Source organism: Oreochromis niloticus, linkage group LG8 (assembly GCF_001858045.2).
Source record: "Oreochromis niloticus isolate F11D_XX linkage group LG8, O_niloticus_UMD_NMBU, whole genome shotgun sequence".
Classification (NCBI taxonomy): Eukaryota; Metazoa; Chordata; class Actinopteri; order Cichliformes; family Cichlidae; genus Oreochromis; species Oreochromis niloticus.
This window is the reverse complement of record NC_031973.2, coordinates 9,660,425-9,803,838: the sequence shown is the minus strand read 5'-3', so window position 1 is coordinate 9,803,838 and position 143,414 is coordinate 9,660,425. Positions and strand designations below refer to the sequence as shown.

Sequence of the window (143,414 nt, the reverse complement as noted above, 5' to 3'; positions counted from 1 at the left end):
AACCTGGTTGAAAACATATGAAAATTTTCGTGATTTTCCTCTTGGACCGAGGCTCAGGGACCACAGCACCATTGTGCTGATGTGGAATATTTCTTGTTTCACACATATATATTTTCACACAGCTCATCTCTGCATTGTCAACAGTGAATCTTCCTCTTCTCCGTGCTGCACAATAAAACTTCTGCTATACTTATTTTCTACCGTATGAAATGCTCTAACCTAAGAAAACGTGGAAGAAAGGTCACAATTGACGTTGAATAACAAGCAGCCAGAGAGGACAAATCAAGCTGTGCTGCTGCTGTCTGTCGGCCTCATTAGAGGAGTCCTGCTGAGAGATTCAAGTCAACTGTTCACTTCACTTTGCCATTGTGACCAAGTTACTGAGTGTCAACCTCTGCAGAAACATTTATCGAATGTTTAACACATGAGGCACTCTAGGCTCGTGTTAGTATGTTTTACAATATAACTAAAATACATATTGTTAATCAGGGAGTTTTTACAACTTCTTGGAGTCTAAACGTTTTCACAGCCTTTTAGAGGCTTTTGGGATGCCCACCACTTTAAAGACTGGCACGTGAAGGTTAGCTTTGAAAACCAAACTTGCTTTTTCTTATTTTCTGATTGGTGGTAAGGTTGGCTTGAACAGAAAAGGAAGCTAGCTCCCCGCAAAGGTGCACAAGAAACTGATCAAAGGAAAAAAAAAAAGAAACCGACAGTGGCTGCACTTAACAGCTTCCCTTGTTTTTAATTGCCTGGGCTCCCTTAACTCTGAGAGCTTCTCTATTACAACTTCTGTCCTTTAAACGACAGGACCGAAACAGGCAACAAAAGCCAGAAGTAGCCCAGAGACTACTTGTTCCACATATTTTTCACACTGCCCCCTGGTGACAGCACACAGCTACAACATGTAGCTCTTTATATAGGCTGTGTGTGTATGACATAACATCAGACACACAGTTTTGACTCAAAGCATAGACACCCGACCCATCTGGTATTCAATCCCTCTATTTGTGAGGGGCAGCCAATCTGCAGAGAGATGGCTTAAAGAAGGGGGGGGGGCTAAAAAAGTTTGTTTCAGAGAAAGGATCTACACGAAAGCCTGGCATTAGTGGGCATGTCAAGCAAAAATATCACTTAATTTACGCTGGGAATTATTATTTGTAGATCGTCCCCAACCACAAACTGCTCTCAAATGACTGCAAATAGTTGTGACATACTCATGACACACGAGCTTTACGTGGCTTTGTGATGGCTGTACTGGAGCGGTTGATAAACAGCTTGTAGGTGCACTGCCTCTTTCAGGTGGTAGATGCACATTACTAACAGCCACTGGTAAATTAAGGGAAAATATTTTTTTCGCTTAATATCTTAATGAGTAAAGCTTAACAAGTTTATACAAGATGTAATCTAGCTGAGGACAAAGTGATGAACTGACTACTCACGCACACCCCTCACCCACAAAAGGAGGTTTAAGTAGGCTGCAGCAGCTCTTATTATAAACCTGAGGGCACAAACAACAAACTATTGAGAGTATCAAATCAGTGAAACTGGCATTCACACTGACTTCCCCTCTATGCTAAGAGAGGAAATAAAACAAACGATTTATGACAGCTTGTGAAAGAAATTATCGTCCTCCTTTTCTCAAACTGGCAGAAACACACACACACACACACACACACACACACACACACACACACACACACACACACACTCTGGCATAAATACCAAGACACCTCATCTCACTCTGCAAACCAGCTGCTCTGCATAGTCTCAAGGGCACTAAGTATGTATTAGTGTCTCTGCTAGGACCAGCTGCTTGGCACATCCAACCATCAAACCTAGGCCTAAAGTTTGCTCTATAACCTGCTTCCACTGTCTGCAACACATCACATCCTCCTGAAGCAGAGAGACAGAAAAACCGCATCAGTCAAGCTACAGTTAGCATCTGTTCTGGTTTCCGTTCTCAAGTTTCACAAAGGACATGCACTCATTCAGGATAACTGAACACCTACACATTTGCGTCATAATTTTAATACTCATACCAGAGAAAGCTTCTGTCTGCTGAGAGACGCCACCGGCAGCCTGAATGGTCCCAGTACAACCAGCTCAGCCCAGTTTATAGCTCTGAAGTCCACACAGCTTTAAGTTTATCATCACTTCCAGTAAAAGAAAAAGCGTGTTTCTTTCAAATAAACCAGCTTTGACCAAACTTTCAAATCCCTAACCCAAATCCTGTGGTCGTCCAGTCTAACCTCTAGTCCTTAGAACCTCATTCCAGCAAAGGAGGGAGGGCAGCAAATAAGGATAAGGACAAAAGTGTGTTTAAGAGGGGGGAAAACCCTTGAACTCTCATCTCTTTCCCCCTCCTCCTTCTGTCCATCTTGACTCCTCCCTTGCTCATTTACTCCATCAATGAACAGACTCCCCCACGTGGAGACTGGGGACCAGGAGGCAATTATTTTAAAAAAAGGACGGGGGGTACAGCTTCACATGAGCGAGGACATTTTTTGGCTTCCAGCCCAATGAAGCAGTTTTAGCCAGTTAAAAACAAACAAGCAAGCAATTCAAACTTTCTTTCAAAGACTGTATTAAGTTTATTTGCTGTTTATTTAATGTCTTTGACCTCCAGCAAGCAGTTTTCCTTTCATCCGCAGCCACTGAATTGGCTGACTGAGCTGCAACATTTTTGCTTTAACTTTATGCACAAAAGTGATGAATGAGTGATTGTCTAAAAAAAAGTGTGGGAGGCAAAGAGGATGACAGAATCTATAAATATACTGTGTTTTAATGGTTAACGCGGAAATGCATAGATCTTTGTTAAGTGATGCAACTCAGGCTCCACGCAGTTAATACCACGTGTAACCATGAACCGAAGGCCTGTTCAGAACTGGAAATAACCCTTGTGCGTCTCCAAAACAAAGCCATACCAAAATATATGGTAAAGCAATGAGAAGGCTGACTCACTTCTCCTGGGGATGAAAAATGCAGCCAATATCAAAAACAAGAGTTTATTCTTCTTTCTCTGCTCATCACATGTGTTTGTGACCAGAAAGTACCATGACCCAGGACCTAAGGCAAAGCAGTTTGGTTACGACAAGAAAAATATCTGTACTTTGAGCTCTCAGCGTCTTGTAATGCTCACAAGGCAGTAATTGTCTGTTTCAGTGTTCACAAGCCCATAATTGTCCATTTCAAGGATAACTGGCTCAACAGTAAGGATATAATCCTCCCTGGTTGCATTTGTACAGCCTTAAGGCTAAGTCCAATAAGCAATGAGGCTAAAACCAATAAAAAGAGAAAAGAACATGAGGGGGAACACGATGTGCCCCGGAGAAGAAATACTTAAATTACAGAGAAATAAAGTGCGGGCATTATAAAATGTCAGCTGCAGTGCACTGAAAGTGAATGGAAGAAAAACACAATTAAAATTATGCTCCAAAATAAGGTGAAATAAAGCTTTTAAAGCAGTTCATATTACAGGAAGTTCATTTTGATAGCTTTCCCTTGCTCTTATGAACATTAGGCCATCTATTTTTCAGAATAAGGTGGGGCACCATCCTGTATGAGCAGTGCATTTTCACAGGAAACAGCAGTGGTGCTGCGAAGACGCTGACTTATTATCCAAATTCATAACTATACGTGTGTGCGTCTTCACAGCCTCCTGTTGTTGTTGACAGTGGCCAACTCTTTGCCGTTTTGAGGACAGTTCATTCACTTCCGAACCAATAAATGGTTGCATTGATTGTATTTATAGACTCATCTGGTGCTGCACAATAAGTACAGCCCCCCCAGGAGGTCTGGCACCGACCCAGATTAATAATAATAGATCTCTTGTGCCAGTTAATAAAGACTGCCAAAGAGCATAAGTCAGACACATGAGGACTTGTTGCTTTCGCTCTGAGTACAGGATATTAAATGCCAAAACACATACTAAAAAAGTACCTGCTACTGGAGCGAGCTCGCCTCGCTTACCTATCCGTAACTATGCACAAAGTTATGCTAGTGCGCTAGCTATCCGTGTTAGCCTCTAGGTTAACGCTGTTTAACTAAACCGCGTCAGGTAACTTACCAACTTCGTCTTCCATTTCCAGAACCATGTTCCTACTGTTGGTCAGCGCTGTCCCCAGGAAACCACGCTAAATGTGACACTTTTTAAGTAACTTTAAAGCCGAAATGTGTGGCTATAGTTTCTCTAGTTTTTCAGTCAGTTACCGTTAGACTGGCAGTAGATGACAACTGACTGCGGAGAGACAGCCGGTGTCTGGCAGGATGATGGGGGCGTGGCTTAAGTGGCAACAGCCAATCAAAGACCTATCTATGTGTCGCTCTGTCTGTCTGTCTTCAAAAATTAAAAATAAAAATAGGTATAGGTTATGGTATTCATATCCTTTATCCTTCATATCCTTTACTTTCTGGTGCTCACTTACGCAGAAGGGGTCGCCACGGGAGTTTTTACACCGGATGTCTTTTCTTACGCAAACTCAAAGGATCTGTGTCTCCTCCCGGGATCACTTCGTGGAGCTGTTGGTGATTAGGTAAACGTACAAGCCACCACACTATACTAAACTGTGAAAATATAAATTCACAAGCAGACAATTTCTTTAGTTCATTTAGGTATACAACTATAGAGGCCTCAACTATACCTTTGTATACTATACAGTGTATAGAATAGGATATATGTTTGTGTTTGTACTGCATAGTATATATGCATATATACTATATACATAGTATATGCATATGCATATACTATGTGCATACTATATACACACTTGTGAACTTCATTAGGTACACCTTGCTAATACTGGGAACGTTGACCAGAGACTTTGGTCCATAGTGACATGATAGCATCACACAGTTGCTGCAGATTTGTTGGTTCTATGTCCATCATGTGACTCCAGTTCCATCACATCCTTAAGTTGCTCTATTGGATGAGATCTGGTGAATGTGGAGTTCATTTGAGTACAGTGAATGCATTGGCATGTTAAAAAAAAAACTGTCTTTTTTGATGAGTCACGTTATCCTGTTGGAAGCAGCCATCAGAAGATGGGTCAATGTGGTCATAAAGGTACTCAGGTAAATTGTGGTGTTTCATTGATGGTGAGTTGGTACTGAGGGGCCCAAAGTGTGCCAAGAAAATATCTCTCACATTATAACATTTTGCTTGCCCATCTGCTTCAAGGTTTCTGGTGCTGTGTGTTCAGAGATGGTCTTGTGTATACCTTGGTTGTAACAACTTGTTGAGTAAGTTATACCGCTGCCCTCCTATCAAGCTGATAGGAGGGCAACGGTTTGAGGTTTCCCTCAAACCTCAGACCTCAGGAAAATTTTTACCCATTTTTTCTCCAGAGAACTGCAGCTCACAGGATAATTTCTCTTTTTCTCTGCAAACCCTAGAGATTATTATGCTAGAAAATCCCAGCAGATGAGACATTTCTGAATTATGCAGACGAGCATATCTCACTCCAACTAAGTATAGAGAGATAGATAGATAATTTTGTGTAGTGAAAAACTGAAAAATTACAGCAACATTATATGTTTGCAACTTCAGGTTTGAATGTATTTATGTCTTTACTGATTAATGTGTGAGTTAAAATCACTTTAATGGCTTTTGGGCTGGGGATTTTGACAAAGTGACATAATTGTGTCTACATTCAACCAAGAACAGGATGCAGGACTCAACAAAACAAATAATTAATTTTATAATAATAGTACCCACCCGCTGGAAAAGAGAAACATATTTAACGACGAGGGTGTGAAGCCAGAGGAAGCTGGGTTTGATATCAGAGATAGCCTGCCTGTGTGAAAAAGGAAGGGAGAGGAGAGGGTGTAGTGAAGGACGGAGGAAAGGAGGGAAAAGGATTGCAGCTGTGCGCCTGAATCGGTGCTTTATTCGGAGTTCGGACACGTCAAAAACAGGATATGTCCGGGTGGGGTAAGGAAGAGCTGCTGCTGTTTAACAGTTTAAAGGGTCAGCTCGGAAAACATTAAAAACAGTTTGCTATAAGAGGGACTTTTTCTGGTTATGATACAAACAGCTCACAGTGAGGTCAGTCCATTATCAAGACTGAAAAATGACTTTTAGAGAAGCTGCTGCTGATTTTCACATTGATTAGAGGGGTAGCATATTTAAAAGCTTGGATGCACTGAACTAAACTGTCTGCACAAGTTGAAGTAACTGAACCAGTAACTCTTCAATCAGAGCTGACAAAGCAGGCCTTTAAAAAGTCCACCTTTCATTTGAACCTTCATAAATCATAAATATCAACAAGTTTGTGAAGTTTGGCAGCAAAATCACATCAGTTTCTGTTAATATTATAGTTTTTTGCTGTTACAATGTTTGTCTTTATCAGCCTCATTTCTCTTTTTTTTTCTGCACATCGAGTAATTTTAAACAAAGAACAGCTCTCTTATTTTAACAGCAAACTGGAAAACATGAAAACATTTCAAGAGGAGGGCGCTAAAATCGTAATGTCAAAGCAGGCTACAGTTTACCTGATCGACTAAAGGGTTTAGGAACAAAATAAAGAAAGAGAAGCTATAAGAAGCTGCTGGAAAGTCATAAAATCTCAAGGTAAATGGATGTAACCTGTGTGCTGCTTTCATTGCATTATAACTGCTTTTGAATGAGCACCCTGACACAACATGAAAGCACCTGCACAGAGGGAGAGCAGTGGGCAGCGATGGAGATTATGTCACTCTGTGCAGCACCCACTGGAGAGGAGGATCCTGGACCAGACCGTGATGGGTGTGCGTCATGTTCTCGAATCAAGCCCACCATCTCACACAAACACATACACACTGACTCATGTATGTACACAGAAATGTCACACACACACACACACACGCACACTACAGAGTGCTCTGTGTCTTGATAGCCTAACTGAAAATCACCAAGGCAACTGAACACTGATAGCACTTTGTGCCAGTCTTGCGCTCCACGTCGCTCTGAGCAACATAAAACCAACAAAAAGCTGCGATAACAACAATAATGTTTCATTTTTAAGCACTTTTTTTCAAACTCATGAACACCTTGTAATCCTTGAAATCTGCTCACAAATACCTGACAACACATTTTCTATCCTAACCAAGAAGACGGGGTTCCTTAAAAGTTCTCACCTGCAGCAGGTGGCTCCGGGCGGACTGTAGGGCAGAGAAATGCCTGGAAACTGGACGCACACAGCTCACTTACAGTCCCCATCACACCAGTCAGGAGTTTCAGTGTTTCAGTATCCTCTTTGGAGCATCTTCTTTTTACTCGTCCTTAAGCCTGCGTCATGTTTTACTAAAAGCAACTCTGGACTCCTTGGGAAAAAAAAAAGGTGGTTTTCGCTCCTGACGGCTACCAGACTCTGACGAACTCTCAGAAAAATACTCTCCACTCGCTCTCCCCCTCTCTCTCTCCCTCTCTCACGCTCTCTCCTCGCTTTTGATCACACACTTGACCTCACTCGTGTATCAAAACTCATCCACGTCCACCACTGCACACACACACACACACACACACACACACACACACACACACACACACACACACAAAGGAATCTCGCACTTTAGGGTTTTGAAGAAGTACAAAAGGATGCCTATACTGATTATGAAAACTGAAGCAGGCGGTGTCCCTATAAACAGTTGTTGAAGTATTCTTGGAGCTGATGACAAATGTAGACACACATGCAAACAGCCTCATATCATCCTGCGTTACTCCCCCACACACACATCAGAGCCCAGTTTAGTTTAGTCAGAGCTGAGTGAACGTACACATATAAAGATAGAGCTGGAAGAAAGATTGCACTAGTGTATAAAGTCCTATGTGTTAAGCAGTGGGGGGTGGGGGGTATGTGAGCATCCAAAAGGTATTTGAGTCTCATTTAGATAACCTTGACTAACCCATTTGGAGGTCTCGTGACATAGTTCTCATTGGGTTATGGTGGAAAAAATGATCACAAAGTCATTTATGCAGAATAATGCTTATTACTATGTACTAATCATTTTTGCCCTTGGGCCCCCTATCAGATTCATTCAGCCATAGCTTTAGTTTATGAGGGGTTTTTTTAGCAGCAAATTATTCAGCTCTAAGGGTGGTGTCTGAAGCTGGTAACTGTCAAATGAGTAAGCTTTTGATTATGGGATATTGTGGAGTGTTTATTACACCATTAATCCTCTGGATTGAGGGTCAGAGATGTTTTATTTGGTATCACATAATAGAGCCCTTTAGAAAAGAATGACTAATGAACAAAAAAAGAATGTTTTGTTTTTTTCAATGAAGGTCTGAAGGATAAGTTTTAATAAGTGTAGTATCAGTAGAAAGGTAGCGACACTGAAGTTCACAGCATTAATGTCAGCAGCGTTTGAATAGCAATGTCGGCAGTAATAGAAGCACCAGGCTGAATCAAAACCACTTCCTAGCAGAATGAAAAAGCCAGACGAAACAACATTGTGCAAAGACGTGTGAAAAATGTCAGCAGTTGTTGTAGCAGTCCTTGCATGAGGTTCCTGTACAGACCAAATACTTAAAGCTAAATATAAACTGCATCTGCCATAGAGGCCCAGTGCCACCACTTAGACAAACAATGGCTGAGCTGGCGAGTCTTTTAATTCACAGCATCTCTCCTCTTTCTTTGATTTTCTCTCACACCATTTCCTATACCTCTATTTCTCTCTTTCACCCCCCTCACTCATTAAATTTGTTTGATCCTGTTCTCTCCCGTTTGTCTCCCTGTAGAGCCGACCTCTTTGTGTTGCACTTGACCTCATCCACTCTTGAACTTTTTGTGCCACTTATCTCGCCACGATGTGTGCCTCTTTTTCTCTCCCAGAGCTTCTGTCCTCTCTCTCTCTGTGCAGATGAACAACCAGAATTAGTTTCTCTGTTCGACTTTGTTAACCATACTTATAAATGCATGTATATGCATATACATATATATATGCAACTAATACTAGAAACCAGGCACCAGAGGTGGCACTTAAAGCAGAAAAAGAGTGGGCGGTGTAATGTAAGCGGCTGCAGTGAACCTTTAGGTGATTTGCATATCAAATTAAAAAACACAACACAGCATCAGGCTTTGTTGGTCAGTGAACCACAGTCTGCATATTAATCAGCATTTCAGATGATAAATCCTATTCTTTTAAAACTTCTTCTGTTTATCATTCAAACTATTTCAAATATAAAAACAATGAACAGAGTCTGATAGGTGGGTGATGCATCGGGGCTCACTGCACGTCTTTCCCCCGTTTTTTTGATTTGCACACACGAGTTTATGCAAAAATATTAAAACAAAATTGTTCACATGACAGATGTGACATTAAAGTTCATTAAAGCAAAATGAAAAAAGTAGTGAGAAGTAAAGGTTGTATTTAAGTAGAAGTAACAATGGATTACTATGTGGAAATTATCCACCATACCCTTCAGGCCATTAGGTCAGACGCTTACTGGCTTCTTTTATGTCTCAAATGGAGACATGCAAAGTTCACATTGCATCTTTCTGATGTCTTTGTTACTGTGAAGGTATTTCTCATCTTCACCTTTTCAGGGCATCTCAAACATAACCACTTCATCAGTGAGCCGGGGGAGTCGTGCCCTTGATTGGGTGTCTGAGTCGAGTTTGGCCACAGCCTTCATCCTCAGCTCAGTAGATGCATCTATCACTGCAGGTGACTGGGCATCATCTAGTTGGCTTAAACTGCTCTTTCCTACAAGGGTCGGCTTAGTATGTCCGTACTGGTCTCTACTGCTCCCATGGCGCTGTAGCCTCTGGATCTCCAGCTTTGATAGAAGAATAGAATAGAATAGAATAATCCTTTAATTGTCCCACAAGGGGAAATTTGGGTGTAACAGCAGCAAGAAAGACACATATACAAACAAACAGTACACAAGACACAGAACAGAAACATACACAATTTTTACATATTTACATCAAGGATAGTAGCAGTAGTGATACAAGCACCATCCTTCTCACGCAAAGTAAGAAATACTGGACTCTTTATCGTGGATCTGTTTTTTGAGTTTTTGGTTCCTGTTGTATTTTTTTGCTTTCTAGTTTCCTTCTGCCTTGTTTATGTTGTAGTGCTTTCTATGTTCCCTCTATTTCAACTATTATTAAAGTCTGACTTCTGTTTTTTTTCCCCAACTTCTATCACTGTCATCATGTTGCTTCTGAATGGAGCAGGCAGTTGTATTCAGAAAGGTTAAAAAGGCTGTACGCCACCTCAGCACTAAGAAGGTGACACATCAGGCTAGCTTCTAGACCTTTTAAGACACTCTCGGGTTGATTGTTGTTCTAGTGCAAAGACAGAGATGAATTTAGTTCATTTGCGAGTTGTTATCATGGAAACGCTTGTTTGCTGTTGAAGCATAGACGATGCTCTGAGCAAAAGTGCACTGATGCAACACCCAATGACAGTTGCACAGAGACAAGTTTCAGTGAGCTCAACAGTTATCTGGAAATGATGAACTATGTGAAACCTTTTCCCCCTCCTTCTTTGTCAGCTGCTATCATCATTCACATTTGTAGTGCCAGACAGATCTGACTGCTCCTTATTAAAACCACGGAGGAAAAGAAACTGTGTGTACATATATGTAGTTCCTGTTTCAATTTTTGCCACGCCAGCTGCTAAAAGCTGCTAAATTAAAGTATGTCAACAGCTGTTAGACACTCACTGTGAAATTAGCACAGACAGTCATGGTCCTGATTACAGTTTATCCTGTAATGACTTTAGTCTGCCTCACTTTTCCCCAAGAGCCTCCAGAGATTTCTCAAATTTGTCAACACGTAGAGTAAAACTCACAGTTTTTGTTGCAACGAGAGAATTTCCTTTGGGATGAATAAAGCTTTCTCTTTCCTGCTCGGTGTAACACTTTGATAGTCTTCTCACTTTTTAATTTGTTTTGTTTTTCGTTTTTTTAAACTGGAATATCTCACTGAACTCTATACAGTACTGCGATATTTGGCTCGCTGTCTCCAGAGGATGACTTGTAAAAACTTTTTTTTCCAGACTTTCTCCAACACTTTTGTTCATGATGAAATCTCAAGAAAATGTATAGCGTAGCATTATTCACATAAGCCTCAGGGAAATGAAAATGAGAAATGCTGAAAGAAAATGCCGGACTGGACATTTTTAAAATGAACCTGATCAAATTGGGAACTTGTTACAACCTCAAAAGTGTGGTTACCTTCAGATTTAAAATAAGAACAGGAAACAGTTAAAGGCCTTAGATAACAGATAACTGCAGACAGTCTGATGTATGTATGCAGGGACCTGGTGCCAAAGAAGGGAGGTAAGAACTTGGGGGGAATTCATATTTTTGCTTTCCTCTTGCTCCATTTTCTGTTGTCTTCCTCTGAATGACCTACACTCTACTGTGTACATCTTAGTATAAAATCCTGTTATTAAATCTCAAAAATATTCTCAGTCCTGTGTGTTTTGAAGAGGCAGCTGTGCTTGAGCTGAAGGCACCTGGACTTATTTTTAAGGTTTGTTTCATCTTCTTGCCTTCAGCTCGAGCGCTTAAACACCATCATGACCTGGATGGACGAGAACCTACACAGATGCTATGTCTCCTCATGGCCACTGGGTGGCATTATAACCACACAATTACAGCAGCCTGTGTGGAAACACGAACGTGCAGTGCAGCTATATGATCAAAAATTTAATGATGATGGACCAAATTGATACGACTTTTATTTCACTTGGCAAAAAGACATCAGCTGTAAGAGTTTACTGTGAGAGTGTGACATCACGTGACTGCAGAGGTCGTGGCTCAGGAGGTAGAGCAGGTTGTCTACCTCCTAAGAGATGCATCTGGGCTACAACTCAGATCATCACTTACGCGATTAAAGGTGGGATCTTCTATCATCATCTTTATTGTCACTGAGTATATTAGCAAAATCACATAATAACACATCTCCATTTTTCATCAAACATGCTGCTTTCGCAACACTGATTTGAAATCACCACAAAGTTGCACGTATGAAACTTTACTTGTGAGCTGTTGTTGCTCTAAAAATGTTACACAGTCAAAATTCTTGTTGTTTTCCTGTAAGCTCTGGATTTGCTTCATGAAAAGATGTCAACACTCGGTGACGCAACTTCATTGTCACATTGTCTCCTCATTTGATCCATCAGGACAAAAAAGATTATAATATGTAAAATAATAATTTTATTTTGCATTTGAGGATGAAAATGTATTTTATCTCTGAAGACAGCAACATGTAACAGAAGGTTTAATCTTTGATTTGATATTTCATGTGTACACTTCTAATGGTTTAGTTCCTCCTTGTGTCTTCACCGAGTTGACCGACCAGGATTGCAAAGCAGAGGGTGCCGCAATAACACGCCAACTTCACAAACTCCAGACTTACCCAACAGGTTCCGACACAAAGAGGAACAGCAAATGTATTGAAGAGAAATGACATGAACGTTCATATACATAAACATTCCCTTAAATATGTACCAAGTTGACCTTAGAGAGAAAGCTCAGAGTAGGAAGAAGTGAAATCCTCCCTGGCATGGGATGATTTATACAATCCTGTTGAAATTACCAAGAAGAGAATGAACAGAGATGACAAAACCGCCCAATCTGGGCTCTGCCTGCACATTTCTCAAATAGTTTCCTAGCTGAGTCGACCACCGCATCTACTCGCCCTCCTCTGTCCAGCCTCGCTACTCACTCCACTCTCACATTTGGAGGACGTCCCTCACACACCGAGTACCTCGGTGGGAAATTAGCAGAAGCCAAATGAAGGCAGAGACTGACTACTTGACACCAGTTTTAAAAATCTTTGGATATCACCAGTACCAGCTGGGTCAAACTAGAGTTAAAATATAGATGAGTGCGGCAACAAAGCAACCATTTGAATTTATATCTGAAGGAATTTGTAAGAATGTGAGAAGTGCATTGTTTACCTTTGTTTTGACCCCCAAACGTCCCCAGGCATCCTGAGGACCTTCTGAAAGTTTCAGGTGGCACCAAATATGATTGAGAGGAGGCTGAAATATGTATATCAACCTTTATTTTAGATTATAGTTTGCATGTCAGGAGCTTAAATATTTTAAATAAAGTTATTTGTTTTTATAGTATTAATCTTATGTCAATAAAGTCTATTGTGTCTTTTAGCTTAAGTCCAAGTTTAGTTGACAAGGTTAGCCCATTCTGAGGTACAAGCTTGTACCTTCTAGTTAATTTCAGAGGCAGCTGCTGAAACCACGTGTCAGCTGTGGTCTTTTCTTTTCTTTTTTGGTTATGCTTTGTGTATCTTTAGATTTGGTGAAGAAACCTCTGGTTCATTGGTAACCCAGCCACTTTGGGGCATTCTAACACTGGCATTTACACTCACTGACCCTCTGTTAGCTACACCTGCTCATTCACACAAATATCATGTGGCAGCAACTTAATGCATTCAGGCATTTGGGCCTATCCAAGAAAGCCACCTGAAGCTCATCCGAGCATCAGAAATGAGAAAAAAGGTAATTTAAGTGACTTTAAACGTGGTGTGGTTGTTGTGCCAGACTCATTTGAGTATTTCAGAAACTGCTAATCTACTAGGTTTTTCGCACACAACCAGTTTCCCAAGCTGGGACAAGTTTGGAAGTTTACAGAGAATTTTCTGATAAAGAGAAAATATCCAGTAAGCAGCAGGTCAGTCCATTCATCCGTATTCAGTGTCTCTGGGGACAGAAGTCTGTTTCAGTTGAGGCAAATCCCAGACAGGATGTCCGTAGCAGGCCTTCAGTGAAAATCCCCATTTGATGCCAGCAGGCAGAGGGTAGAGGACAGACTGCTGTGAGCTGATAGGAAGGCAACAAAAAGGGTCAGAAACTGACTCCATCATAAAAGATGGAACTGCATCAGTGGTTCAAGCTTCTGCTGGTGGTGTAATGGTGTAGAGGTCATTTTCTTGACACACTTAGGACCCCTTAGTATCAACTGAGCATTATTTAAACACCAAAGCCTAGCTGAGTATGGTCACTGACCATGTCCATCCTCCTATGACCACAGCATACCTACCGTCCAATGGCTGCTTTCAGCAGGATAACACACCATGTCACAAAACTCAAATCATCTCAAACTGGCTTCTTGAACATAAGAATGAGTTAACTGTACTCAAACAGCCACCAGCTCCCCATCCAATAGAGCACCTTTGGGATGTACAAATCTGCAGCAGCTGTGCGAAATTCTGAGAAATGTTTCCAGCACCTTGTTGAATCTATGGCATGAAGAATTATAGCAATTCTGAAAGCAAAAGGGCCGACCCAGCACTAGCAAAGCGTAAATAGTAAAGTGGCCATGAGCGCTTGATTCTCTAAAGTTTATCGGCCTCACTTGCACGGCCATTTATAATCACCAGCTGAGTTAACATGTATGTCACTGGACTGAGGGAAGAAGTCGAAAGAAACCCACACAGACACAAGCAGGATGTGGTTAGTGTGACACTTACTTGATCTCCCACTTGAGGAGAAATGACAACACACAGGCAGCGTGTACTCTTTGAAACTTGTGGGTTTTTTTATTTGATAATACTGAATACTTTGTCCTTCGCCCGGACTTACACAAAGCATCAAACACATGCACAGTCCTCTATTCACACAAGGAACCCATTTCTCTATACCTTTCTCCAGTTAATCGCTCTCACTCTCACGTTACTCCAGCGCAAGAGGACCTTCAACACTACAGCTAAAGACATCGTAGACAAAGACAGCGAAAACACACACACACACACACACACACACACACACTCACAAAAAAAAACAACCCAAAAAAGACAGGTATAATAATAACACTGAAAAAAATACAAAGTAATGGAAACTGGAAAGAGTTTACTTTTAAATTATGCCTCTAATACTCCATCATATATATATTTTTTGTTAATGTAGCTTGAGGTTTATAAAACAGCACTGTAAACATTAAGTAACTGCTTTCTAGGACAGCGATAAAGCTTTCATTAATAACTGGAAGGAGCAAGAAAGTCAAAGCTAATATTAAGCGTATAAAGACCTTATTTTTTTATTACTCGTGAAATGAACCGTCTGCAAGAATATATCATGAAAACTGCTGTTTGCATTTACAATCAACAGATAATACAAAGACACTGAAATAACATCCCCGGAGCGCTTTTTTTGTTTCTCTTTCACACATAAAATCTGCAAAAAGATCCCTTTTATCCAAACCTTTCACACATCCACTTTTGTTCACTGCAAGTACTACTTTATATGTTATGACAGAGATAGCAAGGGATATGCTTGCGTTTTTTTCTGAATATGAATCACCAAAGCACTCAAAATGGGCGAAAAATTCTGCACCTGAGGTGGATCTGTCGGTCGGTCGGGGCGAACGATAATATCTGTCACATCAGAGTGTTCAGGCTCTTGTCTTTACTGGAACTCATCCTCAAAAAGTGCAAATCTAGTTCTAAAGCAGTAAATAATAATAATTATTATTATCAAGTAACAACAAAAGTATATGCATAGGTTCCCTACAGCTACATAACAAAGAAGAGGGGAGGGCGTGAAGATCTGAGGAAGAAAGGAGGAGGAAGTGTGAGAAATTTGAGATATTTCTGATTGGACTCTGGGGCAGTGGAGAGGTGGTGTTTAAATTTAGAGCGCTCATCTTCACGCAGCATAGACTGGTCCAGTGAGGCCGGTGGCGGTCGCAAAAGTCCCCACCCAAAGAAACCAGAGAAGATCATCAGCCGTGCGAGATGATTCACGATCTTTTTAAAGAAACCGTGTTGTCGTGTGGGCGTGAAAAAAAGTTCCCGGCGGAGACGATGAGAAAACTGTGAACTTCGAGTGCTCGGAGAGAGAGGGAGGGGGGGGGGAGACAATCATTCTAAACCAAATGAAATGAAAAAAAATAAAGGCAACTTGGAATTTGCTTTGGAATAAAGAAAACTGGAGGATGAGGTAATAAAAGCAGGAAGATGATGGATAACCAATGGCTGTCTGAATACTGGGAATTGACTGGTGGAGATCAGAGCTGTTAAAAAGAGCTTTGAAGGGGCAGGAAGTGCTCTGTCTCACTGAGAATTTTTATCCTCCTGACGCCAGCCTCAGGAGGAAGTTACATCACTTGACCAGTCTATGTCTCATGATGCTGTTTTGTTGTTTTTACAGAGCTGCTGTGTCTGAGAACAACCCCTGAGCCTCTCCAACATAAAGAGTGGCAAAGGGTTGTTTTCAGACCAGCAGGTCATTTCCGTCACATTAACTTTGCCTTTTTTTTTTAATTATAAAAAAAAAAATCACTTTAAATTTCATTGGAATTGTGTACATTTATCTCCGTCAGGCTCTGCGGCGTGCAGTCGCATGTGTTTAGGGGTCCTCAGCGTCCAGGAACTCCTTTTTGGGTGGTGCGACGCCGCGGTACCAGGAGCAGGAGCCGTCTGCCCTCTTGACGCAGGCGTAATGGTTGGCTTGGCGACCGTGCACCTGCTTCTCGATCATCAGGTCTGTCCACAGGCACTCCTCAGGAGCCGAGATCTCACAGGGCAGAGAGGGACAGCGCACAATCTGCAGAAACACAACACAATCCGCTCTCTATGAGATCAAACTATCAGAGATGGGTGTCACCTGAAATACCACTGCTGCTAGAAGACCATATCAAATATGCCTTAAGGTCTAATCCTCCAGATTTTCATTAAATCAAGCCTCAGTTTTGCTTCTGATGGATAACTTTCACTGGCACTGGCAGGGGCCAGCGTGCTCATATTACCCAACATCTACCAGGAATTTACTGGAAATGTTACAGCATGTAATCTGGAGTAATTTTATCAGCCTGAGTAGCTGCGGTTACACGCACACATTTTTTCCTCCTGACTGAACTCACGTAGATAAGTTTAGATTTAAGATCTCAGGTCAACTGTTTACATAAGATTCTCCCTGAAGATGGATAGCCCTCACCTGCTCGGTGTCCTCATTATGACGGTTTTAACTCTAGAGATTTATTACTAACAAACTCTCTGCCTAGGGGCAGCTGAGTTTGGAAGCTGCTATTTGTGGAAAAAGCAGAAGTGTATGTGTCCAAAGTTACTTCAACATGGTACAGCCACTCCTGGGAAGAATGTGGCATTGTGTTAAAACACACCTGAATGTTTCAGACCAACAAACTGCCAAAATTCCTATTTAGGAAGTAAGAATGTACTTAGATTGTACCTACATAGCTCTCCATTTAAAGAACTTACGCAAACAGAACAAGCCCCTATTTGTGCTTCAAATTCAAAGTGTTCAACTTGTGAAACACTGAAGAGCTTTTATTGTGAAACACCCAAAGGAAATGGAAAGCATTTGTCATCACAAAAGTCTCAAATTACTGCCATTTTTTTAACTTTTAATGAAATAGATCAAATAGATAATCGCCTAAATCATCAATACATGAATAATGAATCATTTGAGACCCTCAAAGTTTTCCATCAGCTGTTTCCTGTAACATCTTGTAGTTCGCAGAAAAAGTTTGCTGTCTTAAAGTAGAGCGCCCTCTGTAGGAATTTTGTAAAATGCAAATTTACACCTATAACAATCATTTGCTATGAGATTTGTTAACATAAAACTGCCTTCTGTTGGTTTTGAGGTACTGGTTAAGCTAGGTTTTGCCCATGTGCACCATAAAGACTGTAAATCTGCCCATCAGTTCCTTTGAGGGTCGTTAATCAATATATTACTTTGTTCGTATTAAACATCCAAAAAGAGATCTGAGTATGTACAAGCAATCCCTGTGAGGGGAAAGGTCAAGCTTCAGTTCTTTATACTCTTCCCGGTGTATGACTTCATAGAGAAGGGATAAACATAATATGGTCATCTCAGCGCAGAAGCACAGAAATCCTTCCCACCTGATGCTCAAACCTTATGTTTGCGAGGCAGCCAAAAGAAGGAAGAGGGCTTACAATGGCTTGTGGATGAGCTATAAGATCATAGATTATTTTGAAATAATACAATCAGTATAAAACAAAATATGGAGGTTGAAAACGTGTAAGACATTCCTTTTAATCTCTAGAACAATTAATAAAGAAAACAAGAGCAGTCAAGTAATATTTACTGCTCTTTTGTTTGTTCCTCTGACTCGTGTCTCGTCTTGTTTGCTTTGCTCTGTTATGTCTGGATGTGTAGTGCAGGAAGTGAATAACTGTCTTTTTTTTCTCCACGCCACGAGATAAACTGCACATGCGAAGGCGGCCCTCTGCTGCCTTACCTTGCAGTCACAGCCCATCTGGTAGCGCTGGCTGAGGCTCTTCTTCTGGGTGGTGCTCAAGGAGTCCCAGGGCATGATGTAATCACACAAAGTCACATGCATGCTGCCGCTGGCCTCGGCCTTGCCTGTATTAAAAAAAAGAAAAAGTACACGTGTGACAGACAAACTTCAGACATAACAATAGGCAGGTAAACACCACCACCAACAAGGCCAGGGTGCATCAGTATAAATGTTCTGGAAAAAAATCTGAACTTGTAAACATCAGATGACAGATTCGTGGAAAAGCACTGATGAAATCTGTTACTTTCCAGACTGGTGCCTGCAGGCGTCAACACGGGCCACCTGTCCTCGTCAAGAGCGTGTGTTTACATTTCGTGCATAAAGGGGCACCAGTCAAAACAAGCTGATATTTCGAGATGAGATTACAAATCTATGGAGGCTGCACCCTCTCCACTTTGCCACTATCTGTCTGCATAGCAGCTCTCAACATGCATGTCCTTGCAGACGGGACTGACTCACGTTTCACTGCAACTCCTCTACTCGTTAACCCTTCGCGCTAAAGAAACGATGAATCATTCTGAAAGATGCCCCGGTCAGCAGAAATCGAACTTACTTTCGACTGCACAAAGTCCCTACATCTTGAGAAAAGAGAGTCGGGGAGAAAATGCTGGCTTCAGCAGTTCCTCCTCTTACAACTCTCTGTAATTACGGGCCAGTGTTTGCGGGCGCATCTCTGTCTGTGATGGAGAAACCAGAGCACGAATGACATCACGATCCTCTGTGTCTCTGCTATTCTGCAAACTGAGTCTCATTCTGATGCTACAACTGCCTATCTTGCTTTAAAAATTGAAACAACCACCACTGAAAGGAAGCTGTGTCCAGGTAACATTATATTTGATGGGCGACACATTGGTGTGGCTCACAACAAGAAGGTCTTGGGTTCAAATCCAGCAGCTGGCTTGGCCTTTTCTGTTGAGGGTTGCATGTTCTCCTCATTTCCTTCCACAGTCCAGAGACATGCACATCAGGGTACTGGTGATATTAAAGCGGCTGTAGATGTGAATGATTGGCTGTCACTGCCTTATGACAGACTGGTGACCTGTCCAGAGTGTACCAAAGAGGTGGGGAGGTAAGGAAAGGCTGTCGGTGGAGCTGTGGGTGGCTGCATGGTATATAACCCATAGAGGGCACCAACCATAAAAACATAAAACCCAAACACGTCAAAAAGATGTTAAGTGCTGTATGAAAAACAGCAAATTATAAAGGATACTCTCATGTGTCATAAGAAATATACAAAGAAATGAAAAATTGGAAAAAAAATAAGATAATCGTCATGACTCATCTACTAAGATTTCTTTTGCTTCTGTGTTGTGAGTACTGCAATGGACTAAAGATCTACTAGTGACTAACAGACAACTTTGCAGATAACGCGGGTAGGGTAATAAGCTAATCTAATCAAAACTGGAAATCAGCAGCTCATATTCCCATATGTGTCTGCTCTGTTTAGCAATGACAGGAAACAGAATCGGAGCCATCCATGCTCTGTCTTTCATCTGCCTGCTTATTTAAAGAGCATTAAAAGTATAACACAGTATTTAACGGTAAAATATTGTTTCATTCAAACAAAACTTAAAATTATGTTCTGGACTCCTTTTTGTCCAGTATCATTAACTATTTAAATAGTTCCCATTTTATTCTGCTTATCCAGGGCTGGGGTCTAACCTGGGCTCTTCCTTGGGTGGGACGTCCCCTCTACACTTCACCCAGGAGGGATCCCTGTCATCCTGACCCACCTCAGCTGACTCCTTTCGATGTGGAGGAGTAGCGGTTCAACGCTGAGCCCCTCCCAAATGACTGAACTCCTCATTCTATATCTAAGCAAGGGATCGGCCAGTCCCAAAGTGAGAATCATACTAAGCTAAAATAGCCTCTGTCAGACAGTCCTAGAGACTGGTCATTGATCCACTAGGGAAAAGTATGTATTTCCCAACCAGTTTCTGAGTGGTTACAAACCAGAAACTGTGACTCTTTAAAGTAAAAGTTGCACCTTTTGAAATGTGCTGGGTAAAATATTTAGGCAAATTTTATTCCATGCAAACTGGGGACAACTGTATTAATCTCCCAGCGACAAAAGCAATCACAAGGGCCTTTGTGGTGGAGCACCCGCTTGCTGGAGGAGGAGGAGACTAGGTATGGAAACCAATTCTTATCTGGCACTGGGAGTACACTGGCTGTGGCCCCACTGTGGATAGGTTAACTCTAAATATTGTCAGCTTATTCCCAGCTGTGTTTTGGATCTCTACTAGCCTCTAACTTCTGACCCTTTAGCAGCAGAATAAGCAGTTTATCAACTTGTCACTAACACTGTTTGTCTGTTGTTTGGGCAGTGGGTTTCAGAGCTTTTCCTCTAAAGACAAGCAGCTGCCTGCTGTGGCTGACAACGGTGCTATTGAGACACTGACGCCAAAGCCAAACCGTAAAGCTGTGGTCAGAAAGGTAAACAATTGGCTGAAATTTGTTGCTCTGAGTTTAGAAGGTTTGTTCACCACTTCAAGATACTCTGTTGACTTTAAGGCAGTCACGTGATGTGCCGTTAGTGTTAAATAATGACTACAGCTGGTTTCAGTTTACAAATTTTGAAAAATGACGCAGATGTTATGCAGATGTAAGCAGTCACTAAGGCATAAAATACCTCAGGAGCTTAAGCTGTACCACAACAGACAAGGTTCCTCCCAGTCTCCACGGGATTTAGCCAGCAGAGTATCATTACCTATAATAACATAAACAGCTGCTCCATCAACATGCAAAATTGCCCACTACTCTTTATCCGATCTCAGGTTTGTCTGCCCGGCTTTTTGCACCTGCAGGACCATATCTGATTATCTGTTTGCATGTTCTGTGCTGTGCTTCTGTCTGTCCGTGTATTCTTTCACTTTTTGTTTTATATAATGACGTATAGTTGAATACATTGTTATACCTATCCCTCCGACAACAGCAGCTTCTTTTCCACAAACTGGTTGAGATTATCAAATTTCATTTGCAGTATTATTTCCGGGAGACGGGGGATAGTCACACAAACCTGAGATCAGATACTCCTTCTTGCCGGTGGCATCAAGGGTGACGCCACAAACGGCGGACACGGGAGCAGTGAAGACAGATTCGATGTCCTGGGTAGGTCCCTTGAACATCTAAAAATAAAACACAGTGCACGGGGTCATAATAGCGGACTCAATGTCAAACCTTTTTGGCTAAAACAGTGAGGATATTCTTACCTTGATCTGTTTGACCTCATACTGGATCCTCTTGATGGGGTTCCCATAGATGTCGTTCCCAGAATCCACTTCTCTCTCTCCCACCACCTTTGCTCGAATCACTGGTTGGGAAACACAGAAACACGGCGTCAGAGGCTGCAGGAATTCAGCGTATTTACTCACTGAAGCTTTCATTATTGTCTTTCATACTAATGAACAAAAAAGTAGAAACAAAAAAAGTCAAAATGATTCCCACTAAAAAGGATAAAAAGGGAAACCTGCTAATGTTTGTTGGGTAAAGGCTAAAACTTTGGATGCAGGGTAATATAAGCCCCATACTGTATATTGGTGTTGTCCACGAAATAGGGAAAAAAGTAAATGAATGAAACTAACTCCCCCCTAATTAAGTTAAAGTAACTCACAAATGAAGCAAAAGGTTAAACAAAAGGTTAACAACTATGTTACAAAATATCAGTTTCCTTTAATCAAAGCTGAAATTTACGAGTTTGTGTACAAACAAATGCATTTCGGCAGGGATCACCCCATCACTGACTTAGCAACTGTAAACCATCTGTAACTTAAAAGGGACCTACTATGCTTCTACTTATTTTCAGTTTAACATACACTGTTACAATGGCTTGTTAAACATGGCCAAAGTTTCAAATAACGAGATCAGTTCATGTACAAATAATGTCTGTGATCAATGTTCACATGTCAGCCTGCTCTAAACACACAGTTTAAGCATAGTTTTTTCTACTTGTAATTCTGTGTGATGTCACTGAGAGCAGACATCCCTAATATGCTGATGTGCTGAGGTGTGTTGATCAAATCGTCTACTTGTGAGGAGGACCCATCTGGAAAAAAAAAGAGGCTTAAAAGAAAGCATAAAGGGGCGTCCCTAAAGGACACGATTAAATTCAGTTGTAGTATATACAGCGTCAAATCACAACACCGGCTTCCTCAAGGTACTTTATGCTGTAAGGTAAAGACTCTACAATAATACAGAGAAAACCCCAAAAATTATAACACCTTATCAGCGAGCAGTTGGCGAGAGTGAGACAAAAAAAACTCCCTTTTAACAGGAAGAAACCTCCAGCAAAATGGAAGAGGACAATACTGTTAACGAGAGGGTGTCCAAAGTGACAGGTGACTCGTGATAATAGCGGCAGAAATTTTACCATGACATAAAAATGTCGCAGTGATACATCACTGCTAAAGCAACACCATGCCTTTACTTTTTTCAGCTCCACTTAACAACAAGACAAGCCCAGGCATGTCTGAGATCCAGAACCACATATCAGTCTCCAATGGCAATTTAGTACCTAAAAAGGGAGCTACTTCAACAACCTCCAACTATGCAAGATATACAAAAAAGTGTTTCCACTAAAGACAGAAAACAACAATGTGTTTCGCCACTTGAGGCAAAAATACACTTTTAAAAACCAAGCTACAAAAGAGGAGACGCTGGCAGCCTAAATGTAAACAAATGAGTTAAATTAGCATTGCTGGAACACTTGCTAGTTGCACTCTATATCAAAGGAAGCCCAAACAGTGGCAGAAAATTACTGTAGCTGTTACACAATGGCAAATGGGGAAACATTCTTCAGTCTTATTATATGACAATACTGTGCAGGTCCTGATGAGATACAATGTTCGGTTACTTTAGTTACTGTTAAACTAAAGTGTTGAGCAGTTATTTTATGCTTCTGCTTAGATTTTACAGTGAAAAAACGGCCAGGCTGCTTTTGTGCTGATCACGGACTCATGATGTGTCACACCTGTTGCAATATAATGCTGCTGCTGGTTGTTTCAATAGATTTACACTTGAAATTAAGAAGTTTGCCATCAATGACAGTAGGATCTTCGAAAAAGATGGTTGTAAAATACCCTTCATTTAGTTACACTTATAACGTCTGCTGCCTGCAAGCATCAAAGTTATCATACATTTTCTTGAAATATCATGATGTAATCTTGAGGTTACGTTGCCTACCCCTATGAGGGACAACAAATTGCTTTATTTGTGGATCATGAGTTAAGCAAAACTACTTTCGTAGAGTCCAAGAACAATGTTGAGCTGGAAATCATCTCACGTTTGAATCTGTCTACAAAGTCACATTTGACAGAATGAATACACACTAATTCCATGCCCAGTACACAGGAAATAATGACATAACCCTATAATAAATACATTTGTTTTAATATTCAGCCACTGACACTCTGTAACTAATGAAATGTACAATACTAACAGACTTTTTTAATCTTCTCCAAAACAATCATGTCGTCATTTCCATAGGAACTTATTTCTATGATTGTTCCATTGTGATTTAGCAGACTGTAGTTTTTTTTATGATCAGTTCACTGACTTCTGGCACCTTCCGCTCGCACAAGGCCTAACTGCACAAAACAAAAAAGAAAGATATATAAACATTACCTTCATGTCTTCGATGTCACGCCATCTAACAGGCAAACTGGTTTTAAACACTGATTATATAAAATGTAGTAACACTGATATTTTTTACTGCAGAGTTATAAAAGTGAGGCTTATGAATACTGATATCTCAACCTTAATAGTACAGCATACATTATAAATTGGCTAATCCATCATAAATTTATTGTGTTTTTTCCCCCAGCATTTTATCCAATTTTCTGCTTGTAATTACAACTGAGCAAAGTGAAACCCATGATTACGTTAACTCTCATACAATGTAACACTGCATAATGGCTATGTTCAAAATCTGGCCCTATTTATTATAAAATGCACAACATTTATAATAAATAGGGCGAGATATATGCCAGTCATTTTGCTTGAGTCATAAAAATTCATCACTGGTCTAAAAAAAAAAAAACCAAAGCAGCTGACAATGTTACGGCTTACAAAATTAGAGGCCAAAATCAGCATTGCACAGCTCTGATAATGATCAATGATGATGAGTGTTTAGTAATGGGTAGATAAAAAAAAAAAAAAAAGGAAGTTAAAAGCATTTCTGAACATACAGCAGTATGCACCAGTACTTTATCTGTATTTTTTACATTTATTTTATCCTTTTTTTTGCCCTTTACTTTCTGGATACTTTGTTTGTACCTGCAAAGGACTTGACTAATAAATAACTGAGCAACACAATCAGCTGCCTCTCCAGAGAGTGTCTCATCCCGTGGATGAACTCCACTGTTTTGCTCTGCAGCAGGGAATCTTAGTTTTCCACCTACTGCAGTGCCAAATGATGCAGTTGAAGAAAAAAGCATTCAGAATGATGACATCGATGACCTTGTCAGCTTGCCGGTGATAAAATACTGATTTAGCTGGTTAGGAGCAACTAGACTTTCAAAAAAAGAGCTGCAAGCAAATCATTTTTGGATGGTGTTCTTGCAGACAAACAGACAACAGACAGACAAAAAATAGAATTGAAATAACTCTGGTACATTGGTGGTCATTATTATACCTCTGTTACCCGCCTAAGTAGGGTCTATGTGTGGAAAACACTGCTTATGACTCTCATTCTCCACATCACAGACTAAAAAAAAAAAGCCCAAACCACCCATCAAGCTGCCTTAAAGTCTCATCCAAACACCACAACAAAATGAATTTCAGCATCTAAAGCAGTCCAGTCAATGAAAACCCAACCTGAGGTCTCCATCAGCCAACACTAGAGGAGGGCCAGACACATGACTTGGCGTGCAGCACAAACCTTCCTGCTTCAAAACATGACCAGGGAAACCATCACAGGACAAGAGCTGAGGATTAAGAATACAACTTGAAAGCTGATATACTGAGAAGGACTTGGCCAGAGGTTTGTTTCTCACCGTGCGTGTGTGTTTGTGCGCGCGTGTGTGTATTTTAACGGCCTGACTGACTTCAAGCTTCAACTATGCTAAGGGCATTTATTCAGAATGGAAAATATGAGCAATACAGGGGGAAAAAAAACATAAAGTAAGCAGGAACAGAGGACACGCACACATCTATAAACACACATACAGTCGACTGCTGCTGCTCTTACACCCTCGGGTTCAGTTTATGGCTTAGCGCAGATACAAATATGGAGGTTCACAGCTCCCAGAGTTAATAGCGTCTCTCTTTCTTTCTTCTTCTTCTTTTTTAGTCTTACTAATGACGCAAGATGAGTGTTTTCTACACATGCTACTAAACTCTGCACCGAACAATCATTTAGTCTAAAAAATGTCCAGGAAGTGAAAATGATACAATGATAACACATGACGTAAATAAGCAATTAAATTATTGTTAAATGCATCTTATTATTAATTAAGTTAGCAGCGACCAGCCAAAATAATACCCGATCTCTTTAAATAAACATGTAAACATGTCCAAAACAGCGCTTTCTGTTTCCTTTAAACACTTCTCCCCATAGCAACCAGTGGTTGTCGACCAATCTCTAGCCTTTTGTGACTGGTGTTGAAATAATTCATACTACAAAATACTACAAAAAAGTATTACATTGTTTTAAAATTGGATTGGGTTTAAATACACTTAGTCCTTACACCATGAGAACTGCCTGCATGTAATGCAGCTTTTTTCCCCACCTACTACACATCATTCAGATCATGCAGTGTGTCTGCATCGTTAAGGCTGCGCGTTACTGTTTGACTAACTATTTCAGGCTGTTTGTTAATGTGTAAATGTAACACTAGGCTGACGAAATACATCTGTCAACTTAACCATCATAGTTAAGATGTAGTTAAGATCTCAAATGTCCAACATTCATCCATATTTAGTTGTCAGAACTAGTCGATTTGTGCTCAGATGGCCTCTGGGCTTGCAGTACATTGTTAAAAATCCTGAAGAAGATGATGAAGAAATCGTTGCAGAAGAGCCTCCTCAGCTTACAGACGCACATTCGGACCATTCTCTTAATCTCAACAACACTTTCACTGGACCTGACTGCTAATTTTGAACTGACACCATGTTTACATGAAAGCAGTGTATTACTCTTCAATGTGAAGCTGTTCTTAAAGCACACTTACATTGATATGAAGATAATATGATCACTGTTCTTGGTATATAGCCTGAAAATGTAGGCTGTTATCTTCATATTACACCTCTTAATTAGGACCAGATTTGATCTGAATATTAGATTTAAAGGGTGATATAAACTAATTGCTGTTATTATTACGGCTATTGTTGTGTTTACATGTTTTTATATTGTCTCTAGGTGGCAATAAAGGTTTTTAGTAACAAAGTACTTGATTAAGAAGAAAAACCTAAAGGCTAAAGTACAGAACAGGTTTTAATTTACCAGGATTAACAGAGAAGAAGATGAAAGGTTTAAGAAGAAATCTCTTCTTCAGAAGAATGAATCTGGGTGTTTTTAATCAGCACCATGAGCACAAACATACTGCTTTTTAAGTTGTTTTTTTGTTTGTTTGTTTTAGAGAAACCAAGTTCCCCAGAATCAAACCCCTACATTTTAGTTGCACTTTGATGGTTATGCAAATGTTCAGCAGCAGCAGCCAGAGCACACATAAACACACACACACACAGCAGTATACCTGTTTGGCACTCGCTCCTGCATTCCTCCCAGTTTTTCCGCTCTCATTTCCTGACCTCATTCTGAGCCACAAACTAATGAGCAAAGAATCAGCAGCAGGACACAATACTGAGAGGAAATTACCCTGTTATTCACAACAGATTGCTGTTATGGGAGCTTATCTGTCTCCCTCAGTGTTGCAGACATGTTTACTTCTCAGTTAGTTTCTCCCCTTCAATAAAGCCAGAGCGGATCATCCTGTGCAGTCTAAACAGCGTGTTGCAGAGGCGGCAGACTACTCAGCACGATGCTAAAACAGCATGACTACCACGAGCCTACAGGCAGCAGTTTCACCGCAGGTTGATCCAAAAGTCATCCGATCAGCAGCACTCAATCAGCAGCCAGGAAGCCCCTCCATAAACCACCAACTGACCCACATTTCGAACGGTCCCCTACCGTTAGACCGGGACGATGCATAATGACTTCTACATACATATCAGTTGCACTACGCAATGTTTTCCATGCAAACCCCCATATGAACACACACACCACATCCTAAGTGCCCCCCCCGGTTCGTTCCACCGCATGACTATCCATTTCTTTTTTCATATGCCAGTGACCACCAAATCATCTCTGACTCTCTTGGTGTGGTTTGTTCAGCTCCAGGCGTATGTGAGCCTTCTGTTTAACCTGTCATTTGAACAGAGACGAACCGCCCTCAAACACAATTCAGCCGGCACCTCTGGTTACATCTGCGTGAAGACCTGAAGGCTCTGGTTTACCCTGACACAGTTACCAGAGCTGACATGACAGTGATCGAGTCAGCATGAAAGGGATGAGCTGGGGTGGAGGTGGGTTGCAAAGCAGCTTGCAGGGAAAGAAGTAACTGTTTGTCCGAACACCCCACCTTATATTGGATTTGCCAATACAATGCATAGAAGTGGATGAGCTGAAGATGAAATCAGAGAGCCAAGCTTGACTTGCCTGAAGTAACAATTTGCAAACACATTGAAACGTGGTGAACTCCTCAGCGCTTTTGCCATTAAACCCTAATTGTTTCAGCATGCACCATATGATGTATGTGCTGAACCAACACTGTACACCTCTCCAGGTGAGCCTGAAGCTATTTATTGGCGTTTCCTCCCCCACAGGCTGCAGAAGCCTTTGCAAAATCCTCCTCTTGATTTTCCTCTTAGCTCTATAGTTTTGTGATGATGAAACCTCTGGTTAACATCACAGACTGTTGAAACAGGGTTTTAAAGATAATCCAAACATGCCTTTAGAAGAAAAAGTAAATAACAGAAGTACCACTGTTGTCCCTCAGAACACTTTTTGTTCATGAAAGGGAAAAAGAAGAATGGAAAGCTTATGGGGAAAAACGGTATAAACCATCCAAATCCAGGTACTCAAGGTCGGTTTGGAAAACTCATAAAAGGCCTTTACTTTTCCGAGCTGATCTCCAGTACCTGGATTTGGATGTTTTATTCAATTTTTGGGTCATGAGCTTTGCATTTTTCTTTGGCAATTGATGTGTTTGGTAATAGCATCTTGCACAGCTCAGACAGCTCCGTTGCTATCATGAAAAATTAAGAAATACAGTTAGAACAATTACATCTGCCTTGTTAGCTGTTATCGGCTAATCAGTAAATAAGAAGATATTTACGGAAGGCTGTGGCTGGAGTTCATCTTTTGTGCACATCGATGTCACAATAGCTACATATTTAGAATAGGTGTGGTGAAGATAAACCAACTTAGTCACTTTAAACCAAATATTTCTTTGATTTCTGTCGCTACAGGCAAAAGACGTCAGGAAAAACAAACCATCTGTACCAGCTTTACGCATCACTGTTTTCCACAATCGGTGCACATTTTTACTTCATTTGAAATTTTTGACATTATTACATCTGTATTGATAGTTTAGCTGTAAAGTTTTTATGCTATACTTTATGCATTGTTTTTGTCTTTGAATCTTTTACATTTTTGGAGTGTTAATAATTCTTATCAAGGCTGTATAAACAACCATATTACAGGACTTTTGTCATTTGATTTTTTAGCCCAAGTTTCTTATTAACTATCCTCCAAAGCAGCGCCATTATATTTTTTAGTGACATGTATTAGGGACATTTCTGTATTTCCATGAAAGGACCTGTACACGTGCTGTCCTCCACGCCATGTCCACTGCTAAGATCGGTGACTCTGATCTCTCAGACCGCTGACCAGAGTGAGCTAAACTGGGAAAGGGTGAGGGGAAGTTCCCCTTTATGAGCAACGGATTTACATGAAAAGAGGATGTTTGTCTCCATACATGTGTATCACGTTTGTGTGTGTGTGATTGTACCGTGGGTGCATGACACTGCATGATTTTTATGGCTTGTGGTCTGACCTAGAGTATCACTTTGACTGGAAAATAGAAGATGACACACAAACACACAGCTGGTTCCCGCCTATGTGGTATGTGTATCAACAAGCAAGGAGTGGGATCCCATTCCACCAAAACAAATCCCAATTGTCAGACCGCGCAACTTTTGACAATATCACTTTGTTGCTGCCTACATGCACATTTCAGCCAACTCTCATCTGACACTCCCCGCCCTTCACAAGCCCTCAAAACCCTTTCTTCATCTCTTCCTCTGCAGTGTTTCATCTAGATGTTTCTGGGCTGGACAGTGACATCGGCCATTGTTGCCGTTTGCGTGCATCCTCCCCCAGCTGTGACAAAAGCTTTCCTGACTCACAGACGCTTTTAAAAAAGACAAACAATTGGAACACCTTGCCTCTGAGACATCCTGTCTGCAAGACCTGCCAACTCAGCGAGAGATTGAGTCACACCTCAAAATAGAGCTGTCATTTTGCAATAAGGAATTACAAGGATGCACATCTTACCAGCACAGACTCAAAAGTAAAATGCAGGATGAAAAAACCCCAAAACATCTTCAGCTTTCTCGTTCCCATTCATACCATGCATATTTTAACTTGCACTGTGACTTTTATTGTTTTTCCCCTCTAAACACACCCTGAACTGACAGCCAGATGTCATCCGAGCCAGTGTGTCTGTGTGAGTGCGTTAGAGTCTACCATGCATGGCAGCAGGCCTTTAGTTGTCTATCTGGGGTGTGAAAGAGTGTGTACAAGTGTGTGTCCGTACACTGCATCGGAGCAAAGTTGGGAAAACCCCAGAAACATTCCTGTAATTCCTGTCAGCACCACCCCGTGCAGGAAGAAACTGGACAGGAATGGAAATTTAAAAAGGAAAAAAAGAAGTGAGGGAGGAAAGCTCGTGGTGTGACATATTCTGCGGTTGAGATTCAATCCCCCCCCCCACACCCGTTAAATTTCTCCCTCACTTTCCCCATCCCTTGTCCTCTCTTCTGCTCGCTCCCTCCTTGTCTCTTTTCCCTCTCTGGTGCCACGTTGCCCTGCAAAATCCAGGCGACGCCGCTTCGTTCCGAGGCTGCTGAGGGTGAAGCTCGGTAAGCAAACACTCCGAGAGCCGAGGCTTTGGGTTCACACAGATGATCTCAAACTGCTTCCAGTCTCTTAGCTCTCACGCTAACAGAGTGGAGGTACACCCTTTGAGTTTGTGGATGTGGATTTTGGGGGAGATTTAAACCACAAAGTTTATTAAGGTCATCATTAACTTATCAATTAGTGTCACAAATGCAATCCTAACTCCTCACAGTGCTGTAGAAGAGAACATTATGGGGATCTGACCTGAGTGTGTGTCTATTTTTAAAAATAATAATTCTGACAGAAGACATTTTGGAGGTCTAACATTATCAACATGACACGGCAAAAAATATGACAATGTGATCTGCAAGTGTGGAGCCCGAATGCAGTGCAAACTGTCTGGGCCATGGCCTTGAGGAGCAACACCCCTACCACCACCACCACCAGCAGCACCTTCAGGCTTTCCAGCGGTTTCCAGCAGCTTAGTTGAGTCCATTCAACCGTGGCCAGAGGCGGGCTGAGGGGGCTGCAGCTCCCGTTAGCTGTGCAGGAGCCTGGCTCACTGCACGAGAGGCCGGGTAAACATAAACAACAACAACAACAACAGCAGCAGCAGCAGCAGCAGCAGACCCCGCGGCTGGACTTACCTACGTCGGCGTTGCAGAACGCCTGTTGCGGATGTACCGGAGCGCAGCTGCACGCTTCCGCGAGCTCCTCCGCCCGCCACAGGACCAGCAGCGCGAGCGTGCAAAGGATGCCGTTAACGGAAAACGGCATCGTGGTAAACACTGATGGCGATGTTTTTCAGCTCCTGCGTGGATGTTGTGCTCTGCGCAGATGCGTTGCAGTGTGGCTCCAGCGGCAGCGTCCCCTCTCCGTCGTTTTCCTAACGACACACACGTCAACGACAACGCACGGGCGCGCGCTCAGCTCCAGGTAAAAAGGTGAAGTTACACGGTGCGTTTGGTGCCCTCCGGATTTCCCCCGACTTTCCGTTTTCTGCAGCTGTCTGTCTGTCTGGACTGTTTTTGTTTCAAGGCGTTTTATAAAGCTGGCCGTGCGACTCCTCCCCCCCAGTGCAGGGTGGTCCTGCAGAGGGCGCTGAGTGCTCAGTCGGACCTTTGGATTTTTTCTTAAAGAGGGTCCCAAAGGAAATCTGAATAAAATTGGCCCTGGGCCCTCATAATACACGGCATTGGTTGAAAAGTGGCTGAAAAATTGTTGCAACAAGTATTTAGACAGAAAGAAAAATATATAAAATTATTAAACTTATATTACTGGATACAAGGTTGTGATAGTTCACAAAAACTAGAAAGTATAAAAATCTAAAAGTATGACGTGGAAAAAAAGGTTTTACTTAACTAGAGCTTTGGAAAAATTGAATCTGAGATATTATCATGTTCTTACAACCTCAATTCCAAAAAGATAAAATAAAAAAAAAGTTTGGGTGCTGTGGAAAATATGTATAATCTCACAAACTCATATTTTATCCGCATAGGATTTCAAAAAACATATGAAATGTCTCGTGGAAAATAGTAGCTCATTTTTATTCTGTTGGCAGTTGCCAATAAAAGGCTTAAAAACTAAATGGGATTAGCAGGAAACTGTTGGAGGAATGCTTTGCAACTAATTAGGGTTGTTGGCAACAGGTCTATAACGTGACTGGGTATTTTTTTTTTTTTTTTTTAAAGCTTTTCAGAGAGTTTCTCAGAATTAGAGATGGACAGACGTTCACTGTTCTTCAAAAAACAAATTGTGGAGCACGTTCAGAATAATGCTCCTCAATGCAAAATTGTGAAGACTTTAAATATCTCCTGATCTGCAGAGCAAAATATCATTCAGATTCAGAAAATCTGGAGAAATCTCTGTGCGCATCACACGAGGCTAAAAATCAGTATTGGATGCCTGTGATGTTCAAGTCTATATGCAACAACAAATTAAAAACAGGGATGATTCTGTCATGCAAATCACTGCATGGGCTCAGGAACAGATGCAGGTTGGAGGTTGGAGTCCTTACAAAGCTAATTTTAAATGGACTAAATGGACTACAGTGAAGTGGAAAACTGTTAACATTATTTCTGGCTTGTTAATAATGCTCAGTTCAAAAACCTGCATCTCTGATGGTATGGGGGTGCATCAGTGCCCATGGAACTGGCACCTTACACATCTGGAAATGCATCATCAGTGCTGAAAGGCATATGCAGATTTAAGAGTAACATATCCAGATGTCTGTTCCAGGGAAAGCTTTCCATCTTTCAGTACGACAACACTAAAATGCATACTGCGGCCATAACAACAGCACAACTTCATAGTAGAAGAGTCTGAGAGCTGAACTGGACTGTCTCATTTTAAACGTGTGATATGTTTTCTATGTTGCGTTGTGAATAAAATATGGGCTTATGAATTTTCCAAACGGTATTTTGTTTTATTTACGTTTTACTTAGCGTCCCAAATTTTAGTAATAATAATTTTTGTAATAATTTTAGTCTTTGTGATTTTCAAATACAAACTAAACTGAAACAAATACATACATACATTGATTCTGTAAACTAAGGCCTATGGAGGAGCCAGGCAGGAGAAAAGGGGAAAACCACAGAGAAGATTCATGGATGTAGTGAAGAAGGACGTGCACATTGTTACAGACGAGTGACAGATGGAGGCTTACGATCCACTGCAGTGACACCTAAAGGGAGCAGCCGCAAGAAGAAGAAGTCTGTTTGTGTATCTTTGCACTCCTTGATCCTCTCTTTGCTTTCCCACCAACTCAGTCGGCTCCCTTCCCTGAGCCTGGGGCCCAAATCTACACCCTCTTCCTCCCCACTTTCAATCTGCCTCCCACATTAAGTGCTTTAAACCAGATGTTTTAAACCAGCTAGTCTTAAGTGAAAGTGGATTATTAAGCCAAAAAGGTGCAGAATCTGTTTTTTGTCTGATTTGGAGGAAAAGCCACAGGCTCACAGAAAGAAGTCCCAAGTGATTATTTCAGGACTGTCACAACGGAGCTGTTAATGTTTGATTTTTAATGTTACAGAGCAAGACGGTCAAAAAACGATTTTGAGATGCAGAAGCATTTTGGAAGTTTTGTTATAAGTGCCTGAATGAAAATGAAGTGAAAAGGGTAGATTTTGAAAAAAGGGATGGGCATGGTCTTGGCTCTATGTGACAGCAGTATCAGTCACTGCAGATGCTGAAGGGTGAGGATTGGTGCTTTTCTATTCAGCCGCCTAACTCTTTATTTATCAGCACTCCATTGCCATTTGTGTTAGAGAGAAAATTCAAATGATTCCTGAAAGATGAGAATTATTTTGTAATTTTAGAGCCAAAATTACAAAAAAGGGGTCCTTTAGAGCTATAGAAACTTGGGTGATAAATGGTTAATTAAGAGAGCTTGTAGACTCCATCAGAGGGGGAATGTGTAAAGGCCTGACTGGGATTGGCTCTGTCAGAGGTCTCGCCGGTTTTCCATGTTAAATTCAGAATTACTTATATTACTCTCACATATAAAATCTTAAATTGGGGCCAGTCATATGTTAAAGACCCCTTAGTACTTTATTATCCTAACAAAGCACTTCACTCTCAGACTGCAGGCTTACTTGGGGTAAAAGCAGAATGGGAGGCAGAGCCTTCAGCTATCAGGCTTTTCTACTATGGCACAAACTCCCAGTTTGGATTTGGGAAACAGACCTTTAGTTCTGTGGGTTCAGCCCACTGCAGGACTTCTTTTCCTTCATGTAGCTGAAGAAGAACATTTTTTATTAAAGCAGCACTGATACTGCTGAGACATGCAGTGAGTTCTGGCATCCACATGACTCACATAAATGTGTCACAGAAGCCACTGAGTTTGCTGTTTTTCCTCACGTGCTCCGGGTGCAGCTGACGTCATGACTAACTTTCTCCATAAAGTTTGTTAAAGTTTGAGCATCTTCCACACGATGAACGATCACTGGATTAAATAAACACCACTGTGAAGAGATGTGCTTCAATTTTGTGTGGTTTTATTCCAGCTTACAGAGGTCAGAGTTTACACGGCGAAGGGATCCAGCTGGTAAACGTCTCAGATAAATCACAGAGACAGATCACACATTTACCTCTTTTCTGGCAGAAGAGGGCAGCAGCCTCCACTGAACAACCTCAATAAACTTGACTCATGCATAGAGTAACCTTTTCTCTTTTTTTAAGGTTTCACAGTAAAGCCATTAATGCCTTCAGTGTTGCTTCTCTCCTACCACTTTGTAAAAAGGCACAGACTGTAAGAAGGTTTGGGAGACCCCATTTTCCAACATTGAGACAGAAACAATGGAAGCAGCTACAGGAGAGCCACACTAGACAAAAAAGCAAACAGATTTATTCTGATGTGCTGTTCCTGAGAGTAGATCATTTGGTTTCTCAACAGGAATCCAGACTGTTGTGATTAGAGTAAGAATTAAGTGACAGCACTGATCAAAAGTCCCACAGCGAACATCCAAATACAAGCACCACTTTGAAAATGTAATGAAAAAGAAGCATTTCATTGTGACTAATAATGACAGACTTAGGTCATGATATCGAAACACATGAATTCAGTCTTGTGTGTCGAATAGAAAACTCCTATCAGCCCTCTTGACCTCAGAGGCCTTTGTTGAAGTAGACGTGTCGTATGCTGTCCCCATATTGAGACCTGATGGAGTCTCTCAGCTCGGGCTCCAGCTTCGAAACAGCCATAGAGCTGCAGGAGGAGGAAGAGAGGACAGAAAGGAAAAGAGGAGCACAGTCAAAGGTTTGTTTGCATATCAAGACAAAACAAAGTGTTGTAGTCAAAGCTAATGAAAGTGCAGTGGACAAAAAACACTTTTGTCAGTAAAAAATTAACAAAATTTACTCGGGTAATTAGGAAAGCAAATTATTATTTGACACGTACTTTATATTCATTGTTATAATGTTGTTATTACAGCTCTTCGAAGCCTCAGTAAAGAGTTATAAATGAGTTTTACAACACAGGACATTTTAAAATGAGCAACATATTGAAGTTAAAAAGTTGCACTATTCTAATGTAAGTGTACAACATTTTGACAGGTTTTATTAAAGATAACTGGACAAGTGCCTGTCTTTAGTACTGTGTGTGAACACTTTACTTCCTGAACCTTTAGCGACATTAGGACCAAAGAACAGGCGATTTTAGGTTTATTCTCTGGGTGAATCGTTCAAGTCCTGGCTTAATCTCAAAATAAAAAAAAGTGAGTCTTATCCCCCCCAAATTTTTTAAAATAAGAACTGCATTTTTCTTTATTTTCTGTCATATGAACACTGTTACAATAGTGGAAAGTTCCATTAAACATGGACAACATTTCATATAGAGAGCAGTGTGTGTGCTTTTACTCGTGCAAAAGGATAAAAAGAGACTGAACGTAAAGGTGGAAGCCAGTTTATGAGCTAAGGCCCACTTTAACATGACTGTGAACCATACACAGCTGCTCTAGTAGAAAATATAGAATTGGTAAAGTAGAAAATAGGTACCCTTTAAAGTTTGAAATACTTCCAATGGGAAAATCTTCATGTTCTCCAAACTGAAAATCCATGAGAAAGTTTTGTGTTTTTACTCTAAAAACCAGCTAAACCATAAGTCACAGTGAACATCTGGAAAGCAGTTGTTAAGCGTCTTCATTCCACGCTCGCTCGTGTTTTAATTCCACTAGCCTCACTGACATTTCATTTTTTTTAGCTTTGCCTTCAGAGAACAATGACTTATGGACTACTGATTTGATTGTAGACCATTAGAAGCACCTGTTAACCGCACACTCATCAATACTTTTTTCTTTTTTGAGCATTTTATATTTTTATGAAAAAAAGCAGCGGAGAGAGATGAGATATAAACAAAGGGAATGGCATGTGGTATGCATCCTCACCATTTTACTATCGGGTCACTCCCAAACCTTAAATATACAGCGGTAAGTCCAGACCTGGACTGCACAATCAGACTAAACCAACATTTAAATCTATGATCACGAGTTCCCAAGCAGGCTTACATTATAATTTATATTTCTAATTTGCTGGTAAGGTGGAAATAAACCCGTAAAAATATGATTTGTCACATTTTTTCTGAGTCTTTCAAAACAAACTAACATACGGATAAGGTGCATCCTTATTTGAAAATCTAACTTCAGTTAAAATTGTTTCCCAAAAGTTAATTTTCTCTGTGAATTTAAAACTGGATCTGAAGACTGAGATGATGAAATATGTCTGAGTGAACAACACGTTTGAAAGCTGATTAGAGGCCAAAACACTGCAGCAGGATTTACTGTAACTCCAGGAATTCCAGCGTCGCAAATTAATCCACCAGCTGCACTAACACGAACATCTTTTATCAGACCAAAGCCACAGGACTTGAAAACCTGAGCTTTCTGCTTTGGATTTTTAAAATCTAGTCGATTAGTGTGGACTAGTTTCTGTAGCAGAAGCTGATTGTGTGAAACAGCTACAACTTAACTTAGACACAGGTTCTGATAACCTGCTTCCTCCTATAGAGAAGGTTCTACAAAAACTCTTCTATTTATGATTTATTCCTAAGTTTTGTCACACAGCACACTGTATTACTTTGATTTTTGTCAATTCAAACATATGTGAGAGAGAGCATACCATTTGAAGCTGAAGACAATGTGTCTTAAAGCGTTTTAAGGGCAATTCTGAGCAACTCTTTTGATTACAAATACTATATTTCTATAGTATAGAAACCAACTCCTCTCCTCCCTTCATCTAGAACTTCAGTGAACGCTTTTCTGATGAGTTGAAGATCAAAAACGCTCAGTTTGAGCTTCAAAAACAGAACTAACCAATAAGCAACTATGCGAGTAATCCTCCATCTTTTATATACAGTCAATGTTTATTTAAACAAAGGACTTACTTTTTTCCTATTAATGTAACTGTGTGCAGTCCTATGAAAACTGAATACACCCTTACTGTTTCCACAGAAATTAAGAGAGTACGTAACAGCCAGGAGCTGCTAATCATCAGCAGGTGTGGGAACCTCAATAAAAACAGAGGTTTTGGCAGTTTGCTGGTCTGGAACATTTGCCACAGTCCCAGCAAATTCATCCCAAAGTCAATTTGTGCTCAAACAATCTGCAAAAAACCCAAGAGCTACATCACTGACTCTGCAGGCCTGAGTACAAAGAAAAAGACTGAACATGAAGGCCTTGTTTCTAAAGGTTGCCAGGAGAAAGCCCTTTCTCTCCAAAAGGAACATGACAGCACAGCTTACTGTGAGCACGGCGGTGGAAGGCTGATGATGTGGGTTTATTTTGGAGCCACATGATCTCTACATCTTGTAGTCATTAAGTTAACCATGAAAGCCTCTGTATACCGAAGTATCCTCAAGTCAAATGTGAGGTCTAAGGCTAAAGCTTGGCTGAAACTCAGTCACGTAACAGGACAATGATCTTAAGCACAACAGGCGGATAAAGAAAAGAATCAAGGTGTTGCAATGGCCCAAAGTCCAGACCTCAACCTCATTTAAGAGAATAAATGACTGCTCGTAAACTTCAACAAACTGTAAAGAAGAGTGGGTCAAAATTCCTCCACAATGATGTGAGAGACCGATAAAGCACAGAGAAAATGTACATATACATGTATGTCAAGAACCCAGGCTGACTAAAGCTAACTATTTCTTGACGCTCCTTAAAGTCCACAAACTTCATGTGTGAAAGTAAAGAAACAGTTTCATTACCATCTCTGAGGGAACAGGGAGCAGGCAGCCGGCACCATGAAGATCAAACTTTGGGAAAAAAAGGACAAAAGTTACCACTGAAATACTCCAGAGGACATTGTAGTACACCTGACCCTGCAAACTCTCTGTACTTACAACCCTCCCACCAGCATCACTTGAATTGGTCCATGGAGAAATGTGATTCTCTATAAAAAGCGAGAAAAGCACAATGAGGACAAATGCACACATTTAGCAGGAGAACGGTAATGAAGACGAACGTCTTACCTGCATGAACTTGTATTTTTCCAGCCTTTGCATGATGATTGGGAGGACAACTGACAAAAGGAGAAGAAGAAGAAGAACATTAAGTGAAGAAGAGAGAGAGGATTTATCATACTTTCATGACATAACTTTCTCCTAAACACTTCTTTGCATACTCATTCCTGGTGCGGCCATGGTGACCCGAGAAATGACCACCTGAGTGATGCCTTTTACTGCTGCTTTCTGCAAACAGAAAAAAATGGAGACAATTTAAGAAAAAATAAACACATTACAAAGTGCCTTAAAGTGTGTGCAGAGCGCTGACCGTAGAATGGCCAAGTTTGTTGCCATTTTCATCTGTGACGGCGATGCCATTCAGAATTTCCCTGAAAAACAGAGAAAATTAAGATGAAAAGACTAAAAACAAAGAAAAAGGAAACTGAACATGAATAAGTGTTTCTCTTAGAGATAAGAGGAGAATGTGGAAGTGTGTGACTCTGTTTTATTGTATTTTTTCACTAATTTATTATGGATTTATTTCATAGCTTTATAGTTTCACGTCTTGCTCTGTACTTTAACAATATACAATAGAAGTATAAGTACTGCACAGTTCACAGTAAACACTCTTTTATTGGGTAGCTATTCTGACTTCACTTCATCTTAAACCTTCAGTACTGAAAACAAAAACCCAATAAGAAGTGTAATAATCTGTAATAACGTGAGAGGATCTGTACTAAAGGCTGCAGACCCTTCCCTGTATCTCAATCACCTTCACTTTCTTAATAAATGCCCAAAAGCACCAAAATTAAGCTATAAAAAGATAAAAAAGTGCTCTCTCCAAATTGGGAATGTCACAGGCATCAAACTGGAGAACAAAATTGTGAAAATGAGCCAGCTCCTGTTTTTCTACCCGTGGAATGCAGCGATCTCTGCTGAGATTTCCAGAAAAAAAACTAAACAAAAAAACATTAAGAGTGTGCAGAGTAACATTAAAAGTATGGATTTCTTGTTTTTGCAAATACAGAAATGTTTAAGCAGCTCAGAGATCACACAGATGCGCACAGAAATCAAGGTAAGCTAGTTAAAGACGTTAACTTTATGATATTTCAGCAAAATGCTATCTTGAACTACGACTGCTGCCTCTGTTGTACCAACTCTACACAAACACATACAGAAGTCCTAACCATCCCAGTTTAGCAAGTAAATATGCCAACTTTAAATAGTTAGCGCAACTGGTTTGGCAGGTATTTAATTATTGCATAATGGCCATTCAAAGTAAAAGTTAAAAATAAGCTTAAGGAGGCGTGATGTTCAGAGAAACAAACACATTTACTGAAATTAAAGCTGGAATTTTCTTTGTGTTTACGAGCCTTAATTAATCTTAAAAACTCAAAATCTCTGAAATTTAAACCACAAATTTATAGAGAAAAAGTCAAATCTGCTTTTAATTTAACAAATGATATGACTTCACTTTGTGAGGGTGGATCATCAAACTGCACGCAGATGGAAAACAATGACAGCACACATTAGTAAGAAGGTGCGACAGTAAACGACACCATCGGTACGCTGGAAAATCTTTCTTCTGATAATCTGGTGATTCAAAATTAAAATAACAAGTATTTCCTTATTGCTTTACTTCCGGCACAAATAATTATTTAATTACACAATGGCTATGACATCTGGTAGTTGTTACTTTAAACCCTATTTTTCTTCTACTTTTTTTATCTGTGTCGTTAATGCCAAAGAATATGAGGTCTCTCTCACATTTTTTCCTATTTTTCCCAACTTTTATCTCAGAGAACAGGAAGGCTTTCTACTAAATCTGTTCTTTCCTTTTTATTTTAACTTCAATGGCACAAATATGCCGTGACATAAAACAAAAGGGTGGAGAAAGCTAAATTTCTGACTTCCCAGGGACCCTTGGTAGATAAAAAAAGGTCTACCAAACTGAATAATTATACTCGTGCTGGAAGCATGGACATGTGAACCAAATTTAATGAGATTCAGTGCAATAGTTGTTGAGATCACTGAGATAATTAGGATTCTGGTTGAGTACTGGTGCACTTAACCTTCCATCAAGAAGATGTGGAGATTTTTCACATATAAAGTAGAAGTTTGTTTGAAAACCATCCTGGTGGAGCTAAAGGAAAACACGCAAAGGCCGAAGGCTTCATCATCTGGAAACCATGAACATCTGTGCAAAATTTCACGGCAATTCATCCAATAGCTGTTGAAATATTTCAGCCTGTACCAACTGACCTACATTACCATCCCCTGAGCCATAGCTAAAAGAGATTTACACATCACGCCACTATTTTAAGATCAGTAATTCTCCAGAACACCTTCTCTCAGGATCTAACACAGCAAACACTGCTCTGTGGTTGAGTCTCCTCAGGAAGCCTGCCCTTACAGAGTCGCTGTGGTTTCAGCAGACATGGCCAAAAAAACCCTGCAGTTCAAAGAAAAACGCAGGAGGACTCACTGCTGCCTCATCATGGGAATGTTAACACAGTTGGCAGCTGCCACAGCTACAAAAGGGACCCAGCGAGCCACGAGAGGAGGAGCTTTCTGTGGGAAAAAGCAGCGAAAAGTCATCGTGAATATCATCGTAATACCTGTAAAGAGCTGTGCAGCTGTGAGTGGGTTAAAGGGACATTTTCAGCTTTTGTTCCTGTTGCTGTTGGTTTTTGTTCACCAACAGCAACAGGATATATATGACAGAAACCAAGGAAAAGCATAGCAGATCTGACCCAAACTATTATTTATAAGTTGGTTTGGCCATTATTTTAAACATAGGGCATGAAAGTGATCGCATCCAGATAAGTTTGACGACAAAACACTTCTTAAAAGCAGTCAGCGCTGTATGAGTTCCTGTGTGCAGCATTTGTACCTTTGTGTAGAGGTTCAGTCCGACCGCTGTTGCTAAAGCTGTGCTGGTCGCTGTAACGTAGGCTACTCCAATCTGTCTGAGAGACACAACAAAGGCACCGAACAGCAGCTGCTATTAGAAGACTGTTTTTTTAATGTTCACATAAATAGGCATATAAAATAGCCAGCATTCAGTATGTGGAGCTTTGCATCCAGATAAAATTAAGGTGTGTTTAAATGCACCTATGTTTACATTTATCCAAATACTGTAAGTGTGCATTTGGTTAAGCTTCCACTATTTCCCATTTCTATGATACACTGTGAAAGGGATCATTTCCTGATGTGTGCTACAGGTGAGAAAGGATAACTCTAGAAAATATCTCCCAAAATTGTCCAAAGTTCATGTGTGAAAACTGCTTTACAGGTGCATGGCATGATATCCACCAGTACACACCATGCACCTGATGGCTGGATATGAAAAAAGCTGCCTGTAAATCAATCCAAGAAGACAGGATCAAATCATTTTGTTGTGCAGACCATTTTGGAAGGAGGTTTGAAACAATTATTACCAATAAGGTGAAGTATGTATGTGGCAGTGAAACTTGCTACTGCTCTTTTTACCTCTACTGATGCCCTCAAAAATTTCTAGTTGCTTGCTGATGCTGTGAGAGTTCACCAGATTCTTATCTGGAGGATGTGAAATGACAAACTTAAAGTCTTAAGAGCGCTTACTTGGGAGTGATGGGGGAGGCAGCGTTGCGGTTGGTGTAGTTCACTAAAGCGTTGAAGGACTGATTTACCCACTGCCAGAACACCACAGCAGGAACTGTCCTAGAAACAGACATGAATTATGAAACCTGTAAAACTTCCTCTGCAAGAAAGTAGGATGTGGTAAAATGCAGCTCGGCCTGTTCGCGCTTCTCTACCTGTAGAACTGCAGCATGAAGCCGGTGATGGCCATGCCTCCGGGTACCTGGAATGACATGCGGCCGATGAGGTTCATGCGGTCTCCCGTGTCTGGGTGAAAAGCTGAGTCGTACAGCTTCTTAGCATAGTAGAGCTGCTCTACTGTGGTGCCAGGAGGGATGGATCCCGCCCTGCAAAGCAGCAAAAAAACAAAAACACACTCAATGATGCTGGTGGAGCCTTTCGTAACTACAACTTGCCACAGAATCATATTAAAATCTGCAGAAGCACAGTTACAACAAAGAGAACAGGGTATGAAGCAAAACGTTGAACGTAAAATGGGAATTTCTAACATTTTGCCACAGACATGACAGGTGGTTTCCTTCTTTACTTAAACTGCCCTTCTGCTGTTAGTTTTGTCTTCTGCATGTGAAATTCAGCTTTTTTTCAATTGCAGAATGCTCTTTTTTTCTTTCAGGGTGAGTATTAGGCCTGTCCTCCTGTGGTTGTCTGCAGAGGGGGGGGGATTCACCTGTACTGTTATCAGCATGAGAGCTGCTAGTGGTCTGGCCAGGACTAGCTCACTATCAGCAGCTTTTACTGCACTTATACTTGCATAACGAGTTGTTGGCAACTTGACCAGCATTGTCTGTACTTGACTTGTCCGCTCTGATCTGCTTTTTTCCCCTTTGGTCTCTCAGGGAAAAGGTAATGATGACAGAAATACTGAAGGAATAGACCACAACTTTCATTTAGCTTTAAAGTTAGCTGTTCAACTACCTTTAAAAAGAAATAGAGGGACTGTATTTTAAAAACAATGTATTATTCTCATTTCCAACTTTATATTTTCATTCTTGGACTGTAGCAGACTGGCTCTGCGTGATTTACAGTTCAAAATAATTTATCTTTATACTGGGCCTTTGCTTGGCTAAAACAATGTGCTTTAGCTCCTCTCCCCATAATCCAACTTTCTTTTGATTGGCCATCCAGCAAGTCGGTGGGGTTTCTGTGGTTGCAGCCAGAGCTGTGTGCCTGAGATGACCACTCTTACTTGTACTTATCATACAGAGTAGCTAAAACTGTCTAAAGCAGTCTGCATAGAAGTTCAATAGTATAACATAAGAATATCAAGTTTAAGGTCATATTTTCTTTCTCCAGCGTTTTGTTTCTTTAACAATGGAGTGAAACTCTTTTGTGAGGGTGTCCTGGGCCATCATAGGCAGCATTAACCCAGGATGGTTTCCAATAGAGGGGGAAACCAGAGCTCCTAAAAGGAAACCCACTGGGAGAACATGCAAACTCCAAACAATCGTTCCATTTCCAGGCTTGAACCCAGGAAAGAGCAAGCCAATGAGCCACTGTGCCCTGAATGTTTCTTATCAAAGGAAACTTGAGGACGGTCACATGACACGAGACATTTTAGAGCTTGTGCATTCATTTTCTCACCTGCAGCTTTCTACTAAAGCTTTGGCCTCATCTAACCGCGAATCAGGCAGGAGTGCTGTTCGGCAGTCGGTGATGTTGAAAAAATGTTTTAGTCTCCCCATGAACGTAGACTGATCCCATCGTGGTGCGTCGATGTCAAACGAGCTCAGAGCCATTGCGTCTGTTAAAATCCAGGTGCAGATTAATGCATCAAAAAGCCTCGCAGCCTGTGTTCGCTCTGCGGGACGTCACTCAGCAGCTGCAGTCAGATCCTGAGGAAAAGGGGAAGAAAGACATTATTACAGGACAATCAGAGAGTTGGTGTATAGTTAATGCATGCTCTTGTCCTCCTTTGAGCTGATGTAACATTAACAGATTTTTGTTTTTTTTTAGCTCAGCGGCTCAGAGACAGTAGTTTTCTCTACCTTTGAACTCAACATCCCACATGCAATTGTGTATGTTTATAAAGCTGAGATACAACACAAAACTTATTTGGATAATTAACATCCAAACAGTCTCCTCATTTTCCCTAATCTAAGAATTTCATAACACTCCCTTGGGTTTTAGAGGTTTTTTTATATGCACCTGTTATATAATATTCATTATGAAAATACATGTATCCATAAAAAATCTGAAAAGCTGTGAGCTTTAGTTTAGTTTTTATTACCAGTCCAACGCTTCATTCCATTGTGGTTCTGGATGTAAGGAGTCCATGCGAACACGTAATCATCTTTTTAGCCTTTCTGCTTCCATAATGAAGGATTGACTGGACTCACGGGGTCACTTAATTAAATTTGCGAGAGCTTTGACAGTGATGTCAGTGTCTAGAGCACCAAAACTACAACAGCGGAGTGAACCCAGACAGCTGTTTGTTATATCAGCGTACATGCTGAATTTGATGCTCATGATGGTGATGTTTGAGAGGAGAAAACTAAGCAAATGTGCAGGATACAAAAACATCTATTTTAATATTATTTAAAGTCTTACAAGCCTTCATTTCTTACAACAAATGAAGCAGATCACACATCTGGAGTTAATTCAAAGCATTGAGTTTGTATTTTATAGCTTTTAACTGTAATTTTAAATACGAGGTCCAAAGAAATGCAAGTGCAAGTGAAAGAGGCTTTCATTAGACTAAAAGAAATAAAAGAAATCAAACCATCTGGTATATTCTTAAGAAGAAGGAATGAGATGGCCAGGTCAGCAACTCCAAAAGGCTTAGTGACGTCAAAGTCTGCCTAGATCACCTTGAAGCTGCAATCCACTGGTTACACTGGTCTAGAAGTCCAGATTAGACTGTGCCAGAAAGCATCTAAAAGAGCCTGCACAGTTCTAAAAAAATAATTAAGAAACTGAAAATACTAATCAAGATAGACCAGAATGATGTGAAGAGAAACGGCTTGTGATCTGAAGTGTACCACATTATCATGTCAAAACAAATGGACATGTATGGCTGCCAGTGCAACCGGGTCGCTGGTGTTTATTGATGACGTGACTGCTGATGGAAGTAGCAGGATGAACTGTGAAGTGTGCAAGGGTATACTCTGTCAAAGGAGTTTGCAAAGAAAAGCGTCTGGACTTCTTTAAGTTGCTTGAAGACGTTTCACCTCTCATCCGAGAAGCTTCTTCAGTTCTAAGGTCAAATGGCCGAGAGTCCCAGATTTAAACCCAGTGGGAGTATCCCCCCAAGGAGGGACAAAGGACCCCCTGGTGATCCTCTAATCACATGCGCCAAGGTGTGAAAGCGGGTGTGGGACCTAATCTGCCATCTATAATCCAGTTTTGAGTTCCCTCCCCAGACGCCTTAACGCCCACTCACATCCTGGGCCATCTGACCTCAGGAATTCACATGACAAGGTGGGGCCAGGTTTCACAATGGGCTCACCCGAAACCCTGGCTGATTAGGTCCCACACCCGCTTTCACACCTTGGCGCATGTGATTAGAGGATCACCAGGGGGTCCTTTGTCCCTCCTTGGGGGGATACTCCCACTGGGTTTAAATCTGGGACTCTCGGCCATTTGACCTTAGAACTGAAGAAGCTTCTCGGATGAGAGGTGAAACGTCTTCAAGCAACTTAAAGAAGTCCAGACGCTTTTCTTTGCAAACTCCTTTGACTACGATGACCTGGATGACTGAGAACCTTCACAGACACAAGGGTATACTCTCTGCTCAGATTCAGCCCACGAATTGGAACAAGCTTGCAAATAGATAATCACCCAAAGAACAGCAACAACATTCTTTTGCCTTGAGTTTCTCAAAGCAAAGAAATGAGATATTCTTTAACAGCTTTACCAGAGCAGGCTTTTCATTTATTAAACCAGAAAGGCACAAAGACCCAGAAAAGATCCTTGAATTCAAGCTGAAAGTCTGCACTTCAGTCACATCTTAACTGTCTGATTAAAAATCCAGCGTGGCACTGTACAGAGGCTAAACTACTAAAATTGTATCTTTATCCGACAAATTATGGACCTGACAGTATAAAATGCTTAAAGTGCAAAGAATAAAACCTGTGATATAAATGTGGCTTGTATTGTACAAAGGGATTTCAGAGCTCAGCAGCTTGCCTTCCTCATAAAATTATGGTGGTTATAGCCACAAAAGTAACATATTTAAATACCTTGCACCACATATCCTAAAGGAAACTGTGCCCATGTTGGCATTAAACACTGGTAAACATACTAACTTTCGTCTGTTCAGCATCATTCCTCCAAACCCTGCTGAGATATCGTTGCTCTGAATATCCTGTAGCTTTGCAGCTCGGGCTCTCTAAAGTTAGGCTGTTGGAAGCATCTGCTCTTGGTTTTAAACCAAACACAAACTGCCTAAAAACCCTCAAAGCCCAAACGTCTACTAGAAATCATCAACCACCTCCTGGTAATGAGTCCTCGGGTAGTGATTTTGAGATTTTTGCAACTGCACCATTGTGCTTGCTTTGAAGCAACCGGGGGATCCAAAACGTGCTGACTACAGCTCAGCCTATCCAAATGTCCCACAGTTCATCTCCATTAGGCACTTACTGTAAGTTTTAAGTAAGTTTTGAAACAGGTGAAATGTAAGGACGAGGAGAAGAGGATATCGGCGGTCTCTGAAGGTTCAGCCTGGTTGGAACTGGATTATTTCTGAAGCTGTTTGTTTACAAAATAGGTCAAAGGTCTGTGGAACATGGTGGAGAATAAGTCAACGTAGATCCTATTACCAAGACATATAAATAATAATACTAAAGGACATATGTAGGACTGCATCTGAAAAAACTTATTACACCTTCATAACTCCTTACTTTGTTTGATTAAAGATTAAGTTTACAGTTAATTTGAAACAGAAAGAAACAACAAATCTTCACATTTAAAAGCTAAAACTAGAAAAGACTGAACTTTTTTTTCATAACAAATGATTAACCACTCAAAAAAAGGTGATGAGGACAAAAAGAGGACAGCAGAGCACGTATCCTGAAAATCTTGATGTAGTGTTTTGTTCACAAAAATGCAGCTTTAACTACATTGTTAAACAACTTATCAAGCCCTTATCAAATATTTCCACTAGAACCAAAGCAAATAATGAAACCGTCACCTGTAGCGAAGGTCAGCAGGGTACTAATCAATTTGGCCATGGTCACGGAGAACATGATTGATTCGTTCATTGATAAATCAATAGGGAGGCTGATTGATTATGATGCGAATAATAAGCCACAACCTTGCAAGAAGACCTAAATGTTTGCTGCAAGGCAATAGCACAGCACAGATCCCATAAATTATTGATTGGAGGAGCAGTTACTTGGGTAGAACTGCAAGTATTGCACTTCAGTGATCCTCAATTACAAGTTAAACTGCCATAGATATATCACTAAAAGTACTAAACGAAGCTAAATAATCCCCGACAGATATTATTATGTAATTAAAATGATAATAAGCAATGTTTTGATGTAAAGCAACATTTCACTGCTGTAGCTGGCTAAGACGAGGCTTGGTTAAGGTGGACCAACTATTGAAACAAATGAAGAGCAAATTGCAAAATATTCTAATTTAAGTGGCTGGAACTGTGGGTTTTTTGTTTTTTTTTTAATATTTTGAATGAAAAATCAGTGATTATTAGTGAAGTTGTAGAGTCAACTGATCCATCACTCTATGATTACTATTTCTTCATCCATATGGTGGAGTAAAAGAAATAAGAGATGTAACGTGCAGAGTACTGCAGTACAGGTAGTTACTACTACTGACTAGCAGAAGGTTGCCAAACTGGATCTGTAGGCCAGAGCCCTAGTAACATCTGGATAAGTAGTAGCACGTGGCTGCTAATGGTTGAAATGCTAAATTACTTACATGCAGTTTGTGGAGAAGAGAAATGTGTGGAGATCTGTGTGAAGACAACCGACCAAAGTGCTGTGAAAAGAGTGAAAACATGTCAGTTGGGGCTCACTGACTGATGCAACTCAGTCCTCGCGTTACCAGCTGGGTCTGACGGGGGAGGACCCCCAGCAAAGCACGAGCCGAAACACCGACACACCAGCTGCAAACACCGCCGTTTGAAACCGAAAATATACCTGTGTATACACCTCCAACCGGCCAGCAGAGCACGAACCTGCCAGGTGGTCAGCTCAACTCCCGTGCAAGCATAGTAAAAAAAAAAAAAGCGCACGTGGCACGTCGTGCTCCAATCAAAGGCTGGAGCAGATGGGGCAGATCCTTGCGTGGGAACCGGTGGAAACCGAACCTGATATTTGGCTGAAGACTAAAATTAAATCAGACACTGGGGGAGCGGTTCCAGATGTTGAGTTAATCCCCCTCCAGTTTACAGCTACTGTTAGTAGCTAGCTAATTACTTCGGTGACAGTATATCCAATTTGTTAAGGTAAAAAGTAGTAAAAATTTGTATCCGTCAACTTATTTTAACATTATGGACAAGAAGAGTGCACAAAATGAGATTTCAAAGTGTACTGTCTAAAAACAATTAAACATTTAGCAGGTAGCTAACTAAACTCGTCCACCATAGTTTGGGGTTTAGCGATGCCTTCATGGTACTTTGTTTAAAACAATATGTAAATAAGGAACACCCGTTTACCCTGGTCTACTGCGATAACGACCACTTAGTGACGAGCCCCTACAAGAACGAATAACACAGGGAAATAAATTTTGATGAATAGAATTTATACATTTGGATTACAAAAAAACCCATATCCCCTCAAAACAATATCAGAGTCGGTATTTTTTATTTTACCCATTAAAAAAAAAAAGTTTCCTGAATGCAACACGACGCAGAATCTGTGCGTATCTCTGCGTCTGACGTCACTCCCCTTAGTAACCCTCGGCGGCGTCTCCAGGAGAGAAGGCAACAAGATGGTGAGTTTTAATTTATCGCAAACATTTAGCCCATAACCTAACGCAAACTTCCTCGAGTGCTCATACTTCTACACCTTATTGTCCGTTTTTAGTTTTATCAATTGTAATAAATTCCGTCACCACTAGGTTGACAAAGAAAAAAAAATCGACTGCCTTGTTGCTTCGTTCAGTTATCAGGGGAGATTAGCTTAGCACGTTAGCTGTGTTTAGCTCCCATTTGCGTGCCGTTATCTAGCCCTGCCTGGGAAACACATTAGCCGAAAGGATCAAGAAAGTCAAAGCAGAAGATCTGACTTGCTGCTCAGAGGATCTGTTACCGTTAGACGAGTGCTTGTACATCATCAAAATCCATAGAGGGTGCTAGAAATGGCCTGTTGGTGGATGGAAAGAAGAGATGTGTTTCTGCAATGGTGGTTAGCTGCAGCAGTGCTCCCCCTGTCCCCCCGGAAAAGTAACACCACGCTGTTGTTTTTAACTGCTTGTTGTAGGGATTGCTGTCCATCCTGCGCAAGCTAAAGAGCACACCAGACCAGGAGGTGAGGATACTGCTGCTGGGTCTGGACAACGGTGGGAAGACCACACTCCTTAAACAGTTGGCATCTGAGGACATCAGCCACATCACGCCCACGCAGGTAAGACACAAAGGGTGTTTGTATACAAAGCGTGGTCGAGGAACTTTCATGCGTTTCACCTCCTCTTACTTATTTTATCTTCTTCCTGCAGGGATTCAACATTAAGAGCGTGCAGTCTCAGGGGTTTAAACTAAATGTCTGGGACATTGGAGGCCAGAGGAAGATCAGGCCATACTGGAGGAACTACTTTGAAAACACAGATGTTTTGGTGAGGAGATGATGCACCAAATGAAGCAATATGACCTTAATTTCAGTAACATGCAACTCTTTCACACACTAACAAAGAAAACTTTTTGTTTCAGATTTATGTCATTGACAGCGCTGACAGAAAGAGGTTTGAGGAAACGGGTCAGGTATGTAACCGTGTATAAGGGTTTTGCCTCCTCACCAAAGAAGTTTCAGTTTCCTACCAAATGAACGGTGATAAAAAAGAATTGGACTATATATAGTTATAAGTAAATTATAAGTAATTAGGGTTATTCCATTTCAGATTTTTGTAGGTCTTCTGCTCAACCTTGTACCATTCTTCGTAACAGAAATGAAAAATAAAACCAGGTTTTGGAGTTTCCAGATGGTACTCTAATTATGACTGAAAAAAAATAGTTAAATGTATGCATATTTTAAATTTTTGAGTCTTCCTCTACCTACCGTTTTGAGAAGTACTGCCCTGGAGGAGTCTTATAATTCAACTTCAATTTTAAATGTACTAAGAGGTGTTAAAAAGACAGTGTTAAAAATGTCAAAAGTATTCTACATGCTGTATTTTACAGTATTGTGAAATTCAACTCTATACCATTCAGTAAATTTCACTAGTTGGCTTTCACATTTTTTTTTTTACTAGTGTGGGTTCAAATATGGGACTTTACAGGACTGTTTGAAATTTTTTTTTATAATATTTTAATTACCCAGTACTCAGACATTTTTAATTTTTAATCTGTCCCAGATTATTCATACAGATTCATTTTATGGCAAGAAAGCCAATTATTTTATTTATATTTTATTAAACAGCTGATTATTTCCCCCAAATCATTTGTAAATGATACCAAACCAATCCTAAAACTTTTAACCATTTAGTTTATTTTTACAAAAAGGTCAAAATTAATAAGCAGGAAATACATTTTATTAATAGTTTTTTAATAATTACAGAAACTGGTGACTGTTAATATAGCGTTTAAGGTGTTAGGCTATATAATATATAAAATATATATTTTATGTTAGAAAGATAGAAAAAATGGATAATTCCATGTTTTGCTTCTGACTTTAAATGTGGCTGATGTGTTTACCTTATACACGAAAGATACCTGGTTTGATTCCGGGAGGAGACCCAAACCCAGCCTCAGGATGCACAAGCTAGTGCACTCCTAGTGCAAGCCCCAAGCCGGGATAAATTGAAAGGTTGTGTCAGGAAGGGCATCAGGCATAAAATCATAAAATCTGACCCAAATCAAATATAAAATATATCCATGTGGCAAACTCCTGGGAAATAAAGTAGCAGCTTAAAGGTCTTCTTCTTCTTAAGGATACATTTTGTAATTATCCTTTGGCCCTCTGCTTATTTTAACAAAAACTTTACCACCAGGTTGGAGGGTTTTATATGGAAGCTGCTTTCTGCTACTGAAAAACAAAAACAGTTATGGGCCACCGTAAGTCTAAATTGTGAGTTATTGTCTAAAGATTTCAATTTGATAACTCAAAATTGGAATCTACCTTTTCAGTTTGTAGTTAAACAGATGTTTGAGTCAGTAACTCAAACTTTTACAAGAAGTAAGTTCAGCTGTATGGTGTATTTAATTATAGGGTGTTGTTCACACTAAATACAAAGCAAAGTTCCTCCTTGCATGGATACAGTCATTTTGGAAACCAACCAATATTCACGCCTAACAGCCAACAGCAACAATTCAATTCAATTCAATTCAATTTTATTTATATAGCGCCAAATCACAACAAAAGTCGCCTCAAGGCGACTCTGATGAACAACAGCAACTCTGATTTTTGATGGCATCAGGAGAATCCAAACAAAATTTTCACCAATATTTTAAGTCCTGTTAATTCATATTGGAGTCTACCAGCGCCATCCACCAAGTATTTATATCAGTTCGCCTCACTTCAAGGACTTTATGGACCTGAAAACTTTGCATTATGTTTGGCTGGCTTCATGGTGTTTCACATCTGAACTCTAGAGATGTTTTACAGTACAGTATAGTTGAAGTCCCTTCTGGTTGTGTAAGTGTGTAGCTGACAGATGTGTGTGTTTGTGTGTCTGTGTGTGCTGCAGGAGCTGGCTGAGCTGCTGGATGAGGAGAAGCTGAGTGGTGTTCCTGTGCTGATCTTTGCAAACAAGCAGGACCTGCTGACTGCCGCCCCAGCCTCCGAGATCGCAGAGGGTCTCAATCTGCACACCATCCGGGATCGCATGTGGCAGATCCAGTCCTGCTCCGCCCTCACTGGCGAGGGGATTCAGGTGAGCAGACGAACTGTGCTTCACCTTTGTTGCATTTAAAAAAAAAATATATATATTTTTCTTCTCACCACACTGCTTCCTCCCCTAAATTTAATACAGGAGGGCATGAACTGGGTCTGCAAGAGCGTCAACTCTAAGAAAAAATAGCTTTGCTTGTAGTCTTCTACTAATCAGGAGGACCAGCAGCAGCAGCAACAGCAGCAGCACACATGCATACACTGACACACATTGCACCCTCCTGAGCCTTAGTACAAGGGATATACCTGTGAATGTACACACACTACTAATCCAACATGGACTTGGACTTTTTAACCCCTCTGCATTCCCGCATCGCTGATGTTTACTAATCTCAGCACATCTTCCTGTGCTGGCCTCTACAACGAGGAGGGGCGTTTGCCTTCAAAAGGGAACCCATGCCAGAAAATCGACCCCTTCCACCCCTCCACCGTCCGCCCACGTCACCATCTCGGTCCAACCGCAGCCACCCATCCGCAGCCTGTCACAGCCTCAAACATTCCCATTAAACTGCTGTCTTTCACTGGAATTCCAACATGTTCTTTAAGCTCTTTCACACGCTGTCCTGGAAACCACCCCCCCTCCCTCCATCTCACTCCTATGTCTTGACAGTTTTTGTTGTTTTTGGTTTTTCATCATTCCACAAAAGGCTGTAAAGCGCTTTTCCTGCTATGGCTCTGTTTGAAGTGACGTATATTTTTGTAATTGTCTTATTTATGGTGAAGTAGAGTGTAGAGCGCTTTTAAACAACAGCTCATGCGGCGTGTGTGTGTGTGTGTGCGTGTGTGTGTGTCTGTGATTTCAAGGATGTTTGAGAAACAGTCCAACTCTCCCCACTACAGATAAAATAATACTCTACATGTTAATATGTAAAAAGGAGGCTGAAATTAAATGGTTACGGACATTTTTCGATCAACTGTAAATAGCTCGGCTCTGTGTTCATATGTTACGTTATGCACATGTTATAGAGTATTTGTTACCCTGTTGTAGTCTATAATGTTTGCATATCTAATGTATGTTAGCAGATCTGTAACAGAGGAATAGGTACTGTATGTCCCAGTGCATTTCTATGTGCAGGTAATTCACTCCTTTTGATATTCTTGAATGTAATCTGTTCAGAGCTGAAAATACTGTATGTGAATAAAAACACGAGAAAATGTTTCACAAGTCTTACATTTAGTTTCTGGATGCAGTAACATACTTGGATACTGAAAACTTGGTCACATAAGCAGGTGGAGTCGTGTGCTTAATGACAACAACCACCCTCTGTGGAGAGGCCGCTGTGGGAGTTGATGGGTGGGGCGCAGAGCATTGTGTTCACTATCAAAATGTGGATTTGATCTAGCAGTACGATACCCTACTTGTATGGAACTGCAGCACACATTTGTCCCTCTCGTGTGCTGGTATAAGCCTGCGTCACACAAGATTATTATACAGTGAGATAATAGGTGTGGAAAAAGCAAAGATTTTAGTTAACCGAAAGAGAAATAACTAGACTTTTATGGGGGGACAAAGTGTTCACTGAAACAGTGTCCAAGAGTGTGAGTCAACTGCCTTCATTTAGTGTTTGTGTTGAGAGTCATGACAAATCCTGAATCTTTCAGAATGAGCTGATTGTTTTATATTAAGTAAGTGTAGTACATTTAATGATCCATGCAAAATTTTACCTTCCTTCTGGGATTTCTTTCTGAATTACCAGCCCTTGAATATATAGGCATTGGTATAAGTGTTCTGCTTTTCGAGTTGCCTTATTTCTTCTAGCATATTTGAGCTGTCCTAATTTTTTAAATACAAAAGATATACACATGAAATTTCCAGGGCTGAAAGACACTTTTACTGTCTGTGAAAAACAGCAACCAAACCAGTTTTACACGTTCCCCAAGTGTCACAATCTCACTTTTTGTTAATTTCTGTTCTATGAGCAAACTTGAGCATCAGTATCATGGGATATATGACAGCTTCAATAGCAAAACTGCACCACTTTAATGTCTAGGATGTAGAGTAATAGAAACAAGCTCTAGCACCCTGTATGTTCTCTCTGTTTTCTGTTAATTCACTGGAAAAGTTCAAAAAGTATATACTGGGTAAACTTGCTGGGGTTATATCACCATGTGTGGTAGGTGACATTAAAACAAGGTTTAGCATATTATAAAGGTCTGATTTCGATCTATATTTTAATACTGAGATCATCTTCTAGCCACGATTTGTTTCTAATATAGTCAAATTTTGCATGAATTAAATCCAAAACCTGGAATTCTATTTATTCAAAGAATTAAAACCATGTTAATGTTGAATAAGTGAGCTTTAAACATATATTCAGCCATCAATCATCTCTTTAGCTTCTCTAAAATAAATAAATAAATAAATAAATGCTGATGTTTAATAAAATATTCCTTTCTTGAAATTCCACATTATTAACTAAAAACTCTGAGGTCTCCTGAAGGTGTTTTCAAACTCTTTGCTTAATATATAGCAGCCAATGTGCAGTAGAAAAGCAATTTTGAAGGCCCAACTTGAAAAACATCAAACTTAAAACTTAAAGTTGTTTTCTGTTAAATAGGAATTTAAGATGAATACAATGCAAATCATTGATGTGCCATTAACATAAAATCATAAATGTTGCACTTGTATAGGTGTACAAGGTCAAACTGTGAAGGATAATATAACTTCAAAAATTTGACACATCCAGCAACCTGTTTGAAAATCAGTGAACCTGTCTGAAATTATGATTACAGCTAAAAACAAACAAACATATAAGGTAAATTTAACTTCTTGTTTCTTGAAATAAAACATTAACCTATTTAAAATTAGGGGTAAGGTTTGGGTTTATTTCTAACTCCTTTATATGCACGTTTCACCTAGTGCACACAGCACACACCAGTGGAAATGTTATAACTGATGTACTCAAGAGCTAAGATGCATGTGTAAAGGAACTGATCTAAAGGTAACACCTTCTAGTTTTAGAAACCATGCTTGTTTAGCATACAGCTAAAATGCACCCTCACCCACATAGAGCTCTGCCAGTGACCTAATGAATGACAGTAGTTCAACCTATGACATGGAAAAAACATGCGCTTATGTTTCCAAAATATCTACAGTTGTGGTAAGAAATTTATATGCACTCATCGCGAGCATGAATGTCATGGTAATTTTAGGCATTTAGTGATTTCTTTGAACTGCTCTTTTTACAGAATGGAATGACTGTACGGCATACACCTTTAACGATTTTAAAAACAAAAATTGGGTTCATAAGTTTGAATCGACTCTCTTCCGCTTATCCATTTCAGGGTTTTGGGCCATCAACAACCTTCAGGCATAATTCCAGTTGGATATTTGACCGCTCTTCTTGGCAGAGTTGGTAGAATTGGTTGGCTTCCTGGTACAAACCCGGCTTTCAAGCATAAATTTTCAATAGGGTTGAGGACAGGGCTTTGTAAAATCCCTACCAGAAGCATACTATTAGCTTGCTTCATCCAATTCCACACCACTTTTGATATGTGTTTGGGATCATTATCCTGTTGGAACACAATTGTGTTTGACATTTGAACCATCTAAGCTGCTGATTTGACCCGAAGTTAAAAAAATGTAATCCTCCAAACACTGTGGCCAAATAGCTCAATCTTTGTGTCTGACCATTAAACTTTTGTCCAGAAGCCATTTGGCTTGTCCAAGTAGGCAGCTGAAATTTCACTCACGCCTTAAGATGTCAATTTTGGAACAGGAGCTTCTTTATTGGTCAGCACCCTCTCAGTGCATGGTGATATATGGTCGTTTTACTGTGGACAGTGACACTGGTGTTCCAGTGAGTGTTGAAAAACAAATAACTTTTATGCTACCAAAGAGGAAACTGACTGTTATAGTCAGTCGTGATCACTAGTAGGAAGTAAATAAGGCTTGTCAAGTTAAAAGACACTGTAGAAGCTTCAGCACCTTACTAAAATATTTAAATCAGTATATGTATATATTTGAGTTTGTATTTGATGCCGTGTAGATTAGAGAAAATCCAAAATAAATTTAAACTTGTTAACTAAATTGGGTTTATTTAAAGGCATTAAATATGCATGCTGTATAATCATTCCAACCTGGAAAAAGAACATTTCAAAGAAATTATTAAAACCTCAAAATTACCATGACATCATGCTCATGATGAGCGTATGCAAATTCTGACCACAACTGAATGTTCTTTTCCGAGATGCTACAGGCTCAGCCTGTCCTAAAATGCAGAATGACAGCTGTAAGGTACCATCGTGATACACCGGGAAAATTACTTCCACTGCTGACTTGTACAAATGACTTATAAATGTCTAATCATTGCATGTCTAGCAGCTGGTCCTCACTGATGATGCATGCCCGTGTTATTCCTGTTACTCCAGGTACTACTGGTGAAAACCAGACAGTACTGCCTGGAGAGGATCAATGGCTTCCTGTGTTACAAAATATTGTGTCACAAAATCATGTCATTCCTGTGAGTATGCATTACAATATAACAGTTGCAGTGTCAAATCAAATCCTGACAGGCAGTCAGGTTTCAGGCAGGTGGTGCTGCATCCACCGGTCTGGATAAGTGCCTCATGTCCTGGGGCTGTGCTCGAGGAACCGTTGAATCTTCTCCCCCGAGCTGTAGTGACAAATATCAGGAAAGAAATACACCTCATCCACCCACAAAGGCCCCTGTTTAACTTGAGAGCACTTGACTGTTACAGATGTGAGCGATAAACAGTTGTATGACACTGCAGTCTTTCACCTCCACCCAGTAGTTTTAATATAACTACGCAAAGCTATTTGCTAACCTTCAAATGACTAAGTTGTACAGTTGGAAAAAATGTTTCATGTCATGAATTCTACTTCTACTTTTACATAACTCTTATAAGAATCGGTAAATTGGTGTGATGAGAATGATAGAAAGTTTTATGTATGTATGTTTTTTTTTTAAACATTTGTTGTCATAATTTTTGGTAGTGACAACTTTTTGATTGTTACAACTTTCAGATATTTCAGTGATTTCAATATTTGAAGAGTTTCAGGGGTTTTCCTGCCAAAGTAAATCACACGCCCACAAACATGATGTGTGCTTAGCTGTTGTTTGAAACTAACCTTGTATCAGGTCGATGGCTGAGTTTTAAATAATGAACAGGAAATAAACTGAGGCCCAGAACTATAGAAGCTTCTTTCCACAAGTTAAAATATATTTATTTATTTTTGAAAGCCAGACCTAAGTAGAAATTTTGAGTTATTACCTCAAGATTTTGACTTACTGACTCAAACTTCTAAGCAAGTCAAAACTGTTAAGATAACTAAACTAGAATTTTGACTTATGTATAGATTTGTCTTTTTTCTTTTGTAAGGAGCAGAAACAAGCTTCCATAAAAGTCTCCCTATGTGTCTCTTCTCCGTCTTTTCCCTCACCTGTAAAGTGATGAGCTCTCTCTTCCTGTTAAGAGGGACTTCTTCCTCCCTACCATCGCCAAGTCTTTACTTATATAAAGTGCCTTGAGATAACTGCTGTAAAACTAATGCAATCTGTTTGACTATTTCCAAGTTATGTTACAGTTCAGAGATTGTTTACTTGTTTTTGTTTAGTTTTCACTGGTTTTTGCTGTTATAATAAGATTTTTGTCAAAATTTAAGGGATTTAGAACAGGTATTACAACACAAGCACAATACTTTGTTTGGCAGCTGACTCACAGTCACACAGACATCTCAAGTCTCAGTAAACAAAGCCTCAACAGACTGAAACTAGAGCAGACATTTCCTGTTTACTTTTATTTTATTTTAGTTATTGTTTCAGTTTTTATTCCCTGCAGCAAAAGTTTTATTTTCATTTCTGTTAAATAAACTTGGTCCACACATATATTTTTTTTTCTAGTTTGGTTTTAGTTAACTATGGTAACATTGCTCGGTTACCCTGACCCACTTTGATTTTACATAGAAAACCCATGAATGGCTCATATTTTCTGCTTAAGTGAAGGCAATCACTGACTGTAGGAACCTTAACTACAGCACTGAGTCCCCTAACTATATAACTGATTACTCTCAACCCTCAGTCATTTCATTTTAAAGCTTAGAGAAGCAGCATGTGTTTGTTATTACTCAACCCTGAAGTACACTCAGATCCTTAATACTGACCCAGAAGAAGATATTTGGAGGTATTACATGTCTAATAGTGTGTTCCGGGTGCAGAAACAGTGTGCTATGTGTTTTACTTTATGCATAGCTTTGTATGTAACTGATTCAGAGGGCCTTGGAGGCCTGAAAACAGCCTCTTCTTGTCTTACAAAGATTCTCATTGTTCAGTCTTCCTCTCTGCTCACACAGACAGAATGTACAAGTGTTGTTCCTCATTTCTGGCGCTTAAACGCCCTGTTGCATTTAAATCTAACAAAGCACTGCGGAAAATGTGATACGCTGTGGGAGTCACATTTAGAAATATGAAGGCGTTGGGGGAAACAGTCTGGGAAAATATCTTTTTGCTCTTTGGTGGAGAGTTGGAGATGAGTTGACTGAAAACAGTCTAAACAGCTAGCATGGCCTGACTAATTCACCTGCTCAGGCTTCTTAATTTGCACAAAGTGCTGCTTTAAGGGGGTTTGAGTGCTGGAGATTTTTTGCTGGGACCAGTTGTCAGGCAGCTGTGAACACAGACTGGTCCCGGCAAACTGAATTACTGGTATCGAATAAATAAACCAGATGAAACGTAATTTAGTGAGCATGCCAGGTGTTCCCAGTGTTTATGAAACCTTTCTGTGGCACTGTTAAACTAATATACATAGTGCTATCAGTATTTTAATATACTACTTCTTTAGCTGGCACAAAAATGGTTTTGGTCTCTACGGTGAATGTTTTTGAATAAAGATAGCCTTAAAACTGTGGCTGTTTAATGACATGGCTGCTTTCATACTCAGCTGCTCATTTTCTCAAGGAAATACATTTTATTTTCAGCCATTTTTTAACCAGCATGCAGTGTCGTGAATTACAGATGCACCTGACTAAGTTAGCAACTCCTTAGTACTACACATTATTATATCCAGTATACAAGATCCAGTATATGTGTCTAAGTCTGTCAGTTCAATTGCTGATTTTTGAGCACGATTAATAAATGATGGTACTTTTAGAGGCAGAAAGGCTAATGTAAGTCAACCACAAGTTATTAGCTAATGAGGATCCTGCATACTGTTAGTCAGATCTTGTCCAGTTACAAAAACACTAAGATGGTGACAGCAAAAATGCTCAAGTCAAGGCTTCCTAACAGGAGTTTATATTAGAGAAGGTATGCCCATCCTTTATACTTTCTAGCATCCAACCACAGACAAGATGTTTAAAGGTTAGCACCTTTACAGCTGCTACGCTGGTTTTTGTGGAGCCAGAAGTTGCCTTATTGAGGTTTTGCTGACACGTAATCACTACCCATGTAATATTAACTCGTCAAGTTATTAAAGAATTGTTATGCAAGGGAAAGGATCCACAGGAGCCAAAACTGCTTTTTAAGTTAACCATTTTTATGGGGAAGACTGACTCCATTTAACAGTCAACCTCAAGCATCACCTAGAGGAACTGCAGTTTTTGCCACTTAAGCTGCATATGTCTATGGACCACCTTCCCACCCAAATATGGTGTCAGGGACCAAGCAGTAAAACATAGAGGACACAGATGTTTCATTCAAAAAGGTGGGTTTTTATTGTTCAAAAAATATGAAAAATGATAAACAAATCCAAAACTTAGACAGGCAGACCAATAAAAGAGCCCAACTCAATAAACTCAACTCAAAACAACAACTAACAAACTGACACATCAGGGAACTTAAATACTGGCTTAGCTAAACCATATGACACAAAGGGGAAGACAAAATGGCTGCCATATAGCCAACTAACACAAAACAATGAAACAAACTCCAAACACCCCCCGGGCAATGAAACATGTGGTTCAGTCCAATGAGGCTCTCAGCACTACTCTAGCTCCCTCAGCCCTTAGCCACACCTTTTGCAACCAGGAAGGAGAAGCCGTACGTCTGAGTAACTCAATCAAAGAAGATGCATTAATACAACATTAAAACACGTTTTGTAATGTGTGATGGAAAAATAAACTAATTTAATTTAATAATCAAAAAATATATTGGACAATGAGTAAAATATATTTTAAGTAATGACTGCAAAGTGAAGTAAACTAGTGGTGAGGTGTGACTTACCATCACATATGGTCATGCCTAATTAAAAAATATCAAATTTAAGGCTAAAAAAAATCCACAAACAAATTTAAAAGTACTTTTTCTATGGTTTGAATGAAGTTTTGTTGCCTTTGCCCTGTTAAACATTGATTCATAAGAGCTGCAGATTTACTGCCAGCATTTTTTAACACCCTGTAGCACAAACACAGTCAAATAACTGACAAATGAGAGAAATTTCCTTTTAATCGCTATAAAAATAGAATATCCAGACAGAAAAAAAAGTAAACAGAGGATTTTCAATATCAACAAGCTAAGAGTAGGTTTGAAATAGTAGGTTTTGGTAGCTGGTTGTTTTGCATTATTTTAAACACAGCAATTCTGTGTGTATAAATGATAAGTTTTATCAAGATACCTTTTATAATAATAAAAAAGCTCAAAAGTGACCATAGAAACATGAAATCAATAATACTTAAATGACTTAAATATATCAAAGAGTCTGCTTTCTTTTAATGCCATATTTTTAGAGTTATATCTGTCTTTTATGTGTCTGTTGAAAGCTTCAAATGAGAGTACAAAAAGTTCTGTGGCTGTTTTATGGGTGAATAAAAAGCCCTGCTGTGTGTGGTGGTAATTTTAAAGTGGCTCACAGTGTATGCGTGTGTGTGTGAGTGTGTCATAGATGCATATCTGAGAGGTAGGCGACCGGATTCTTCTTCTTTCTCCTTGTGGATCAAGCAGCTGTTTGGCAGCTGTGTGCGCAAGTGTGAGAAAATGTGTGTCAGGGGAGAAAGAGGGGAGTGTTTGTTAATGTGTGTGTGTGTGTGTGTCAGCAAGAGAGAAAGACTGAAAAGCAGCGCTGTAATTTATGCTGCACCTCCGACCCCACAGCTCTTGGCTGCCTGTCTCTGCTGAGGTTTGCTGACGTGAGAAAAAGAAGCAGCACATCAGACCTCTGCTTAAGCTTGAAAGGGAGAAGAAGTGGGAGGAAGACGAGGGTGGAGCAAGAAGCAATGTGATTTAAAATGTTTGTTTTTACGTGTATGTTAACCGCTGACTGCTGCTGGAAAGAAAGAAATGGCATTCAGACATTGAAACTGACATATAATGAGTAAATATCTCACAAAACTGTGAAGAGAGTTCAAAATGTAGGTTTATTCTTTACCTTGGAAGCTGTAGTTGACAAAAAAACCTCACCCTGATGTTGTTGTATGAATAAGACTGGTACCACTCATACACAGTGGCATGGCATGGGGTAAACTTTTGAGGAAGCCAACAGGACCTGCAGACGCCTTGTTGCAATTGATGCAAGACTTTACAGCAGAGAAACCTTCATTTCTAACGCAATCAGGGCATGTTTAAATTTTCACTTTCACATCATTAAGTATCTGTAGGCTACATATTTAAATTGCTTGATAAACAAAAATGCTGTCAGTACCTCCTTGATGTTTCAAACTTGATCAGATATTCGGTTCTCATCATAACGGACTGAAAGCAGTACCAAGTGGTTAACAACCACAATCTTACCAGGTAACTTGCACCTTATGTCCACTGTTCTCATTTTCTGTTTGGAAACATTGCAATAAAACACACACATGCAGTTACAGCCAGCCATGTAAATATGCAATTCAGTCACATTAAAAATGAATGTACAGTCATGGTCATGATGTTTCCGTGATACTCACAATGTATGGGATTTCTTTGAGCTTTTCTTTTTCTTGTACAGGATACATATTTAATGACTTTTTAAAATAAGGATTGCGTGCACATTTGAATTTCATTTGGATTTTCTCTAATCCACAAAGGGTCAAAGTGTGCATATAGACTCAAATATAGACATACACCTCCACTAACATTTATTTTCCTTTAGCAGGCTGCACCTGGACCAGACACCTTTGGTAGCTACTGACAACCTTCAGGCATACTCTTGGTTGGATGTTTGACAGTTCTTGGCAGAATTAAGTTGGTTTCCTGGCCGGACTCTAAGTGTAATTAACAAATTTTTAATAGAGTTGAGGTCAGGGCTGAATGTGGGACAAATGTCCTGTTGTGGACACCCAATTGTGTCCAAGTTTCAAGTGTCTAGCTGTTCATTTCAGGTGGAACTGAAGACTTTGGAGGTAGCTCTCCTTCATTATTCCATCCACCTTGTGCAATTTACGAGTAACCCTGGCAGTAAAACAGCCCCAGAGCACGAGGCTACCACCACCATGCTTGACAGTTTGATAAACCTCATCTTAAATCCTCAAAACATTGTGGACAAATAGCTCGAGAACTTCCCAACTGTAAATCTGAAGTTCTCTTTCTTAAATCTACCTCGGCTTCTTGGACTTTCTCATTGTTCTGATCCAGTCCAACAAGTTCTGTCAAATAAATTCTTTTTTATGCTTTTAAATGGGCCTCAACACTGTCAGGTTAAAAGAAATTGTAGAAGTTGTAGCTCCTCTTATTAGGAGATTTAAGTGAATGTATATATTTGAGCCTATATGTATGTGGATTAGAGAAATTCTGAATAAATCCAAACTTGTGCACCCAATTTTTGTTTCTTTAATGTCGTTAAAGATATATTCAGTTTAATCATTCTACCCTGGAAAATAGTAGAGTTCAAAGAAATCATTAAAAGACCAAAATTATCATGTTATTCATGCTCCTGATTGAGTGTGTGTAAACGTCTGACCACTACTGCAGCTTAGCACAGAGCCTAGAAGAAAGAAGCATTTAGTCCAGAACAACAAAATCAGCCAAAACCAGCACCTCTGCAGATGTCTCATTCATAAACTCTACATAAAAGATCGTTGTAGCTGCAACAAGAACACCCAAAGGTTTATACTGGCCTGTAGCTTTTTATTTTATACGTTACCAGTTGCTGTGTGTGGCCAGTTGCTGGATTAACATAGAAAACATGTAAAGTAGTGACACTAAACTACCCTTTGTTTACAGTCTATATGCTAAGCAAAGATAACTGTATTCATGTAAGTTTCCTCATCTAGGAAATTATTAGTGTCAGTCTACTCCTTTGAGTAACTTTCAATTGAATCATGTGATCTTCATAACTGAAATATTCGAAATTTTCTTTCCTTCTTTCCACTCTGCACTCACTCGTTTTCTAAGACACACAGGTGGATCATCTCTGCTGTGTGAATGGGATTGAGGCTCAAAGTGCTGGGTAGGGGAAAGCAGTAATGCAACAGCTTAATCGGGCTGAGGGGAACACACACTCGCACTCACTCAAAGACACACACACTCTCTCTGCATCTCTCTCTCGCTCGTCTAGTCATCTCAAGACTCGTTTTCTCCATCCTGTTTTCTCTCTGTAGGCCTCCACCCACACATACTCATGGGCCCGCTTTGTACTCAGTGGACACAGAGATAGTTGTTAAGTTCTGTTCAAATAGGTTTTTCCTTTACTGACATGTCCATTAAGACAGATAAGTACACTAATAGAGTAAATATAAAACCAAAACAAGGTGGACTGATTAGTTATTTTGGGGGGTGGGGGGTCTGTTGGAGCAGAGATTGTATAATGTTAAGGGTATAGGTGGGAGGATGTCAGTTTGTTTTAAGGTTGAATGGTTGAGTATGCAGATGACTGTTTAGGGGTAGCTGTGTTTGCAAAACTGCACAAAATGCCAGTGGAAAATTTTTATGAGAAATACAATAGCAAAAATAAAATAGCAAAACCATCGAAGAACTTGTGCTTCTAAATAAGCATTGTCTTTATAAGGTCTACATTTATTTTGCTGCTCTTTTAGGCAATACAGTCAATTTGAACTTCTTTGTACTTGACAACAGACTTTATTTGACTTAAGATTTTCATATTTGTTTAGGTCACATGTAACATAGCTTGAAATATTCTTTAAGTCGAGGCCCAAAACCCAGAGTTGGCTCTCCGAAAGAAATATTTGGCACCATGAGTCAATGTGGTATTTCACATCTAATGGTGTCGAAGAACTGTTATGTAATGCTGATGACACGGACACCTTTTCTCACACACAACAGTGGAAACCCAGATCTATGACTCAGATTAATTTTTTAAATAATTAAAATAAATAAATCATAGCAAAATATAAATAAAATAAGTATCCACCCCATCTGGAAAACTTTGGGTCCTCTTCTGAACTACGCTGTAAACTGGACCCTTAATTAAAGTAGTACAAACTTAAATATGGCAGCCCTTCAGTGCTATGAAATTGCCCCCCACGATTTTTAAAAGGATAAAGGCATTAGCCTCGGGAAAGCACAGCTAAAGCTAGTGTGTGATTTTATTGTGTACCAGCGAGGAAGATGAAAAACTCTATGCGAAGAGCCAGACTTTTGTGTAAATTTTGAAAGTTGTCCTGAGCAAAAGCTCCCCGAGCTTTCTGAAGGGCTTTCAGAATTTTTCTTTGTACCTCACCATTTTCAGAAAAAATGCTTTTTGTTTGTTAAGCTACCTAACATACCTAACACTTAGCAAAGTTGACACAGAAACTAAGAAATGCACTCGTACCTTCATCTACTGTTCAATGAAGCCTCATCAGAAATGGTGTCAGTGGAAGGGTGGCTGTCAAGAAGTCATTCTTAAGGAAGGGAAAAAGACTGAAGTATGTCAAATTACACAAGAACTGAAAATCAAAAGGTCTTCAATGTGTATGGAAGAGTTCAGGATAGAGGACCTACAGCCATCTGTAAAATACAGTGAAGGCACTGTCATGGTTTGGAGCTGCATGTCAACCAGTGCTGTTGGAGATCTTGTAAAAATTAATGGCAGCATGAATGCAGAAATGTAAAGTCAGATTTTTATCCATCATGCAATACCAACTGGAAAGCATCCGATTACCAACGGCTTCATTTTTCAGCATCACAATGATCCCAAATACAACACTAGTGCAGTAAAAACACACCTGGATAGAAGGCCATACAACGGAACAAAATCAGTGATGGATTGACCTTCCCACAGCCCGGACGTCAACATTACTGAAACAGCGCGGGATCATTTTGACAGAACGTAACACAGGCAGCCAACATCCAAGGAAGAGCTTTGAATGCCCTTCAAGAAGCCTAGAGAACGATTCCTGAGGGATATTTAAATGACAAGAAAGCTGCCTAAGAGAGTTCAAACTATGTTGAAGAATAAAGGTGGTCAGACCAAATATTGTCTGGATATTAAACCAGACTCTGTTTGTTTTATATACTGTATTTCTATGTATGTGAACTTTAAATAAATAGATCCAACCATTTTCCCAGCCAAAATAAATACTATATATATATTTAATTGCGGGTGCTAACGATTTCTTGCAAGTTTAGTAAACCCTGGGCAGGTGAATCATTTGCTATATTAATCTCTTAATAATCTCTAAAAACAGAGCACAGCTAAATCTAGCATGTTTTTAATTAGTTTTATGCGGATGTGGTGATAACATTTGTCCAAAACAATGGTTTATGTTTAAACATGAGTGGAAAAAAAATAGTTGACATATTTCAGTGCAGCCGCTAGCATGTCTGGAAACCAGTACTGACACCTTAGCTAGTTGCTAGTATACAAAAACATCCTAACCTGCCTCTACAACAGTGTACAAAAGCACTCTCACAACGGTTTTGTTGAATTCTTACATTGGCCAGTTTGAAAATAAGGGTTTTTAAATAAACTAATCTATAAATTTGTTACCTGTTTACATCTCTAGTTGGAGTAAACAAGCTGCTGCTATGTATGGACATGATGGGGAAGTGGAAACGTATTTGAATACCAACACACAGCTGGTTTTTGTCTTTTTATGGGATTTATTTACAGTAACAAAAATATAGAATATCACCAACCTTATCCTTTAAACATGAGATGTTTCGCACATACACAGTTGACAGCAGAGACTGGTTTAAACTTGTTTATTTGGATCCTTTCTCCAAATCACGTCTGTAATTTTTCCATTTCACAAAATATTTACAAAAAAAGATACTTTTAGGTTTTTTTTTTTCCTCTCTCTTTATCGTGGCTGTTGTAACAGCTACTTTTAAGGGTGATGAACCATTGCTTACATCTTGCAGTCCAGTCTTTTAGAAAAAGTTCATGAAAAAAAAGAAGTTCCTCCCGCCCTTCGTTTCTTTCGTACACTCATTTTAAAACAGCATACAGTTTCTTTTCCCCCATTGTTCTTCTTCTGAGTGCTTTTAGAAAAAAAACCAAAAAAAAAATCTAAACCTCTTCCTTGCATGCTTTCAGCTGCAAACAGGAAGCCAAGAGCTTGTGTGCTTATTGAGAGGAAGTGACATCTTTGCCCTGCAGGAAGTACAATTACAGCATCATCAGATCGTCCAGATGCCTGATTAGTTTGGTCTCCCCAGTCTTGCCCTTTTCTCTAAAATAGTAGAGTCTCTGTAGGCAAGCGTTAAACGTACAATTGTACCAAATAACACAAAGTCATTCATCACTAAATGGAAACAGTCTGTAATATTTTCTGTCCTGTGGCAGCAGGAAGGGAGTGCTAAGGATGCGGGCCGAATTCTCAAAAATGCAGAGGGCTGGGGTCAGCCGGCCCTTTAGACGCTGCTCTATTGTCCCTCTGTGGGTCAGCATCTGTAGTCCAGGCATAGCAAGGCGTCCACAAGTGCATTGTGGGTGTTCCATGGAAGAGCTTTTTGTGTTCAAGCTGTACGATCCATCCCTGAACTCAGCAAAGAAAGGAAGAAGTGCCATGACAATAAAAATAAAACGGACACGCAGGGACCGCAGTCCCTTTTTAAAGGATCTATCAAACAAAGTCAGCTATGTGGAGAAAAATATGTTTGCTAATAACATAAGGCAATTGACCTCAGTACAACTGGAGGGGTGATTATATCAGAGAAACATGAGCTGAACGTGGAAAGCTCAACACTGCACGGTATAATCTCTTTTCCCTTTAGCCTCAGTGAGAAGCCTTGAAGAAGCATGAGAAGATTCTCTACTAAAAGTTAATTTCCTACCAATCCATCTCCTACTCTATAAATAAAAAAAGATGCATCTCCTCGTCTCCTCTTCAGGCTTCTCTTCCTTGTTTCTATGTAAAATGCTGAGCTGAGTTTCACCAGGCTGTTTATGCATTTTACGTATAATACACTACATGAAAACACGGACCAAAATTAAAGAAAGGAAGAAAATAAAAACACAAAGAGATCAACCCTGCCCCCGAATGTGTGTGTACGTATGTGTGCAGATATAAGCAATTATTTTAATATGTGTATAGTATAATCGTATTGTGTTTATTCCCGTTAGTAAGTCGGTAAAGGTGTGCTATTTTGGTGCCTGTCTCTATATCTGTGTGTGTGTGTGTGTGTGTGTGTGTGTGTCTGCTCTGTTAACTGGTGACGTAGTGCTTTGTAGAGGGCTGCCCATACAGCCCGTAGAAATCTGCATGTCTGTGTGTCTGTGAGGCGTCTATCCAGTCCCTCACTGCCAAGCCCTGCATGGACGGACCTCCGGAAGCCAGGCCAGGAGGAGGGGGGTAGTCCTGGGCGCTGACCCAGGGAAAAGAGCCCGAGCGTGGGTACGGAGGGTGGCTGCGGTGGCCTGACACAGAGGGCACTCCGGAGCAGTAGCAGTTATCCATCGTGCACACCAGAATCTTGCGACCGCCATACTGAGGGAGCACTGCCTGCTGGGAGGAGTGCGAGGAACTGCTGCCTCCAGGAGGGAAGTGAGAGGAGCCGAATACAGAGCCTGAATGGTGATTAGTCAACGAGCCACTCCCGCTTCCTGTCCCGCCGCTCTCGCTGATGTGAGGCGGGCCACAGGGTCCGAGAGCCTGCTGATTGGTGGACTGGCCTTCTCCAGAGGCAGAGCTGGACCCCAGGTAGGGCTGTTTGGCTAACGACGAGGAAGAAGATGAGGAAGAGGAGGACGAGTCTTTGAAACCCGGTGCGGCATTTTTTCCGCCGTTCCCATTTCCCTCTGGGAAAGCAGTGGAATGTTTCCGTTTCTCTGCACCAGAGCCAGAGCTCTGACCGCTGGGATAGGCGGGAACAGACTGCAGGAAGGTCGAGGGAGGGGTGAGGGGAGCTAAGAGAGGAGAGAGAGAAGGTGCGAAATGAGAAGAGGTAAGTGGTAATTAAAATAAAAACACTTCCATGACGGTCGTGCCCTGCATTAAAAGCTAACAGGTGTATTTCATTTTCTCACCTTCAAGTGTTCTTTTCAAGCTCTTCTCTCTTTTTGAGATCTCAGAAAGGAAAAGTTTAGAGTTGAGATTCCCAACTTTGTAAGGAGGGAGACTGCTGCCCACACATGCCTGAGATCTGCAACAAGTGCGAGGAGACGGGGTTCATGATAAGGTGTTTGCTTGGAAACATCTCCAGAATAATTAAATAAATAAAAACCATTGTATGAAGACTGTTTGCTCACCTGTCTGTGAGGATTTTAACAGGCTTGGTGTTTTTCATGAAGCTCAGCTCCTCCGCCTTCCCGAAGGCAGTCTGGATGGAGCTCAGCAGCTTCTGGGCCTCGTGGCGCTGCTCCCCGAGAGCTAAAACCTGGGCTGCGTTCTCCTGACAGAACCGAGCCTGAGCCCGATCCAGAGCCTCCAGTGTCCGACCGAGATCCTCCTCCAGGAGCTGGTGCATCCGCTGGTACTGCAGGCGCACCTCCTCTTTCAGCTCACACACCCTGTCCTGTAAAACACACACACACACACACACACACACACACACACCAATCAAAATTTCCTAAAGATTTTATAGCGCCATAAAAGAGAAAATGCGCCCACGGATTGACGTGCAAAAACATACCTCCACCACACACTTGTCTGAGTCGAGTTTGCAAAGCTGTTCCTCAATCTCCTGCACTCGCTCCTCCACGCGTTCCTGCTGTCTTAACAGGTTTTGCTGTGAGGTGAGAAGGACAGAAAGTAAATAAAGAACGCCTCGTGGCCTTGGAAACTTGTGACCTCGGTCAGCTACTAGCATCCCCTCCCCAAGCCTGAGATATTAGGATCCGGGAGTGGGCTAATTTAGTCTCCATCTAACACACAATCCCTGTGGGGGAGGAAGGAGGGGGATGCAGTCATAGCAACCAGCAGCTATTTTGTGTTTGCATTAGCGAGTGAAGACTAATGTTGGGGGAGCCAGGGGCAGCGAGCAGAGATAGATAAATGGGCAGAAAAAGCTCCGGCAGCTTTGCTCTCCCCTTGGTGCAACTCCTCTTCCTCTGTTCTGCATTTTCTTTCTAAAATACACACATTCAAACAGAGGAGGCTGCTCTGCGAGCTATGGCAGTGTTGTGGCAACAGCGCCTGTTTTTTCTGGGATGATGATGATGATGAAGATGATGGCATGTGAACAAATAAAGGCCGAGCTGAGTTTTATCCGGCTCAGCTTGTGGCCAAAATTTACAAAAAAGGAATAAATGGCTCAGTGCGAGACCAACAATCCTTTGCCTAAATTTTGGATAGCGGGAATGCCCTTGACACAGATTTGATGATCCCTTCGTGTTGTTAATATTTAATGGGAAATATGAATAACCCTCACTCAACATTTAATGGAGCGTATTGATAAGATGGTGCTGACATGGCTACAGCCCTTTTTGCTTCTCTGTCAGGTGTGCTAAGTGCCAGTTTCAGCTACATGCCAACATGCTCGCAATGACAACGCTAGAATAGTTATCCTATGCAGGTGTATTGTTTGGCAAGTCGATCATTTAGTGAACTGTGTGACCGGGGGGCACAGCTTTGTGAAATTCAGGGCTGACACCTGTGTTTAAAAGGGCAATTTGACCGACATTTTTCTGTTTTTGTTTTGAATCGTCATTTTCTGTCTGAGAAAACAAAACTACTGCTAGTGTTTAAGCTTTTCACCACCAGATCTCTGAATAAAAATAAATACATGGCATTAATGCTGGTAAATGTCCTGCTTAGTGGCGATAGTTCACAATGCATTTGTGCATGCAACTTTTACTCATTAGTGTTAGAAATTTGTAAGTAAAATCAAATGAATTTCAATAGTAGAATTTTTTTAGTCTATAAATTATTCACAAATAGTTTAAATCTTGCCCAAGGTGGTTCAACCTAGTAAGAGAATAAAGAGAAACATTTCCCCCAATTAACCACCAAAATTTGCAAATACTTATATTTAAGGAGGGTTAACCAGCAAATTTTCACTTTTGGCTCCATAGTGTAGTGGTTGACACGTTGCCCTTACATATTAAAGATCCTCAATTTGAAACCATAGCCTTAGGGTACAGGTGTCGAACTCCAGGCCTTGAGGGCCGCTGTTCTGCTTGTTTTCCAACTAACCTGCCCTTGTAGCTTCTTATTGGCAAAAGCACACCTGATGCAGGTAATCAGGTAGGGCAGGGATATCTCAAAAACAAGCAGGATACTGGCCCTCGAGGACTGGAGTTTGACACCCCTGTCTTAGGGGGTCATAAGCTAGTGCCGATCCCAAGCCTCTGATTAATGGGAGGGTTGTGTTGGGAAGGGCATCCAGTGTAAAACCGTAATAAACTAAAAACAGATCCATTTGCTGTAGCATTTTATGAATAAAAGAAAAATCTGAAATAAAAGAGCAGATGAAAAAAGTTGAATGATTTAACAATGAATGTTGCATGCACCAGTTATAAAATTGTGGCCCAATTCAGATGTTCAAAACATGAATTTTGCTGATGCCATTATTTTTCTTATTTTTTTGTTTATTATGAAAAAAAATAAAAATCTTCCTTTATCACATCTAACATCACAGTGCAAAGAGTCTTGTTAAGAGTTTATCATGTTAGCTCTTAGATTAGCATAAAACCGATGTAAAACAACAAATAAACATCAGATTGTGAAATCAGTAAATGACATAGTATTGGATGATATGGACTTAAGCTGATAGATCTGTGTATTTCCAAAAGCCATCCACCCATTTTCTTCCGCTTATCTGGGGCTGGGTTGTGGGGGCAGCAGCCTAAGCAGAGAAGCCCAGACCTCCCTCCTCCTCCAGCTTGTCCTGGGGAACTTGTCCAGGGCCTCCTACCAGTGGGAAATGCCCTGAACACCTCGGATCCTGGTCAGATTTTTTTTTTTTTTTTTAAATGTATGTGTTGTTTAATGTGTGGATATGCTGCAAATCAATTTCCCATTGGGGACAATAAAGTTACCTTTGACCAGACAGCCATATCACCTCAACTAGGTCCTTTCGATGTGGCTAGTAGCTCTACTAAGAGCCCTTATGGGATGGCTGAACTTCTTACCCCATCTCTATGAGACAGGCCAGGCACTTTTCGGCGACCATAGGTGCGGATAGGGGTATAGATTGACCAGTAAATCAGGAGCTTCGCTTTTACACTCAGCTCTTCCTTCACCGCGACGGACTGGCACAGCATTCACACGACTCATGCTGCAGCACCAATCCGTCTGTCGCGCTCTTGCTCACCTAACTCATGAACAAGACCCTGAGATACTTAAATGCCTCCACTTGGGGCAGAAATGGAGTGGGTGCTGTACCCTTTATAAGCTGAGGACCATGGCCTCAGACTTTGAGGGGCTGATTCTTAGTCATGCTGCTTCACACTCGGCTGCAAACTGCTCCAGTGTGAGTTAGAGGCCACCACTGGATGAAGCCAACAGAACCACGTCATCTGCAAAAAGCAGAGATAAGATTCTGAGACCACACAATTAGAAGCCTTCAGCCACTTGGCTATGCCTAGAAATACTGTCCTTAAAATTATGAATGGAATCCCACACCCCATACTCCTGAAGCACCTCCTACAGAACACTCCAAGGGACACAGTTGAATGCCTTCTCCAAGTCCACAAAGCACATGGAGACTGGTTGGGCAAACTCCCATGCAACCTGAAGTATTCTCGAGAGGGTAAAGAGCTGGTCCAATGTTCCTCGACTGGGATGACAACTGCATTGTTCCTCCTTTATCTGAAGTTCAACTTTCCGATGAACTCTCCTTTCCAGCACACTGGCATAGACTTTATCGGGGAGGCTGAGGATTGTGATCCCCCTATAGTTGGAGCACACCCTCTATTGCCCCTTCTTGAAGATGGGAACCACCATCCCCAGTCTGCCAATTCAGAGGCACTGCCCCTGATTGCCACGCAATATTGTAGAGGTGTGTCAACCAAGATAGCCCTACAACATCCAGAGCCTTCAGGAACTCAGGGCAAACCTCATCCATCCCATGGGCCCTGCCACCAAGGAGTTGTTTAACTGCCTCAGTGACTCCACCCCCTTGTCCCCAGACTCTTCTTCCTCTACGGAAGATCTGGCAGTGGGATAAGGCCCTGAAAGTATTCCTTCCACTACCCGACAATCCATTCTTTCCAAAGCCCAAGCCATGTGTCGACGTGAGCCTGACTATAGCTAGCCGATACCTCTCAACCTCACGCGCTAGCTCAGGCTCCTTCCCTACCAGACAGGTGACATTCCATGTCCCAATCGCTAGACTCGGTAGCTGAGATAAGTCCACCAGGGTTTCTGCCCCTGGCCACCACCCAGCACACATTGCACCCCACAAGCTAACATTTGTTAATTAGTACTAAAATTAGGGGTGTAATCAAATAATGATAAGAATCAATGTCAGTAACAATCTAAACATCAGTTTGTGCGTTTCTTTGTCCTTGAAATCCTCCTACCATCAAGAGTTGAGGAACTAAACCTGGCCCAGGCCTCTGGAGGTTGTTATACATCTGATATCATGATGCGTACCAATGGGCTATGCATCTAGAGTCTAGAACCTGTTACACATCACTTTTAATTCTTTGGAAGAACAAGTCATGGATATACATAACACGCGTATTATGCATTGTGCCTAGCAACCATCGAGCAACAGCCTAAATTAACCAATTTTTAGCATCCCCCCCCCCATTATTACTTCTTAACTTTTTTCAGTGGGACTAACATTATCACTTGCTAATAGCATCAGCAGGCCAAAGAATTTTGTAGTAAACGAATTAATAAAAAAAATAATTAAAATAATTATAATGTTTTTAAAAAAATTTTCCCAGTACTTCATTGTTTTGAAATTAAAAGTTAAGAAAAGAAGCAAAAAAAAAAAAGAAAGAAAAAAAGCCCATGACAACAGCAAATTACTTATCTTTAACATTATGTCTACCAACTTTCTATGACACAATCTCTAAACATAAAAAAAAATAATAAAATAAAACTTGAATAACTGGGCAATGACATCTGTAGTTATAATCTCATTTTCTCATCAGTCAACAATTTGGGATGATAGTGCTTAGCTCATACATTTGTGAGTGCCTACCATGAATAAATAAGCAAATGTGTGTTTAAAATAAGACTGGTTAATAAAAAATGCTTTGAGGTACAGTATAAAGAGAGAAATAACAAATACAACCAAATTGGGGATGGGACTAGGATAAAAGCATGTCTAAAGAGACTTTAAGTTATTAAATGATCACCAAATAAATGACATTCAACCTGAAATGTGTATGCACCCAAGGGTTAGCAAACCTCATGGTGGTCACCATAATGCTTAGGATTCATCCTCTGGCGAGCATGAATAACTTTCAGTATTCAACAGTCAGACAGCCTTAATTAAAGGATGAGTTTGTCATTAGCTTGGCATGCCATTAATCATTTGTTTTTCCTCAGGCTGAAGGTTTATTCACATACAACAACCACCACAATCATCATCGTCACTGCGCAGTCATTCCAGCCAACAGCAGCTGATTTTATCATTAGTGATCAGCTGCTGTAGAGGCTGATAGGAATGAAAACCTGCATACTCCTGGGCCTCAGCAGCACATGGTTGGGAATTGCTGCCCTAGATATCTCTCTCCCTCACACACTCACACACACACGCACACGCACACACAGTTGGCATGGTTAGATCCAGGACGGTGACCTGGTTGTGCTGACTGATTGAGTTAGGCTCTGAGCAGAAGCCAGAGGGGGAAAAACAGGGTCGAAGAAGCTGAGGCTTTGCAGAGAACCTCTCAGGGAGGAAGAGAGGGAGGAAACAGGGGGTATTAAAGAGGGGAGGGGGCTTTTTAGCTGTCATTTCACTACAGTGTCTTTTCCATCAGAACCACCAGAGCAGGAGAACGGGGCCAGAGGGAAGGTCGGTCCTCACCGGGAGTGACTGGTGGATGGTGTTAGGGAGGTGAATTTGTTGGAGGGGGACTGACGGAGGTGAAGAGCAGGGTGGGGCCTGTAGGGTTGTGTGTATGTGTGAAAGGGAGGGGTGGTTCCTCTCTGCATGCCTTAAATCACATTCAACATGGAGGATCTCCTAGTAGTTAATACATGTAGACAAATATCTAAAATATTTATGGACTGGGGCTGTGAATGAGCTCAGTGACATTAGTTTTTTTTTTTTCCTGTTTGCATCATCTTAAAAACATGGTCAACCATCCAGATGAGATACAATTTACCTCGTGGTCTATTTATTCAGAGACAGCTTCTGCTCTTTTATTTAATAAAATATAAATTTTTAATGAGGTTAAAGTCTGGTTGATGCTGTATTTTTAAAGCGGCTAGTGAGACATTTTACAGTGTAACAAGAAGAGAGATTGTAATTGACTTCTAACCTAGTGTAGCATTTTTTTACTGTAGGGTTTTTTCCGGGCTCAGAACTGTTCATTTATAGTAAGGGCCAAGTCATTTCTGACCGTTTATATAATAAGAACATGCAATTATGTTTGATTAAATTAAACGTTGTCAACAGAATGTTGGGAGGAAAAATAATTTTCTGACAATACTGGAGATCTTTTTGTTTAGGTCTGGCTAAAATGTTTTTGAGGGCCCAAAAAATGAGCACAGGACTAATTTCGGCAGGCCTTACAGACGAACACACCCAATCCTGGCAGATCAGCTAATCTAAATGCCAGCCCACATCACCTTATATCCTTTACACATCCAGGTGGTAAATCTCATATAAGACTCTCTATTAAAGCTGCTTTAGCCTTGCATCTGCAAGCCGCTTTGCAACCCTTCTTCACCCCAGCTCCTTCATATTAGTATCATATCTGTTGTTACTGAAGGTCTTGCTTCAATGCAAACCTTCCAAAAAACCTTCTACAATTGTAAGAGCCAACAAGCAGTGGGTGTTGGGAGCCCTGTACTTGTAAATGCCAAGGCAGGTGAATGGCTGAGCCATCTCTTGTGAATTCAAATGCGTTATTAAACTGGTTTTCCCTGTAGTTCTGGACTATCGGCTAAGGAAAATAAAGCATATGAAGCCACCCCCACGTGGGTATTTATACCTTGTCTGTATATTTTACACTCCATGCAATTTGTAGATGAATGGATTGACAATCTATTAACCAATTATTAGTGAAGCTATTTCTAAATAGAGTATCACAGCTGTAGGACAACTGACAAATTAGCATCTACTCGGTTCATTTACTGCTAGCAGTACTACAACTGAAAAAAAAAGTGTGAAACAAACCCGAAACGTTAGGTTACCGTTTTCCTTTGTTTTACTACAGCTTGGAGAGTGAACGGCAAATATTTACAGACAACTCTGTGCTCCATGCAAACTATGGACTAATGGGGCAATCTGCTTGCAGGACCCTCTTTGTTACCAAATTCACCTAAAAATTACCACCAACCAACTGGCAACCAGTTGGGGAACAAACCTCATATGGTTGCCTTTGGTTTGCTGACCGGTCTCTAGACCAGTGTGACTGAGGCCTTAGAGATTCATGTGTGATGGGTTATTCACTTGTGTATTTTATGATGCACAAAACATGAATTTGTCTAAAGCCCATCTAAACCACAGATCTTGTTTCTCGTCGGTAACCCACGCTAACCCTTTTCATCATCCAACATCATGTAATGAGCGCCATGTTTTGTGTCGCTGCCCAGAAACCTTGGATGGAAATTGGCTTGTAGCTAAATCTGGTACAAAGCATCTTTTCTCTTATAGGATTAATGTTTTTGTGCATGGTCCCACGAATGAAACTAAACAGAATGCTTGTGTGGTTTTTTTCTTAACCTGTAAGACGTTTCCTTCTACACATATTCGGGTCACTGACACAGATTAAAGGTCAATAAACATCAGGTCACAATAGCGTACTTCAGTAAAAATGCAAATATGACAGATTTTAACAGTACAGCTTCTAAATTTAGCCCACCTGAGAGTCATTTGTGTGCTACAGGTGACTGATTTACTATACGTAAAGCTGAGTCATAGCATTACCAGCAGGAAAAATGCCCGACCATAACACGGTTGCCACCTAAACAGGGTGTTGGGTGAACTAAATGAGTCAGATGGAATTGGTTTTCACTCTGACTGGACGCGCCTGTCAACCACCCCTTCAAAAGAAAGAAACAGAGGCTAGGAAACTCGCCCAGCCTCTGCTCGAACAAGCTGCAGTAAGCACCAACCCCTCAGGAAAGGAAGAGGTTAATAAAAAAACCCAAGTAGACCGCAGAATCAAGTGACGAATCACTTTAATCCCCCTTCCCCTTGTCTCCACTCCCACCCCTGCCGCACACAACTGGCGATCCCTGAGCTCGGATGCACCTGTGCTGGGGAGATAAGGCCCTCTGAGGGCCCCTCATTGTTCCACTCTCGACCACATTGTTTGTCATTCCAGCAGATGAGAACGGAGGCTGGAATGGATCACCACTGAAAAAATGCGAGATAGACCTGAAACTCTTGAAATGCAACCATTTCTTAAAATGGGAAAGTGTTCTGTTATTGAAGACGGGATTGTGTAACGAGGTAAACAATCAACAACTTATTGTGGCAGCAGAAATCTCCACTTTAGGTCTTAAATGTGGCACAAGAAGGCATTAAATATGCTCTTTGTTCTGCTGATGTTTGCTTGAAAGCTACAAAGTGGATGAAAAATGAGCTTGCAGGATGGTGTGATGCTGTTATAAAAGCCAGCACTTACTGATCTCTGATGAGCAGAGATCAGTAAGTAGGGCTGAAACTATTGATTATTTTTTTGATTAATTGTTGCAGTCTATCAGCAAAATGTAGAAAACATTTGACAGACGATCCAATGTGACACCACTGATTTAGAAAAAAAAATCATAGTTAAATACAGAGATCTGCAGATTTTACTAGCAAAAGTGCTTTTTTCCAGTAATTTTTGACTCCAAAATATATTCTAGCTTCATAATGTCCACTGGTATAAATTAACCTATTAGCATTTCTTCAAAGTCTTATTGCATTTATGAACTAGAATACTGAAAATTAGTTGCTTTTATTATTATTGACAACAAAACAAATAAACAAACAAAAAAAACCTGTCAACTGAAGGAATCAGGGCTGTTATCAAGCGACTATTATTCATTTCTATGTTTACAATCATCTAAGTCTGGCCACAGGAAGCCACTGGAGATGGCAGAAAGAGCTGCATATGACTCTGAAGCCACAGGTTCAATACTCCTACTGGTTTCCTTTTAAATATGTTATCAGCTAATCTGAGTAACGTACAAGACGTCAGTAGTTTTCTTTCCCCTGTTCTTATTCGAGTCACTTGAGCAAATATAACAAATGGAAAAAACAAGTATTGTTTAAAGTAAGCACACTGTATTTGTTTTCCCTTACTCTGATGTCATTGCGTCGCAGCTCCACATCAGTGACGGCGTGGCCGTGGCTGGGATGGCAACGGGCGAAGCAGCAGTACTGACACACAGCCGTCTGCTCGGCCTCGCAGTGGTACAGCCTGTACTCGTCGTGCTGCGGGCAGGTCCAGGCCTTCACCGCCTCCGCCTCCACCAACAGGTGCCCGAGGGCTGAACACGGCTGCTGCAGGTGTGTCTGGACGTGCGACTGGCAGCACGGGGCGTTGCAGCGCAGGCAGACCTTCACGGCGGGGAGTGGGGGACCCCGGCGGCAGAGAATGCACTGCAGTGCCGGCGTGGTGGCCTTCTCCACGCTCAGGGCGTTGTACTTCTCAACTATGTTGGATAGTTTGTGGTTCTTCTCCAGGCTGGGCTTCTGGGTGTAAGCATGATTGCACTCAGGGCAGCGAGCCAGCGAGGAGTCTTTGGCCCAGGCCTCGCTGATGCAGCCCCGGCAGAAGTTGTGCTTGCAGGGCAGCTGGATGGGATCTGAGAACACGTGTAGGCAGATGGGGCAGATGAGCTCCTCCTCAAAACAGTTCCTCCATGTCTCAGCCATGTCAGAGGCCATCATGGTGCAGGCAGGCATACACTGGTTTCCACTCCTTTCAGACCTGTCTCTCTCACAGGAAACCCGACACTCTCAAAATGAGTCTTGCGAAAAAAAAGAAAGAAGATAAAACCAGACCCAATGCCGCCCCTGAAAGATCAGTCTGTGTAGGCCGACCCTTGTGACCAAATTAGAGGAGTCTCCCTGACAGATGACGAGTATTGCTTATTACTGCAGCATGAAGGCAAAATTCCAGAAAACTGACCGGAGAAGGCTTCAGGCAAAGATGACAACACCTTGGTGATTTCAACACATGCAACAGGGGCTGACGTTATGCAGATTACAGTAAACGGTGCTTTCCTTTCCCCTAAATCACACACACTCACACATACACACAAGCACTGGGCCTGCCTTCACTTCACAGCTTCTGTGTGTCTGTTTAAAGGCCTGCTGCAGGAAGCCAACAGCCTGTCTGCTACAGGTAAACCACGAAATGCAAACAAGGCACAGAGAATTAAGATCTACACAATTACCTGTACGACGAGGGGGAGACTCAATCTCTGTGTAGCACGGGAAGAGACACTTGATCCTTTTCTGCTCTTACCTTCACAGCTCTCTTCCACTTAAACGCCGGATTATGATTGACCGTGGACAATTCAGACCAACAAACCATGCATGAAAACATGAAAAGCACGAGAAAGGACTGCTGGAGCCCACACCCTGATTACTATTCCCACACAGAAAGCTTTACAGAGAGAGAGAAAAAACAAAGCTGAACCTGTTTTATCGGGATCTCAAGGACGCTTGATTTCCTCTATAATCACAACGCAGCGCAATGCTTTTGTCCGCTGAATCATAAATAAGTATCCGAGTAGCCTCCACTAGCAATTTAATTATACATACAGCCAGCGATGGTTTGGTAGTAGGCAGAAAAAGCTGTTTCAAAGGTCAGATGGAAAAACACAGGTACCTCCAGCCCTTCAATTTGACATAAAAGCGACATTTCCATTTGATGAATAACGCCTGCTATGTGGCACAGCTCGCATATCTGAACACAAGGCCGCAGCTTTTCTGCCAGTTTTCAGTCGACAACAAAGGCCTTATAATCTCATTAAAAAGGAAATCATACCCGGGCCATCACATCGAGGCTGTTTACTGCATAGTTAATCGTTTTAATAGTCGAGTCCAGCTCTTGCGCACAAAACAAAGGGGTTTTTAGGATCCGCAGGAATGTTGGGCTGCTGTTGCAGAGCCAGAAACATCTATCAAATATCTCCTCACACAAAGATTACTAGTTCTCAGTTGTGGACCCCTTTATTTTATTTTATTTTACTTTGGTTTGTACCATTTCCCCCCCTACAGCCTTCAGCCAACAACATATTTATGTACTTCCTTATCTCGATTAAATCGCGTAAATTACCTCAGACGTCACCTCACCATTTTCTACCATAGCACAGGTACAGATAAACACTACATCCACTCCGCTTTCACACGAGGACAGTCGCTGCTAATATAACCTATGGTCATTATTTTTAAAAGCAGCCATATTTATATATTTAACTAAAAAAAAAATTACAAAAGAATACAAAAATATACCCTCCTGATCTTAAAGGGGACGTCGCGTTTCTGTCCTTGTTAGGGCTAGCTGTCATCAGCCATCTTGCAAATCCTCATTTAAAAAAAGAAAGAAAAAAAGTAGATATCCGCTGTGGAAACGCTGTAGGCTGTTTCACCAAAGCTGCTTTTCGATAGCTGTCCTACACAGACTCATCAACGGCACAGTCCCCTTTTCAGTATAGACAAATACGCATTTTTCTCAGTATTGTACGTCCGAAGGAGCCGTCTGGCAGGAGTAATTTTCGTGGCCTGATGTGTCCCGTATGAGTCGACTCCGGGTTTCATAAAAATCCAACACGGTTGTGAATAATAATTTGTGTTTTCTGCCCCCCTCCTCCTCCTCCTTTCTTTCTCTGTCTCTATCGGCCAGGGTTTAGAGAGAGGAGGAATGCAGGCGATCTGAACTGAAGCAAAGTCAAGACAGCCATTACTTCGGGCAGCTTCCGGTGTTTATTTTCAAAATAAAAACAAGTTTCAGTGTAGTTGAAAATCACCACTAGGACCTTTTTCCTCGGAATTTTTCCCTGGCCATTTTTTTTTTTTTATTGGCCCTAATCGTCTTCTGCATTTTGAGAATAAAGTCTAACTTTCGATCTACAAGTCAAAATATTATTTTCAGCATAAAGTCTAAATAATATTCTGAGGATGAAGCCGAAACGTAAAGATTAAAGTTATATTTTCCAAGTCAAATAACTGCCATGGCTGGTAGATGAGTTAGTGAGATGATTTGATCAGCCATTTTATTGTGTCTAATAGAACATCTATTTTCCACCAAAGTGTAATTTTTGGGATCCTTGCATCTATCCACTGCCAGCCATTTCATTTTTTTAAGTACACGTGTTTTCGAGTAGATTTTATTTTGTTGTTTGGGTTCTATAGCATAAATTTGGTCATTTAATGCTTGCAAAGGGTCCACTATGGAAAATAACTTGATCTTTATTTTTATTTTTAGAAGAAGATCTTTTTTCTTCAGTCTGAAGAAGAAGAACAGAATGATCCTTTATTATTATTTTCCTTTTTTGGTACCAGGCTGCAAACGTGCTCTTTTAACACTGTTTGGTTGGGCATTTTAATATTGGAGTTTGGGGACTGACTGACTTTTGGAACCAGGCTCAAGTGACCATTAGATGAACTGCAGTGTTTTTATCATTTCTTTGTTGGTTTCATTTTTCAGCCATGGATGTTTTTTTTTTTTTTTTTTTGTCTTTAATCTCCTTGATCTTTATTTTGAAACCTCCTCGCACAGACTTCCGTTCTGTTACATGCGCTCTCTGGCTGACCTGACGCATTTTCAACCCCCTTCTACTCTCCCTTCCTCCCGCTACTCAACCCGCTCCCCTCCATCCCTCCCTCCTTCCGGATCAACGCTACGGCCATCACGTGACCTGTCACTGAAGTGTGTCACGTTTTAACCGGGAGGAGATGAGGGACGAGCCGGGGAGGAAGGGCCGGGGATCATACATACTAAAGGGCTTACAGCATTTGTTAAAGGCCTGGACTCTCCATTACCCGTGTGTGTGTGTGCGATTTATTCCTCACGGAGTAAAGGGACATTTAGTCGGAAACGGGATTTAAATAGTGATTTGTTCACTTTATTAATAAGTAACATGACAGTATACCAGTAACAGTCTGTAGTCAGTAAACGAAGGTGTAATATTTACCTGAGGTTAATTCCTGTCTTTAAATTTTTTAGTAAGGGTAGCTACAGAGGTATACTCAGCATACATTTATATGTTCATGAATAATAAGTAGGCTAAAAGTCTATTTATAGGATTAAAGCTGGAACAATTAGTGACTAATAAGTTACAGTAATCTGGTTTTAGTACTATAGTCATTTTTAAAGAAAAGAATGCCATCTTCTCCAGAGTGAATTTTACTCTTGTTGTTTTGGGGTTTTTTTTGGTTTTTTTTTACGTGTGAACGTTTGATGTCATTAAAACTGCTTTCCTTGAATTCTTTCAAGCGTTCAAAGACGCCCTCTTGTGCTCGGGAAGATTACAGCACTCTTTTCATTACTTTTTAAATAAGTATATAAAATGTATTTATAAAGCACCTTTTAGGAAAAGCAAGCAAACAATAAAAAAAAATAATAATATAGGGGTTAAAAAACATAACAATATTATCCACTAGTTTAAAGCAAGCCTATACTAAAAACTCTTTAACAGCTCTTTAAAAGTTTCAGTAGTCAACAGATCTCATATACAATGGTAGTGGATTTCACAGTTTAGAAGTTGTAAATTCAAATCTACAGTCTGACCAAAACACTGACAGGTTTTGACTAACCTGCGGATTCAAAGGACATAATAATCCATTCATCTATCCATTCTCTTCCACTTATCCTTGTCACAGAGAGACAGACAACCATTCACACTCACGTTCACACCGAAGGGTAATTTATCAATTAACCTAACCCCACTAATTTCATGTCTTTGGACTGTGGGAGGAAGCCGGAGTACCTGCAGAGAACCCACACAAATACAGGGAGAATACAAACTCCACACAGAAAGGCCCCGGCCAGATGGTGCAGTCGAATGTTGATGTGAGGCAACAGTACTAACTACTGGACCACTGTGTGCTGCCCAGGACTTAATAATGACGCCTTAAAAAATATGTAATTACATGTCAGCAACTCAGTGCATTTAAGCATGTAGACATAAACAAGATAACCTGCAAACTGAGCAACAGACTGAAGAAGAAAAGTGATTTAAGCAACTTTCAATGTGGTATTCTTGTTGGTGCCAGACGGGCTGCTCTGAGTATTTCAGAAACTGCTGATCTGCTGGGATTTTCCCACTCAGCCATCTCTAGGGTTTACAGAGAGGAGTCTAAAAAAGAAAAAATATCCAGTCTGTGGCAGTTCTCTAGGCTTGTTGATGCTAGAGGTCAGATGAGGATGACCAGATTCAGACTGCTTCAAGCTGATAGGAAGGCAACAGTAACTCAGATAACTGAACGTTACAAACAAAGTATGCAGAAGAGCATCTCTGAACATATAACCCTGACACAAATGGGCTTTGGCAGCAGAAGACCACGCTGGGTGCCACAAAAAATTTACACAGGATCTTTAAAACTGGACAGAAGACTGAAAAAACCCCCAACAAAACAAAAAACATTGCTTATTGGATGAGTCTCTGTTTCGTGACATACAGGTAGTAGGTGAAGTATTTGACCTAAACAACATGAAAGCATGGCTTCATCCTACCTTGTTTAAATGGTTCGTACTGGTAGTTGTGGTATAATAGGGTGAGGGATACTGAAGATACATAGCGTAATGTATAATCAGGGATCATGCTTTAGAAAAATGGGACTTTTGCATTTATATTGCAGATTTTACTATTTGTAGTCCATAGCTGATTTGGTTATGCCTTATTCCAATAAATCAACACTCACCTTCTTGTTTTAATAACAGCCTCATCAGTGGTAATGGGTAACCAGAATTACTACACAGGAAATTTATATAAATTATATAAAGATTTAAAATCTTTCTTGAGCAAACAACAAACAAACAGCTCAACAGTAGTCCAATAAAATTAATTAAACCTAAAAAATGTTTTTCAATTGTAAAATAATAAAGACCAGCAACTAAACACCCTTAAGCACTGATGATGTTGGAGCACATCTAACATGGCTTAATAGGTTGTTGAACACAAAAAGTATAAGCATCGCCAGCAGTTTTAATGGAAACCTGGCGTATAACCAGCCAGCTTGATCTAGATAACCTAAGAGGTCAAGCGGGTTTGCAGCTTAGGTGCATGTCAGGGAAATACTTTGATCCCAGATCATGTGTGAGGCGTTTAAAAACAAGAATCAACATTTAAAACCTACTCTAAACAAAACTAAAAGAATTAAAATACTACTGTTAAAAAAAAATACTAACTAAACATACATTCACCAATGGTTAGCACTGTTGCCTCACAACAAGAAGGTCCTGAATTCAATTCCACCATCCTGCCGGGGTCTGTGTGGAGTTTGCATGTTCTCCCTGTGATTGCGTGGGTTCTCTCCAGGTACTCCGGGTACCTCCCACAGTCCAAAGACATGCAGTTAGTGGCGTTAGGTTAATTGGAAACACTAAATTGCCCATATGTGTGAATGCGGGAGTAAACGTGAGTGCCAGTGGTTGTCTCTGTCTATGTGTTAGCCCTGTGATAGACTGGAGACCTGTCCAGGGTGTACCCTGCCTCTCGCCCTAAGACAGCTGGGATAGGCTCCAGCGGCCCCGTGATCTTAAAAAAGGATAAGTGGAAGCGAACGGATAGATGAATGGACATTCACCAAGGAAACATGATCCATCCATTCGGATGGATGGATGGATTTTGGAAATGTCCTTAATTTTACTCTTTTGCATTGTTCTGAACTCCAATTAGAAAAAGACTAACAAACTAACATATAAATTAATAAAACCAATAGAAACATTTTCAAAAAATTAAATCTTAATGTGAATAAATGAAAAAAAAACCCCGTAAAATATATATATGTAAAAAAATAATAACTGGGATAAACCGCTACAGTTCAGCGTGCTCACAATGAAAAAACACATTGTAACAACAATACCGGGCACATGAAACACGACAACATTACACGCCTGGCTACATTTTAAGATATTGCCATATTAATGCTCTTCGCAGTTGTACTACAAACGTACTATTTCTTTTGAACACTTTCAGAAAGCCCCGCTAAACGCAGGGCATCAAAAAATTGGGTAAAACTCTTAATGTTCCTCTCCACGGAAATCTTTAGTAAAAGGCGAAAGATTTATACGATCTGAAGAGAAACAAGAGTGTACTGACTAGTGTAAAGACCGCAACAGGACCCCATTGACAACAAAGCCATGTGAAGTGACGGTTCACTGGGAAAGAGCCTTTATAAATAACAGAGACCACTCATAGTCACATAATGCAGTAGTGATCAAACAATATAAATGCACAGGGTAAGACTTTTTATGTGAACGCTGTAAGTTTATTCACACTAGATTAACCGTCAACAGTAAGCGCAATGCATGATGGGATTCCATGGGGTTTTCCGGGTTGTTAAAAAATTAAAATCTAACGCAGAGCTCTTAATTATTCGCGTAAGATTTTGCCCTATAATCGCTTCTAAATCGCAAAGCATGGTGAAGTATTGTGCTAATGTTTTTGAACGCTTTTAAATGTTTAACCGTATCATTTATTTTCGGAAGTGACGCCCCGTGTAAACATAGCCGTCGTGACGTCACGCATTTGTTCTGTATTCCACATTCAAAGCTTTAGCGTTAGCCGTGTTGCCGCCTTGTTGACTTTCGGAGCCAGAAGTGATGGGTTAAAGGGTGGAGCGTAAAGTTATCAGGTAACACACATACGTCTCTGCTAATGTGCGGGAAGTCACAAATTCATCAAACACCAGAACTTTACTCACCAAAAACTCCAGCACAAACTTCTTGGATGCTCTGTGCCACACACACACACACACACACACACACACACACACACACACACACACACACACACAAAACGTAGTTAAAACTGCTCCCACAACCTTTACAGTGAACAGGTGCACTTTAATAAGGTCATGTATCAGGACACCTGTCAGTCAACCCTGACACGCCCCTACTCAGTCACCCAGGGAGATGAGCCCCCCCACTCGGAGCCGTGTAGGGGGAAATCTGTAAAGCTGAACTCACAATTATGGAGACCACATCCCATTTAAAAAAAATATTTTTCTATTGTTTTTTTTTTTTTAATATATATAAAAAGGGACAATGCACACTAATTAATATGAGCACTTAAGATTTAGGCTCATGTATTGTTACCATTTATAAAAGAAAATCACAGTCACAAAAGCATCTTCTTCGTTTTCGGCTACTCCCCTCAGGGTTCACATCTGCCTCCATTTTATCCTGTCTCTAGCGTCCTCCTCTGCATCTCCTCCTTCAATCCATCCATGAATCTTCTCCATGGTCTTCCTCTTTTACTCCCGCGTGCCTGGAAGCATCCTTTTGTCCAATATTTCCACAATACATATATGTAAACAATTTCAGCCTTACCTTTCTAACTTTTTCTCCAAACCTCAACCTAAGCTGCCCCTCTGATGTACTCTATTCAACAGCCAGTGCAGAATAAAATTAACCGCCAATAATAGCTCAATAACTGCTGAAATAAAAGATAAATAAATAAATAAAAGAACAGTGTGAAACACATCAGATCTCAATGGGGGAAAAAAGAATCATGGTTGATATGGATACGTACTGGGTAATGGGTTAGGAACAATAGGATGCCACATCCTTGTATGAAAATAATCAACCTACAGAAGGTTGAATTCAAAGACACACCAAAAATCGAGAATTGAACTGAATGTAAATGTAAAAGTGCAGGTTTTAAATTATGCTGCTGACTTAATGCAAAACAACGACCTCTTGTGGTAAAAAGCTGCTGTGATGGAATTATAAAATCTGTTCTGTCCCTTAGATTATCTATAAATACTCTCAGGCAACTTTTCCTATTTACACCTATTGCTTGTTCACACAAAAATCCAACCAACCAATCACGTGGCAGCAACTCAGTGCATTTAGGCATGTGGATGTATTCAAGATGAGCTGCTGAAGTTCAAACTGAGCACCAGAATGGGGTGAAAAGGTGATTTAGGTGACTTTAAACTTTTAACTTGGTTGTTGATGTCAGATGGGCTAGTTGCACTGTCTCAGAAACTGCTGATCTACTGGGAGTGTCCAGGGTTTATAGAGAAAGCTGTGAAAAGGAATGAAAAATAAATAAATAAAACAAGTGGCTTGATGATTCCAGAAATCAGAGGAGAATGTGCCAGGTGACAGAAGGGTGACAGTATATGCAGAAGAACATGTCGAATCTTAAAGCAGATGTGCTACAGCAGCAGAAGACCACAAGGAGTGCCACTGCTTTCTCAGATAATCTCACACTTTTTTTTTAACATAACAAATGAATTCACTGCATTTAAATGGCTTCCACAGTTACCAGATCTCAATTCTTTGGGAACGGGTGGAACTGGAGTGCACAATGCTATCATCTCAACATGGACCAAAATCTCTAAAGAAAGTTTCCATCAATGTGTTGAATCTATACCATAAAGAATTAAAGTAGCACTGAACTTAATACTAGTAAAGTATACCTAACATAATATTTGTATGAAATAAGAAAAGAAATAATGGAAAAAGTATTGAAGTACAGTGTGTGTGTAGAATTGGGTGACACGGTTAATTTACAAGATACAAAATGATCAATAGGAAAGAAAGTAAACACATCACAACATGTATTTAAAAAAGTGTATTTAGTTTCACTTGTGAATAAAACAGTGTGATTAAACAAGATAGATTCAACAAAACATAAAAAAAACCACTCACCTAATTATTATTATGGTAAAACAGTGACGTTATGTTATATTACTGCAGTACTGATATATAGTACAAAGTAAGTCAAAGTACAGTACTTGGATAAAGTTCTGCTCTGAAAAAGCTGCAGGTGGTGCTGTTTACTGCAGGAGCTCATCTCAGAGCTCATACTGCAACTGTCTGAGATAGATACAGATTGGAGAAACAATTTAACCACCCACGGCCCAAAATAAACAATTTATAGCCTTTATATCTCATCAGTAGTAGTTCTAGCAGTCGAAAAACATCACATCACATCATTTAAGTTTAATACCAACAGCCACATCCTGAATACTTTTACATAAACCCTTCAAAGAAAATTCACTGTAACGTCACAGAAACAAATGAAAAAACCCCAAAACATTAAAACAAAATAATACAAGTATTAAATGTAGAGACAGAAAGTCTTTATACCCAGTAAACTTTCTCTGCATCTCTAAGAGGTTTGTCAAAAATACACATTCATGTTGTATTATTATAAAGGTATAATCACATTACATGCCTAGTAACACTTGCAATTTGCATTTTAAAGGAGTGGTATTGACTGTTGGATTGTTACTTGTAATAACTGGTAGGCCTTGCATGTACACCCAGCATCCATTACCATATGTGTAAACATTACATATATTAATTTTTAACGTGTTGCTGAGCAGTTTTTGTTGGCAGTTAGCTTTACTTAAACCCGGTCATAACGATTGAGTTGTCTCATTATATTATATTGAAGTCTTGTCCTCATTTTTATAGATCAAGGCCAGAGTAACCCAAGCTTAAAGTGTTCATTAAGGTATTTTGTCACATAGATATAAAAATAACCTCAGAGATTAAGTGGGTGTTAACCACAGGGTGCTTAGTTTATGTAAAAATGTAGTTTGTTGTTGTTTTGGTTTATGTGCTGAAATTGTTTTATGTGTGTATGTTTATGTGTTGTATATGAGTGTAGACTTGTATATAGTTAAACATGTATGGATCATATAATGTCAAATTCTGAATATTGATTTGTAAGAAATGAAATTTGAAATAAGGGGGTAGGAACAGAAAAAGTGTAAATTTCATCCTAGATTGCTCTGACTTACTCAAATGTGTGGTTATAATACCGGATCTTAACTGGAAGAGAAGAGAAGGAATTTATTGTGGAGAAGATGTTTATGGTGCTGTTAAACAACCCTCTTATCTGAACCTTATCTATTTGACTTGTAATAATCGGTAAATAACAATCTCTTCCTTATCCCATTGCTTTTATTCTTGCCATTGCAGCATTGCTGCAGATCTTACAGCCCCTGGTGTACTTACTCTCCCTGATACAGATTTAATATTTTGCTGTTGTGAAGGTTTTTCCATGTGTTCTTCTCTATAATGTAGTCGTGGTTGGAATAGAAAATGACCCTGGTTTTAACATACTTGTCATAATAGTAGTTGGAGTATTTCTTGAATTCTTCACTCATGAATCCGTATGCATCCACCTGAAGATGAAGTAGTGAGAAATAAAAAGGGGATTGAATTACACTGAAATAATAAATGATAAAAACGACATAACTGCTTTTGGAATTAGTAAAACACATGGGGAGCCACTTTAACAAGCCCAGTTTATTAGTTTATCTTTAACTCCTTCTTTAACAGCAACAGCTAATGTTAAATAAAAATATAAATATGCCTTGATCTTCACTATCTTCTCTAATGATAATTATTACTTTTATCATCAGAGAAGCAACATATTAAAGGGAGAACAATTATGGTAATTCAAATTGTCATGATTTCAGGTTTTTAAAGAATTGGATTCTGTTTGGTTTGGTTTGGTTTGGTTTGGAGCCAGTTTTCCCCCTTTCTTTTTTCTCCTTTTACTACAGATACTTGTATTATTGTGGGGTCTTCAACTTACAATTTAAAGCACCTTGAGGTGACTGGCTTAGATCAGCATTCTTTGCAGATTTACGCATCTGAATTCAGCAAGTTGCAAGCAGATGTTACATAAGCTATCGTTGCTTTCCACCTCACCTAGACAGCATCAAGGTGGTGCAAATGTATTTAGGCTGTATTTGAACAGGGGCTTCTTGCTGTGAGGCAACAGGGCTAACCACGGTGCAATCCGAGGACATTCTAGAGCTTTAAATATGCACTTTATCAAATATCCCTTAGCATTTCTATTCTTTGAATGTCTTCTTCGTCTCCTGTCTTTCCATCTCTGAGTGAAGTTCTCTCATTCTTTTCTGTCCTTGAGAAATAAAGAAACTGTACCTTTAACTAGCAGACACACTGTCTGACAAGCCTTGCTTTTTGGTTTACTCTGAATTTTGGTCCATCTTTGAACCCTAGCACAATTAGCCTGCTGTGAGAATGTAAAAAAGAAAAATCACCCCACAAAATGCCTTAAAAAAGAAAACTCTTGACAAGAGTAACAGATCAGACTTTGGCCAACAGCAAAATAAAAAGTGTCAAAAAAAAGAAAGCTGTTAAGAGGAACTGCCAATAATTCAAAGTAAATGATAAAGTTACCATTGTGAGACTTATGTAAATGCATGCAACTCTTGATTTGGAATATGTTATAGACACTTGATGAATTTGTTTGACAAGTTTATTAAATAGCTGTGTAAAACAAGGTGTGACATCAGTTTTATTGATGCTGTCCAGATGGTCTGCGGGTCTATGTCTTCACACATTGGAACAGTTCAATAAAACGGGCGACACACCTTATTTTACATGTTTAATTTAAGCATCTTTATCTTATTTTCTTTGGAGGGTACACAAAAAGTCAGTGTTCCTTCAGCTTATCTATCCCTGATAATGGTACAGATCTGTGATACAACTTTATTATGTGATTGCTGGGAAGGTCTTTCCACTTATTCTCCAAAATGTAGTTGTTGTAAGTATAGAAATATGCTTGAAATATACTGCTAAAACAGTAATAAGATAGTTTGATGTTAATATGCTTTTAATACAAAGTTAATGTACGCATGGGGTGCTGCATTCTTCCAAAGGTGTGGTTAGAAGTAGCTTTAATGTCAAGAAGTTAAAATCAAGTGTTAACTCACTGTGTCACAGGTGTGCAGAGCCAGGAAGAGAGCGAATGCCCCGTTGGTTGGTCTGACCATCGCCCAGTATCTCTTATTCAGATTGGGTGACTTCAAGAACCTGTAATGCAACGGTTTAATAGCTTGTAAAACTGGCTTTAGCAACAATAACTTGAAGTAATAATTATTTTCTGTATTACTAACAGTCTCTCACATTGTTGTGGAAGAATTTTTCTGTTTTTTTGTTGTTGTTTTTTTTTGCTTCAGTTCAGTATTTGTTGGCATTTGTTTATGCACAGGTGTCTTAATTTCTCACCACACATTTCCATTGAGTTGTGGTCTGGACTTTGAATGGGACATTGCAGCACCTTGATTCCACAGCCATTCTGTTGTACGCTTGCTGCTTGATTTGGAATCATTGTCCTACTAAATGACTCAGTTTGGACAGTTTTAGCTGTTGTACAGGCGGCCTCACATTTGGCTGTAGAACACTTCGATATACAGGCTGGTTTATGGTCAGCTCTTCGACCATAAAATGTCCATTTGCTATGGCTAGAAAACAAACCCAAATCATCATCTTCCCTCCCGCACTGGTGTTTCAGTCAGTATGAGGTTTTTGAGCTGATATGCTGTATTTGGTTCTCTCTAAATGTGGTGCTGTGCATTATGGGAATTAATTTCCACTTCACTTATCCACTTATCTGTCCAAAGGACATTGTTCTAGAAGTCCTGCGGTTTGTTCAGATTGAACTTTTCAAATCTAAACAGTGCTGCAATTTTTTTTTAGAGAGTAGAGGCTTTTTTATTTTCTTCATTGTAATGTCATGATCTTTAACATTTAACATGCTAACTGAGACTGTTAGAATCTGAGGTGTAGCTATTGTGGTTTTTGCAGTTTCTTTGAACATCGCACCCCCACTGTTGGGAAGACTGTAGCATGGTGTTAGAACACACGTGCATGGTCTGGAGCAGCAAACTGCTAAAACTTCCCCTTGATTAGCAGCCCCTGGCTGCTCCTCAATCAATGTAAGCAGAAAGAACTGCACAGAGTCGGTCTGATTTGTATAAATATTTTCACAATGGGAAAAGTTGACTTGGACTATGCATAAAATTTGTACTTCAATGTTTTCTGGATTGTTTGATTAAAAAAAATCATCAAACATTTATGGACCTTTTAACTTTTAACAACTTTTAATATTCTAATTGAGAGAAGGCTTTAAATAATTAAAGGCTTTAAATAATAATAAAAAAATAGAATAAATAGTCTGGACTGTTTAAAAATAAGTATTCTGGACTGGATGATGAAGGAGGCTGACCTGTTCCGCACATATCGGAGGAAATCCTGATGCAGAACATAGAAGCGGCTCTCGTTGTATTGCCCTGAATAGTAGGTCCTTGGCCTGGGGGGGTTGAATAATAGGAGTAATGAAAGGATGATGAGATGTTTTACTTTCTCAAACGCCATTAAATTTATTTGCTGGAGGCAATAGCTGTAAACATATGCTTATGTGCCTCCAGAGCATTTTAGACCAAAATCTTGTACCTGAATATCAGTCTGAGTGTGCATGTATGACACAAAATTTAGATGGTCTGCAGAACAGCCGTGTAGTTATTAAAAAAAAAATTGTATGCATTTACTTAAGTGAAAGAAAAGTTTACACTTCTAAGTAGTACACTATCATAATTAATTGTCTGCAAATGAAATTTAATCAATCGACATAAACAATTCTGCTTTAAAGAGTCTTTTAAATTAAAGTGGCAATACACAAGTCTTACAGTTTGATTAATCAGTTTAAAGTAAATGCTGATTATTCCCCTAAAAGCTCACTTTCACCAAAAGGCTTGATTTGCACAAACAGAAAGCAGATGAGATAAATGATTTGTAAAATTATTAGTAAATTTAAGGCAAAATACTTATTGCACATTCTGTTTTTAAATTTACAGTTTTAATAGACACCTAATAAAATGTATGTTATAGCATTTTAATAAAAATGTTCCAGTTTCTCAATTTATTTTAATTTCACACCACAAAAAGCCATAAATTCTGCAGCAGCACATAACTCACAGTCTGTTGCGGTATGGACCAGCAGAGACCTTTTCTCCCTTGAGAAGGCCCTCGAGCCACTGATAATCCCTCATCCCCTCAGGAATCATCACATATTTTATACCCTGCCAGAAGGAAAAGGAGGACGTTGAAGCCACTTTTACTCTGGTGGAATAAAGCAAAAATCAAGGGCCAATAAAAAGCTTACTTACCTCATCATGAGGAGCAGCTTTGTATCCGTGTTTTTTAAGGATGTAAAGTGATGAAGTGATGGAGTGGGCTGTGTGGACATACACCGATGTTTTGTTTCCTACATCTTCTTCAAAGCCCTTGGTGATAGCACCATTCATCCTGCCACACAGTCGAAACAAACAGGTGTTGCAGATGTTAAGCTTGGCTTCAAATGCTTAAGCTTAGTAATTTGTTCAGATCAATTGAGAATCAATCATGGCTTTCATTTTGGGAGAATTGTCCCCTTGTGGAAGCAACCACCTGCAGCAATACCACTGAAGTGTTTCCCCAAAACATTTCAGAACGTACTCTTATTCAAAGTTAATTCACTTAACCTGCTTTCCAACCTGACTGTATGGCGACACTGATGTTTGAAAGAGAACAATATATTTTGGAGTTTCTACACCTCAAGCAGGTGAGCTATCAGACACAGTGCTACATTTTTACAGTGAATGTTAAACAGCAGCCGTTCTCACGCTACATGTTTTAAACTTAACTTTTAGTAAAAGATACACCTTAATAAACACAGCTGATAGTGTTGTTCTGTTTGTTCTTTCCTACCGAAAAACATAATCATGAGCATCAATCTCCACACCCATTCTGGAGTTGTTCAGGATTCCTGCAGTACCAACCACAGCACAGTGCACACAACCGTCACCGCCGGGTTTTGGGAGGAGCAATGGCTCTTTCGGCTTTGGAATCAACTTCACTGACTTCATCACATCTGCAAACAAAAAGAAAAATTCAAATATGTGTTTACTTTGTGAGTGCTGTAGTGCAAGCACAGCAATGTATCCTGTATATGAAAGCAATGAGGCAAGATGAAGGCCATAGCTCTTATTCATGCATTGACAGCTGTTTCATCAGCTTCACCTGACTCACCCACTCATGTTTACTAAAAGAGAAGGGAATTTTCAGTGTGCAGAACAAGAGTAAATTGGGATTTTCTTGCATATTAGAATTAATTAATTAAATTAATTCTAACAACAATGAATGAAGGAAGGAATAACTGCTAACATGTTCTATTAAAGTAGTTAATTTAAACAATGAACTAATTGCTAATTTTATTCTGCTTGCCCAGTTCAGGGATGTGGTTGGTTTGGAGCCTCATCATCATTTTCGCTGTTAAAAAAAACAAAACAAAACAAAAAACAACCCCAAACAAAAAAACTTAAGATCTTTTAATTTTCTTATAGATGCTCCCCTCATTCTTCTGCTATTGCTAACTTCCTTGTTTTAGCTCCTTGTCAGCCGATCAGTTTTCAACACACAGGGTCATCTATGTAGAGCAACACACAGCTAGGATTTTGGAGGACTGGTTTAAAACCACTCTCAGAAAGCAAATACACAGAACTGGACACAAGCGTGGTACCATAAATTCACAGCAAGGCTGGGTTTGAATCCAGCCTGGGGTCTTTTTGTGTGGAGTCTGCATATTGCAGGCGGTACCCTATAGCAACACCATGAACCCTGAGTTGGATAAACATAAGAAAATGGATAGGGGAGTGTTGACTTGAGAAGTAGCCTCAAGTGGCTGCTAGAGGAACTGCAGTTTTTGTCAATTTCTTGTTGGCTTAATTCTTCACCTAGGGTTCCTGCTTTGTGTTGACACTTTGTGGAAATAAAGCCATCAAATTAGATCTTACATCTACAGCATTAGCATTATAAGCATTATTATGCTTAGCATTATGTGTCAAAAAGTTGCTTGAGGATGTGGAATAACAAATGAAAATAGGTGTGCCACTTAAAGACCTACCATCATACTTGAACTCCATAAAACCAAAAGGATTATTAAAATGTGAAAGCCGATTCCACTCGCTCATGTTGATGTTGTCCTTGTGTAGAAACAAACGTATGTTTGGAAGAAAAGCCTTCTTAAAGTTCTCATCGTTAGAGTTTCGCAGAGACTGGGCACATGTCTGAAAATCATAAAGCTATTAAATACAGGAAATGAGCCTAAGACAGAATTTGCTCTGATATAATGATCCAACTGTTAAATACCAGCCTTGAATAATTAATAACGAGGAGAACCAAATGACAAAAAAAATGTAATAAAGGAACAGCAAAATAAGTGTTAGCATTAGCCATGTGCCAGACAGTTATTTTTAAACATCTGTATTGGTTTCAGCAGAGAATTTCAAAATTAGTGCATCACTGCAGGAAAGAGTGAGTGCAGACATATGAGAAGCCACAAAGGTAGAAAAACAGCTCCACAAAATGAAAATAATGAATTTAAAGGGGAAAACAAGGTACATGTATAGGTCACAACAAAGGAAAACGATTGACTGCTTGGCTGAGCAGAATTCAGCGCTGCCTCTACCCAAAGACAGGAAAATTAGGAACTGCATTTATATTCCCTGTCTTATATCTTAACATGCTTACTGTCGGTCTAGGTGGTGCATCCTGGTTATAAACATCATCAAAATCCCACTGAGGAAGCTTTGTGAAATTTATTTTGTAGAGGATAGGCATAGGAGTCTCAGCCATGGCTCCACGTGTAGAGGTTTTAGATTTTGTCACCGTCTTCATTTTTGTTGAAATAACTTTTGCTTTGCCAGCTGTGGTATACACAAAAGGTGGTGCAGATGTTTTTTTGATTTTTCCCAAAAATGTAATGAGACTGTCAAAAGAAAAGTTTTCCCATTTGTGTCCATTTTTTCCTGAGAAAGTGATCCACCTGAATCAGGAATTAGACAGAAAAGCAATAGAGATAACAGTCAACAAAAAGTAGCAAAGTACAAATAACAGATCTAGCAAATCAGTTCACAGTTCCCTTTTTAATGACTCTTTATATCAACACAAAATATTAACCCCCCCCCCCCCCCCCTCCAAAAAAACAAAACAACTTACCTTTTTGATAAAGGTTCCTGTGATAGAATAAACACCAGAAAACCAACTGTTACTAAAAGGAGCAAAGAAAAAATCCTGAACTTTTGGATTGGCATCACTGCTGAGTGGAGGTTTTGCTGTTTAATTAAAAAGAAAAGTATTTTCTCCTTCTTCTGAGATTTGCTCAGAGGTCGAAAAACCACCTGGAGTATTTTAACAACTTGATGGTGACTGCTGAGATAAACCCACAGAGATCAGCAATAAAACAAATTCACAAAGACACACACACACACACACACACAAACACACACGTCTGGTGTTGCTATCCTCGTGGGGACATCTCATGACATAATGCTTTCCCTAGCCGCTTACCCTAACCCTAAGCATCAAAAATGAATGCCTAACCCTAACCCTTACCCTAAACCTAACCTAACATAACCTGACATAAATACACACAAGGGATAACAAATGAACAGGCCACAGGTGGGAACACACCTGTGGCCTGAGGAAGTAACAAACACAGAGACTGGAGAGAAACACTCATGACCGACTGGGGAGACAAAGGAATGAAACACAGAGAAAACACTCAGAGAAACCACGAATAAAGATGATAAACAGAAGACTGAAGCTCAGTCAGAAAACCCAAGATAACATAGAAAATAACTTTTGGGAACCAGACATCATTATCTTACTCTTTGAAAAATACAAGTCCAACAAAAACTCAAAACATGACAGTGTGTCTGAGGGAAATGTAATAGCACTGGCAGGAACAAGACTTGAAGTTTATGACAGTTAATTGTGCAGACCCGGTCCCTGTCTTCGAAGTGACCAATCAAAGACAACAAGATCACAAGTGCAATAAATTTGATCATGCTGGAATCGCCAACCATTGTTTTTGGTTGCACTACAGATTTCACTTGGATTTGCAGTTATAATCTCTCTCTGCCTGATCAGCTCTTTACCCTCAAGTGGCCTTAAAGCAACTGATGTAACTAGAGGAGCCTAGCTTAGAGCTGACCAATGTCGGTAAGTCCCGTCACCCATTTGAAAAGCCTGATAGTTATTACATATATAGTAACAAACATTTGAAGAAGGCTTCTTTACAGCCGCTGTGCTCACTGTTTATGTTCTGTTAATAAAAAGAATATCTTTAGATGTTAGTAATAACATTTGAATTTAAAAAAGACACTAAAAGCAGCAAAAGTAGTGAGGTTTCTGTTCCTCCATCTGCCCCATAGCAGATACTGATTTTATCTTCAGTATTTATCCTTTGAGGAGCTTCCTCTGCTTTGCCACAAGGTGGACTCAGTGTACTGTAACACAGGGACTTGTCAAATCCAGAAATTTTCAGTCTCACAGCAGAATCACCAATAATAACTACAGAAGGGCAATTGTTTTGATGCCTGTCCAAAAATGATCAGACCAGCTAAGTTGTCTATTGTTTAATGTCAAATTAATACTTAACTTTTTCATGATATTGCTGTAAAAAAATATTGATAACTTAGTCAAGTGAACTCAGTGATTAAATGCACCAGCATCACTCGGTGCCTTTTAGGCTATGTTCACACTGCAGGACTTAATGCTCAATTCCGATTTTTTGATCAAATCCCGCTACGTTCACACTGCAGGCGAAAGCGCATCAAATCCGACTTTTTTTTTTTTTTTTTTATGCGACCCATATCCGATCATGGTATGACAGCGTGAACAGTACAAATCCAATATTTTCAAATCCGACCTGGGTCACTTTCGTATGTGGTACTGAATCCGATACATATCTGATGTTTTAGAAAGCGACTGCTGTTTGAACGGTCATGCCGCATTAAGTCCGTCTTTTACGTCACTGACACAAGACAGACGCCGGAGAAGCGCCCGAGAAGACATCGCGAACGCTTCCTGGCCATCCCGTGTAGATGTCAGTGAAACTGTTTGGAAGACAACGTTGGAGAAACGTGAACATTTTAATTGTACTGTGTAATCTGCAGATTCTGACAGAAATCTGCAACTATCCTTTGAAGCACCGCTCCTCTCTAAAAGAGCAATAAGGATAATTATTAGGCCATATGTAAATAACAAAAATAACTTTACAACTTAAAGCAAAACGTAAAGTCCGAAACAAGTCTTTATATTAAGGGCCATCAGTCAAACAATATTGTTTGGTCTGGGTCTAAACAGAGCGCGTTGTGTGTGACGTCTTCTTTTGCGCATTATTTGTAGTGTGAACAAGCAGACAAAAAAAAAAAAAAAAATCGGATTTGATCAAAAAATCGGAATTGAGCTTTAAGACCTGTCTGCTTGTTCACACTACAAATAAAATGTGACAGCAAACGCGCTCTAGTGTGAACCCTCAAAGCGGCCCGCATGCGCAATTTACTTAACACTGGGGTCCAGGGTACAATTGGCTGTTTTTGACTATACTTGTCACGGTCTGGCATGGCGGACCGTGGGGATGTGGGGAAAGGAGGACCCAGTCGCGGTACTCTACGATGCAAACGGTGCTCTTTATTTACAGTGAATGGAATAATGACAATAAATCCCCTGTGATTTCCCCTGACTCCCGTGTCGTGTCTCAGTGCTCTCCGCTCCCGTGTCTCAGCACTCCGCGTGCTGGCTGCTGTCTGGCGCTCCACACTTCTCGTGGAGTCTAACGCAATGATCCCGCGTCGGTGGGAGCTCCAAGACTCTCCTAAGTAGCTCCCCCGACGAGCCCTGATCAGCAGCAGGTGTGTGGCTTCGGGTGTGGCCAGGCCGCCAGCAGGGCCACACCCACCAGGTCTGCAGGTGCTTGACATCCTCTTACAGCCAAACACATATATACACACACACAAACAGTAGTGGCAGCAACACCAAAAATACATATACAATACAAATAATATAACAAAAGGCCATAGCTGGTCAGAGATCCTGGGTCGCTCAGACCCAGGACCCTGACAATACTTTTGATTTTACCTCTATATTTCACCTTTAAAAACTGTTTACCTTGCCTTTTTTTGTATCATTCTTTTTTAGCATCACCTCACATGTCTGAATTTACAGTTATCTTTTCATTTTAACATACTGTATTAACACAATGGATCTAAAATCAGACACAAAATATAAAATCCGATTAATAACATAAAACTATATGTTTTATTGTAATAACCACAAACATATTTAATGAATTATTTTCATAACTTGAAATAGAAAATTTAAAAACCTATGCACAAGTTTTGCAAACAACAGTTATATGCAACTAATCTACCTAAAAATGCAGCCAATGCCTCAGGGATTAAAAAAATAAATAAAATAAACATTTGCCACACAAATCATTTGTGTCATTTGAAAAAAAAAGTCCACTAAAAGACAGAGGAGCACATCATAAGCCTGAAACATGAAACATTAAACCTGAGAACCGACACATGAAGGAAGACGAACAGACGATCTGACGAGGGACAAAGGGAAACTCACACAGTAAATACACAGCAGGATAATCAGGGAAGTGGAGGCAGCTGGGGAACACAGTCGGAACAAATCAGACATAACGTGACAATGTACATGAGACTAGAGACTGTCAGAATAAAACAGGAAACACGAGAAACACACACTGAGACGCACAATGACTAAATACAGGGAACAGAGGGAGTGAGAGGAACACAGACACGGCTGGGGAACACTAAACATGGTGACAGAGACAAGACTATAGGCAGACACAGAATGAGGGTGAGGGAATGAGGGACAGAGAGAAAGAGAGAGCGAGGGAAACATGACGAGTTGGGCAGAGCACACAGACCAGCTCAAGACAATCGGGACATGAAAAGGCACTGACCAAATGAACATGAAATTAAGAACCGCAAATGCCAGTGATTAAACTAGGAAGTACAAGGAAACTAAAAAATAGCAAATAAAGACTAAGGAACACAGATGACTTCAATAAACATAAGCAGGGTCCAAAAGTCCGAAAACACAAAACACTTGGTCACAGACCCAGTGCCATGACAGAGTCACAGATCCAAACTGCATGCTTCATGTTTTCAGGACAAATTTGAGCGGTGTCAGTACTCCTATTTAACTCCGGGTAAGAAAATGAATAATGGCCTTTCCAAAGACTTGAAGTATTCCTTTAAGTAAGGATAGAAGCACTCCATCAGATGCTTACCTAAAAAAGATGAGGACCAAAAACTCATTAACATAGCCAAGGTACCAACAGTTTGCAGTGTTTTTAGTCATATTTATAATGCTGTAAGAAATTTTCAGTAATCATCACATATTGAAAAATAGAAGAGAAAAATAATTTCTCAGTAATGTCATACTGTCACTATTACTACTGCTAATACTGCAAGTGAGATGGGGAGAGGGGTATAGCAGAACTAATGGGTGATGTTGATAAACTCCTGACAGGTAAGCATTATCAAAATTGTGACATACAATGTCACATCCAGAAGAAAAAATGATAACACACATTCCTTCTTTTTTCTTTATTTTTTCTATTACGGTTTACAAATTACACAAAAAAGTCAAGTTAGGCACAAGAACACTTGTGTGGCAACTTTTTTCCACATTTGTGAATTTTGTTACGTTTCAGTCAGTCTGAATGGTTTTCCTGTCATGTTGAACATATCATGCTGATTGTTCAATGCCATGTGTTCATGTGGGAGTGCACACCAATATGAATGCATTTCATCTGTGGCAGACTAAACAGTTCAAAAGCTTGAAAAAACAAGGCACCACTCCTCATCCAACAAAACAAGAAAAACAATATGCCTCCTAATAGGGCTCTAAGAAACAGGAATAGGAACTGTGAAGAGAAAAAAGGAGGAATACATGTTATCTTTTTTTTTTCCTGCTGGATGTGACATTGTGTACAATTTTGGTAATCTAAGGAGCTTGGAAAGAAAAGCGTCTGGAAAAGCATCTGGACTTCTTTAAGTTGCTTGAAGACGAAGTTGAAGAAAAGAGGCCATTTATGTCCACTGTGAGCGACCATCTTTGAACAGAGGCGGTGGTTTACGACGCCAACTGTCTGCCATCTATAATCCAGTTTTGAGATCCCTTCCCAGACGCCTTAACGCCCACTCACACCCTGGGCCATCTGACCTCAGGAAATCACATGATAGGGTGGGGTTAGGTTTTACAATGAGCTTACCCGAAACCTTGACTGATTGTGACCTACAGCCGTTTTCACACCTGGCTCATGTGACTAGGTAGAGGATCATCAGAGGGTCCTTTGTCCCTCTTTGGGGGGATACTCCCACTGGGTTTAAATCTGTGACTCTCCACCATTTGACCCTAGAACTGAAGAAGCTTCTCGGATGAGAGGTGAAACATCTTCAAGCAACTTAAAGAAGTCCAGACGCTTTTCTTTCCAAGCTCCTTAGACTACGATGACCTGGATGACTGAGAACCTTCACAGACAATTTTGGTAATCCTTCCCTGCCAGGAGTTTATCAGCATTATCCATTAGTTCTGGCTGAGGCTGTGAAGGGCCCCAAAGCAAAAACTCTGGTGTGGGAGGAGTTCAGAGAGGCCATGGAAAAAGACTTTCTGACTGCCTCAAAGCGACTCCGGCAAACCGCCAGGTGACTCAGGAATGGAAAGCAGTGCTCCACCTGCATTGTGTATAGTGTGGGCAGAGCACTGCTATTTTCGACTGAGGACACTGTCGGGCAGTGGAAATAATACTCCAAGGACCTCCTTACTCCCACTGGCACGTCTTCGGTAGAGTCTGGGGACAAGAGGGACAACTCGTCTATGACTAGGAGTGAGGTCACTGAGGCAGTAAACAACTCCTTGGTGGCAGGGCCAATGGGTTGGATTAGGTTTGCCCTGAGTTCCTGAAGGCTCTGGATGTTGTAGGACTGTCTTGGTTGACACTCAGTCATCTTGAGCTTAAAAATGCTGATTTGTTAACTTCTGAAAGCACGATTAAGTAAAATGGAGATACTAAGGCTATTTCACCTTAATCAAAGTCTTAATGCTAAGCTACCAGTTTGTAATAGCTTTATGCTTAATGTTGGAGAGTGATATCAATCAACACAAAATGTTACATTTTCTCTGTAAGTCTTTTTTTTTTTTTGCATACCCCAGCGACAGTGGGAAAGATTATTATCATCCAAAAATTAATCTAATACTGTACCATTATAGTCTGTTCCATCACTCCCTCACAGTGAGTGATGTGCATTAAAATTTCCACACCATAATATTTCCTCTCATCCCCATTTCTTCCAGCTTACCTATTCCCAGCTTTCTACAAGGATTGTAGAAATTATTAATCATAGTCACATTCCTTCCCAGCTATACCTCAACCCCAACATACTCCAACTCCCCCTTCCTTTCAGTTTTCCTATAAGGTATCCCTTCCCTAATCAATGTCAGACACCCCCCTCCAGTCCCCTCATCCCTATCACACCTAACAGCTACATGTATATATCCATACACCCTAAAGTCCAAACAAGGCTTTAACCATGTTTCCTGAACACATATTATGTCAGGCTTTTCTATTTGGTTATATACAAACTGTTTAAAATCTTGGCCATTTACCAAAAGACTCCTTGCATTCCATTGCCATTGCCGGTTAGAAGAAAAGTTAACCACCACACTTTCCCTCCTGGCTCACCTGACTACTGAGTTCCCCTCTAATATCCTCCCATCTGATATTCTTAATGTCTAAACTATGACATGCTGCTTTAACAATAATCTGGATCCTCTCTGTCTTCGACTTTACATCTGACGTTGCATTTATTACGCCCGCAATGAATGTCACCATCTTCTTTTTCTCTTCCTCCATTTTCCTTTCTACCATCTCCATAATCTTTTCCAGCACTTGCTTCTCTCCCAGCCTGGGATTCCCAGTCTGCCTCTCTTTCTCAACCAGTTTACAGGCTTCCGCATATGTCACTTTTTGCATGACCCTTGTCTTTTGAACAACTGTCTGCTGTTTCATAACTTCACCCCCCCAAAAAGTGACACTATGTTCCCCTCCGCAACTACAACATTTTGGCTTAACTCCCACGCCACATTTTCCTTACTCATGGTCCCCAGAACATCGAGCACACCTTCTCTTCCCTTTACACACCTTGGCAATATGTCCAAATTCCTGGCAATTAAAACATCTCATTGGCCTGGGTACAAATTCCCTCACACTGAACCTTACAAACCCATAGAAGACGTCCTTTGGCACCTTTTTTTGTTTCAAACTCCACCACCACAGTTTCTGTTTCCACTTTCTCTGGACCTCTAGTCATTCTCCTTGCCCCTTTAATCTCACCATTTCTTAACTTTAAGTTCTTCACCAGGTCCTTCATACTTACAGTTACCGGTACTCCCACAATGACCCCTTTGCTTCCATTGACTCCCCTTTCCCCAATTCTTGTAATATTCTTCACTTTAACTTTACACACACCCACCAGTTTCCTTGCTTTTTCCACTTTTTCCACCGTATTACAGCCAATCAGTAGATTACCTTCTCTGAGTACCTTAACATACTTAGGCTACGTAGTGTGGACGTTTTCTCTCCGTTTTGGCCTCCCGTCCACACTGAGATGGTGTTTTCCCCAAGGAAAAACGCAGCGTTTTGAAAACGCTCTCGAAAACGCATACATTTCAAAATGGAATTTTGACAATTTTGACAGCCCTATTGAAGGTCAATATCAGTTTGTACATACTCCAGATAGCTTTTCTTCAAATTATTTAATTCTCACTCGCTTTTGCAAGTTTGTACTTTTGTGTTACTCGCAGCAACAACTCCACCTCATTGTTAGTCCATTTAAAAAACTCGGTGCTTTTCCTCGACCTTTTGCTGCGCCGTTTCAATGAGCCGGAAAGTACATAAACGGCTGACAGAAATGAGGCAGGCCGCAGTGCTGGAACGTAAGCGTTTTCGGCCGTTTCAATGTGGATGCACAACTCTGTGAAAACGACTGAAAACGCTAGTGTGGACGCGAAGCTTTTTCAGACGAAAACGCAGTTTTCAATTCTATCCAGGCTAGTGGATAGTCACTAGGACATGGACATAGTCTTAATTTCGCCCACTTGTGCTCTAATCCCCACTCCTCAAACCTCAAGATGACATTCACGGGTAGATTTGCTCCCCCCTTTTCACCTTCTCTACCAGATCCTTCTGAACTACCCTCACTTCTCTCTTTCCTTTTCCTTTCACTAACCCTGACCCCCTTCCCAACGTTTTCCCATTCACTCTCTTCACACTGCCCGCCAACCTCCTCCTCTTCACTATCATCCATACTACTCCACTCACTCCTTCCTCCCTCTATCATTACCTCGCCTCGGTCTGTAAGAGGTGATCCGCAGGAGATTATTACCGGGCCTGTCCAGGCTGTCGGCCAACTCCCCTACTAATCCCACTCACACTCTGAAAACCACCAGCCAAACACCCAAAGACACACTAGCTACAGTTACCCAACTATGCCTTCCAAGCACAAACTCTCAGCGACAGTCTGTTTCAACTACTTCCAATCCAAGCGTTCCGCAAACTACACTCTCCTCATATCCTCAAGCCTCTATACCATTCCAAATAGTCCAAGCTGTTCTAAAGCATCCTAATTACCCTGATTAATTGGGAAGAGCTGTTTTAATTAACTCAACAGGCGAAAAACAGCAGCTCTCTGCAGTTGGTTTGTGGACAATCATGGCTAAGACAAAGGAGCTCAGTGAGGACCTGCGGGTGCGCATTGTGGCTGCTCACAAGTCAGGAAAGGGCTACAAGGCCATATCTAAATGTTTTCAAGTACCAGTGGCTACAGTACAAAGTATTATTAAAAAATACAAGATGTTCTGCACTGTGGAAAATCTCAGAGGACGTGGTCGGAAGCAAAAAGTGACACCTGTGCTGGCCAGGAGGATAGTGAGAGAGGTGAAAAAGAATCCAAGGATCACCACCAAAACCATCCTGGTGAATCTGGGCTCTGCTGGTGGCAATGTCTCAAGGCAGACAGTCCAACGGACATTGCACACTGCTGGGTTCCATGGATGCAGATCAAGGAGGACGCCACTTCTCCAGATGAGGCACACAAAAGCTGGCTTGGCCTTTGCAAATGCTTATCTGGACAAATAAGAAGACTTCTGGTCTTCTGTGTTATGGTCAGATGAAACAAAAATTGAATTGTTTGGTCACAATGATGTGTCCTTCATTTGGTGTAAAAAAGGAGAAGGCTTTAACCCAAAGAACATCATTCCTACTGTCAAACATGGTGGTGGGAACCTGATGCTTTGGGGGTGTTTTTCAGCCAATGGACCAGGGAACCTAATCACAATAAACGGCACCATGAAAAATAAGCAATAAATGAAGATTCTCAACGACAACATCAGGCAGTCTGCAGAGGAACTTGGCCCAGGACAGCAGTCGACATCTCAGCATGACAATGACCCAAAACACATAGCAAAAGTGGTGAAGAAATGGTTAGCAGTAAACAACATTAATGTTTTGGAGTGGCCCAGCCAGAGTCCTGAGTTGAATCCAATTGAGAATCTGTGGAGGGAGCTAAAGATCAGGGTAATGGCGAGAAGACCCTCCAACCTGAAAGATTTGGAGCTCATTGCTAAAGATGAATGGGCAAAAATACCTGTGGAGACATGCAAAAAGCTGGTCTGCAATTATAGGAAGCGTTTGATTGCTGTAATAGCCATTATTGATTATTGAGAAGGGTATGAATAATTTTGGACATGACACTTTGTGCTCATATGTAAAGAAAAGCTGAGATATATTTTTTTTCCACAATGATGCCTCTTGTACATCGTTTTATTATCTTTTGGGAGACGCCTGTGTCATTTCTGGTAAAAAGAAACAACAACTTGCTGGTTGAATAAAAGTAACTTTAAGTCAAAATTTGCCAGGGGTATGAATAATTATGGGCTTGACTGTATTTAACATTTATTGTTAAAACACATTAAATTTGTGGATATTTTAAGAATAATATAGAAAATCCTTTTCTCTTTTATTATGTCTTTGTAATTTTACCAATTTTAGGCAATGATTTTAAAAATTACACAACAAGCACAAAATGCACCAGCACCAACTATGACAGTATCATAATTTTACCTTTTGACAGTTTAGTGATACTTGCACATAATATATAATCATAAAAAACACCTATAATTTTTTCACCATTTTTAAAAACTTCGATGATTACACAACATGTTGCTTGATTAACAAACAAATAAATTTAAAATTACAGAAATGTACTTCTTTTATTGTCATGTTTTTGTAATTTTCACTCAGTGTATCAAATAAAGTCTGTGAAAAAAAATGACCAGACCGGTGTTACATAATACGCTTTTACTCTACCTGAGCACTCAAAGCACTTTAAACAAATTTCTTTATTCATCCATTCATGCAAGCATTTTTTTATGCTTAAGTCTTTTATATCTAACATTCACACATTCATGGAACGCAACTTGGGGTTGGTAATTTGCCAGGATGTTTGGAATGCAGGCTGGTGTAACCAGGGAATCAATTCAAATTTACTCGTGCATGACTTTCCGTTTGTTGTGTAATAAGGGCACAGATGTCTGATGACGTTTTATGTATGGGTGTGTCTGCTTCTGAATGAATTTGTTTTTTTTTGGATTTTGTTTTGTTTTTTCTCTGGCAATTGTGCTATAGCCCTGCCCTGCCGCATCAGTGACATGTTGTTACGTGGCTCTTCCACCTGTGAGCAATTCTGAGGAGGGAGAGCAGATAGTTTTTGAGCTTAACTGAACAGCAACAACTCCACAAACCAGAGATGGCAGAGTTAATTTTAAAGTTTTTTTCTTTGCTTTTTCTGTCATCATTTCTCTTGATTATTTTGAATTTATTAGACAATAGAATACAAAGTATCAGGTGGGTTCTGTTTTTCTATGTTGACTCATGAAAAACCTATGATTGATTTAATCTGTTTACTGGTAAATTATAATTTTATTTCTGTAAAGTTTTTCAAAGAAACACACATTAATTATTTTATGTTGCTTCTGTTCCCCTTTTGATTCAGCTGGTCAACCTTCATAGATGACAGTGAATCGGAAGACTTTGTGATTGAGAGGTACAGGGCATACTGGAAAAGAAAATTAAAATCAGGACCTCCACATCCCGACTTTAGCAGAAGACTTGAAGCAAAAATAGCCGATTCAGCAAAAAACAACACAACACAACGCATTGTAGCTGAGACCCCCATGGCTCTCCTCTACAAAAAAGACTTCAAGAAGCTTCCTCAGTGGGATTTTGAAGATGTTTACAGTGAAGATACTCAACATAGACGACCAGTAAGCATGTTAAGACAAGATATAGTAAAAACAGTCAAATGTATTAAGTTTATGGATGTGAGCCAGCATAGCTGGAGTCATATCAGCCATCTGCATGATGACATTTTAGTTTCTGTCTTTTTGGCTTCTTGACGTTATTGCTTTTGCTGTTTCCTGATTTGTCATTCATTTTAACTTGTTTCATGATTTAATATTGTTTATGATTTTCAGACATGTGCTCAGTCTCTACGAAACTCTCAGGATGAGAAATTCAAGAAGGCTTTTCTTCCTAACATACGTTTGTTTCTGCACAAAGACAACATTAACATGAGCGAGTGGAATCGACTTTCACATTTCAACAATCCTTTTGGGTTTATGGACTACAAATATGATGGTAGGTCTTTCTGAAGCTGATATTGAGCCAGTATTGTGTGCCAGACTGAAGAATAAGAGAGTAATATACACCTATTCTCTGACTGGATTTTTAAACACCTATATAGTTTCACCAGATGAGTTTTATGAAATGAGATATGTCGCCTCTGTCAGTGCGCCCCAGGGTGGCTGTGGCTACAATGTAGCTTACCATCACCAGTGTGTGAATCTGTGTGTGAATGGGTGGATGACTGGTTGTGTAAAGTGCTTTGGGGTCCTTAGGGACTAGTAAAGCGCTATACAAATACAGGCTATTTACCATTTACCATTTAAACAGCCAATGAAATAACAGCAAGTCAGTGCATTTAGGAATGGATGAATAGAAAAGATGGCGTCCTGATATAAACCTAACTCTGGACTACTTAATAAAAAAAACATGAAGCAATTATTTTAGTAAAATATAATTAAAATATATTAATTCAAATGTTTATTTATTCAAAAAATTAATTATTAAGGAAAATGTGCTTGTATAAACTGAACATTGTTGTTTGAGACGTTGTTATAAAGACATCCATCATTTAGCCTTTTCTTTTAAATATGAAACATTAGTTTAAACCAAACTAACAAACCTTCTCTACTCATACAGCAACCATAAAACATGCACAGATTGTGTATTCATGTTTTTCTTTGGGTTTGCAGATGTGATGGATTCAGTGAAGCTGATTCCAAAGCCAAAAGAGCCACTGCTTCTCCCAAAACCAGGTGGTGATGGCTGTGTGCGCTGTGCTGTGGTGGGTACTGGACGAATCCTGAACGGCTCAAAGAAGGGTGCGGAGATCGATGGCCATGATTACGTTTTTCGGTAAGAAAAAACAACCCAAAGCTTAGTTGGTTTTGTTTGACAGACACTACTTCTGACTCACAGTAAAGTGGTGAAGATTTACTGCCATTCATGTCAAAGTTATTCTTATAGCTTTTAACTTGATGGTAGCGTGAAAATGTGAAAATACTACTACAGACTACCTTACTAATTTTCCAAGTTATTTGTTTACATTTTTCTGTTGCTAAGAAGTAATAAGTATCTTTTTCTGTTTTGGTAGTCGGTCTAATGTAATTTAACAGAGAACTATTTTGGCTGGAAAAATGACCATGGGTAAGAAGACTCCAGACTTCAAAAAGGTTAACGAAGGATGTCATCCTTTTAGTATTTATCACCCATACCTAATTTCTTGAAGCAAAGAACAAGTATTGTGAAAAATACTTGACTTTGACGGGGAAACCTAGGGACACTTCAGGGTCATATGGCAGGCCCAGTGTAACGAAAGATAAAGCAGTGTAAAACATACCCTGCTTTATCTGTCTTTGCGACTCTCATAATTTGCAAAATGAACTTCATTTTGTATTCAATAAGACTTTAAACTAGTGAGAGCTAGAAATTAGAGAGCAAGAGAACCTAAGGGTTGTTTTATCATAGACTTCTGAACAACTTCCGTACAAAGAATACAGGCTTAAATTACTTCCATATTGTCTTTACTCTTTAGATGTCCAACCTTCATATACAGTCTATGATATATCTCATTCTAGAGAAATTCAGTTCATTTGTTTTTTTGGTATACTGCCAAATAACAACAACAGTCACCTCAAGACAGGAAAAACTGTTCTGCAGTGATAAAAATTGAAAATGTTTTATCAGTGCATAAGGAATCCCTTGTATATTTCAGGAAGACATACTATTACGTCAATGCATACTATTACATCTATTACAACAGCAGTTCTCCACCTGCTAAACTGGCCTGCCTTCAGTCCACACCCTGCAAAACCTGAAATAACTTAGTGAGACATGAAATGATTAACACGATAAGGAGGTCAAGTCAAGTGGCTTTATTGTTATTTAAACCATGTGCAGTGGTACAGTACACAGTGACGTAAGACAAACAATGACAGTGGGATGTGGAAAAAGACTGAGCATTGTGCAAAAAGTAGAAGTATGAAGGTCTATGCGTGTGTGTGTGTGTATGTGTGAGATTGTGCAGATAAGTGCCTGAGGCAGTGACGTGTATGAAGGTATGTGTGTGTGTCACTGAGTGTTCAGGAGTCTGATAGCTTGGGGGAGGAAACTGTTGCCCCAGTCTAGCAGTGAGGGCTCAAATGCTCTGGTACCTCTTGCCAGAAAGCAGCAGGGTGAAGAGTTTGTTTGAGGGGTGCGTGGGGTCCTTCACAATGCTGGTGGCTTTGCAGATGCAGCGGGTGGGATAGGTGTCTGTGATGGAGGGAAGAGAGGCTCCAATGATCTTCCCAGCTGTTTTCATTATCCGTTGTAGGGTATTGTGATCCGATAGTGCAGTTACCATACCAGACAGCAATGCAGCTGCTTAGGGCGCTCTCAATAGTCCCTCTGTAGAGGGTGGTGAGAATGGGTGGGAGATGGGCTTTTCTCAGCTTCTGCAGGAAGTAGAGATGCTGTTGGGCCTTCTTAGCTATGGAGCTGGTGTTGAGAGACCAGGTGAACACCAAGGAATCTGGTGTACTTAACAACCTCCACAGAGGATCCATCGATGTTAAGTGGACAGTGACCTCTCCATGCTCTCCTGAAGTCAGCAATCATCTCTTTTGTTTTAGGTTAACAGTCTTTGAATGTGAGTTTATAGATGCCAGATATTTTGAGTCAACACCTAGACAGTTGTATTGCCCTTTCAGCTACTTTCACACTGGTGAGAACTGATGAAATATATTCTTGATCTGAACCTGTTAATAAACTTAAATTCCTGAAACCACTATGTTTTAATCTGTCTGGCAGGATCAATGGTGCCGTCAGCAAGGGTTATGAGGAGGATTTAGGAAACAAAACATCAGTGTACGTTCACACAGCCCACTCCATCACTACATCACTCAAGAAGTATGGGTATAAATCTGCCCCTCATGATGAGGTACTTAAACTTAAAAGACAACAGTGTCATATTATATTTACTTCCCCTGCTCAGAAAAAACATGGGTTCTCTCCTTTTCCTTTTGGCAGGGTATAAAATATGTGATCATTCCTGAGGGGATGAGGGATTTCCAGTGGCTCAAGGGTCTTCTCAGAGGAGAAAAGGTCTCTGCTGGCCCATACCGCAATAAGCTGTGAGTATAAATTAAAATAAAAATTGAAATTAATCAAGAAATGTATTGGCCATTTTCAAAAAGCTGCTATTATCTCATTAAGAATATAACCATTTGAAATCAAAATCAGAAATTTTTCAGACACTATGCAGTCAACATTTACTTTATTATAAGACCCCAACTCTATTTGTTTAATTATTTATTTCTGAATAACCTGTCCTGCCCGGCAGTTTTCGGAAGCAGAATAATGCTCTCCACTTAGTAAATGAACAGTACAACCTTCTATGGTGCCCTCTATGGAACACATAATTACACCACTGAGGAGAAAATTATTAAAATTATTAAATTAAAAGTAATTATTAAAATTACTTGTACTATCATAAAGTATCCTTTACAATATTTATGCTACAATGGGACAAAACAATATATCAATAAATACATATATATGTATATATATATATTTTTTTTTAAGTTATTGATTTATTCAAAGTTTGTTGGCTCAGGGCAACACTATAACATAATTTAATGCAGAAAAAAGAAATAAAGAAAACAAAAAATTAAACAGTTATCTCAAGTCTTGAGCAAACACATACAAATAGAGAAAATGCAATATGGATGCAGCACGAGTTAAAAATAATTGAGAAAATATGACTGCATTCAGATATGAGTGGCAAAGACGGAGCAAAATAAAAAAAAAATCAAATCAATAAAGTTCCAATCAAAAAACAGCATTACTTTATTTATTTTTATTTATTTTTTTAACCAATTACCAGTTGCCATTTGTTTCACAAATGCAGTTCGCAGATTTCTAGTTTACATACAAGCCTTATTTGCATACATATAAAACATTAGTGACACGTAATCAAGATGTATTTTTATAATAACATAAATATTATATTAATTATAAATAGTTATAATAATTTAGCCATTCAGCTACATGATGGACACCTTTAACACATGTTCATTTAACACATTCTATTTTAATCCAGGACTTCTCTAACAGGATATTCTACGCAAATTAAAACATCTTTTGTTCTCCAAATCAAAATGTCTTCTGTGGCATATATATGTGACGGACAAGTGTGCTATCTTTTGTGTTTTAACCTCACCAGGCCAAGGGACTACTATTCAAGGCAGTACAACGAGAGTCATTTCTACGTTCTGCACCAGGACTTCCTCCGATATGTGCGGAACAGGTCAGCCTGCAGTTAACACCCTGTCCACAGTATTTTGATTTCAAATGATTCAGCTATTATTTGTCTAGCACTGCTTATTTTGTGAGGAAATCTGGCCAATCAAACCCAGATTGCCTTTCATAAAAGAACAAAGAGAAATGCTAATAGGCAGTAAAAGACTAAAACATGGCACTTTAGAAAGGAAAAAACACATTAAAGGAAAATCATTTTTTATGTTAAAATAATTATGAGTAGTTAGAAAAAGGTTTGAATGATCTCAAAACTGGAGTTGAATTAACTGATCTACTGGTGACTGAACAAACAGTGATCATCATACCTGGAATTTAACTTTAGGCCACTCAAAATTGAACTCGACAGACATTTAAAAAAGTATTGTAATGAACTCAGAATAAGGAGGAAGAGATCTCAATCTGTTCTTGCAGTTTCTGTATATTGTTTATCACTCTACCCCAGGAATGTAGCTTTATTAGCATGAACCACATCCAGTCAGAAACAGTAACCAAAAGTCATTAACTACCACAGCATTGTCAGTCATGGCGGCCCATTGCTAGCTACATCCAATACCGTGATACAGCTGTAATTCACATCATGAATGAATAACAGGAATAAGAAACAAACACAAGCTCACTAAAAAAAACTGTTATAAAACTGTAACTTAGACATGAACATCAGCATGAACAGTCCATTGAGTTCTTGGACTAGTAGCACATCACCTTGGAGTAATACAATATATTATACAGTACTTTTTCAAAGTCTTGAGTCAACCCTCATTTGCATATATTTTTCTGTTAAATCTGAAAATATTTTATTATTATATTAAAACATGTGCAAACATACATAGAACTACGATGTGTTAGACATAAATACAGTGTACAATTCTAACCAGGTTGAAAATCAATACTTGCTATGAAGATCTTTATTTTTCAACATGGTCTGAACTCTCTTAGGCAAACTTTCTTGTAATTTCTTTAAGTGCTCTTCAGGAGTAGTGCTCCAGGCTTCTTGAAGTATATCCAATTTTCTTTGGCTATTGGGGGTCTTCCCTTCCATTCATTGTCACGATAATCCCACATTGCTTCAATAATGTTGAGAATTGGGCTCTGGGTAGGCCAATCTATGATTGGTATTGTTCCACTGAGTATTTTTCTATGCAGATGTTCTTTTACACTGTGTTTGGAATCAAAATAGGATTTTTCTATCACTAAAAACTTAGAATGTGTCTGTGTTTTGATGTTTATGGTTTATGATTTTTCAATCAGAAAGACACCAGATCTGTACAGCCACATAAAAACTCTCATTGCTCCTGTTTTCCAATGAAATGGTGCTTTTTGGTAAAACAGGTATACATCCGTGGATCAACACTATTAAAAAAATATAATTTAGGCAGACATGATAATGATGACTTCAACTGTAACAAAACACCCCAGAGAATGAATACTCAGGACATGTGCAACTTTAATAAAACAAGTTTAATTGAATTTCCAATTTTGAGGTTGCCTATCTTGCTGTCATAGCAATGTGGCTCACTTTTTAAATATGTGCATGCTTATTTGATGCTTTTTATTCCCCACAGGTTCTTACTGTCACCTAATTTGAATAAAACATTCCAGCCTTTAGTCAGACCAACCAATGGGGCATTCACTCTCTTCTTGGCCCTGCACACCTGTGACACAGTGAGTTAAAATTACTTGAATTTCTTGTGCTGAATGTCGGTAACCACAACTTCAGAATCATTGACCTCTCAATTAACTTTAGAATGAATAAGTCAACTTAAATCTCTCAGAAATAAGAAGAATAGACAAAGACATCGTTCATGAAAAAGTATATTTTTACTCTGCAAGTTGAACAAAAGAAGATGAGCGTTTTCACTGTTGTAGGTGTGACCAGAGTGGGATGGATCTGACAATTAAACTGCACACTCACTTATTGTACATTATTATTATTATTATTATTATTGCACCTTGTTATAAATATAAATAATATTACTGTTATTATTGTTACCACCCCCAAAAAGTCCAGGGAGGTAGCCAGTCAAGTCAGCTGTTAGCATTGATAAGGGCTATTGCCCTGTTGTAAAAGCTGTCCTTGAGTCTGTTTGTCCAGGACCTCAGCAGCCTGAATCTCCTGCCCGACAGTAGCAGCTTAAACACCTGGTGTCCCGGGTGTGTACAGTCCAGTAGGATTCTGTGTGCCCTCTTGAGACAGCAAGTGCTGTACAGGTCCCTCTGGGAGGGAAGAGGATGGCCAATGGTTTTTTGGGCCATATTAATGACCCTCTGAAGTGCCTTTTTGTGTGCCGTGGTGCAGCTGGAGGACCATACAGAGATGCAGTATGTCAGCACACTTTCAATGGAGCAGCTGTAGAAGACAGTCAGCAGTTCCTTCTTCAAGTCCATCTTTCTGAGGATTCTCAGAAAATGGAGATGCTGTTGGGCCTTCTTCAAAATCACCATGGTGTTTGAGCTCCATTGGAGGTCTGTGTCTATGTGCACACTCAGGAACTTGAAACTGGACACCCTTTCCACGCATTCCCCATTGATGCTGACAGGGTGGAGCTCAGACTTCCTCCTTCTGAAGTCGACTACCAGCTCTTTTGTCTTGGTGATATTGAGGTCCAGGTTGTTGTCTGCACACCAATCTGACAGCCTCTGAACCTCAGCTCTGTAAGCCGTCTTGTCTCCTCAAGAGATGAGCCCCACCACAGTGATATCCTCCGCAAACTTGATGACTGTGTTGGCTAAGTGGAAAGTAACACAGTCATGTGTGTACAGAGTGTACAGTGGGGGACTTAGTACACAGCCTTGTGGAGAGTTGGTGTTAAGGCTGAGGAAGGATGAGGCCCCACTCGAACTCTCTGTACATGACCCGAGAGGAAGTCTCTGTTCCAGCACCAGGTGGCAGAAGGAAGTCTGATATCCAGCAGTTTTACTATTAGTCTGTCCGAGAGTATCGTATTAAAAGCAGAGCTAAAGCCTCTCTAACTTTGTCTTCAACCGGAGTTGTCCCTCTGATGTAGTCATTGCTTGTTCACTGATTGCAGTTCATGTTTTGTACAATGTTGCAAAGTGAAATGCTAATTCAATAACGCTGCTGAACCATAATTTGAGCTTAATGCCTTGGAGTTGTAATTCCTGTTATACTTAGTAGTCCGCTGCCTATTTTTTGAGAGCAGTATTCTATTATTAGAATCACAGATTCACATTTATATGTTAGTTTTTTCTTCTCAAACATGGCTAAGAATTTCTTTTAATAGATTAGATTAAGTTTGACAAGATACTCAATAAACTATTTTTACTAGCACTAATTTTTTTTTCATAAAGACAGCCTTGCTCTTAAAAAAAACCCCCCACACAAACCTGTTCTACCCTTTTTGTCTCTTTCTCTCAGGTGGATGCATATGGATTTACGACTGATGACTACATAAAATACCCTAGCTACTATGTTGAGAAACACATGAGCAAAGTCACGTTCTACCGCAACCATGATTATATTCTGGAGGAGAATACATGGAAAGACCTTCATACCAGGGAAATAATGTGGCTGTATCAAAGAACTGAGTCAAAGAAAGAGAAGGAAAAGCAACACTGACATGATCTTAACAACAGTAATTATATATAGAGATTTTTGTTTCCGCAAAATAAAATCAAGCATTTGCCATAGTGGCAAACACTACACATGGTTTTACTCATTATGATATCGGTGTTTTTTTTCTCTCCAAGTCCATTTGTGGCATTATCAAAAGCAAAAGACGACTGAGCAGTCAAGAGGCAAACTAAACCAAAGCTGATTTGCCCCTGACAATCACATTACCTCAACCATGTTTGACTGTTGATATGGTATTCTTTTTATGAAATGCTGTGTTAGTTTTATGCCAGATGTAATGTGAGTCAAACATTCTTAAAAGTTCTGATTTTCTCTCGTCAGTCCACAGAATGTTTTTATAAAAGTCTTGCGAATTATCAAGATGTTTATTGGGAAATGTAAGATGAATTTTTGTGTTCTTTTTGGTCAGCAGTGGTTTTCTTGATTCAGTAGGCAGTAATCAGGCCTCAGTGTGGTTTGTGATTTTAAACTCAGGTTTCCAAGGAAATGTGGTTAATCACAGTTAATTCACAAGTTAACAATCAGGGGCAATTCCTTTTCACTTTTCACCACATAGATTTGGATATTTTTATTTTCCTTTAATAAATGTAAATTAACAACTACTAGATTTCCTAGGACTATCTATGCCTGACCTTACATTTGAATGATCTGTAGTAAGGGTAACAAATCTGCAAAAAACTGTAATCAGGAAAAAAACATGGAATGCAATGACAGTAAAATGAATCTATTTATAAATGTTCATAAACGTTTTCCAAACAAAATGTTTACTTTCAACTTCAGAAAAAATATAAATGTTGTAAAGTAATGAAATATATTTAATTGCATGTGTGCTTATTTGAATACTTCATGTTATTTCAGAATTTTTTGGACATTGTGCATGTAACATTATGTATAAAACTACAATATGAAAGAAATAAAGCTGACCTTTGTGTGATGCTTTAGTGTTGTGTTTTATCATTGCATGTTGGAGGAATGGTAAATGGTAAATGGCCTGCATTTGTATAGCGCTTTACTCAGTCCCTAAGGACCCCAAAGCGCTTTACACTACATTCAGTCATTCACCCATTCACACACTGGCAATGGCAAGCTACATTGTAGCCACAGCTGCCCTGGGGCGCACTGACAGAGGCGAGGCTGCCGGACACTGGCGCCACCAGGCCCTCTGACCACCACCAGTAGGCAAACATGGGGTTAGTATCTTGCCCAAGGATATTTGGCATGCAGCCAGGAGGCAGCCTGGGATCGAACCACCAGGACTGTATTTGCTACTAGCAAATACAGTCCTGGTACTCAGACTCTCACTCAGACTCTCCTTCACCGCCAGTTGGTCAAAAACCTCAGGCCGGTATCGGCTCTAAGGTTTTCATGCTCTTGTTACTTGCTTCTTTGCTTACCTTGTTTTCCTGTGCCACAGTGCCCCTGGACCTTCCTCGACACTTACCTTCAACCCAGCTCTTCTCAGACTACCTCTACATTCTGGAAAATACGGAGAACCTCATCTGCCTGCTCTCCAGCTATCTCTCACCACCCCGGATGCAGTGGAACTCGGGTCAGCCAGTCTTTGTGATTACTCACACCGCCTCTCCCTCAAAGCCAAGCTCACCCCGGCTACCAGTAAGCAATATCAGTCATACTCACCTTCCCTGAGAGTCCTTCGCCCACCACCTCCCTAACCTCATTCTCTCCTCTTCTCAGATGTACCCGCTCCATTCCAGTCGCACCTGTCAATTCCCATTTTACCCTCACTGACCCATGGCCACGTCACTACGCTGTCCACTCCCAGCTCTAGTAACACTTTGCTACGAATAAATTTGTTTTCTTAATAAAACACTGTAAAACGTGCTCTTGGCCTGTGCGTTTGAGTCCAGTTTTGCTATTGGCCTGTGGCTGTTGTGACACCAGGATCCCGCCCAAGTAAATCAAGTAAAGCAGCGTGTCCTGTGTATACACACATAAACTTTATTAAAAGAGATGACACTGGTGTTTCCATCATGTACTAACTGTTAGGTTTAACTGTACAAGGCTTGTTAGAAACTATGAAACACGTACAGACTTCGTGATGTTCAATTAATATTTTCATTGTGAATAATAACCAAGAGGCTAAACAGGCAGCCCAGCTACTGCCTTAGAGCCCTGTAAACCATGGAGCGAGGTCGGCATATCCAGGATATCTTCCCGTTACCTGGAATCAATAACCCTAACGCTGGGGCCAGGATAAACGGTCACACAAAGCTGGTTGTCAGCTTTGTTAACCCAAAACTTCCCAGCGTGTGGATGTAAAAGTGTTGGCAGCATCAAACTAATCTTTGGGTGAACTACGAATCTAATTTAACAGAAAAAGATCCTTATGTAGCCAGGTGGAAGGTCGGTATTATTGGACATGCCACTGGATAGCGCTGTTTCTTTTGGGGTACCTCTGAGAGCGCAAGGGATGATGGGGATCTACAGGGACATTCACGGAAGTGCTAGCATTGGTGTAATGTGGGTGTGCAATGCCATTTTTCGCTGCGTGGTCTGTTTTAAACGCAAAGTGTGGAACAGTTAAGGCACCAGGAGTTGCTGCAACTGACTTAGGAGGAGGAGAAGCCACTACAGTTATTTTTGCACTGCTAAGTTTGTTTTGTTTCAGGATGGGTTTATATCAGTCACAAATTGACGCTAGACATCCTTGAGTTCCAGACACTGATAAAGTTGCGAAAATAACCTGCAGTAGCAGTGGGTTACCAGTGCACAAAGCTATTACTGGATAAGAAGTGTCTGTAACAATTTTATTTCCTTATTTTTACAACCTTTTTATTTTCTTCTGAGCACTTACTTTATCATTCAGATTAAAAGAACCCCAAAGAGAATCTGTGTTCTGGGCTGGTTATTTTAGCCAGGCTACACTTATTACTGCAAACTATCAGAGATACATGGAAATCTACAATATAAACATATGCCAGTGAAACACAACACTTTTGTAAAAGAGATCAATGCTTCAGTTTATCGCAGATCAAAGTGAATGAACGTGATTGGTTGATCAGGTGTTCTTACTGTGTGTTCTGTGTTATCTGCATTTCCATCAGTGTAAAAGAGACTCAGCAGCAGATTAGAATCAGGTATAATAATATTTATACATTTAATAAATCACCAAACCACCTGAAGGGAGTTCTAGCTCCGACCCCACAACATTACTGGCCTTGCGGATGAGTTTATTGAGTCTGTTGGCATCTGCGACCTTCAACCTGTTGCCCCAGCATGCAACAACATAGAGGATGACAGTGGCCACAAGACACTTGTAAAAAATCCAGAGCACTGTCAGAAAGATGTTGAAAGACCTCAGCCATCTCAGAAAATAGAGATGACTCTGGCCCTTCCGGTAGAGTACAGTGGTGTTCTTACCCAGTCCAGTTTATTGTCTATGTGTACTCCAAGGTATTTATAGTTCTCCACAATGTCCACATCAGCCTTCTGGATTGAAACAGGGGTCAACCGTTTCCAGGTCCTCCTTCACACATATCCGCCCATTATATAAACACTTAAAACATGCTGTAAATAAAAGACTGAGTGCAAACGTGGTGCTTCCAGTTGATTTAGAATCGAAACAACCAAACCTGCTCCAGCAGTTTGAGTTCTTATTCTCTCAGCTGTAGTCTCACTGCTGTTTAAAGGTTTGAGAGCAAATATTAGGCATAAAAACAAACGTCAAACATAGACTCAGTCTACGTAGCATTTGATATGAGGTCTGCAACTACAGTGTCTGTGTCCTGTTTTAAGATCATATATGTAAAAGTTTTTGCAGCCAGCAGGAAAAAGGAATAGATGCTCATCAGGGATACACACAGGCAGACTCGCTTTTTCATCATCAACACATTTCAACATCAACACGTTTCGACATGTTTTCGGCATGTTTCTAGCTGCACAGCTGTATTTTTAGTTTCAAAGAGACATGAGGGATATTTCAAGTCTGAATTGTATAGATCCATCCACTCAGAGTCTGTGGTTGCCATGGCTATTGCGGAAGCTGCTGTGAATCAAACAGCTGGCACTGCAATACCTTACCAGCGATCTGAGTATTTATGTTTCTTATTACAAAAGAATAATATTTACTAGATAGATAATGCCTACATGAGCTGTGTCCTAGGAAATCTGGTATTAACATGTTTAGTTATAACACGTTCCTGCCTTTTGTCTTATTCATGACCATTATTAGTTGTCTTTTAACATGTGGAAGACTGTTAAAAATAAAATAAAACAGTGAAGTTATTGTTAATCAAAAGATAGAACCTGATTGAATTGTCCATTGTAGCTCTTATTTTAGTTCTAGAAGAGACAGAATCAGAATAATCTAGCATAATTTACCTCAAATCTACTTTCTGTCTCCCTCAGAACACCAAGGTCCATGCAGCCTTTTGTCTCAAGTACAAAATAAGCTATTATCGCTCTCTTCCCTGTTCTTTCTTTCCTTTTTCTGTCTGTCTCTGCATCTCTCTGTCTTTCTCTCTCTCATTCTTCCTCTGTTTTTCATACTTTAAGGTGTTACAATGATGAGGAGCTCCTTTTTCTATATTGATATAAAGTCTTACTTTGGGCATAATTGTGTATGTGAATAAACAGTATATTTCATAAAACACTGAAAAGAAATCTCTAGCAGTGTTTCTTTGACATCCACTTTTACTTCAAGGAGGTAATTGTGACACTGTGGCTAACTCTCCCAAGAATGACTAGTGAAAGAGCATATCAATTTTTTAACATGGTTACTCTCTTCCTTGTTGGCTACTGTGCTTTATTTTAATTTTTGAAATCACACAATGTGCACATATATCCTCTGGTATGTCATGTGCTTTCGTATATAAATTAATCATAGTGGGGACCAAAAAATGCCAAGGCCATTTTTTTAGTCCCGGTCCACTTTAGATTTCAAAATTGATTTTACTCATTACTGTATATCCCTTAATATTTCACCTGAGGCCACAAGTGCAAGAAAATGGAGAATTAAAGATTACTAGATTTGTTTTCACCATCAAAACAGTTGGAGAAATACAGAGAAATTGGGTGTATATGCAACGTATCCAAAGAATATTAACAACTTAATATGTAATCCAAAATTTGTACGGAAATAGGTATGCCTTGTGCCAGAAAAGCTCTCCCAAAAATGTTTTTCTTGGAGCAAATTTTTTTGTCATAGTATGTATACAGAACATGTTTATTTTTACATTTAGTAGCATTTTATTTGTCAGTACCATTTATCATAAACAAGGTTCTAATCACTTTGCATGAAATGGCATTATATAATAAATCAAAAGGAAGACAATAATTTAACAACTAGTAATAAACAGCTGGTATAGAGCTCACGTCCACATTTTATGCGCTAAGAAGTTTTGTAGAATTCTTAATATTGTCATTGGACTAGCTTTACAGAGATATTAGTTTTCATCACTAGATGGCAGAAAAGATTTTGGTAGAGCAATCCACAGAAAACACACCTGCATTAACAGCTCAATCATTTCTTCTCTTTTTAAAAATATGTTTAAATATCCCATTTAATTGTATTTTAAATGCAATCGGTGTATCCATAGACTGAATCACAGGAATTCTGTGAAAAAAGTAATTAAATATTTTCACTCAAGCCATCTGAATTAATTATATCAAGTGGATAGCTGCTACATTTGGAGGGTTTTTAGCATATATTCTTTTTTGTGTGCAGTATTTTGCTTTAGCAATTTAGCAAAGACATTGCAAAAAAATGTAAGGCACTGGTGCTAAAAAGCACCACAGAAATCTAAATGATTTGACTCATTTTAAAAACAAGGGTATCACATTAGGTGAAAACAGAGATGGATGGTGGTTGGTAACAAACATTTTAATCTTCACGTTGTAGGTACCTTATGAGATGCATTTATAATGAAGATGAGGAATTATTTTATTTTATTTTATTTTTGACTTGGGCAACTTTATTTTATAACTTTGCTTTTACACTATTGTTACATTGTAAGTAAGTGACTACAATGAATTCATACCTTTAAAACATACAAATATTATAAATGTTATAATATTAAACAGATATTAGAAAATATATATGCGTTCCTCCAGCAGACATTAATGTTATTTGTTTAAAAACCTACTTTATATCAACATTATATTTTGCAATATGACAGAAATAAAATCCCCATTGTGTTCTGTGGTGTCTTTCACAAGAGTAGTCGCTGTCAATGTGAAGTGAAAAATCCTTCAAAAGAAAAGTATTTCCAGTTTGGATAGCTCTGCGTTAGTGAGTGGGTTGCACGTTATGGATAGAGCAGATGCTCAAAGCAGTATGTGCAGGTATGAGCAGTATGTACATGCTGGATCTACTTGGATAGCTGGTGTCTTTTGGTTAAGCTTTTTAATTGTTTGGTCTCCCATGTTATTCCTTATCGGGCAGAAAAGAATAGTTACTTTGCGTGTCTCCTCTGTACTTTTAAAGTTTGAATTTTTTTTTTGATGAGGTTTTTAGTGAGTGTTCAATTAGCTACTTTCAGCATTTAATATAATATAATATGGTTTGTTTGTTTGTTAATTTATTTTGAACATGTAAACAATATAAAGGTACATTTAGTAAAGAAAATAAGAGAGAAAAAAATACTATACAAAGTAAAGTCAATACATTTCAATATTGCTTCTGTTCTGATTCATTTACATGTCGAAAGTGAGTGGGAAGAAGTGCACACTATTGGCCCCTGACACTGTTCTTATTATGTCTCCCGGAGATAGTTTTTCCTAATGTATATTTGAGGATGAAGACTTCTATGTTTCACCATTTTTTGATGTGATTGTCTTCCTTGCAGGGATATGAGTAGCATTTGCCTCATTTGGTTCATAATCAGAATCATCAGATTCTTAACATCAAGATGGTCTTCATCTTCAGACACATGCCCCTCCCAATGATAAAAGGTGAGTTCCAGAGCCTTCAGGGTTGTCAGGTGTTTACTTCTGCTGTTCATCATATGTAGCTGGAGAGTGCAGTTGTTAGGACTCCCCTTCAGAGAATATTTATATGGTTTGCTACTTTTCTGCTGAGTGTCCACTCAATGTGAATGGAGTTTGTCCACAGGAACAGAAGAGGGTCCTGTCAAAAGTCATAACAACATGAACATTCTCGCACCTCACGCATGAGGTCAATAGGCCAACAGGGAGCGTGTGCGTGTGTGTGTGTGTGTGTGTGTTTGCAAAGAAACAAATAGTTTTATACCCCTCGAACCTCCACTTTGTCTGCCAAGTCAAATTAACCTGAACAGTATGTGTGTAACATAAACATGCAGCGGGTTACAAATGTGTGAAAATTGACCTTTTTTAAAAAAAAAAAAGAAAATGTTGATTACTTTGTTTAAGCCAAACAGAAGAAGTTTCATGTTAAAAAAGTACTTTTAACTATTTTATATTGAGCGGATATGTTTAGTGACATGTCAGGTCACGCTGAACATGAATATTCATTGTCATTGGCTCATACAGGAGTGCAACACATACGTCTACTAAGGCAATCAACAATAAGATGATATCACATCCCCTTCATCCCGCACTGACAAACTCTGTTGCTTATGAAGCGTAGCATGAACTGTGTACAATATTTAAGCGTGTCACAACATCTCTGTTTCAATTTCATGATTCATTCTATGTGTTTCCTTACTCAGCGTATCCTTTAAACTTTTACCAGAGGCAACAAGTGAGTGAATAAAATGTAGGACAAAAGAAAAATAAGTATGCTATATTTGTCTTCATCATCAAAACCCTTGGAGAAATACAGACATGTTGGATATATGTGTAATATATGCAAATATTGTTAACAACATGTTTAAGTGAAATGTTAGTTTTTACCACTAGATGGCAGTAAAGGATTAGCTAGGCCAATCCAAAAACCTACACCTGCCTTTAGGCAATAGTCAGTCAAAAATAATTTCTTCTCTCTTTAAACTTCATTCAGAACTACTCCTTTAAAAGTGATTCGGTTTATCCACACTGTGGTTTTATGCAAAAATAAATCTAGTGTTTTATTTCAAGCTGCCTGAGTTACGCGTCAAATGAATAACTGTTACATTTGCAGTATTTTTGATATAGAATTCCTTTAATTAGAGTGGGATTGTAGCAGTTGTATATATACAAAAATTAATTCATTGGTGCTAAAAAGCATATTCAATAAATCAATATGATTTGGTCAGTTTTGACAACAAATATTATTTGTGCTTCTGACACAATTAAAAACAATTAACCCTGCTTATAAGTAATTCTGTACTTATTTAGTACAGTCGAGCATTTTATTTGTAATTAATTAACTTAACACTATTATTGCATTGTACAGTAACTAAAATATACTAAATATTTACTAAAATAAAATGCAAAATGTTATAGTATCAGAATCTGAAAATGTACATGTTAAGAATCCAGCATTGAAGATATTACTTTGAAAAGGTTATGTTGCATTCACTCAAAGATGGGGGTGATCGATCGATTTTTCAATAAGGAAAAAACAAACAGAACAAACATGTTGGCCATGTTTGACAGACACCACCTTTTACTTGTAGTAAGATAGTGAAGGATGCGATACAAAGTTGTTCTGATGATTTGAATCCTGAATCTTTGCTATCAAAAAACTGAAAGCAAAAATTAAGGATTTACTGGGATATAACGGGAATGGAAGTACTAACAAACAGTAGGAGACTCTCAGAAAAAGAAGGGAACACACAATGATGTAGGACAACTCAACACAAGACTGAAACAATAAATACAAAAGATACTGTCTTGCCCTTTTCACTTTTTCCCTTTTTACATAAATGACCTCCTTGACTCCCCACTCAAACCAGCATTGCTCCCTGTGTACATCCTCATCATTGACAGAGTGTCCACTGGCCTGTAGTTGTGAATAGACTGCAGAGTCCTGGCCTGACGAGTTAGCTCTTCCGTGTTGTCCCATCCACTTCGCCAGTGATTGTTTGGTTTCCCCGACGTATAAATCATGACAATCCTCCAATTTTTGGCGCAGCGTGTTTTGAGGTTTGTAATCCACAGAGACATGATATTTAAAGAGAATGTGTCTCAACTGCTCCAATACTCCTGACATAAGGGATCACTAAGGGTTCTTACTTAGTCAGCGGTTGTCCTTCTCTCCTGGATTGGCTGAAGTTTTCGTTAGGCGCCTTCCCAGCTTTAACAAATGTCCAGCTGGAATAATCACATTTACTCAGGGTCATCTTGATATGATGCTCTTCTGCTTCCCTGGCCACTGTAAGCGTGGGGGTGGTGTTCGCTCCATGTTGTAGTGTCCTGATGACACCCAGTTTGTGCTCCAGTGGATGATGAGAGTCAAACCTTAAATACTGATCCATACGTGTTGGTTTGCAGTATCATCAACTTTTCTTTGCATATCAGTATGCATGTACTCCAAAGAGTGCTAAAGTCTTCTGCACTTACCTTTTTGATTTTTTGCCCCGTTTTAATCTTATTTATTTATCAATCGTTTTTGTATTTTCTTTATCACCGAGAGCACCACTGTAATTTTTGTTACGTTCTTGTAACATAATGACAATAAATAAATAAATCTGAACCTTGAGACAATTTAGTTATAGTTTAGAGTTATAAACCTTGGAGGAGTCCTTTTACCTTCAGCTAAAAGCAATCAGGTTGTCTCATAATATAAAAAATACAAAACGTCCCATGAAATAAACCTTTAGGCTGACTTATAGAACAAGATGTTATAATGTCTTTCATTTAAAGATTTCTGCTTGTGATTTTGTTTTATACTGGCCTGAGGACCCCTTTAGGACTGGCAAAACATCCCAAACAAACTAGAACAAATCAGATCACCTTCATTCCATCCATCCATCCATCCATCCATCCATCTTCCACTTATCCAACTGAGGGTCACAGGGGGGATGGATCTTAGTCCCTGGCGATATGGTGGATTTGAACACAGGACTTTCTTAGGCTAACCACTGCACCAATGTGCTGCCTGAAACAAGCTTTGAATATCAACAGATCAGTGGTGCGGGTTCTGTCATTAAGTGGGAACTCAGTGTTGCTTCGGGGTTTCTGTCTTCGTTTCTGGCTCCGTTCTTTGATACAGTTTTATTATTTTTCTTTTGTGAAAGCTTTTCCATGTATTCTTCTCCAAAATGTAGTCATGGTTGGCATAGAAAATTACATTACTTTTAATGTACTTCTCAAAGTAGTAGTTGGAGTATTTCATGTACTCATCAGTCATGAATCCATATGCATCCACCTGAGGATACAGAAAGAGAGAAGGAAAAAAATATATTTTAGTACAGCACTTCTCAAAACATATTTTGCAGAATACCTCAGTTGCATTTGTACTGATATGTTTAAAATATGTGATGTTCAGTTTTATCCAATTTGCAAAATTGTGTGTTAAATAATTTCTTTTAATGCAAGAGCTGCTCTGAGGTTCAGTGCCTGTCAGTTTCTGTATTGTGTGATTTGAAATCTGTGACTCTCACAATGAAATGTAAAGGTGATATGAACTCACTGTATCACATGTGTGCAAAGCCAGGAAGAGAGTGAACGCTCCATTGGTTGGTCTGACTATTGGCCAGAATGTTTCATTCAGATTAGGTGACTTTAGGAACCTGCGGGGAAAAAAAAAAAAAGAAGCTTCAATGGAAAATGAACAGAAAACAAACCAAAACATATAAAAAGAAGAAGAAAAAAAATACTGACAAGTAAGGAAACACTGCATCCTTCACACTGACCATTAAGTTAAAATAGCTTCAGGAAAGGCTGTAAATGATTCAAATATCTGATTGTTGGATTTATAACAATTAAATGATTTTGAGTTCAATCACCAAAAATAATATTTTATGGTGATTGTGTGGCCCAGATATCTTACATTTTTTCATTAGTTATTTCATGATTTACTGGCTTGGAAAAAAATTTCTGCTTTCCATGGATGATAAAAATAATTTTTTGCTTGCATGTCTTTATACCCATTTTGGCAATTCTACATTACCTTCAAATGTAAGCATCTTATTTTTCATTCTTATATTTAAATAGGATAAAATCTGGTATTTTAATGTTGTTTGTGTGTGTGTGTGTGTGTGTGTGTGTGTGTGTGTGTGTGTGTGTGTGTGTGTGTGTTTTATTTCATTATTTATTTTTACATCCGGTAACAACTGACCTGTTCCTCACGTATCGGAGGAAGTCCTGGTGTAGAACGTAGAAGCGGCTCTCATTGTACTGCCCTGAATAGTAGTCCCTTGGCCTGGTGAGGTTAAAACATAAAAGACAGGAGGGATAATTTACATTATTAGTTTTTTTGTTTTGTTTGTTTGTTTCTTTTTTTTTTTTTAAACTGCCTATTAAAACCTAAAACCAAAGTGTTGTTTTGGGTGTTTCAAGAGTGCATTTGTCATTTGAATCTGTTAAGCGAGACACCTGTGCGTACCTCACTTGGTTGTTGTGCACTCAGCAGTGACATGTGGAAGCCATGACAAAGGCCATGGATTTTTACCAGCTAGACAAAACCACAGCTGCTCTTAAAAAGTTGTCTAATGTCAATTTAAAGCAATTAGAAAATCTAAATTTGTTAAAGAAAGAGAAAAATAACCAGTGTATGTAACAGTCATGTACATCAATGAGAAATCACTGATGAAAGCTAAAAATTGAACAATGAGCATAAATCAAAACTTTCAGTCAATTTCCTGCAGATGATAATCACCATTCCTTGTCGAATTGGCCACCAGAGACCTGCTGTCCTTTGAGAAGACCCTTGAGCCATTGAAAATCTCTCATCCCCTCAGGAATCATCACATATTTTATTCCCTGCCAAGAGAAAAATTATGGAGAGTAATCATCTTTATTTTGTGAAGAGTATAAACAGTATCACAATCCTGTCTAAGCTTTAGTACCTCATCATGAGGGGCAGATTTGTATCCATACGTCCCAAAAGCAGAAGGCGATGCAGTGATGGAGTGCGCTGTGTGAACGTACACTGATGTTCTGTTTCCTACATCTTCCTCAAAACCTTTGGTAACTGCACCGTTCATCCTGCCAAACAGACACAATTCAGAAAGTTGATCTTTGGTTTGGTTTATGTTGATTTAATTGCAATGTTCAAGTTCAGTCACTATAGTTCAAGCGACAGGATTCACATTGAAATCGGTCTGATATACCTTTCATCTTATCGTGCTTTTCCTTAGTTTTTGTCTTATAGCAGCATTTGTTCAAGGATTTCCTTGATGCCTTCCCATAAAGTACAAGAGAATTTTTTTTAATGCAAGTTTATTTACATCAATAAAAAATGTTTTCAGCAATTAATTTCTATATTAATTTCTAGTTATTAATAACCCTTTTTGTCAGTTTTGAGTTATTTTCCCAGTATTTTGACTTAGTGGGGCAAACAAACTACTTTTTCAGCTCTTGACCCTGTATGATGTCACTAAGTGCTCATGTCTCAGGAGTGTTAGTACAAAAGCCTCATCCACCTGCCGTCTAGTTGTATGCAAGACTGGAAATAAGGATCAGGTTGCGGTACCAAAAAAATCTAACAGACTTCCATTCAAAGAGGTGAAACTTATGGCGTAAATAAATTTTCCATGAGTCACTGGCTAAAATCTCTTTTTCAGTGTTCTCATCCATTTCGAAATCTGTTCCACAAATAGCATGAATATTAGGTCTGTTTGATGACTGGTGTGATTCATATTTCTAATCTGGAGCACCAGAGGGGTGTGTCATTTATCAATACAGCTGAGTCACATGCCGGTAACAGATCTTTTCAGACAATAGCTGGCGTTGTTTAGGCTTAGGAAATAACAGACAGTCTGGGAACTCAAAGGCAATCTTGGCATTCCCCATATGAAGTCACTTCTTTCTACTTGTATTACTTCCTTAAGAGTTTAGGTAAGAACCGGTTTTGTGAGTGTATTTGCTTGGGTTCTCATTTGATTTTGAAAGTGTATTTCCTTCTTTGGATGTCATGTAAGGGTGTGGGACACACCACACTGGGCCAGTGTAAGTTTTCCTGTCTTCTTTTCACTGTCCTATCAACATAAAATAAAAAAAAGAAATAATGATATTATTCAGAAGAGACCTCCACATCAGCATGGGTTGATGGAGAGGAGGAAGCTGGAAGAGTAAGCAAAGAATTTGCAGTTTTCTCCAGAAAACTGTTGAAGCATCTCTCTCTGAGATGAATCTGTGAGCTCCTGTACTAATAGATCCTTAAAATGTTGGTAAAGACCAAAATGATTGCACACTTGTGCCATATTACAAAAATCACTGGGTGGACAACAAGCTGAAATCAGACTTGCAACAATGGTGAGCATTAGGTTCAAGTGATTCCATGGTTAAGCTGGTTCAGCTGGTTCTTTATGGATAGAGGCTTTGGCATCTGGAGAGGACCATTCTATCAGAATGAAATTTCTCTTCACAGCTAAAAGGTGATTACATAGAGCCTTATAATTATTTTAAGCAACTCTTCCTTCCTCCAGGGATATAATTAGATCCCTTGGAAGGAAGAGAAAGACATAATGAGAAAGATTTGATGAAAATATACAGCTATAAATGTTAAATGGTCACATATAGTTTGAATGAGCTATTTGTGACTATTAAATTAAAAACTTGAACTTTCTTTTTCTTTTTTAAGTTGTTCAAAAGAGAGAAGTTCTTGACGAACACCTGCTGATTTTCTGAGAGAAATGAGTTTCATATTAGTGTCCGCAAAAGTGTCCACAAATTATATCTCAAAGGCTCTCCACCATAGTTAAATATTGTCCTATGCATTCTTATACACAGAAATAATACATTGATTTTTTTAAGGTGTGGAATATCCTGGAGTTTTCAGAGGTGTGTTCTTCTCTTGGATCCTTCTTTAGCTCTCTGACAGGTTTCATCACAGGCTTTCTTTCTGTGCTTTCTGCCCAGCTCCACAATTACATAAACTTGAGTGTAAACAGAGATTAGGCAGTTTGGTTTGGCAGTTACTTTGGCTGAGCTGATATACTCACTGACAGCAGCTCTCTCCACTTTCTGTTTACATATGCCTGGCATTAGAGTCTAATGCTAACCCAATCTTGTACAATTGGCCATTGTGTTCGGTTTGCTGTGTTAAGATATGATATGTTTAGTTATGATACGTTAGAGTAGTTCTCTTCATACATTCAGAAAATTTTGTGAATAGAAATATCTTGGAGGTTAATTTGAGTAACGTCTTACGTAAACAAAATAAATCACTGACCACTTTATTAGGTACACTTATTCAACCCAAACCTCTGGTAAGTCAGTCATAAGGCTTTTCAATTCAAATTTAATATAGACATGTAGAAATTGTGAAGACAACTCGCTGAAGTTGTTAAGGATCAAGGTGAAAGAAAGGTGACCTCAGTGACTTTGAAAGTGACATGGTTGTTGGTGCTGATAGGCTGGTCTATTTCAGAAAGTCGAACAGCAACTCAATTGACCGCATGTTACAATCAAAGTACGCATGCCAAACATTGATGCAACAGAAGACCACACAGGCTCAACAAAATTGGACAATAGAAAAACCCGAAAAATCTTTGCCACAATGAATTAAGGCAGTTCTGAAGGGAAAAAGGACTCCAGCATAGTACTAATAAGGTTTATCTCATAAAGTATCTGGAGAGTTTATGTGATGTTGTATCAAAGAAGAAATACCTGCTCTTTGTGATGCTTTCAGCCACTTAATTTATCTTGATCTTAAAGGTTTATATTTCAGTGGTATTTAAAAATACCACTGAAATATGGTATTAGCTTGATGTTTCTAGAGATTTCATAAGACCTAAGTGTTTGCTGTGCTCTCCATTAAACTGCTCTACAATAGGAACATTTCACCCCTAAAGTACTCTTCAGTTCAGAGAATAGAGAATAGCCAGGTAAGTTTTGTAGCTCTCTCTTACCGAAAAACGTAATCATGAGCATCGATCTCTGCACCCAATTTTGAGCCGTTCAGAATTCCCGCAGTACCCACCACAGCACAGTGAACACAGCCATCACCACCTGGTTTCGGGAGGAGCAGTGGCTCTTTTGGCTTTGGAATCAGCTTCACTGAAGCCATCACATCTGCAAGCGAAAAGAGAACGCGTAAGTACAGACACTTATTGGCACTCGTATAGGAGCAAACCTGTTCAGACTTGTGGATGAAACTTGTGGATGCCAGATTTTCATCCTAACATGCAAAATTCACAGCAGAATTTCATCAGAACAAATAGTGGGTTTTTTTTTCCAATTTTATGTTTTCCAGTTTTGCTGGGTTAGGGTTAGACTAAAACTATCTAAACTAAACTGTAGTCTTAGTTTCCTGTTTTTAGCTGACAGGAGTGGCAACTGGTGTGGCTTTCTGGTGATTCAAGTTTTTTATGTTTTTCAATTTGTTATTTGTTCTTCTGCATACTTTAGTTGCAACAAGTGGTTATTGAGCTGTGGTTGTCTTCATATTAGTTCAAAGAAGTCTGGCTGTTCTCCTCTGAACTCTGAGGTCAAAAAGGCGTTTTCACCCAGAGAACTGCCAGTGCTCCCTTACCATTTTCTGAATTATTTTTATTGTTTTATAATTTTATTATTGTATTGTGATGGGTTATTATTATTATTATTTGACTTATGGATGGCAAAAAGTAATTTTTTCATTCACAAAAAAAACCTTTTTTCAGTGCAGAAACTAAAGCTTCTATAGTAAGCCCTAGAGATGGTTGTGTGGGAAAATTAAAATCCCGGTAGATCAGCACTTTCTGAAATATTCAGGCCAGCCCATTTGGCACCAGCAACCGCACCACACTTAAATGTGTGAATAAATCTTCTTTCGTTGCCCATTCAGATGCTCAGTTTGAAGTTCAGCAGGTAATCTTGACCATATCTATGTGTCTAAATGCATTGAGTTGCTGCCATGTGATTGGATGATTAGGTATTTGCATTAAAGAGCCGTTGAACAGATATATAATGAAATGACTGTATTTTCATTGGGTGCGGTAAGAATAACGTCATGTCTTTCAATACAAGTTCAATCTTAGCTTTCTTGACTGATTGTTTAATTACTCCTTGATAAGCTTGATGAGCTTTGACTTACTTCACCGGGACCTTTGTCTCTCTGGTGCTTGAAATAGTGTATTTACAGAACTGAAAAGTGTGTATGATGCAAAAACGATAATAAAAGGTGACATAATATTTTTTAACACTTAAGGTAACTGTCTTTCTTATTGATGTGTATCTTTTTCACTATTATTTTATCAGAATATTGGGAGTTAGAATTAGGAAGAGGAAATTAAATCATGAAAAAAAAATCTATTATTCCATTACTTAGCAGTCTGTCACACAATACTGATACTTGACCTGATATCACTTTCACAACTACCTACCATCATATTTGTACTCCATAAACCCAAAAGGATTGTTAAAATGTGAAAGGCGATTCCACTCGCTCATGTTAATGTTGTCCTTGTGCAGAAACAAACGTATGTTGGGAAGAAAAGCCTTCTTGAAGTTCTCATCCTGAGAGTTTCGAAGTGATTGGGCACATGTCTGATAATCACAGAAGTATTAAATTGTGAAATTGGTTAAAATGATTTTGTGCCAGACTTATTTTAGAAACTTTTAGGAATAATTAAAAAAAACATATTGTAATTAAAGGAGTAAAACCATTAAGCCAGTCAAACAGAAAATACAGGACGGTTACAGCAGAGGTAACAGACTGACTGCATGGCTGAGCACACTTCAGTGCTGCCAGCCCACACCCATCAAGTTAATTACTACATTTATACTGTTTCTGTCATATTGTGCCTTAGCATGCTTACTGTTGGTCTAGGTGGGGCATCCTGGTTATAGACATCATCAAAATCCCACTGAGGAAGCTTTGTGAAATTTCCTTGGTAGAGGAGAGGTATTGGAGTCTCAGCCACGGCTCCATGTGTAGAGTATTTCAGCTCTGTCACTGGGTTTGTTTGTGTTGAATCATCATTTTTTGCTCGGCTGGTTGTGGTAGACACAGAAAGTGGTGCAGTTGTTTTTTCTTTCTGTCCCCAGAGTTTAATATCAAATGAAAAGCTTTCCCATCTGAGTTCATGTTTTCCTGGGAAAGTTATCCAACTGAATCATAAATTTGACAAAAACGCAAAAATGGAAACAGGACAAAAGGGAGCAAAAAGAAAAGTTAAGAATTAGCAAATCAATTTATGGTTCCTTTTTAAAAAAACAAAACAAAATAAAACAAACTACTTACCGTTTTGATAACCTTTCCTGAGATAGAATCAAAACCACAAAACAAACTGTCATTATAAGGAGCAACGAAAACATCCTGGATGTATGGACTGCCATCGCTGTTGAGTGAAGGCTTGCCGTTAAATTGAACACACATAGATACACATACGCACTCCCTTCTGAATTTGACTCCTTCTCACTGATGTGACTGGGCTGGGCTACACCACAGTTTGCGGACAGATAAGCAGTCAAATGTATTCAGACACACAAAGCCAACCACACAGAGCTTAACAGCAATGTGGTTTGTTACACAACAATGGAACTTCAGAAACAGACATAACTCAGGGATTATACCTGTTATACCTGCAGTACTTTAAAACTAAAATAAACAGCCACAGCATTCCTTTAATAACGTTGAATACTGCAAAAAGGTTTATTTGGTTTGTCTTGTGAATTTGACCTTGTGTGGGTGTGTGTCCTGCCATCTCTCCTGCCTTAGGTGCCACACTTTTTGTACAGCTGACTCTACTCAGCAATTAAGATAGAATACTTAGGGCCAAAAAGTCTTGTTGGTTTTGAAGCCAGTGAGATGTGTGTGTGTGTGATGACTGCTTATTCCTGCTCAGTAGAGAGGAGTGGGTTTTTTGGTCATCAAGCCTTTTAGACTTATTTTTCAGTTTGGTGACAAACTCCTGGGTTTTGTTGTTTTCTTTCTTTAAAGGGTGATAGTGGCTTGTCTGTCACTTTTAGTTTAATTAGTAATTGAATTATTAGAGAAAATCTTTAATTTAATGGGGGGGCACCCTAGTTATATTTTTTGTGCTTATTATATCTTTAATTGGTGATTCACTGTTCACTACACTTTACATGTTCTATGACATTACTTAAAGATACCACTAGGTGGCGCTTAGCGCTCAGGAGAAGCGTAAACCCCATTGGAGGCAAATCTGCAGAATAAATCCTGAAGTTGAAACTTTAAACAAGCTCATGATCTGTGAGTCTTTATTTTACTTGAGTCATTTTGACAGTTACTAGTCTTCAAAATGACTCATAGGTAACAGTTGAAACAGTAAGGCTGTTGTCAACATGTGAAAGAAAAGTATAACGTTGTAAGTAAACGTGGTCATGCTAGGCTAATGGACTTGTTGTTAGTGGGGAAAGTGAGCTTCAAGTACCATAGCAATGCTAATGAACGTTTTCAGTTGTAGTGTGTTTTCTATATGTCTTGTTGAGGTAAGAGGAGATGCAAATGCAGTGTTTATATAGCCTACTAATGTGCTCTATATGAATGGTTCTCTATCATATCGAGACTATCTCTCCACTCCAGGGCTGGACTGGGACAAAAACTCAGCCTGGGCATTTTGACCAGTGACCGGCCCATCATGATATTATAGGAAAAGCCATAAAGCCTTTATAATAAACTTAAATCTACACCATCCTCCCTATTCTGGTATTCTAAACAGTACTTAGCAAAAATATAACACAACCTAATTTATAATTACATATACCTAACTAATAGGGTTGCCAACTCCCAGCAAAAAAGAAAAGAAAAAACAAAATAGGGAACCACTCCCCCACCGTCTGCCTCAAGATGCTTAATTGACAAAACTAATTTTAATTTAATGCACGTATAAAACAAATGCACAGAAATCTATTATTTTTCTCCAGTAATTAAATAGATTCAACATCTTTCTTCAACAGAATTGCCGACTTCACAGAAGGTACCTTAACAAAGGAAAGAATACTATAACTTACTAAGGCATATACTAGACCAGGGGTCTGCAACTTTTAACACCGAAAGAGCCATTTGGACCCGGTTTCCACGCAAAAGAAAACACTGGGAGCTGCAAATACTTTTTGACATCTAAAATGAAGATAACACTGTATATATTGTTTTTTACCTTTGTGCTTTGTGTGAACAACTAAAGTAAGTAAGTGACAGGTTTGTAGCATAAACCTATTCGCTGGAACGTTCAGGACAATTTGCTACACAGCAAAAACAAGACACAAGTAGGCAAAGTTCTTTGTAGTACTCATGCATGAGGGAGGCCTGCCTGGAGCCAAGTGTCGTTCCACCCACTTGACCTCTGTCAGACTCTCAGCCAGGTTCCCCATAGCACTCCTTTTATTGTGGTTACATGAATATGCATAGGTTCATTAACTAGGTATACATGTGAACAAAGAATACTCTGTGTGTGTGTGTGTGTGTGGGGGGGGGGGGGGTCAAAGCATGACCCCATATATGACTTCCCTAAACCTGCTGGCCTGGAAGTCCAGCAGTTCATCTAAACAAAAGGCACTTAGCCTAAAACAGATAGATATAGATACGTTTATCCTACCATAAAACCATAAAATCTAAACCCATCAGTAAGTAAAGTTTATTTATTAAGCACTTTTCACAGACAGGCAGTCACAAAGCACTGTACACAAAGATTCAAATAAACAATACAATCAATAGACATTATACACAATGTAAAAGATCAAATGTAAATAATGTAAAGAATATAAAATACGTAGATCAACAAAAGGCTTGTTTGAACAGAAAAGTTTTTAACTGCTTTTTAAAAGAATCCACAGAGAAACTAAGGTGTGTTGCTTATGAAATCCATGAAGTGCTACAGAGAAAATTACATTTTATTTATGCAATTAACGCATTTTGAACTCTTAAAGAAATATAACAAAAGGAAAGACACCCAGCTGAACTAAAATGATCCATGTAGCAAACAAAAACTGTTGTCAGCCGCCACCCTCACAACAGTTTTTTTTCCAATTAAAAAGTAATTGAAAAAAAAGCACTATGCCGCTAAAAAAAATAGATATTTGCAAAATTCTGCCTAAATATGTATTTTACCTGGTTAATGTGTGTGGCGGGGCGTGGTCTGCAGTGCTGCTGCATGGGAATCGGACGCACCTGAGCGACACCCGCAATCACGCCTCGCTGCCTTTACATCTGCGCTATCTGTGCTGTTGTGTTGTTGGTGGTGTATGTCGGGCTGTGAGCTGAAAAGCTACAGCCGGCTGTATGCGTACAGCAACCGTGTGTGAAAAGTGGTCAATAAAGAGATGCTGAAAAGCATGTCCATGTAAACATCGTCGGGTCTGCCGTGATATGTTTACAATGAGACTTCTGGTCCCGAACCTCTGCGCACAGCATCTGCTAATCGGGGCTTTCATCTTTACGCAGGACTGTAAGCTGTCATCTGTGAGGCGTGAGCGGTGTTTGTTTTTAACATAGTTCACGGTTGAGAACAGCTGCCGACATAATGTGAATTCGAAGATCCATAATTGGCCTACCTGGGGTTGAAAGTCTCGATAAATGCACGGCGTTTCAGCGGGTATACCGGCTTCCGCGAGTGTGACGCTTATTGTGAGCGATGAAATAATAAAATATAATTGTATTTTTATATTTCAAAATCACAATAATCTTCCAATTTAGAACTACAAGTTAAAAAAGCACTAACATAAATAAAATACACTTCAGCTAAATACTTCTAATTTATTTTCCCAAACCACCCGGAGCCGCAGTATAAGGACAAAAGAGCCGCATGCGGCTCCGGAGCCACGGGTTGCCGACCCCTGTACAAGACTTAATACAATAATGGATTTCTATACATTTTACATCAGATGAAAACTTTGGTTGTAAGATTCAGATAATTATTTATTAAAAGCTAGACATTTTAAATAAGAATAAGAAAGAAAAGTATTTCTTTGTGCCCCCCTTTCCCTGTTAATACCCTACCTGCCCCCCTGGCAAAACTTTGCTAGACCCGCCCCTGCACACGTAGCTGTCAGCTACGTAGAAAAGGATCCTGGTGTTATTTGTCTCTCAGAAACAGTTCATAACTTCCCTTCCACTCATTCATGTCAACTAAAAGGTAAACCTGTTTCTCCATCACCTGTTCAACTCTGATGATTCAGTAAGGACATCTCCTGGTTTCATCTGGATGTTTCCCTCTCACCAGATATCGGTTTGGATATCTGGTGAGAGGGAAACTGTGTGTTGACCAGCACATTTACGGCTGTGGCTCCAGCAAACATCAGCTGATACTAGAAAGTAATATTAAATAAATTATAACAACAGCTTATCAAGCTTAAACGTGCTGCTGTTGTTTAGCGCGACATCCGCTGGTTTCGTCTTTCTGGCGCAAAGTGGGGGATAAACAAACGAGACGGGACAGCAAATCCGATCAGCTGATCATTGATCAGTTTCATGATTAAGTAGCAACAGGAAATGGAGGGGGAGATAATGAGAGAAGAAGAGGCAGTTATGCAGCGTAAAAACGCAGAATAACTCCAGCTTTGTGTCTTCTTTTTTTACATTTTTGCTGAAGTTCGGGACAAATCGCGTTCCTTTACACCTAAATACGGAACTTTAAAGTTCGACCTCATCGGCTGTAATTGGTCCAGCCCAGAGTCGATCATGACCAATTGGCCAATTTACCACCTTTCATTGTTTATATGCCCATAAAAACGAAAAATCACCATCGGCCCACCGGGCAAATCCCCGGTATGCCCGATGGCCAGTCCAGCTATGCTCCACTTCGTTACATATTCCATATGTACGGGGTATGACCCCGGTCATGGCGTGTGGATACTTCTTTAAGACACTCTGGCTAGCCCGCCCACACCCCACAGCTTATGTATAAAACAGCTGTGCAAACGTGACAGCAGTTGATCTCTTCAAAATCAGTCACTAGTTTAAGCAAAACCATTCAAATTGAAGGCAGTGTGATATACCTTTCATCTTTCACCTTTCCTTATTTTCTGTCATATTCCTTAAATGCATTCCCATAAGGTGTAAGAGATGGTTTTATGAAAAAAAACCCAGCAAAAATTCCAAGTTTTTTTTAAATATTTAGTGATTTGGATTCTATAATCAATGTCACTTGTGATTTGATTCCCTACCAAAGTTGATCTTTGGTTCAGTTAACGTTGGTTTAATTGTAATGTTCAAAATTAATTATTCAAAAAGTAATAATTACACATATTACATAGAGAACTTTTTTTTTCTCATTCGATTCAGTAAAAGGACTAGATGTTACAATCCCTGACCATGCATTGCTTTAAATGGAGAAAATCTTGGGGGATGGCTGTTATGAGGAAAAGCAGCCTAGAAACTTTACCAGCGGCACACATCGTTGTGTGCCTCAACTTTCGTTCTTTTACCCAAGCTAATCTGCCATTTTTCCTTGGTTAGGTTTAGGGATTAGAGATCTGATCTAAATTATCATATTAAAATTTGGGACACATCGTCAGTAGTGGACCTTGGATTCATCACGTGTTTCGGCCATTATCACTAGACACCCTCATCCAAGGAGGCCTTGCCAGGGTTGATCAGGCCCCGGAGTGTGGTTTATGTTAATATTGTTCTTTCTCTTCTTCTTTCTGCTGTTTAGTTTTCTACAGTTTATTCTATTTATTCACTGCAAGTGAGAAATACTTGCAGTGAATAGCCTTAGTTACATGTTAGTATATCAAAATTTACCTACTTAACTTAAAATTTTAAGATTTAAAACTTTAACATTTATGGAGCCTCATTTCTTCAAAGGGACAGAAAAGGTGATAGAGGGAAGTAAGACAAGTAAGTAAGATAAGATATGGGAGAGCAAAAACGAGAGCCGGAAGGGGGGCACCCGATCTGGCTTCCCACACCTCCATGCTGGATCGGGCTGTACGCTCTACCTCCCCACTGCCTCCCAGAAAAGGGAAGAAGAGCAGAGGGGAGAAGAGTGGAACATTTTCTTTCCTATTTTTTCATTCCTCCTTTTAGTTTCATTACCATGAGGTTAACTGCACAGTCCCCAGGAGGCCGTGAGACAGCTGTATCAGTCAACCAGCTAAACTTCTAATGTTATGTTTTACCCTTTTGACACCCCCTGTTGAGGCAGGCCCACCACGGGTCGATCAATCCTTGGCATGTGTATTGCGGTTAGCTGACTGCCTTAGCTGCCCAAGTGATGTCAGCCCTTTTTAGCCATAGCCAGTGACTGGTCCTCTCAGCAGTGTTAGCTAGTTCTCTTATAGCCTGCCGTTGTGCCTGTCCTCTGATCCCAATCTCTCTAAGCAGTTTTGCTGTTGTACTGGCAACAAAGCTCCTGCATCCCACTTCAGTACATTACTTATTTACTTCCAGGCAAAAGTGAAATGTTACACTACTTTTGTGTGACCTGAAATGCAAACACGAACCCCTAAATATAGCCTTAATTACATGTTAACTGAAAATTTTAAGTTTAAATTTTATATTTTAAGATTATATTTTAAGATTATAAAACATACTCACTTATCTACTCGCGTACATATAATTTTTTTTCCTTTTCTCAGTCGCAGAAACAAGTTTTCATCATTGTTAAACACTTGGATCAGTATTTTGAGTTGTGGTTCTAGACTTATTTGTTGCTTTGAACGTAAAAGATAATTTATGCTCTAGTTCCTGAAAATGTTATTTTGTAGTATCCTGGAGTTTTTTTTATTTATAGTCCCTGATTCTTTTCATGCTTGTTCCCCTTCACTTCCAGTCTGTCTCTGTCTTGTGGTTAGTCAGTTTATAGCAATCTTTCCTGGTTACTGGTTTTGCTTTTGTATTTTCTCCACTTATATGGAAGCATCAATGAATCTGTGGGGAAAGAACTGTGTTCCAACACATGTATTTGCGTATGGAGTTTTTTTAATTGATTTCACAAGCACACGTATTTCACCTTCAGCACACACGTCAGCGAGCTTTCCAGCTGGCTGCAAACACTTCTCTCTCCTCTGGTCTCCTACCTCACAAGAAAAAGGAAGAAATCATCATTAGAACAATCATCTCCACCTGTACCGCCAACTGCCCTGGCACTGCCCCTAAAGCTCACTTCAACACTCCTCCCCTGCAGCTGAGCCAGGGACCACACCTCCGCCACACACCCTCACCACCTGACTGAGACCGGGGAGCCACTGAAAGTACCTCCCTTACCTGCTGGAGAAAAACAGCCCCCAGTCCTCTGTTCGAGTTAGGCTGCACATGCTCTGCCCAACGAAAACCTCACCCATCTGTTTTGAAACCTTTTTTTATAGCAATTTTAAAAAAAAGTGAGTTTAAAGGTAGAGGGCTACAGTTCTCACAGTCACAGGAGGCTGCTTCTGTCACCACTAGCTGTGGAACTGTGAGGTGAATGAGGTGGAGCAAGGGCGTAGATTTGGCATGGAAGGAAGGGACATGTCCCCACCAACATCCAGCGATTATTGAATTGTCCCCACCAATAATTTATTCTTCGAGTAAAGAAAAACAAACCCGATAGAAAGAAAAAAAACGATCTGTCAACGTCTCATTCACCTAGCGGTGCAGAAAGAGTTAAATTACGTTCTCTCCTGGAGTCCTACCTCATGTGACAAATATGGCCAATGTGATTGGCTGTGCCTTTCAGGGAGCTCTGTTTAGTTTTAGCAGCAGCATGCTCCTCTCCTCCTGCGCGGAACTGCAAGGAGGAGAGGAGGATGGCAGCAAAAAGGAAGAACCTGGATATAAGAAAGTATTTTTCAAAGAAACCTGTAAGTAACTTAAAGCCAAGTTAACTCATAAAATGTGTCCGTCATAATAACGTTACAGGCTATGCTAGGCTTTGGCCCACATCAGTCTAAAATTGTATGTAACCATGAATAACGTGTTTTGGAAACTAACTGCACAACAAGCAGCACTATTAATTATCCTAGTCTCCCAGAGTAGCATTTCTAATTTTGATTCAAACTGTAAGAGAAAACAGCAGCCTCGAGCAAGCCAGGATATTAGTTTACAGAGGCTGTTAAAATTATATGTCTAACGTTCAAAATTTGGTGACACAATAATTTCATCCTAATGGTACTGACATATTCATAGGGTTAATTTTTGAGACAAAATATCATGAGTTAGTCATGATTTTGCAAATATTCCACCTTGTAGTGCAGTTTGCACAAATTGTTTTACTAATGCACTCACCCTACAAACATTACTGATGAGTCAAGATCTGCACAAATTGACAGAAACACTGAAGCAGCTCCCCATTTTGTTCTTATTGTCATGTATGTCCTATTTGTCAGGCGACAGAAGAACCAACACAAAGCTCAGAGGTGATACAAGATCACAGGTGAAATTGGATGTTGACTTGGTGGTTCATTACTGTATTTGAAGCACATGTGTGACTGCATGTATTTGGAATGTCTCACTGTTATTTATCAGGTGACAGAGGCAGCTCTGCCATGTTGTAGCTCGGACAGAGGTGAAGAGGCAAGGTCACAGGTGACTGACTGATGATTTGGTGCTATAGATTAACGAGAGGAGAAGGCACGTGTTTGGCTCCTTCACATAGTGGACATTGAGTTGTTGTGTGGGGTACCAGTAGTCCATGTCTGTTGCTGTAACAGTAGTTCATGTTTAGAATAAAAAATCCCAGCTCACTGATTTGATAGGGGCAATAGTGTGGCTAAAATGTTGTATAATTTTGCTGAGAGATCTTTTACTTTGTGGTAATCTTAGATGAGTAGTTTTATGGACAAAAACCACCAGGTCATTCAGTGTTCCCTTAGTGCTAATGTATCAGAAATGTTGGTGTAGTATAACTGAAGTAATGTTGTTAAGTCCTTAAAGTCATATTCTTTTATTGTCATGACTGTATTTGAAACTATTATTATTTTGTATGATACCTGATTTATTTGGAATATGGCTGAAGTAAACTAAAGCCTAAAATACTTAGACATTTGTTTAATAGTAATTTAACAATATATAACTCACATATAAAACTATGAATGAATTGTAATTTTAAATGGTTTAAAAGCATGTAGAACAGCATATGTAGGCAAGTATATTTCTCCTTTTTTTTTTATCAAGAAGCAAAGACAAAAAGGAAAAAAAAAAGAAACAGGGCAGGGTTCAGTGGTTGAATCATCCGTCTCCACCAATGCCAAAACCAAATCTACACCCTTGAGGTGGAGGAAGATGGAATTAAAGTGGTAAGAAAATAGATTAACAAGGAAGACATTCAAAGATTCAGGTAAAATAAATGTCTAATTTGGCCATGAGGCTTTGCTAATAGCTTGTTGTGTCCACATACTATTGCATTTGTTCTGTTGAAGCATTTACCAGAAGCGCTAGAGGGAACTAGTGAGTATGTTGTTGTTGTGGTATTTGGGGAGAAGAAAAAATAATAAAAAAGGAGTTATCTCCGGTGATCCTCTGTTCCTGCCTGCGTGTGTGTGTAATGCCTGCGGAAACCACACCACACAAGTGGCGACAAAGTAGTGGTGATGAAGTTATGGCTCTGCTCTCTTTGCAACCCCCGGCTGTGTTCCTGGATTGTCCGGGTGAACTGAAAATTCCATTTGCTGTGTGGAAAAAGTTGTTTGATAATTACTTGCTTGCGATCGGGGGTAATGACTTTGCTACGGAGAGGAAGAGGGCCCTGCTCATTCACTGCTTGGGAACGGAGGGACAACGAATCTACGGATGATTGCGAGGGATCCGTAAACCTTTGGAAACGTAGTTTCATCCTAAAGTCAATGTAGTCGCCGAGAGATACCGTTTCAGGCAATGAGCCTAAGCTCTCGGTGAGTCTACAGAAAACTACATTGCAGCACTGCGTGAGCTCGTGAAACAATGTAAGTTTGGAGCTATGGAGAATGAAATGCTGCAGGATCAACTTGTAGAGAAGACAAATAATGCTCGTATACGTGAAAGACTGCTAATGGAGGAGGATTTGATGCTTGATAGAGCTTTGGAAATTGCTAGGCGTACAAAGGCTGCATGATGCAAAGGCCATTGCTGTTGGTGAAACAAAGCCTGTTGCCGCTGTTCAAGTACAAAAGAAGATGCGCAAGCCAAAACACAAAGCAGCTAAAGAAAACGTATATAGCTCCGACGTGCTACCATTGTGGTTCAGCTGACCACAAAGCCAATGATAAATCCTGCCCCACAAAAGACTGCAAATGTAATACATGTGGGGAAATCAGACATTTTTCGAGAGTGTGTAAATCTTCCCATAGGCCTGTTAATAAAGTGACTGTGTCTGAAATGTGTGTTTTAACTGTTGACAATTGTGTCAGTAGTGATCCAGCTAAACTGATGTGCACTGTTACTGTCACTGTACCAAATACTGCACAGGCATGTGCTGTTAAGCTGCTAGTAGACACAGGGTCTGGTGTTTCTATACTGCCTGAACATGTTTACAGCACAAATTTTGGCTCAGTTAAGTTAAGTAATTCTGCTGTTCAGCTTGTTACATATTCAAAAGAGAAACTGAATGTATTAGGATATCTTAGAGCTAACATTAGTTACAATGGCAAGAGTGCCTCCACAGATCTCTACATTGTGAGAACAGGGACACCCATACTGGGCATGGACTTGGTGACTGCCCTCCAGCTACACATAAAAGGGGGACAATTAGTCCTTGAGAGTCCCAAGGTCTGTGCTACACTTCAGGAAACCTCAGCTCTGCCCACTCACTGCAAACAGGAATGTGAGTCTCCAGTGGGGATGGGTATCGTTTAGGTTTTATCCGATGCCAGTACCAAACCGGTACTTTTGAAACGGTGCCGGTGCTTAAACGGTGCTCGAACCGGTGCTCGAACCGGTGCTTAAAGAATGGAGAACACAAAATTGGTCCAAAAACCTCTCATGTTCAGCTGTTTATTTGTAAAAAGATAACAATGTTAACCTTTTCTGCAGCTATAGGGGATTTATGGTATCACTCTTGGCTGGAAGCAGTGCTTAAACAATGGGAAAACACAAACTTTGTCCAAAAACCTCTCATGTTTAACTGTTTTCCACTTTTTCTTTGGTCATTTTAGCCTTTTTGGCCAGGGTGAAGGGAGTATCTGCCATCAAACAAGAAGACAGCTGCATGTAACTACGACGGTGTTTGCTAGTTCACCTTACATGCATTAATTTAATAACGTGGTTAGCCTACTCAACGTAAATTACACACGAACAACATGAAGCTACTCACGCAGAGAAGAACGGCTGCTGCTGCCATCATCATCCGTCATCATTTCTCGGGTTTTTGGGGGATGTTGCTAACTCCGGGTCCAATAACAGGCAACCCACCCGCAGTAGATGTGCACGGTGTGAGGTCTTGCAGCAAGCTATCAAATACAGCGCATTTCTCGGCTTTTAACAAAATGCTATACGTCACCAGGTGTTTCATCAGATTCGAGGAGTTACCTCCTTTGCACAGTATCACCTTAAAGCACTTGTTGCAGGCTGCTGAGTTTGCATCTTTTGCTGTGAAATACAGCCAGACTTTGATCGCTTCGTCTTGGGCATTTTTAATCTGTAGCTCTGCTCTAAAAGAACGTACATACCTGGGCCCGCCTACTATCCTCGGAAAGGTAAAATGATTGGCTAGAATCCAAGTTTATGACATCTCAGGAAAAAAAGCACCGAAATAAAGCACATAAATGTGTGCTGCTTTTCGGTCTGGTTACTACCGTTTATGTCAGAACCGGTGCCATTATGGCACCAGATACCGGTACCCATCCCTAGTCTCCAGTTGCATTCGGATGTGCAAAGACTTTATACATAAAGTGAAGGTGC

At 39.8% G+C, this 143,414-nt stretch overlaps 8 protein-coding genes and 1 non-coding gene across 13 annotated transcripts in view; 2 read left to right on the top strand and 7 right to left on the bottom strand.

Moving 5' to 3' along the window:
• Positions 1 to 7,419, bottom strand: part of LOC100692787 (cytohesin-1) — a 23,310-nt gene extending 15,891 nt beyond the window's left edge. The window contains exon 1 of one of the 3 annotated variants that reach the window (XM_005471467.4): positions 7,117 to 7,419. In XM_005471467.4, coding sequence (XP_005471524.1) covers positions 7,117 to 7,198 — 82 coding nt within the window. In that variant the 5' untranslated portion in view covers positions 7,199 to 7,419. Of the gene's footprint in view, positions 1 to 2,042; positions 2,298 to 4,069; positions 4,273 to 7,116 lie in introns of those variants that run through there. The other 2 variants (XM_005471468.4, XM_019362438.2) reach the window with 2 other exon arrangements.
• A 7,057-nt stretch (positions 7,420 to 14,476) lies between these two features.
• Positions 14,477 to 31,436, bottom strand: timp2a (TIMP metallopeptidase inhibitor 2a). Its single transcript, XM_003441738.4, has 5 exons — positions 31,007 to 31,436; positions 21,454 to 21,554; positions 21,261 to 21,369; positions 18,182 to 18,306; positions 14,477 to 16,506 (listed from the first exon to the last, which is right to left on the bottom strand). The coding sequence occupies exons 1-5, from the start codon at positions 31,134 to 31,136 to the stop codon at positions 16,309 to 16,311; spliced, it is 663 nt and encodes a 220-aa protein (XP_003441786.1). The 5' UTR covers positions 31,137 to 31,436; the 3' UTR covers positions 14,477 to 16,308.
• A 2,901-nt stretch (positions 31,437 to 34,337) lies between these two features.
• Positions 34,338 to 49,289, bottom strand: sfxn2 (sideroflexin 2). Of its 3 annotated transcripts, none has more exons than XM_003441737.5 (13): positions 48,036 to 48,547; positions 47,815 to 47,874; positions 43,519 to 43,769; positions 42,093 to 42,263; positions 41,899 to 41,997; positions 41,189 to 41,264; positions 40,781 to 40,866; positions 38,624 to 38,684; positions 38,475 to 38,541; positions 38,323 to 38,372; positions 38,194 to 38,243; positions 38,059 to 38,106; positions 34,338 to 35,064 (listed from the first exon to the last, which is right to left on the bottom strand). In XM_003441737.5, exons 3-13 carry the CDS (start codon positions 43,671 to 43,673, stop codon positions 34,965 to 34,967), a joined length of 963 nt encoding a protein of 320 aa, XP_003441785.1. In that variant the 5' UTR covers positions 43,674 to 43,769; positions 47,815 to 47,874; positions 48,036 to 48,547; the 3' UTR covers positions 34,338 to 34,964. The 3 variants fall into 3 exon arrangements, with proteins under 3 accessions (XP_003441785.1, XP_025765297.1, XP_025765296.1); XM_025909512.1 differs by lacking the exon at positions 48,036 to 48,547 and adding an exon at positions 49,149 to 49,289 and having other exon boundaries at positions 34,965 to 35,064; XM_025909511.1 differs by having other exon boundaries at positions 34,965 to 35,064; positions 48,074 to 48,547.
• Positions 48,693 to 53,101, top strand: arl3b (ADP ribosylation factor like GTPase 3b). Its single transcript, XM_003441736.5, has 6 exons — positions 48,693 to 48,831; positions 49,320 to 49,463; positions 49,555 to 49,671; positions 49,766 to 49,816; positions 51,739 to 51,924; positions 52,024 to 53,101. The coding sequence occupies exons 1-6, from the start codon at positions 48,829 to 48,831 to the stop codon at positions 52,069 to 52,071; spliced, it is 549 nt and encodes a 182-aa protein (XP_003441784.3). The 5' UTR covers positions 48,693 to 48,828; the 3' UTR covers positions 52,072 to 53,101.
• A 12,842-nt stretch (positions 53,102 to 65,943) lies between these two features.
• trim8b (tripartite motif containing 8b) lies at positions 65,944 to 80,196 on the bottom strand. Its single transcript, XM_003441735.5, has 5 exons — positions 77,561 to 80,196; positions 68,831 to 68,926; positions 68,448 to 68,713; positions 68,226 to 68,341; positions 65,944 to 68,105 (listed from the first exon to the last, which is right to left on the bottom strand). The coding sequence occupies exons 1-5, from the start codon at positions 78,164 to 78,166 to the stop codon at positions 67,405 to 67,407; spliced, it is 1,785 nt and encodes a 594-aa protein (XP_003441783.2). The 5' UTR covers positions 78,167 to 80,196; the 3' UTR covers positions 65,944 to 67,404.
• Positions 80,197 to 84,413: 4,217 nt separating this feature from the next.
• LOC112847733 (U5 spliceosomal RNA) lies at positions 84,414 to 84,528 on the bottom strand. The gene has a single exon (XR_003221479.1). It is a non-coding gene; the product is annotated as a U5 spliceosomal RNA (small nuclear RNA).
• A 2,531-nt stretch (positions 84,529 to 87,059) lies between these two features.
• LOC100692518 (alpha-N-acetylgalactosaminide alpha-2,6-sialyltransferase 1-like) lies at positions 87,060 to 95,518 on the bottom strand. Its single transcript, XM_003441871.4, has 9 exons — positions 95,253 to 95,518; positions 94,785 to 95,079; positions 94,159 to 94,321; positions 92,964 to 93,126; positions 92,384 to 92,522; positions 92,193 to 92,296; positions 91,444 to 91,527; positions 90,149 to 90,248; positions 87,060 to 88,582 (listed from the first exon to the last, which is right to left on the bottom strand). Exons 1-9 carry the CDS (start codon positions 95,345 to 95,347, stop codon positions 88,409 to 88,411), a joined length of 1,317 nt encoding a protein of 438 aa, XP_003441919.2. The 5' UTR covers positions 95,348 to 95,518; the 3' UTR covers positions 87,060 to 88,408.
• A 10,380-nt stretch (positions 95,519 to 105,898) lies between these two features.
• On the top strand, positions 105,899 to 115,645 carry LOC100691981 (alpha-N-acetylgalactosaminide alpha-2,6-sialyltransferase 1-like). The gene is made up of 9 exons (XM_019362178.2): positions 105,899 to 106,041; positions 106,190 to 106,460; positions 106,671 to 106,833; positions 107,511 to 107,673; positions 109,609 to 109,738; positions 109,828 to 109,931; positions 111,023 to 111,106; positions 112,680 to 112,779; positions 114,494 to 115,645. Exons 1-9 carry the CDS (start codon positions 105,944 to 105,946, stop codon positions 114,692 to 114,694), a joined length of 1,314 nt encoding a protein of 437 aa, XP_019217723.1. The 5' UTR covers positions 105,899 to 105,943; the 3' UTR covers positions 114,695 to 115,645.
• Positions 115,646 to 122,811: 7,166 nt separating this feature from the next.
• On the bottom strand, positions 122,812 to 132,070 carry LOC100691711 (alpha-N-acetylgalactosaminide alpha-2,6-sialyltransferase 1-like). Its single transcript, XM_013269428.2, has 9 exons — positions 131,901 to 132,070; positions 131,476 to 131,767; positions 131,041 to 131,203; positions 129,589 to 129,751; positions 126,583 to 126,721; positions 126,393 to 126,496; positions 125,853 to 125,936; positions 125,205 to 125,304; positions 122,812 to 124,940 (listed from the first exon to the last, which is right to left on the bottom strand). Exons 1-9 carry the CDS (start codon positions 131,993 to 131,995, stop codon positions 124,731 to 124,733), a joined length of 1,350 nt encoding a protein of 449 aa, XP_013124882.2. The 5' UTR covers positions 131,996 to 132,070; the 3' UTR covers positions 122,812 to 124,730.
• Positions 132,071 to 143,414: the final 11,344 nt, after the last annotated feature.

Bases quoted from the DNA above. Each gene is read 5' to 3' on its own strand.
- timp2a (XM_003441738.4), bottom strand. From the start codon at position 31,136: ATGCCGTTTTCCGTTAACGGCATCCTTTGCACGCTCGCGCTGCTGGTC. The intron at 21,370-21,453 runs GTAAGAATATCC...TTTTATTTTTAG, and splicing joins ATGAGGTCAAACAGATCAAG to ATGTTCAAGGGACCTACCCA. The intron at 16,507-18,181 runs GTAAGGCAGCAG...GTGTTTCTGCAG, and splicing joins AGATGGGCTGTGACTGCAAG to ATTGTGCGCTGTCCCTCTCT.
- LOC100691711 (XM_013269428.2), bottom strand. From the start codon at position 131,995: ATGGCAGTCCATACATCCAGGATGTTTTCGTTGCTCCTTATAATGACA. The intron at 131,204-131,475 runs GTAAGCATGCTA...TGTGATTATCAG, and splicing joins ATGCCCCACCTAGACCAACA to ACATGTGCCCAATCACTTCG. The intron at 124,941-125,204 runs GTGAGTTCATAT...CTGTATCCTCAG, and splicing joins CTTTGCACACATGTGATACA to GTGGATGCATATGGATTCAT.
- sfxn2 (XM_025909512.1), bottom strand. From the start codon at position 43,673: ATGGCTCTGAGCTCGTTTGACATCGACGCACCACGATGGGATCAGTCT. The intron at 40,867-41,188 runs GTACAAATGCTG...TTTTTCCCACAG, and splicing joins GACTGAACCTCTACACAAAG to AAAGCTCCTCCTCTCGTGGC. The intron at 35,065-38,058 runs GTAATGAAACTG...CTCCTCCTGCAG, and splicing joins TCCCTGTTCCCTCAGAGATG to CTCTATGGCTGTTTCGAAGC.
- LOC100692518 (XM_003441871.4), bottom strand. From the start codon at position 95,347: ATGCCAATCCAAAAGTTCAGGATTTTTTCTTTGCTCCTTTTAGTAACA. The intron at 93,127-94,158 runs GTAGGTCTTTAA...TTTTGTTTGCAG, and splicing joins TATGGAGTTCAAGTATGATG to ATGTGATGAAGTCAGTGAAG. The intron at 92,297-92,383 runs GTAAGTAAGCTT...TCCTTCTGGCAG, and splicing joins AAGCTGCTCCTCATGATGAG to GGTATAAAATATGTGATGAT.
- arl3b (XM_003441736.5), top strand. The intron at 49,464-49,554 runs GTAAGACACAAA...TTCTTCCTGCAG, and splicing joins GCCACATCACGCCCACGCAG to GGATTCAACATTAAGAGCGT. The intron at 49,817-51,738 runs GTATGTAACCGT...TGTGTGCTGCAG, and splicing joins GGTTTGAGGAAACGGGTCAG to GAGCTGGCTGAGCTGCTGGA.
- LOC100691981 (XM_019362178.2), top strand. From the start codon at position 105,944: ATGGCAGAGTTAATTTTAAAGTTTTTTTCTTTGCTTTTTCTGTCATCA. The intron at 106,042-106,189 runs GTGGGTTCTGTT...CTTTTGATTCAG, and splicing joins AATAGAATACAAAGTATCAG to CTGGTCAACCTTCATAGATG. The intron at 106,461-106,670 runs GTAAGCATGTTA...TATGATTTTCAG, and splicing joins ATACTCAACATAGACGACCA to ACATGTGCTCAGTCTCTACG.
- trim8b (XM_003441735.5), bottom strand. From the start codon at position 78,166: ATGCCTGCCTGCACCATGATGGCCTCTGACATGGCTGAGACATGGAGG. The intron at 68,927-77,560 runs GTAAGGGAAAAC...CTCACCTCACAG, and splicing joins TGCGACGCAATGACATCAGA to CAAAACCTGTTAAGACAGCA. The intron at 68,714-68,830 runs GTATGTTTTTGC...TGTGTTTTACAG, and splicing joins CAGACAAGTGTGTGGTGGAG to GACAGGGTGTGTGAGCTGAA.